General features: G+C 43.8%; 1 protein-coding gene across 3 annotated transcripts; it reads left to right on the plus strand.

Annotated features, from left to right (window-relative positions):
- The first annotated feature begins 9,500 nt into the window (after nucleotides 1-9,500).
- LOC147887439 (transducin family protein / WD-40 repeat family protein) lies at nucleotides 9,501-110,452 on the plus strand. 3 transcript variants are annotated; one of them, XM_087394772.1, is made up of 13 exons: nucleotides 9,501-9,680; nucleotides 9,804-9,897; nucleotides 10,027-10,173; nucleotides 21,576-21,703; nucleotides 22,009-22,163; nucleotides 40,403-40,491; nucleotides 40,585-41,125; nucleotides 58,252-58,422; nucleotides 68,856-69,097; nucleotides 83,386-83,468; nucleotides 100,914-101,082; nucleotides 109,758-109,832; nucleotides 109,943-110,452. In XM_087394772.1, the coding sequence occupies exons 2-13, from the start codon at nucleotides 9,808-9,810 to the stop codon at nucleotides 110,159-110,161; spliced, it is 2,109 nt and encodes a 702-aa protein (XP_087250898.1). In that variant the 5' UTR covers nucleotides 9,501-9,680; nucleotides 9,804-9,807; the 3' UTR covers nucleotides 110,162-110,452. The 3 variants fall into 3 exon arrangements, with proteins under 3 accessions (XP_087250898.1, XP_087250899.1, XP_087250900.1); XM_087394773.1 differs by having other exon boundaries at nucleotides 9,502-9,680; nucleotides 100,914-101,025; nucleotides 109,943-110,451; XM_087394774.1 differs by lacking the exons at nucleotides 9,501-9,680; nucleotides 9,804-9,897; nucleotides 10,027-10,173 and having other exon boundaries at nucleotides 21,645-21,737.
- The last annotated feature ends 33,727 nt before the right edge of the window (nucleotides 110,453-144,179 follow it).

A 144,179-nucleotide genomic window follows, 5' to 3' on the forward strand; every position in this document is an offset into this window, starting at 1 on the left:
CCAACCCAACTCTTTAGCTCTACATTCATCATCTTCCCTCTCAGTGCCTTCAATTCTTTCTGGCATCATCTGCCTCATGCACTATTGCCACTCTTTCCTCAACCACTCGCACTATCTCTAGTTACCAATATTTTGGTCCACTTGGAACAAGGTGCATGTTGCCCAAAGTTGTTTATTTTTCTCAATCATCCTCTTGGCCTTGAATTCTACCAATCCAAGAGGAATAAAGTTTTTCTAAACATTGTAGAGGATGTTGATGGATTGCTTGAATATTTGGGTGGGTGTACTTGTTAGATATCAATGCTCCACTCTCATGTAACTATGCGGGAACCAGCTAACTCTACTTGTAAGCCCCCCATATGAGGAGAAGGCATTTGAGTAGCTTGGTTATCCGGTAGGTCCTAGTTTGGACACCAAATGGGGGCCATGTGTGGCCTGATGGCTGGACGGCTTCAGATAGAGTTGGCACACTGCCAACTAGGCTACATGCAAGTGCGGGAAGGCATCCCTTGACTGACCGCACTAAGGGTAGACGGAGCATATCTCGGGGCAGCCCACTCTCAGGTTACGGGGCCCGTTTGGAGCCTCAGATGATCCCGAATGGTTGTGGGCCGAATGGGGACCATAGGTTAGTTGCTCTGTTTTTGCACTGGTTCTATCGTATGGTTGGTGGCCTATTTCGGGACCGACCCTCAATCGACCGTTTTGGGTGGACTGGGTCGGTCACCCAATTGAGCCTAACCGACTACGACTGGTGGCTATATAAGAGCAAGCCCGTAAAGCCCATTTTATCACTGGCTATAGTAACCCTGATTCCTTAGCATCCAGCCTCCGTCTTCTACTGTTTTCGGCATGCCATCGAAGCTTCTTTCACAGGAGCGCACGGTTGGGAGGCAGCGCCATCTATTGTATCAGTTCTATAGTAATCAAATTTTTTGATTCTCCATACTATCTTGTTTTCTCTCTTGTGTATGAGATCGTGTTATCTGTTGAGCACAGACGTTGTATTATTTTCTTATAGTACTCATAGCAATAGTGTTGGATTCCTTCACTTTTTTATGTTTCTATATCAATTTGAGGCAAGGCGAACAATGGGACTTTGTTTGGTGCCCACTGATTGCCAAGAGAGGACTTGGATGACACTTCATTGGTTGCTTTAATGGTAGGTCCTTTGCCATTCTCTAGGTCCCCATTCATCTTCTATTGGGGCGGGCCCTTCCCATAGTCGTGAGGTGGCTGGGATTATCGAGAGGGTTATTGCTCCTATGGCTTTGGGATTGCAAAGAGGTTTGTTGCTTATAAAGGATATCAATGGCTTCGGCATCCTTGCCCTTGGTGGTGATGTGCACTTGCCTTGAGAGCCATGCATCTTCATTAAAAAGTTCATTGTAAAGGCAAAAGTTGAAAGGAAGCTCAACTCAAAGAAGCTTAGGATAAAAAAGTTCAAAGAGCCATGCATCTTCATTAAAAAGTTCATTGTAAAGGCAAAAGTTGAAAGGAAGCTCAACTCAAAGAAGCTTAAGATAGGAGGACTACTAGACAGCTGGAATGTAGCAAAATATTATGGATAAGAGACCTTTAAAAAGTTTAGCAAAGCTTTACGAGGCATCTTTAGACTTTGAGATTAGACATGAAGGAGGTTATGGAATTTTTTATTTCAACACAAGAGAGGAAATAACAAAGATTCTTAAACATTCCAACAAGTTGAAAGGACTACCAGTGTGGATTCCAAAGGACCTCATAAAGACCTAAGGGACAAAACCTTGGATCTTACAAAATTGAAGACAACCGTAAAGAATGTAAATGGGTTATCTATCAAGGTAGCAAGGCATTCATTCATCAAGGACTTCAAAAGGTAAACCAAAAAACCCTCAATCCCCCTAACTGATGTATTATCTCCATTTGCTTATTTTCTTCTTAGTCTTTTTTGGTTTATTAGCTATACAGGTTAAATGAGTTGTAATTGGAACTTCAAGAGGACCATTTGTTCATGACATTATAGAAAAACTTTTTTTAACCGTAGAAAACAAATTCATCCTCCATGGGTAACTTAAGGGTTGTGTAAAACATAGCCCTCACTAATGGTCATCTGCTTCCCCTTTGTTTGGAAGGTCTTCATGACCTCACCATATGTTAATGGTGTCAATGGGCACTTCGCTCTTAAAGGTTTCATTCCAAGGTAGCTCCAAAAAAATTATAAGGTCAATCTAGTCCAACCAATTGATGGTTGCCATAATGGCCACAACCGAGTAGGCGATGAGTGAATCTCCAAGTCCTTCAAGTTCTTAGCCTTCACCTTCTTTCAAGATGGCACTTTGCCCTTCTCAGTGCCCTTCCACTTTATTGGGTTGGAGGCCTCTGGATAGCTATACGAAGGCTTTGGAAGTTGGTGGATATGGGAGTTGGAGAGGCAAGAGCATACGTTTTTACTAAGAGCTTACATGAGAAAAGTGAGCTTGAAATTTTTAGATGGTTTATGTACTGGGGTGTTTAGGGTTCCCCTGCATGTCTACCCAGTAACTACTAGTTCACCATCACCCTCACACCTGTCCTTTGCATCTCGATTCTCCTTTGCCCTGAATTCATGGCCATTTTAATGTTGCATGCTTGTAGGAATATGTGGGTAGATTCAGTGCTTCTTTGAATCATGATTTTGCCCAATAGCACCATTAATCTTGATTTGACATGTATCAATCCTTTGTAATTGATGCCCATTACGTGACTCTTTGTGGGTACTTTGGTGAATCCTACCCCAAAGAATTTTTTCTATAACCAAACTGATTTGATCTTCATCCTCTTGGTTCCTTTCCTACTAGGTGATGGTCACATTTTCAAAGCACTAGTCTTCCAAGGTAATGGTCTCATTATCAAAGCACTATTGGATTTGTTGTGGCCCAACCCACACACATTGGATGTTTTGCTTCTGTGTCGCTAAAGGGGTGCTACACAACAATACGAGAGTCCCTTCTTTGAATGCTCTTTTTTTAATGTGGTGCCATGCCTTGCTTCTTCACCCCATTGAATTATGCTTTGCCCTTAGCAGCCTCAATTTGTTAGCATTGCCTTCCAGGCAGCGCTATAGTTGCACTTTTGTAAAAAAGTGTCCCACATAGTTTCTTGCCAAGTGGACCCCTTCCATTTTGGTTTAATCTCTCTCTCTCTCTCTCTCTCTCTCTCTCTCTCTCTCTCTCTCTCTCTCTCTCTCTCTCTCACACACACACACACACACACACACACATACTATTCTCCTTTTTCTTTTGCATCCACTTAAATTCTTAATTTTCCCTTTTCCTATTTTTTCTAATTCCTTTTCCTTCTATCGCACAAACACTTCCTAATTTTTCACGATTCCTCCTTTTTTTTTTCAATTTCTTTCTTAAAGCTCTAGATCTCTCTCTCTCTCTCTCTCTCTCTCTCTCTCTCTCTCTCTCTCTCTCTCTCTCACACACACACACACACACACACATATACTATTCTCCTTTTTCTTTTGCATCCACTTAATTTCTTAATTTTTCCTTTTCCTGTTTTTTCTAATTCCTTTTCCTTCTATCTCACAAACACTTCCTAATTTTTCATGATTCCTCCTTTTTTTTTTTCAATTTCTTTCTTAAAGTTCTCTCTCTCTCTCTCTCTCTCTCTCTCTCTCTCTCTCTCTCCCCCTCCCCTCGCATCTTTAACCTATTTTCTTCCCTATTTTTTCCTCTTCCTTCCCCATAATTTTCCCTAGTTTCACTTTATTTCCCCCAATTATTTTTTATTAATTTTTAAAATGGGTGCTTTACCTATATACTCAAACTCTGCCTTAATTCTATAATGTTTTCTTTCTATCCTTTACCCTGACTCTTTTGTCTTTTCACTATGCAAAAGGGGTTGTTGTCTTACCTCTCTCTCTCTCTCTCTCTCTCTCTCTCTCTCTCTCTCTCTCACACACACACACACACACACACACACACACACACACACACTCACACACAGAGTTTGCAAATCATTTGAACTTTCCTATGTATAGGCTTCCATCACAGGTGTTGCAAATTAATCATCCAATCATCTTGACAATTGTTTTCCTTTGATAGAACCAATTTGAAGGCAGTGCTCACGAGTACTTGTACTCACTTGTTTATCTTGGACAAGTCATCTAAGAATTCTTTGAGGGATTCCTCTTGGGCATTTGTATGTTGGATAGCCATCCTTTGCCTTGGCACAAGGAATTTTACTAGTACTACTACTTTGAGATCTTGCGGTACCAATTATGTGATGCTCATTCACTATCTTGTGATGAATCATCTTGAAAACCTTATTTGTTGCTTCAGCTTGACCGTTTGATCATGGGTAGTATCTTGTTAATTTTTTGTGCTGAATCATGAATTCCTTTCTCATAATTTCGATCATCAAATTGATGAAGGTCTGACATAATTTTAATGGGACATCAGACTATATGGATGATATTTTCATACAAGGACCTTGTTGTGCTTTGGCCTATTCTCTCCCACAAGGGTTTTGTTGTTTGATCTATTTAGTAATGTAATAAGCTACCACCACAATGTAATTATTTTTTTCTGAGTGTGTGGGAATGTTAAATGGACCAATGGAATCCAATCCCCACTTCTAGAAGGGTTCCCATGTGTAGGTCTTCCATGATGGCAACTAATCTTGTTTGGTGGGCCCCCCTTGCCCATGTGCAAGCATCACAATTCTTGTAGTGTTTTGTAACATTTGTGTAGATGGTATTCCACCATAGCCCTACATTTAGGATTCTTTTGACCGTGATCTTGGTGGAAAAATCTATCATTCATTACACCTTGATGTACTATGATCATGACAATTTCTATTTCATGTGAAAAGATGCATAGCTAGAGGATCACATCTCCCCCCTTTTTGGTACAAGGGGACCACCTCTTAGCATGTACTTAAAGGATTTGATTGCAATCCTTTGCCATTAGTTTGTGGTTGCATCTTTGAGAAATGCTACCATGGAGAGACATTGCATGATCTCTTTGTTCTTATCTTCGTACATCAATATCATTAATAGCTCGACATTAAGAAGACCATTGTTTGTCCCTTCTATGGGTTTCTAGCATTTGGTGGGAGACAAGCAAATGATCTCCAAGCTAACTATATCAATAGCATGCATCTGATTAATCATTTCTTCATGATCAGTTTCCTAGCCAACTTGTAGAAGCCTCTATATTTGAACCTTGTTGTGCCTTGGCATATGTTGTCCCACAAGGGTTTTGCTTTAACCCATCTGGTAACATGATCAGTTGCCACCATGATGTTATTTTTGTCATCTGTGTGCATGGAAATGTTAAATAGATAGTAATGGAATACAATCACCACTATTAGAAGGGTCCCCATTGGTAGGTTAGCCAGGATGGTAATTAAGCTTGGAATGTGGCCCCCCAACCCATGGGCATGCACCATGATGTTTTGCGATCAGTTGCCACCATGATGTTCTTTTAGCCATCTGTGTGCATGGAAATGTTAAACAAATAGAAAGGAATACAATCACCACTATTAGAACGGTCCCCATGTGTAGGTTGGCCGTGATGGCAACTAAGCTTGGAATTTGGCCCCCCAACCCATTGGCATGCACCACAACGTTTTGCGACATCTATATAGATGGTACTCCACCATAGCCCTACAGTTAGGATTTTTTTAAATTGTAACTTTAGATTAAAAAAAATTTGTCCCCCCTTTTTGTACAAGCGGCCACCTCTTAGTGTGTACTTCCAAGATTTGAGTGCAATCCTTCATCATTTTCTTTGCCTGCATCTCCAAGATATGTTATTGTGGATAGATATTGCATCATCTCATTGTTCTTATCATAACATAAATACCACAAGAAGTCCGGCATTGAGAAAACTAATTCTTATCCCTTTGATGGGTTTCTTGCATTTAATGCAAGGCAAGTTAATCGGTGCTTTAGTGAGACGACGAGCCAAGATTTTGGATAATCTTGAAGTTTAACTTTCGCAAGAATAGCAAGTATGTATACACTCCTATAAAAGGGAGGTCACATTCATGCAATAATATAGTGCAAGCTTTTAAGTCTCAATCTTATAACCTAATTCAACTTGGGTGTATGCCCATTAAATATTTAGTTTAGCTATTCATCATGTGTACACTTAGGATGCATCCACCTTAGAATTAGTTTTAGGAACACCAAAAGTACTCATGTTTTATCATGATATCATAGCTCCCTTTCCTTTTACTCATACATTGAGGTCCTTGTGTGAGTATGAGAGAGATCGAGATCGAGAGATTTCTTGAATGTTCACGTTGAGAGCTCATTTTTGTTCATTCCTTTGAGAAATTTCCAATGAGAGAATGATTACAAAAGAATTTTCACACACACACACACACACATAGAGAGAGAGTCCTATCATATCTAAGCTACAGAGCTTCTACCTCAAGTTTCTTGTGAGCTTTAGGCGATGTGCAATGTCTAGTAGAAAATCCTATCTACTACAACAAAGCAACTAGATAAAGGCAAAGAATGCAAGACACCCAGGCTTGTACATAAACTTAAAACAACTCTATTTGATAGGTAGCACGTTCAACCTATAGGCAAAGGCAAACCACAGCCACTAAAAGAGATACTTTGGGAGGCAAACAATTGACTCAATGTATGCACTCAATGAGTAGATATGAACCACAAGATGACCCAAGGGTCTAGCAAATAGCAAGGCACAGATGCCAGCATAGCTAAGTAATAAGATACCATCGACACATAATAGTAGCACAAGAAAAATGAGCAAAGGTAGGCACAACACAAAAGATAGCTCTATGAATACCTAGCAAGCCGCTGATACACAAATTCACCTAGACTTCAAGCAATGATAGCCGATAGACAATGCTAAATGCAATATATCCATCTAAAACAGATACAACAAACTAGATTACACTAGACACAATATCAAAGCAAATAGAAGACTCAGGACATGGACTCGACCACAAAAATGAAGAAGGCAATGTGTAGCTCAATGACATAGATAGCTCCATAGGCACCGTGGGATAGATGTAGAATCCATAGATCCATGTAGGCTCTTTGGAGAAGGAAGGTGCCACATGGCATCAAAAGGCCATATTGCAAGAGTAGACAACAATCTAGATTGTGGCGCATGGCATCCACATGGCAAGATAGGGTACATTGACATGTAGCAGTGCCACATCATCATTGCAATCAACATAGTACCATGAGACACATTCGCATATCACCAAGAACATGTGGCACATAGTAACCTCTTGCTAAGTGCAGTTTGTATTTTGCATGTGTGAACACATCGTACCATGTCATCATGTTGACCCCTCTTCTTGATCAAAATTTTGACAAGCCATGAGTTCTAATCTAGAAGGAATTTGCATAAGGTCAACAAAGGAAAAATGGTCAATTTCTTAATGTCTACGTGCTCTTCACATTAGAATCATTGTATGCAATTAGGCATTGCCAATCTTGAAAGAATTAAATTGATAAGACTTTGAAACAAAAGGCATTAAGCACCTCGATTGTTGAGAATGTCATTAGGGAAGGGTTCCACACCTAGGCTGGAGAAATGAAGTAGCTCTAAATGTAGAAAAAGCTTTGATTTTGTTAAAGAAGAAATACATAAGGAATTCGGGATAAAAAGATGAATAAGAAGTATCACTTATATCACTCATTAGTTTGCACCTTGGTACTAATCTAATCCATCACATAGACTCCAAAGAATATGCTAAAGGTGCATGGGATGATTTGAACATTGTGTTTGGAGCTAAAGCAATGAATCAAGGAATTCATCTCAAGATTGAATTCTCTGGATTGGAATGAATCTTTGGTATAATTTGTGCTATGAATAATATAAAATGTGTCATGACCCAATTAGAAGGCATAGATGCAAAGGTAGGAGGAAAATGGTGCACCTGCAATTCTCCTAGACAGTATGCCTAAGGAATACAATGCATTAACAACAACTTTGAAGAATCTTCCATATCCTACACGTGAAGGATTTGTGTTATCTCAAAATTGAAGGCAACTACATCAACAAGCAACATCAATTATGAAGACCAAGCACTTTGCAACAAAACAACTAAGATGTGTTACCATTATGAAAGGATGGGTCACTATCAGAGTGATTGTATATTGGAAGAGCAAGACAAAGTGTGACCATTGCAATGAAGGTCAGACACAAGGAAGAAGATTGCAGATTGAGGAACTAGAAATCCAACTATGTGGAGTCATCACAAGCAAAGAGGAGAACAACAATGATAGCATGGATGAATAGCCACAAAGACACACTTCATCACCTTAGCCTGTTGTTGTAAAAGGTCACCATGTGTGAGTACATGTAGTTTTATGTTATCAAACTCCACCAATTGAGAATAGCTATGCAAGCACCCAGGGGGCAATATTGACATTTTCTACTACCACATTGTACCACCATATGTAACAATGTATGCAATAAGGGGAGGTGATGGACTTTTCCTTTGCAACTCCCATCTTACCACCTTGTAGTAGCATGGCACCAAGGGGAGGTGTTGAGAGTTGTCATGCCATGAGCACAAGAACAGAGGTAAGGTACGAGTAAATGTCTGAAGGCAAGAGCATGCTGCCACATGACAAGGAGCCATTGTCCCACATGTGAGCAAATAATGCAAGTATGTATCGACTCCTATAAAAGGAAGGTCCCGTTCATGCAATAATATAGTGCAAGCTCTCTAGCCTCTTTATGAGCACAAGTCTCGATTGAACTTGAGTCTATACCTACGTAGTTTAGCTCTCCATATGTTGCACTTAGGATGCATATGCCATAGACTAGTTTTAGGCACACCTGAAGTACTCAAGTTTTATCATAAGATCCAATCCCTTGAAAATTTTAGTGACCCCTAGGATTAGACTCCCCTAAAAATGAACCTAGGAATATGCTCCGCAAATCGCATTGTAATAATGCCATTTTGGCTATGAATCAACTCCATTGTCCCACTTTCATATGTCAATACTTAGGGTGGGACCCTTCTCTTAACACCTCATAGAGTGAGTGAGACTCAATGATAGCTCAACATCCAATATCTACTATTGTAGGTTGTGATGAGCAATGTTTGCACAAAACTTTTTGTTTGAGCTATATGCTCACATAATCTTAGGTTTTTGAACTAAATTTACGTAAACTTACACAAAATTTTAGGCAATTTAGTTATGGGTTAGCTAGAAAAGTTTGGCTTGATTCACTATTAGTGTTCATAGAAAACCTATATTTGCAAAAAAAAAAAGCATTTTCATTTTCACTTGTAAAAAGCATTTTCTCAATTTTGTAAAATACAAAAAATTTTATGCAATTTAGTTATGGGTCAGTTAAAAAATCCTCTAAAAAATTTGAAAACCCAAGGGTTGTGATTTGTTGAGGAGAATGTTTTTTCTCAAGAGTGTTCAAGATGGGAAACAATGGTGTTTGGAGTGGGAATTATTTTTCTCATCTCATCAATTCAAATGGGAGGCCTTTGGAGGGGCAATTTAGCATAAACCCTTCCTTCCATAAAGGCCAAACTGTTATTTCTCTTCAGCTTGGGTGCTTAAACCCTTCCTTCCATAAAGGCCAAACTGTTGTTTCTCTTCAGCTTGGGTGCTTAAACCCTTGCATTTCCAGTTTCTTTAGTTGCATTGTCATCGCACAGCCTTCCATTGCCAGCTCTCCAACCCACACCAGGTCTCTTGCTCTCTTCAATCCTCATTTACAAGCTGCTTTTCATTGTTTGGAACACACATATAACATGGTGGGCTGCTTAACGTGAACGAGGGAGAGGTGCTCGACTAACATTTGCCGTTGCAGGAACATGGCACCTCCTGCCATCAAAAACTTGTTAACTGCTTTCAGTCCAGGCGACGATTACTTTGCAATTTGTGCTGGAGATGGCAGGGTAAAGGTAAGTGTTCGTGACTTCAAGTCCAGACTTGAGTTCTTTGGCCTCTGCACGGATAGTCCCAATCCTCAAGTCATGTTGTTGTGAGGAGACATGATCGACAGATTTTGATTGCTCTTTTGGCCTATGCAGACGTGGGATACAGTGAATGGGTCGATAAGGGGGGATTTTGCGGATATAACAACGTCCAGCAGCGGGAATGACTCAGCAGCTGGCGAAATGAATGGGCATCTGTCTGTAGACTATAGTTGTATGACATGGAGTCCTGTTCTACGAAGGGTACGTTCCTTCGTGCTCAAATCTAAAAGTTAATATCTGATCACGCATTAACTCAAAAGCAGATGTGCTCCACTATTTTGCAACATTTGAATTGGAATGAGTATTCAATGAGATTGAAGGCATAATAACAACATGTGAATTGGAATAAGTATTCAATGACATTGAAAGCATAATAACTACATGTGAGTTGGAATGAGTATTCAGTTGATTCCTTGGGAAAGTTGTGGCGTACAATTTTCATTTTGTCTCACACAGCCTTGCACGTACTCAATGAGATTGAAGGCATAATGACAACTTAATTCATTCATTTGAAAAGTGTTTGTGTACAATTTTGTCTCTCACAGCTTTGAGCTTGTTCCGGTTATGTATTTATGCACGGCTTACACATTTACATTGAAGATTTATTGTTCACAGTTTGAAGGAAGGGGGGGTGCGTGGGATGGGTGAGTTTGAATGAGATTGAAGGCATAATGACACCTTATTGGGTCTTGGAAAAAGGGTTTGTGTCACACAGATGGCAGCCTCTGCTCGGGTACTGACGAGAACATTCCCTTGTCTAATTTTCTGTCTCTTTGGTTCTTTCACTCTTCTTGCCAGAAAATTTAATTTGCAACGTTGGATTTATTGTAGTCTTATGAAGGTATACATGTATCATATCACACAGCTTTTGCGTCTGTTCCTAGTTACCTGTTTATACACTGATTCTGTAGAACACACGTTTAGACTGACACACGGGGGGGAGAAATATTAACGTCCACGGGAGACCTCGCGGGCCTATGGGACAAAGCGCACAGAAAAGTGAACTCATACAAGCCTCAGTGGGCTGAAGCAAAGGGTACGCTGGGACCCTTGCTGAGTACTAATCTATGCTAACATAATCATAATCATAATCATAAACATAATCATAATGATATCATATCAATCAATCTGTCCAGGCGCTGGGACGAAACCGAAGCCTGGTACAGTGATGGCTCTTTGGTGGGCTGCGAAAATATCTCGTCTCTACGGTTGTTGAGTTGTCTCGAGTTGTGGCGGGGGGCGCGGTCTCCTCGCTCTCTGGACTCTCTGGGCTATGTCTAGAGTGATCCCTCATCTTTGTCGGTCTCCTCTGAGGAAAGCTATGATAGGTTGGACCTCAATAGAGTACTCTGGGGGCTCTCTGTCGCACATGTGGCCTCTGCATCCCTCTCTCGGCGGTACTGTGCCGGCTGCTTATCCAGACTGCTCTCATATCAGCTAGCTCCTCTTCCTCCACTCCACTGTGTCCGGTGGTTGACTCAAATGTATAGAAGTCTGTGACATGCCGCTGTGCCCGGTCACCCTCTATGTCTTGTAGTGGTCTGACTAACCCCTGCTGCTCTCTGATCTGTTGTAGAAATGCCTCCCTGTGTCGCTGCATCGCCATCAGATAGAGCCTGATACAGACCTGGTCATGGAAATGGATCAGTCGTGACAAAGGACTGAAGCCATTCCCCTTTAGGTAGAGACAGTGGTAGCGTCCTCGAATCTCATAGTAGGCTGGGCAAACACAAAGAAAATGCTCCTCTGTCTCAATTGCCCCCACAGCGTACATAGCGTGCAGATCCGCTGCTCTCTAGGTATACCCGTTGCTCTCCTTGCCTCAATCCTCAGCTGATGGGATGAAACCGGCATCTGACCAATGGCAATCCTCAGTGCATGAGATACTCCTCTATCCCCGAGATACTGGGGTCTAATAATGAATCCCTCCTTTGATACTCGCAAGAAGTGGTCGTGATAGAACTGGGTCTTGGTGGGGAGTTCTTGGTCCTCCCTCCAAGTCCGGGATGTGTGAAGCTGGAGGAGGTCTAACCGTATAATACGGTTGATCTCATCTTGCGGGATCAACTCAGGAGGTGCATCCATGCTGTACTGAAAGGGGGGAAGCCTATCCATCTGGATACCGTGCTTGGCAAGCCATGTGGATATGCGTGCATACCATGTGTCTGCCCCGCTCTCTGTGAGTTGTCTGGATGAGACTCTAGGGCCAATCTCAGAAGTCTCCAATGAGGTAAGTCCCACACCCTGTAGATGAAAGTCATTGTCTGAAAGATGGCATCAACCTGGAGAGGTGTCATGGCGAACTCTGCCTGTACTATCTCATGTGGAACTAAGGGCTTACATCGGATCATCCTGGATCCCATCGTCACTTGTAGCCGCTTGAAGCTCCTCTAATCTGTCCTCGGAAGATCGCGCCCCCAGAAAGGTGCTGCATACATGACAGTCGGTCGCACTAGTGTGTCGAAAAGCCAGCCCTTTGTTGGTGGATCCTGGAAATGCGCCTGGAAACACTGCCGCTCTAGTCTAGCCAAAGCACTACGCCCTTGTGTGAGTCGTGCCTGGGCTGCATGTTTCATCGTGAAGATAGGTCCTGTGAAGAAGCTCCCAGATATGTGTATGACTGCACTATCTCCACTGGTTCACCACGATAGGTGAAAGTGAGTCGGTTAGTCACTGCTCGTGAGGTGTTGAAGATCATAACCTTAGTTTTCCCAAGGTTAACATTAGTTTCTCCGCTGAAGAGGATATGAGGACTATATCATCAGCATATAACAGTATCTGTATGAGGAGATCCCCTAGTGATGAGCCCTTACCACCTATGCGATCTATGAAAGATGTGATCTCATCAATGTAGAGTCCAAAAAGAGTCGGTGAGAGAGGGCAGCCCTGCTTCACCCCAATGGTGCTCTCGACCCACTCCGATAGTCCGCCTGGGGCACGAACCCTGCCTCAAACTGAGTCATATAAGCTCATCACACCCCAAATCAGTATCTATGGGATGTGCATCTCCTGTAGTCTCCTGATCATGCGGGATCGTGGAACAATGTCGAAGGCCTTTTGAAAGTCTACGAAGCATGTGTAGACTTTTTGATGTCTGGACCTCGCCTCCTCAATGATAGCCCTCAGAGTAAAAATGTGGTCCAAAGTAGAGTGGTGCCTCTTGAATCTTGCCTACCCTAGTGCTCGTTGTCCTCGTGCCTCTCTGTGACTGTTGATCTCTCTCTCTAGCACCGATCCATATCTCGGAACCAAACTGAAATTTACTACAGCCTTCCATCCTCAAGGAGATGGACAAAGTGAGAATGCCAATCAAACCATAATTACTTTACTTCGAGCTTATGTCCATGACCAACCTAGAAGGTGGCTAGAGTTCTTACCCATGTTTGCTTATAATAACACTGTACATACTTCCACCAAGAAAGCCCCATTTGAAATCATCTATGGGCAATGTTTACCCACTCCAATAACACACTTGGGGGAGCAAATTTTTGATGTTGACCAGTTTGCTAAGGATATGTCACAGGTAAAAGAACATATTAAGAAGGCCCAGGTTCAACAATCCAAGGCAGCCAATAAAAAAAGAAAAGAAGTTTATTACAAGGAGGATGATTGGGTTTTATTGAAGATTGATAAAAGAAGAATCAAGTCAGTGAGAGGAAGTACAAAACATGTCAAGTTAGCACCGAAGTTTTATGGTCCATTTCAGATTTCAGCAGCTTTATATTCAAAAGAAGGATCCAGAGCGTATGAGCTGAAATTACCAGTCCACTGGCGTATGAATAATATCTTTCATGTGAGCAATTTGAAGAGATACCATGGCGATACTTCTGCGTTTTTGGATACTCAGCATCAAGAAGAGCCTGAACTTGAAGATGGGACTGAAGTTCTGACTCCACATTGTGAATCTCACGTAGCATTCTCTCTACCACATTGCATTCATTCGCCATCTCTCTCCCACCTTGCATGTAGGTCGAAATAGAAGCAAGTACTCTCACGAGGGCGCTCTTCCCCATTGGAGGGCCAATTGGCATTCCAATTTTGCATGCATTGCACACATTTGCATTCTTGAAAAGTCTGGTTTTTTTCAATTGTATGATGCGGTTAATCTCATCTCGCAAAATCAGCTATGGGGTGCATCCATATTGTACTAAAAAGGGGGGAGTTTGTCCATCTGAATGCCATGACTGGCGAACCAAGTAGAGACGCGTGCATACCATGCTGTATCAAACCCACTCTCTGCCAGTCGGATAGAGGATTCCAATGCCAATCTCGATAGCCTCTCACGGGGTAGGTCCCAGACTCTATGAAGGAAGGTCACTGTTTGAAAGGTGGCATCGATCTGAAGAGGGGTCATAGCAAACTCTGCGTGTACTATCTGATGGGGGACTGAGGGCTTACTACGAATCATCCTGGATCCCATGATTATCTGTAGCCGCTCAAATCTCTTCCACTTTGCTGCTGAAATATCACACCCCCAGAACGGTGCTACATACATGGTAGTTGGTCTCACTAGGGTGTCGAAAAGCCAGCACTTTGTCGGTGGGTCCTGGAAGTGCGCTTGGAAACACTATTGCTCTAGCCAAGCCAAAGCACCATATCCTCGTGTGAGGTAGGCTTGAGCTGCATGGATCATCCTGAAAACTGGCCCAGTGAAAACTGCACCCAAGTATGTGTAGGACTGCACAATCTCTACTGGTTGACCTCGGTAGGTGAAGCTATGTCGATGGAGCACTGGGTATGAGGTGTTGAAGATCATAACCTTGGTCTTCCCAAGGTTAATTGTCAAATCTCTCTCTATGCAGAACTCAGAGAGAGAGAGAGAGCGTGAAACGGTGTGTAGAGCTCCGATCCACTCAAAATAAGCAGCCGAGATTGAGTGTACAGTTTAGAGCAGAAAAACAAGGAAGAAGAGCCCAAAGGAGAAGGAAGAAGACCTCATTTTAGGTTCTTTTCGGCACAAACGAAGCATGAGTCGGATGAGTACCCCCAATTCTATAACATTTGGCTCTTGCTGTTAAATAAATCTCTATTCTGAAATACAGCAAGTCATTTCCTTTGTTTTATTAGTAAAAGGAAAGAATTGGAAGAGGAAGGGAGATTTAATAATGAACTTGTTTCTTTTCCTCCACTACCAGAAAGAGATAGGGATAGAACACCATCACCTCCTCTTGAAGAGGTTAGATTAGACGAGACCTATACACATCTTGAGCATGATAACCCATGAGTAGAATTACCTTCGTCTTTCCTACAAGAAGCTCTTAATGGAGTGTTATCCTTTGGAATTGAAAGGAGAAATGGGTCCACCCAAGAGCAAGGCGATGAGTTTACGCCTTAAACTCAAAATCCTGCACATATGGATTATAATCCAAGTGCGAGAGGAGTCTCGTGTTGATAAGCTGACTTTTCAGCTTAGCAATGTGATTGAGTAGTCCATAATGACAAGATCAGGGACTAAGAGAGTTCTAAATTTTGGGGATGAGATTTGAATACTCCTTCGAAGAGAGTGAAGTTCCCACCACGAGAGAGAATTGAACTCCCAAAATATGATGGAGCAAGGGAGGCAGATAAAATCCTTAATTGGATTCGCCAATTTGAGCTGTATTTTGCCCATCAAGACAAGACCGATCACGAGAAGCTTGCTATTGCATCTACAAAAGGATGCTTTGGAGTGGTGGTCTTTGTTACAAAGGGTAAGATCTAAGTTTGTGAAGCAACTAAAAGCCACTTTCATGCCTTCGAGGCATGAAGAGGAACTGACCTTCCGTTGGGGAAGGTTTAGGCAATTCAACAACGAGAGTAATGCTGAATTTACAGCCAAGTTTTGGAAACTCTCTTTAGAGTTACTTGAAAAGGGTGAGGATGATAAAAGAAAGAAATATTTAGCAGCCCTAAGCTTGAAAGTGAGGTATGAGGTTGAAATGTTCAACCCAACCATGGTTACCAGGGAACGGCCTTCTGACATCCGGAACGTCGTTCCAGGAAGCAAGCCGGAACCGGAACGGCCCTAGAACGTCTTTTTTGTTGTTGTTGCTCTTTGAAAGTTTCAAATGGGTATTTCAGAGCTTATATAGAAAGTTTAAAGCTGTAAAATGTTAGTTTTTTTCATTTTCTAGCATAGTTTTATGTCATATGATAACGTGTTGTGTATGACGTCATGTTCCGGTTCCGGTTCCCCCTTCCCGGAACGTTACCGTTCCAACACCTGAATTTTTTGAATGCTCCCGTTCTCTGGTAACTATGAGTTACCCAACCACCCTTAGAGATTTCACTAAATTGGCTGAAATAGTTGAAAGAAAGTTGAATCCTTGTAAACCCTTCAATAAGGGAAAGGAGAAAGCTATTGTACAAAAGGTTAATAGCCAATCATGTCCTCGATGGGTGCCATTTCTTTCCATGATTGATGATGGAAAGAAAAGGCTGATTAAAGAAGTTAAATGTTTTGTATGTAAGAAACATAAGCCAGGGCATCCATGGCATAAATGCCATATCCTATTGGCTAAAATTTCCAAGATTAGTTATGTGAAGGGAAAAGATAAAGCTTTCAAGAAGCAGGGTGAGGCTTTTACCTCCTCATCCCAAAAATCTACGGTGACAATCGAAACAAAAGTGAATGCTATCCTTCAGCCAACATTGTCGTATGGATTTGTGAAATGGATAAAGAGTAGGTATAGTCATTGTGGAGTTTATGGTTTTCAACCTTATGAGTGACTATCATGAGATTGAAACTGCACTATGTTGTGTTTTTAGAGGATGAGTTTGGGAATGTTCTTGGCTTCATCTAGGTATATGCTTAGTAGACATGCAAATTTCACCTTGTGAAGTTTTCGTCCATGTTGCGGCTTGCTGGTATTGCAATAATTCTTTCTATCTTAAATGGTGTGTTGCCCTATCAGCTAGATTTAGATGCTCGTTTGGGAGAGACTAAAATGAAATCGTTTAGACTTCACAAGTAGTTGTAACTTGAATGAAGAGATTTTGGACTACTTTTTGATTTTCCTTCTCCTTTAGTGCTAGCCTTTGTCATGGCTGAGTTTGCCCTTCACCTCCGCAGTGCCGATAGAATGGATGCTCAAGTATGTGTGGGTGTGGATTTGTATGTGTATAGCTTATTTTTATACTATGGTCTACACCCATTGTTGGGAGCTGATGACGTCAGTGGAGATGTCATAGTAGCTAGTCCCTTACTATCCGTGATGGAGTTTATGGTTTTCAACCTTGTGAGTGACTATCATGAGATTGAAACTGCACTATGTTGTGTTTTTGGAGGATGAGTTTGCGAATGTTCATGGATTCATCTAGGTATATTCATTGTGTAGAATGGATAGAGAATGAAGGATTTTCTCCTCCATGTAGAGCTTCTTATAGGGTAAATAAGACTGAAATAAAAAAGCTAGAAAAATAGATTGATGATCTATATTTTCTATAGACTAAGCAATTCTCCATTGCAAAAGCATTTATGGCCAATGTTTACCTACTTCAATAACACCTTTGGATGAGAGAATCTTTTTGCTTTTGACCAGTTTGTTGAGGATATGTTACAAGTTATGGAGCAGGTTATTAAAAAGAGATTTCAGCAGCACGGTATTTGGAAGAGGATTTTGACCATAAGAGTTGAGATTACCAGCTAATTGGCACATGAAGAATGTCTTTCATGTGAGCACAAAGAGATATTGAAGAGACACTGTAGTGGTACTTCTGCATTTTTTGGACATTCAACATTTATAACAATGATGAGCTAATTTGATGGTGCAACATATGTTTGTATTTATGATGGACACCGACCAATATTGTTATGGCGGTGGATCATTGAGTAGATAGGTCTTGTCAAGTTGGAACCACCGCTTCAGACGACACCAAATTTGGACATGCAAGACTTATTTTATTAATAAAGATATGCATCCACATGTCTAGGTCCTAGGGACAATAGGAAAGGGAAGGGTGCATTAAGGTGCATTGACTTGTAGATGCATAGGTCGTAGGCTAGGGGGAAGATGGAACTTGAGTGATCTCAAGGGACATTAATGAAGCGGTATTTCCCTTCATTGTGAATCTCATGTAGCATTCTCTAATCACCTTGCATTCATGCGCAATCTCTCTCCCACCTTGCATATAGGTCAAAAACAGAAACAAGTACTCTCACGAGGGTGCTCTTGCTCCATTGGAGGGCCAATCGGCATTCAAATTCTGCATGCATTGGGGAAAGACCCCTTCCAATCATGTGTCAAATAAATTCCTGTGATCCCTCGTTCAAATCCAAAACTCCAATGCACTTCTAAGCGAAAGGTGACGACTAATTTGCAAAGGCACCTCTTCCTTTCCACAAATCCAATTCTTTGCATTGGTCTCTAATCCTGCCACTAGGCTTTGCCTAAAATGATCTCTGCTGTCCTAAAACCTATTCTGTCCAACTATTATATTCGAATTCTTCATTGCTTGCTTTCTTGGCTACTAAGCCAAATGTTGCGAAACAGCTTGCTAACTCATCCACTCATCAACGCTTCACCCACCAAACACCTTAATTCAATACCCAAAGAGGGGTTCGCTAGCTGAAGACCCTTCCAGAACTATATGTTGTTGCTCTGTGCCTAACACAAATTCACATGCATCGTCAAAGCGCAGTTCCCAAGCCATAGATTATCATAACTCTCCACAAGCGCTCTCTCCTTGTCAGGGTTCCAACATGACCTAGACCTTAATCGTTGACTTGGGCAAATAAACCAGCACCACTTATCCAATCGCCAAAACAACATCTGACACTTTGTCTCTTTTACGTGTCGTTGGAGTGCTTCCCTTTAAAAGCATGAAACCCTTTAAACATCTTGTAGAAAACCATTCAAACAATGACATGACTGCCCAAACGATCTCCTGACCATACCCTAGATCCTGCAAGGGTTTGATGAGGCGAGTTCTTGGCAATGTGTCAAAAGCTTTGCTGAAATCCACAAAGCAAAAATAAACCCATTGTCTCCATGCTCTACCTTCGTAATGACATCTCTAAGTGCCAGTGTGTGATCTAGAGTTGCATGATCACCCTGGAAGCCTACCTATTTCTTGGCCGTGGGTCCCTGGAGCTCTGCAAATTGGATAACCTCTATGTTGAGCACTAATGTATAGATCATAGACATGACATGCCCGATCATAATGGTCCTGTACTTTTTCAAGCTCATGGGATCCCCTGCCTTGTGAATGGGAGTGATGGTGTTAATGGTTTAGGTGCGAGGGAAACCGGTGCAAAATGCTTTGCTAAGACCGGGGCCATAGTATTTATTCCATATGTGCAATCACTTCAGACTGAGTTTATTAACATCTTGTGTCACGAGGGCGTGAGTTTTTGAACTTGCATGTGGGCAGGACCCTGGAAAACTAGATGGGCAAGGACATAGGTTGTGGGTGTGCAAAGCTCCCCCTAGGGATTAGTGCGTTGGGGGTGAATTGGTGGATTGCTCCAAAGAGGGGGTAGAGGACTCTTAGAATTCAAGCTGGGCCATTGGTTGGGTCGTAAAAATTGCCCCACTATAGGGGGGCAATGGGGGCAAATGAGAAGGGGATGCTACGTGGCATCCCTCAAGGCTTGGATGCATTTGGCAAGGTTGCTTGTGGAAGGACCTAGGAGAATCACATAAGAAAAAGGAGGTTGACCATAGATTTGGGAGCTAGAGAAGAGGCATGAAGTTCGTACGGATAGTCTCAAGTGTATGGACTGTTTGGCTTGTGCTGGCCTTGAGTTTTGTTGCTGTATGGATGAGCCAAACAGACTGCTGCTGTATGGATGGCATCGTATGGAACAACGTACAGACTTCCGGCTGTGTATAGACCTTTGCTGACATATGGTCGTACGGACTGTGTGTGAAAGGCATAGTACGGGGTGTATGGAAGGTACAATATGGGGTTCCATACTGTGCGTAGGCTGGTGTGTACGGATTTGATATGGGCTGTCTAGTCATCTTGGGCTGCGTGCACAGGCAGGTAGCAATTGGTTGTTCAGACAGCTGTCTGTGTGGCAGTTTGGGAAAGGGTGCTTTCTAGTTATGCCATTGCTTGTGTATGAGCTTGATTGGATGCTCTGAAGCTGTCGGGTGGTCATTAATGCCTTTATCTGTGACTTTGAGCACATGATTGGTCGTGTGTGCATTGTTGGCAAGCAGGGGATTTGTGTGATCCAAAATGGATTGCTCGTAACAGTTCCGGATTTTTATGCAAGTGCTCGGGACAGATTTGGATGCTTATTCTATGCTTGATGAAGGCAGAGCCCAGCAGGGCTAAGGCAATGGGTAATGAAGTCTAATGGAATGTGGAATGCTTTGAATGCAAGGGGATTTGTGACTTGTGTAATCCTTTTTCAGGGAACTCCAAGTAATAAAGAAATACCGAAAGGGTCGCCAAGGGTATGGGGCCAATTTATGTCCTTTTTCTTGAGCATGAGTGCTCTAGCTCCCAATTTTTATTTGAAATATTTGCTGAGTGTTATTAATGGGATAGCATTGGCTGGTGAGTTGTCTATCACTGCCCCCTTGTTGGCCTTGCGGCCGGTTTCATCTTGGAAGCATCCACATTTAAGGCTGATGTCTGAGATGAGAATATAAATAGAGAAGTAGACCGCGCTGTCTTTGTGGGAGAGTGCACATATGACTGTCCATGTGAGAGTCAAAAACGGAGGGGGGAGATAGTTGTCAGTGGGCTAGTCGGTCAACTGTCCATCAGAGTGTCGGAACCTTTGTGTTGCCTAGTTTCTGGCCTCCCCATAATTCTACCCAAGATATATCTCAAGTTACTAAGTTGGCTAGAAGTGGATAGTGCAGGTGATGATGGTACTTTAGGGGCTTGTTTGGGTCTCATATTGGTCCTAACCCATGGCTCTGCATGTCAGCACTTCAGGAGTTCATGCTCATATTGAGACTTCGGGCTGTCTCGTTGCACAAAATGAAGGGCGACAGATGCAAATCTTAGACATGTTTAGGAGACATTAGGGACACCTTGACATATTCCAGGGTAGGTCGAAACTCAGATCTAAGTAGACCATTGCGAAGAGCTCAAAAAATTGACCACTTCTCCTTTGCTCTCTCCATCCTTCCATAGCTTGTTTCCTCATAATAACCATCAATATATTTCCAGTATTGTTTTTCAATTTCGTTTTTTGGAAAAAAGATACATAATTTAGAGGGGTGCTAGACACTTTTAGTTACCCCACACAGGGTGTATGGCTTTGCGTACTTCAGATTTTGGTCTCATAGATTTTTTGGTCTTGATAAATCTTATTTTCTTGCTCTCCCCGCCCTCCCCCCTCCCTCTTCTCATTTCTGATATATAAGGCATTGGGCAATTAACCACCATCATTCTTTTTTGGGGAAGATCGTTCGCCTTGTTTCCATCTCTCTCTCTCTCTCTCTCTCTCTCTCTCTCTTTGACTTAAAGCAATAAACCTCAAACCTGTTTTGTTTGCATTCGTTCCATACATTTATTTGTTTAAGCTTGATGCCAGCCTTGCGAATGTTTGGCTCAATTCTAACCCATCTTTTTGTGAGGTATTACCGATTTTGGATACGCACCATTGCTTTTGCATGGAACATCTATGGATCAGTGAGATTTACTATCCTTGTTTGCAGGGAAAAAAGAAGCCTGGAAAGTATAGCTTGTCATCCTTAGTAGGTCTGGGGACAGGGTCAGGTGACGTGCTTCTTTTGGATACTGCCCTTGGACAACTGAAATGGAGGATCAAGGATTGCCATCCGGGGTAATAGGGGTGTTACTTTTCTACTTTCAATCCTGTATGTTTCTTTGTTCCAGCGCTGTTTTTGTCTTTAGTTTGGAGGTAGTTCAGGGGCAGGCAAACTTTTGACTGCAAATATTTTGCATTAGGTTTTACTTCCTCAATTAAATCTTTTCGAACTTTGAAGTTGGCACATGCGTTTTCAACTACAATATCATGATGTTATTTTCTGTTGGCACCTGGGAACATAAATGATCTTGTTGGATAGTTCTTGATACCCACTGTAATTTTATCCTTAATCAACAGTGTTATTGACGTTCTTCTTGCAGGGGGGTGAGATCCCTGATTTTTTCGAAATCTGGGAGTATCCTCTACAGTGCAGGAGCTGATGGAATGGTCTGTGAGTTGGATGTTAATTCAGGTCAGGTGCTCGAGAAGTTAAGAGCTTCCAAGAGAGCCGTTTCTTGTATTGCAGTGTCAGGAGGTAATTTACTTATTTATGAGTTCTTCCATCAAGGTACATGTATAGCAAGACTGTAAATAGTTATGAGAAGAACTCTTTGAAAGAATGAAGTTTGAAGATCTATTTGTTGGTGAGTTTGTGCCCCCCCCCCCCCCCCCCCCCCCCCCCCCTTGTTTTTTTTGGGGGGGTCTGTTGACTATTATCTAGTTTTTGTGGACTGTTTTATCTGATTGCTTACTTGCTGCCGACAGTTTATAGCGACTTTAATTGAGCTCATGTGGGAGGTAGGCTCTAAGGCAGCAATATCAATATCAAAGAGGCCAGAAGCCTGATTCTATTTGTATTTCTAGCTCAGAGTGGCATTGTACAATAATGTCCAAGTGAATGATGTAGATGGCACATGAAGACAGAAGTACTGCATGAAGGCAACTATGATTGTGCAGTCCTCTTTTGTTCCATGTCTTCGGGACAATCGGATAGTGATCTGACATGGTCGTCCTTGTTAATTTCCCTCTTTAATTGCCCAAGCTCCAATCTGTTGAGGAGTCCATGAGTGCAAAAGCCAAAGGAGAAGAGGAGGCTGCATTTGTGAAGTTTCTGGTTCCCAGGAAGGGTCTCCGCCTATGGGCTTTGGTGAAGTTTCTGGTTCCTGCAAAGGGTCTCTGCCTTTGATAAAAAAATGTAAAATGCTCCTTGCTACCTCAGGCAGATGGACTGATCTTTGCAAAAGTGGCACCTCCGTCTTGTCCTATGCAAGATAGTTTTTTGAAGTTTTCTCCAACAATTCAAGAGTCTACCTCAAGCAATAGGACCCCTGAGTTGTCTCCAAAAGTGGCCCATACATATTTCAAGATACCTATCTTGTGACCGACCAATTTTGAGGTCAATCCCTATTGCCTTCCAAAAATCAGCTTACCTTGGTGAAAACTTGGTGGACTAGATATGGCCAAACTAAAATGCATCCATCTACTCCCATTGAAAGGGAATAGATGGATGCACAAGAGACAGAATTGATGATATTAATGAATCTCAATGTTGCAAAACACACGCCCTAGGAGCTTTGTTATGTCTATGGACTGCCTACTAGAAAGAAAGAAAGAAAGAAAGTTTATTAAAGTCTTCGGAAGACTGATGGGTCTATGAGACTGTGAAAATCCTGATACAACGAGCTGTGGTAGTGGAGCTACTAAACGAGCATCCATACCAATGCAAAATGCAAAAAATGCAAAAATGCAGAATGGCAGTACTAAGTCCTAAGTACAACATAGTCATGTCGATGGTCCACTATATATCAATCTCAGCATCATCATCAATATCATCATCATCCCCAGCAACATCAAGATATCAGGATGGATGAGGCAGTGGAGGTATGAAGTCGGCAATAGAGTGCTGTCGACCACTCTGAGATGCGGTCCTGGCACGTCTCCTGGTCGTAGCTCTGCATCTAACCAGGGCTACTGTGACCCCCGTCGGTCGGGCTCCGACTCTAAACAAGGAGGGGATGTCTCCAAGTGTGATCTGTGTGTCGACCCTTTGTTTGAGCTGTCGGGTCATGGGCTCCGGGTCACGGTCATGTCGAGGCCTCGTCTCGTTGGGGTCCATGTGATCTAGCTGAAAGAACTCCGTGATAGAGCTCTGAGAGGGATCAACCGAGGAAGAAGTCTGCTCCTGTCTCCGTGCTCGGAGTATCCTCTCGCGGTGTCTAAGTGCCTCATGAATGAAACCTGCCAAACACCGCTGGTCTGGGTAGGAGAGGAAACGGGCTAAAATCCCATAACTATCCCTGAAGAGGTAGTGGAAACGTTCTCGGATCTCATAGTACACAGGACACCTGAAGATGAAATGCTCCTCTATCTCAACCTCTTGTATGTCACACAGTGTGCATATGCGCCACTCCCTAGGTAGTCGCTCTGCTCTGCCACTCTCGATGCGAAGTCTGTGTGAAGAGACCCGGAACTGCTGCCCAAGAGAGATCCTTAGTGTCATGTGCACGGATTGGTATCTGACGTGTACTAGGTACACAGAACTAGCTCAGGTTAGCCTGGGGAGGCTTAGAGCTAGGCAGGCTTGATTCTCGGGTTGAGTGGCAAGGGTACGAACTATTTATAGGTCTTCGCTATTTTTGGCGCCGGGGCCCGAGTCTATAAAAGAGGCCCAGGGGGTTCAGTTCTCAGTGTGCAGTTGGGAGCAAGTCTCGTTCCCAGGTGCTAGATCTGATCCTGGATTGTGTCGCGGACGCGCGCCTGCATCTTAGCGTAGCCCAAGGCCTTGTGGCAGATCCAGGGCTACACAGCGCCACCTGGTGGTATGGGACACTAGGCTGGTTTGGATCTGATTGGGAGTTCGTGCCAGTAGCTCAGCTCGTGGCTCGGAGGGGACATCTTCTGATTCGGGATCACATCCCGTAGATGTCACGGTTGGGTGGTGAGCAGCCTGCTCAGTTCTGATGTTGTGTGTGGTTATTTTGCAGATCAGGGGTTTCAGGAGTGCTGGGACGTGTCAGTTGGTATCAGAGCCAACTCCTGAGGTAGGAACTTCTGATGCGAGAATTTTGACGGATTTCTCTTCCAGGTATGCCCTAAAATTCGAAATTTCCTGCTGCGTTTTGCTGACTACCTGGGGTAGAAGGGGTGGAGAAAGATCTGGAAAAGGAAGAAGAAGAGGAGTGAGATAGAATCGAAATTTCTGAAGGCTACGGAGAGAAGTTTAGAGGGAGGAGAAAGAGAGCAGAAAAGAAGGAGCGATGTGCAGGAAAAAGACTGCAAGGGACGAAGGGATGCGGAGCTTAGGAAGGGGCGCAGTAGGCGAGGCAGTAGAGGCGGCACAGCCTGTGTAATAGGCTGTCCACAGCCAGCGCAATAGGCTGTCCACAGCCTGCGCAACAGGCTGCGAACAGCCTGCGCCTAGGGCTGCGTGCAGCCTGCGTGGGTGGAAGGTGCTTTTTCCGAAAAAGCACCCCTCCAAAGCTGGAGGAGCTCAGGTGCTTTTTTCGAAAAAGCACCCCTCCAAAGCTGGAGGGGCTCAGCCTTTTTTGGAAGCCCAGCTTCCAAATCAGGCAGCCCTGCACCCTATATAGGTGGGGGCTGGGTGCTAGGCTACCCACAAGCAGCCCCAAGATTCGAGATCTTACCTCGAGTTTCGTGCCCAGCCAGCCGCGTCCGTACAGCCTGCGCACTGTTTCGATCAGCTCCCCTGCATCTGCCCTTGCTTGCGTCAGCCCTGCACAGCTCCCGCAGCTTCCGTACCAGTCCGTACAGCTCCAGCGATAGCCGTACAGCCTGTACGGACTGTTCCGTCTGCTCCTATACCGGCTGCTACTCCGAACAGAGGCTGCGCCAGCACCTGCAGCCACCGTACGGCCTGCGTCAGCAGCCGTACAGGCCACGTCAGCAGTCCACACAGCTTCTACTGCAGCCTGCGCATCCGGTTAGCGGGTTCGGGGAGGCTCCGTGACTCTGGGTCTTCCGAATTGCCAGATTTCAGCATCTCCTTCCGTCAGCTTCATTCGGGACGGTTTTCTTCTGTTCCATCTTCCTCTGTGCTTCGTTTCAGTCAGTTATTTCTCTCCGTTTGTAATCAAATCAGATTTCAGCCATGTCTGATGCTCCAAATCCCGAGTTCACTATGGGAGAGCAGGACTTAGATTACACTCCAGTGGGAGAGGATGATCAGGGTCTCTATGACGACCTGATAACTAAGAAAGCCTTCAGTGAGTTTACGACTGCTCTTGATGGTAAATTTGAGCAGGTCAATGCTAATCAATCGGGGTTGACACAGCAACTCCAAGGGATACAAGCAACCTTGACTCTTCTGGCTAGCACGGTTCAGGCACTCATGCATGTGGATGCCATGGCTTCCGTGCTAGGCCCGAATATCACTCCGGATCCCTTTCCAGGTGACCAAAAATCAAGAACAAAGGAGGTAGTTGACACTTGGTTGCACAAGTGGCAAGTACACTTCCAATTTCACCCCTATCCAGACGAGAAAAAGATTCAGCTTGCAGCAGGGTTTATGTCAGGTAAAGCCTTGCTTTGGTGGAAAGAACTCCAGCCTAAGCCTGATACTTGGACAGAATTTGAGGGTATCTTCAGGAAGGAGTTCCTGAAGAAGGAAGATGACTACGATATCGTCGGCAAGCTCAAGGCCCTCGATATGTCAAAATTGAATTTAACTTTTGAAGTTTATCTTCAAAGATTTAGGGATCTGCAAACCAGGGCCACTAAAATGGATCCTGTAACCTTGTTAGGTTTTTTCGTGGATGGTTTGCCAGACTCCTATAAGTTACAGATTAAGAATAACAAGTGCACAACATTGCAGGAGGCCATGACATATGCGCGCATATATGATGATACCATGGCCGGTACCAAGGCAACCACAATTACCGAAACGAGTGGAAAGAACAAACGCAAGTTCTTTCAGCATGCAACTGGTATTGGGGAGACGAAGTCTACGGACAACGCCTCCAGGAAAAGCTTAACTCCTGCGAAGAATGGTAAGGCCCGTTTCCTTCGCACTCTCAGGCTCAAGAAAGAAGGCCGATGTTTTTATTGCGAGGAGCGGGGCCACACAAAGAATGAGTGTCCTAAGCGGAAGAACCAAAAGTTGGTGTTAGGACCGAAGCTCTAGGCAGGTCCACGTACCGCAGCCAAGGGAGCCAACCAAGTCACGATGGCAGGTATTTCAGTAAATGTCATTACCTGCCCCCTTTCTTGTAATTGTACCTTTAATACTTCGTTGTTTGGTTCCCATGATCTTTTCCGAGTTTATGGAGAAGTTAGGGACCAACAGGTTCACATTCTCTTTGATCCGGGCAGCTCTCACAATTTTGTTAATTACAAATTTGTGCAGAAGATGGGGCTGTCCACAGTACCTAGCGACCACACCTACAAGGTGCAGCTTCCAGCTGGGAAGCAGTTTTGGGATCGCAAGATTGAAGCGCTTCCCATCCGGATTCAAGCCTACACGGGAGCTCTCACATGTTATGTTATGCATCTAGAGCATGTAGACTTGCTGATCGGGATAGAGTGGTTTAAAACCCACAATATTCAGATCGGATGGACGGAGCATACGCTTTCTTTTGTAGACAAGGACACCCAATTTTGTATTCAGTGTGATAAGATTCCCCCTTCTCAGGGGCCTATTGTATCTGCGATGCAGCTTCGGAATATATTAAACAATTCTCATTATGATGTCTATCAGTGTGTTTTGATTCCACTTTCTTCATTTGTTGTTTCGGTAATTAACAAGAATGAATTAAGTGTGTTTGAACACCGAGAATTGAGAATGTTGTTAGATAATTTTAAAGACGTATTCCCAGCTCAACTGCCGGAAGGTTTACCTCCAGAACGGGCAGTAGATCATCGCATAGACTTAGTCCCAGGGGCTCAACCTATCAGTGTACCACCTTATAGGATGAGCCAGGTAGAGGAGGACGAGTTAGCTTTACAGCTTCAGGATTACCTGAATATGGGCTATATCCGCCCAAGTAAATCACCTTGGGGTGCACCTGTCCTCTTAAGAAAGAAGAAAGATTCTTCCTGGAGAATGTGTATAGATTATAAACGATTAAATAAAGTTACAATTAAGAACCGCTATCCTTTACCTCGTTCTGATGATTTGATAGACCGTTTGGCCGGAGCGAAGTATTTCACTAAGATTGATTTGCGTACGGGTTATCACCAAATCCGTATCTATGCTAAACACATAGATAGGACCGCATTCCGGACTAGGTATGGTCATTACGAGTTCCTCGTATTACCTTTTGGTTTGACCAATGCTCCTGCTACTTTTCAGCAGATGATGAACGATTTGTTCAGGGATTTTCTGGGCAAATTTGTTGTAGTGTTCTTAGATGATATCTTGGTATATAGTAAAACGCTTGAGGATCATATAGGACACCTCCGGGTTGTCTTACTTGTTCTAAGACAGCATAAGCTTTATGCCAAGATGAGTAAATGTGACTTCTTTATGAAGGAGATCATTTACTTAAGACACAAGATTTCTTCTGAAGGTATTAGCATTGATCTGGATCGTATCCAGAAGGTTTTAGAATGGCCTATCCCTCAGACTGTGAAACAACTTCGTTCTTTCCTAGGATTTACGGTATTTCTTCGGAAGTCAGTGCGTGATTATTCACATATCACGGCACCTTTGACCAACATATTGAAAGGTCGTGGACGCAGGTCTACTCAGCCGATCCCTTGGAATGATGCAATGAACAAGGCTTTTGAAACCTTGAAGTTATCTATCAAGGAAGCACCCGTTCTTGCATTACCCGATCCTACCCGGCCTTATGTTTTAGAGGCCGATGCGAGCGATTATGCGATTGGGGCAGCTCTATTCCAAGAGGGCAGACCTGTAGCTTTTGAGAGGAAGGAAAGCTAGATGGGCAGAGCTAATGCAGGATTTTGATTTCGAAATACGTTATCGTAAGGGTTCGTTGAATAGTGTGGCGGATGCCTTAAGTCGAGTTAAGTTTGTAAATGCTTTGTCATTTACGGAAATATCCTCAGACCTATTTCAATCCTTGAGAGGGCTATACGCAACTGATAGTCATTTCAGTTCTTATTGGCAGAGAGTCCAGGATGGGAGCTCCATGGTTGACCAGGACTCAGGGATTGTGCCACCTAGGATACAGGCGGCGGGAGGTCAGTGGATGATTAGGAACGGCTTGCTGTTCCGAAATGAAAAGATTTGTGTGCCTGATGTTCTGGACCTTAAATCCAAGATTCTCTGGGAGTGTCATGATGCTCCTAGTGCGGGACATCCAGGTATACATAGGACTCTGTCTCTTGTGAAGCATACCTTTTATTGGCCTAAGATGCGTGCATTTATAGAGAACTATGTAGTAGGTTGCCGAGTTTGTCAGGTTACTAAGGCAGAACGCCTTAGAAGCGCGGGCTTATTACAGCCATTACAGATGTAAACTTAGTGCACACTTGATAATGGAAGGCTAAGTTAATTTCTTGTATTCATAGAGAGACTTGAGAGCTTGCATAATTTTTTGCATGAAAGTGACCTCCCTTTTATAGGAGTGGAGTACATACTTGCATCGCTTGCTCACATGTGGGATAAAGCTTCCTTGCCATGTGATAGCATGCTCTTGCCTTCATACTCATACCTTGCCTCTATTTCGTGCTCATAGCACCGCAACTCTCAACACCTCCCCTTGGTGCCATGATGTATAGGCTATTGCAAGGTGGTAGGATGTGAGTTACAAAAGGAAAATCCATCACCTCCGTTAGTGCATACATTGCTACTTAAGGTGGTAGAATGTGATATTACAACATGTCAATACCTCCTTGGGTGCTTGAATAGCGGCTCTCAGGTAGTCAAACTTGATAGCTACATGTGGAACCTATTACAAACATGGGCTAAGGTAGTAAAGTTTATTGATTGTTTCTTTCCTTCAGAGAACTGAGTCGCTGGAGTTCTGTTCTTTGCTTGATGAAGACTCCTTGGTACTGGCTTCATGCTTCTTCTTTCTGCTTTGTTGATAACCTTGTTCTAGCTTGTAGTCTCTTCCATCTTCTTATGGGTTGCTTCTTGGCTCTTGGCCTTTGCTCTGACTCTTGGCTCTTTGGTAGCTCCTTTGATGTAGATGTGATGTTACTAAACTGTGGAAAAGTTGGATTTCAGATCTGATATGCTCAATGAGTAAAGCATGATTTGCTGAGATTTTTTTCATAGAGGATCAAAAGTTATGGCCATCTGAAAAATTTGGCAAACTTTGTCGAAGAAGTGGTCAAAATGCTGAGGTGGCACGTAGATGATGTGGCATAGTGTGTTCACATGCTGTTTACAAAAATGTGCCCTGTGTGGCTTAGATTGCATTGATGATGTGGCAGGTTGATTGGACTGTTGCACGTAAGTATTCAACTGACGTAACACCAACCTTATCTTATTCTTCCATGTGGTTTCCGCTTGTGGAAAATGGAGAAAATAACGAAGAGTTTGGAGGAAGGTTGGAGGTGATGATGGCTTCGCTATGGTGATGAAGGAGGCTTCGAAGGAAGAGGTTGCACTACTCGTGGTGGTGTTGTAGCGCTAAGTCTTTGCATGGTTTTAAGTTGCTGCTTTGGTGTCAAGCTGGAGTGTGTGTAGCTAAGCCATTGGCTGTGTTGCTTTCGTTGCTCTTTTATTGTAGTAAGTGCTTATGTTGCTTTTCTGTGTTCTTTTTGCCTAGTGTGACACTTTGTTTTTGCCTGCCATCCGTTGCATGCATTATTTTTTGCTTCTACTCTTGGCTGTTGTAGTTGCTCTTTGTTTAGTCAGAGCTGATGGCGGCTTCGTGGCATTGTAGCTCCTACTTGCCAGTCATCTTTGTTGTGGCTTGAGTTTGTGTGGTGCTTGCTTGCTCATCTTGCATTTGTTGCATCCGTTGTGTTTGGTTGTTGCCTTTTGCTCTGCTTGCGTCTGATTTTCTTGCATAGGCTGCTGTTGCTGTGTCGTGATTGTTGTGAGTAGCTTGTTCGCTTGCTTATTGCACTTTGCATGTATTGTTGATTTTTGTTGTGTGTTGCATCTGCTTCCTTAGGAGCTGCTAGTTTTCCCATGCCCTCACGCGTCGTTTGGATGGCATCTTGGTCACATTTTATCATTGGTAATCCAGGCACGAAGACTATTAAGGATCACTTGTATACCCTTTGGAATTCACAGCTAAGCTCAAACTATGCTACCATTTGGGAAATCCTTGCTAAAGCAGATCGTATTGATGGTCGTACTGTCTTGGGCACCCAATTTGTGAATCCTTTAGTATTAGATAGTGTATGTGAGCACCCACAACAGCCTTCCCAGCTGAGTTTGCTTTCTAGCACAAGTGCAGCCTATATGAGTAAGTCAAAGAGAGATTACACGCCTATATGAGTCAGCCTATATGAGGCAGTCAAAGAGAGATTATGCGCCCCAAAAGGTTTGTCAGACTGGATAGGGAGCACGATCGGATTGAAGGAGGAATGCCCCTCTCACCTACCCTCTTTAGGCTCTACATTGATGAGATCACGACCTTCATTGACTGTTTGGGAGATGAGGGGTCATTGCTAGCTGATTTGATGACATAGATATTGTTAGAAATCGACCAATAGAGGGTACGCACAGTGGATGACTGATAGAATAGCCTAGGAGCTCACAGAGTGTGTGTGGGGTGTGCAATCACAAACTTCTTTACTTAATGTGCATCACATAGATGTGTAGACTCATCAATAGGCAATGATCCAGCCAGATATAGAAACCACCAAAACAATATATTCACGTCCAAAGTATGGACACAATACAAAAGAGATAGATCCAAAGTCCCACCAGAGCGTGGTCCTTTGATCTTACCACGAAGTACTCTACTATCTGCCGGATATCTCTAGACTCGAGCCCGCGTGCTCCATCTCGAGCATATGTAGACTCTTTGTCGTTTAAATAAACTTTGTTTGCCAATCTGACAAAACCCACTTCCCACATGGTGCCATACTATTAAAGCCTACATATTACATGTATTCAAGGGGTAAGACTCAAACCCCTATTTACATATGTGTCTTACATTTCTTTTTCTTTTAAATTTTTTGAATTTTATGATTTTATAAATCAAAACCCCTTCTATATTTATATTTCAATGAAATTTTTGAAATAAAACCCCCTTAAGTTGAAAACAAATTGCATGGTTACATGTTTTAGGTGCACCCCCTGTGACCATCACTATAGTCGTGTATTTCAAACTAGGAAGGCCTTGTGCTTGGACATCGGATGCATGTTGGCTAGGCACATTAGGACAACGGCTTGGCTGGGCACATTAGGACAATGGCTTGACCAGTTCTTTTGGACTAGAGAGTCATCTTTCCATGACACAGGCGACAATCCTCTCCCACCTAAGGGGGGCAAGCATGAGGATGCTAGAGATAGACTCCGCCATCCCTGGGTCTTCGAGGGACGGACTAATAGACCTTCTGTGCATTGGTATGGGCTGTTTTCCAGGATATGGGTGCCCCTAAGGATTTAGTATCCACATTGCGCTCGTGGATCTTTCACTCTAGGCATTATAGAGTGAGGTCAAGGGGGCTTCTCTAGCTAGAGTTGAATGGAGACCCAGATATGGATGGGGCCCTAGACTTGCTCAAGCGGTAGAGGATCATAGTAGTGGTTTTGCTTAGGCAAGGATTAGACCATCCATCCAGCACCAATCACTTCAGAGTAGGATGGGTCGTGGTGGCGCCTTTGGTTGTGGGAGGCGACCTCTTCATGAGGTCCAAATTCCAATGGAATCTAGGCGAGTGCTTTTGGCCGTCCAAAGCAAGGCACTCGGAGATGTGTGTAGAGGTGCCCATAAGGATAACGTTCCCAGTCTTGATGAGAAAGCAAACATCTATTTTAACTAAGAAAGCCTTAATTACTTCTTCATGAGTTCCTAATCATTAACCTCGAACCTAGGCTAGGAGAGCTAGACCTATGCTTTGATATCATGTTAAAAACACAAATTAAGCTCTCCTACTGATGAGAAGGTTGCCTAAACGGACACTGATCCCTATACTAATGACAACACTACTCTAAATTAATTAAAAGTGATTATCACTAATGGAAGACCCCTTGGAGCTGACTGTGGAAGCTGAGAGCCTTATATTGGCATGAATGAATGATTAGTTGTGCTTGATCTTTCGCTTCTATCTTTCAAGGTCAAGGCTTTTCATATTCATTGTCTTGCACTATTCTTTCTTGAATTAGGTAATTTAATATACTTCACATTAGCTTTGCACTTTGGCAACCAATAGACTTAATATGAATGAGAAACTATTGCAGTTGAGTGGATTTCTAGGATGTAATGTAGCAAGTTTCAATAATATTTAATTCTAGTGCAAACCTAATAAATTTTGAGCCTTTAACAAGTTCTTTTATCCTATCTTTTACCAGGTATTTAAATGTCACTCATAATAAGCACCTTTGACATTGAGAGGTAGGAATAGCATAAAGTTGTAAAATAGATGGCTGCCATATATTGTTGATCCCCTAAAACAATAGGTTGTGTTGGTTTCATGGTTTGACATTGCCTACAAACAAAGAATAGTATTTTTAAAGGGGTCACGTGTCATTTTGGAAGACTAGCAAGAGCACCTAGACTACTGATCTATTTTGTCAAATCTTCAGTTGATTTGAAAGAAGTACATAGGTCAAGCAAACGAGACACTCTTGGTACTCCATTCAAAATTATCCAATGCAAGAATTGAAAGACTATCAAGGCACACTACTTGATGTGCAACACTATTGGGGCATGGAGGAGTAAGGTTGACAAAGACCAAGAAAAGGAGCACAGTGTTCTCGAAAAGAGAATCTTGGCATGGTGAATCCATAACCTTATTAATCCAAGGGAATAAAAAGCAATTTATTGCCTAGCCTTCAAAGAGCTAAGAGAAGGCTTGAGGTGACTCTAGTAGCTAGTGGTGTGATGTCACATACTCTAGACTCAACAATCAATGCTATGATATATGACTTAAAGTCACAAAAGCAAGATGGTTGTTACAAGGACAAGCAAGGCATCCATCCATCAAAGAGCTTCACGATACCCAAAAAAGTCAAAACTTACATTTGAATATTTGCAAAATGCAAGAACATTGAAACATACATGATGATTCCCAATAGGTTGGAACTGGAACAGGCAACAGATCGAGGCTTAGAAGCTAGGAACCTACTGGAATTGCGGACCAACATGTCAAACATTAAGAATAAAAAGGTTAAAGCATGGACCAAACAAAGTTTGTGGTGTAGGTCGATACCACCTTAACCACTAGTTGGAAAAAGTTTACCAAAATTTCCTCTCTAGCAAGAACTAGGGGGAAATAGCAAGATTTTAATATAGGATTGTAAGAAAACACCCACTCATGTCTAGGGTTTTAGTAAAGGTTGTAGCAACATTGTACATTTGAGGAAAATATCTCCCATGGGTTCTCTTTCATGTCATTTTCCATTTCTTGCTTGTATTACACCTGGCCTTTTTATGCACCTCATTCTAAAAGTATTTATTTGTTACCCTTTCTTAAATTTGTTCTGAACATCAATGACTAGGTTGATACTTTCAGGTACCGATTATGAAATAAAATTTTTGATCACATTTTTTAATCGACGCACAACAACACAATGCATCCATAGATGCACACACAGACGCGTTTCCTTAACTTTTAGAAAAACTTACGGACATGTCTATTTGCACGTCTATTACCGCATCTACAGACCCGCGTCTATACGAGCATCTATATAACAGACAGACGTGTATATAGATGCGCTATTAGATGCTCTACAGAAATTTAAGAAAACATAAAGACGTGCTTATAGACGCTCTGCAAATTTTTTGTATATAAAAAAATAGAATTTTGTATGGTTAAACAAATTGCTGTGTATGTTGTGTGGTTGCATGAATCCTATTTCCACAATGTGCAATTCAATTCTTATAGTCAACCACATTTTAATTGACATGATTCCATGTCACATGTCTATAGCCGACACTTACAAATCCGAATAAAACATTACAACTACAAAACATTTAGTCCACAAGCTGGAATTCATTGATAGAACATTGCACAAGGAAATTGAATGCCAAAAAAATAAAAGGAGTGTATATTAATTCATAGTCCAAAAAGTGCTTATATATACATATAGCATGAAGCCAAGCCACCTCTGGCTTCAAGTACAAAAAATAAGAGTGTATATACAAGAGAGGCACGAAGCCTGCAAGCCAATGGCTTCAAGTATAAAAAAGAGTAGCTAGCACTAATTCTAGTACTACATCTACAACTAATCTAAGTCATCCGCGGCCTCACTTCCTTCTTCATCGCCTTCTTCCTCCTTATTATCCTCGCCTTCTTCCTAAATATCCCCAAGGGTCTATAAATGAGGGACAACATGTATCAATGTATGAAAAATCAAATCTTTATTTACAATACTGACATTATTTAAGTACTTTTCAATACCTGGGGGGCACTCCTCAGTAATCAACCCCTCATCATACAAGTGCCTCCATGTATGTCCTCTGTAATGTCCACCATGGTAGGCATTAGGAAAAAAGGGAGCTCATTTTGCGGCCTTTTAGAAGAGAGAGAAAATAGGCTCTCAACCAATTAGGAGTGGGCTAACGTAACGTTGAAAATTCAACAAAAGAAGATGAAAATAAGAAAAAGAAATAGTACTATATGTTCGTAGAAGCATGTCATATTAATGAGGTGATCTGATTTGAATCTTTAAAAAATTTATTTTCTGTGCAGAATTTGGTGATTCTGACACCGCAGACGCGTCCGGAACGGCCCAAAACCCTAAGAACGGCACTGGAAACGCTGGAATCGGACATCCGGAGGCCCGGAAACGGCCAAAAAAGGCCGAAAAGTGGGATTTGCAGCAAAATGCGATCTGGCAAAATGCGATCTGGCTCTCAACCAATTAGGAGTGGGCTAACGTAACGTTGAAAATTCAACAAAAGAAGATGAAAATAAGAAAAAGAAATAGTACTATATGTTCGTAGAAGCATGTCATATTAATGAGGTGATCTGATTTGAATCTTTAAAAAATTTATTTTCTGTGCAGAATTTGGTGATTCTGACACCGCAGACATGTCCGGAACGGCCCAAAACCCCTAGAACGGCACTGGAAACGCTGGAATCGGACATCCGGAGGCTAGGAAACGGCCAAAAAAGGCCGAAAAGTGGGATTTGCAGCAAAATGCGATCTGGCACCTTTTGAAATTTTTCAAAAGGTGCCAGATCGCATTTTGCTGCAAATCCCACTTTTCGGCCTTTTTTGGCCGTTTCCGGGCCTCCGGATGTCCGATTCCAGCGTTTCCAGTGCCGTTCTTGGGGTTTTGGGCCGTTTTTCAAAAGGTGCCAGATCGCATTTTGCTGCAAATCCCACTTTTCGGCCTTTTTTGGCCGTTTCCTAGCCTCCGGATGTCCGATTCCAGCGTTTCCAGTGCTGTTCTAGGGGTTTTGGGCGTTTCGGACGCGTCTGCGGTGTCAGAATCACCAAATTCTCCTTGGGTAGTGAGACCAAGATTGAGCTGCTTGAATTGTAATTGTGAGTTGTGCTCGAAGGGCTACCTGCGGATGAAGGACTGATGACTGGAGTAACTATGCTTTGACTAGATTGGGTGGCAAGAATGATTATGCTTTGACTAGACTGACTGACTGACTAGAATGATTGACTAATTGTGCCTAAATGCTGATGCAAGCCTAATCTATATGCTCCTACATGCTCATGCAAGAAGCATATGACTTGCAATAAGATCTTCAAGACTGGATTGGTTTGAGCTGAAGCAAATGGACTGGCTGGCAGCACGGCTATAATCATGCTCCTAAGGTTGTCCACCTAGGCTCTGATACCAATGTAACATGCAGAGGCTTCTGACTGTAGTTTAATAACCTAGACCAACTACAACTAAAGACGCACAGAGAGAGAGATATAAGAGAATGCAAATCTGACACAAGACACACATGTTGGTATGCAATGCAATGTGCAATTACTAATATGAATGCTGCGAATGTGTGGATACAAAAATGAGCCCCTTTAGATGCTAGGCTATGATAGACTTCTGCTTCAAGGCTACTGAGGACTAAATGCTGATGTAGATGCTGTAAACTATGCCGGGGGGGAGATTCGAACTGTGGAAGGCCTTCTGGAGCTGAATTGGCGTCTTCCAAGAACTACTTTTAACTGAGGTGGGACCACGACTATACACTGAGTTGACTTTGGTATGCTAGACTATTGTGTAATGCTGGTACTTGCTATCAGAGAGGGCCTCTGATTGTTTGGAATGGATCTTGGGAATGCATGCCCCACTCGAATAGGATCTTAGGGTAGATTGGCCGACCTTGGTTGGATAGTCAACGCTGTCCGTTGACTCTGGTTGGCTGGTCAACACTGACAATTGACTAGGTCGGTCAAAAGCCAATGTCGACCAAAAAGTGAATGCCTTGACTTTTTAATTGAACAGTCAACTCTGCATGTTTGACCTGCGTTGTCTTTTACTTCCCAAAACCATGCAAATCTACTGCTAACTAATGATGGAAAATGATGATTGTGCAGCCAGGTTTCTGGGCTTGACCTTGGTGCATGTGATACATTTGCAGGTTCTTGCTACTTTTGGACTTTCATTGATGCTATAGCCGCATGGTTTGGGTATACTACTCGGCCAAGACTGATCTTCAACCATACTAGCTTCCATAGTGTTCTAGATCTCAGGCTTTGTCACATGCACCCCTACATTTGGGTGCAAGGTGACAACTGGCTACAACGACACGACGAAAAGAATCACTCGGTCTATAACAAAGAATCACTCGGACTGATTCAGGCATTGAAGCACTCGAAGCCGTTCCTTTATGGATGGAATTTCATAGTCAAAATAGATCATCAAGCCTTAAAATGGCTTTAGACAATGCCCAGCTCCCAGTGAGTGATCAGCAATCCCAATGGAGTCAAATATTTCAACAATTCAGGGCCATGATCGAATATGTCCTTGGAAAGAATAACCCCTTTGCTGATGCTCTAAGTACGAAAGCATCTATTCTAGGAGCTAAAACTTGACCTCAGAAGGAGACCTCTACTTGTCATTGAAGCTCGGGAGATTGGAGTTCCTTTGAGAAGGCGAAGGTGGTCTCTTAGGCTGAATTGCATATCCTCATCAATCATGCAACATCTCTTCTATAATGTAGGGGTCACCTCAAAAAACCAAAACATCATGTTTGGTTTCTATGTTATTCACGTGAAACAATGACACCAAGGGATCACAAAATCCAAATACAAGCCTTTTCTATATTATTCACGTGAAACAATGATACCAAGGGATCACAAAATCCAAATACAAGCCCAACTAGTTGGGACTTTGCTCTAGCTAGAGCGGTGTAGTCTTCGTTGATGAAAGTAGGAGAAAGAATCCCACAGACGGTTACATCCTCATGCAATGCAGCTACACATGAATGCTAGAGTCGTCGGGAACCAATTATAAATGTTTTTGGGGGAAGGAGCAATGCAAACTATATTGATTGGTCCATCAGCTTTTGTACATTGTGCTCAACCTATTGTTTTGTGGAGGGGGGGATATTAACTATTGTGGGCATTGAGGGAGCTACGATGTGAATACCCTTAGTGGAGTAGATCGTCCATTAACCCACTTGTAAGCCCCCATATGAGGAGAGCATTGGGACATGGTACCTGCGTAGGGATTTGAGAGGATGCCATGTGGGCATGAGAGGAAGATGCCACATGAGCAAATGTGGGTGGAAAGGAACATCCACTGAGGCTGCCATATGGATCACAGTGTTCGCTTATGTTCTTGAGATTCTTCTGTTGCATACACCATACACTTTAGATATTTCTCTAACATGGTATCAGAGCCATTATTTTGAGCTAGTGGTATGCGTTGAGATTCTGTGACATCCTGTGCATTTCATGGATTGTCATCTCGTCGACATGTGCATATTGAGTGGCTTTGTTGTCTCTCCATGTGTTATTTAAGCTACAAACATTGAATGGTATTTTGGAACTGGATTAAGAGTCTTGTACAGTGTCCATTGTTTTTCCAAAACCTATGAGCTCACATGTCTAGTTTGTTTATTTCTCCAGATGACTTGTTTATCTTGTTACTGGGCGCAAATGTTTTATCACGGCATGTGCATGACTGGCTCTTGGTCATCCTGTGGACAAACAGCTGGTCCTCTAACAAACTAATGTGAGGGATTCTTGTTTACATACTGTTTTCCAGTGCGCTCCATACTTCGTCTGCTACCTTGGCGATCTGAATGTGGGGATAGTTGAGCCAAGAATTGATGTGTTTGCATCTTCTCCTTACACAGCTTTTTGAGTCTGCATGTTGCTTGGAGTACATAGGCTTTTGGCCCTTTACATGGGGTCAAGGAATTCACATCTTTACTGTGCTAACAAGAGATGGGCAATGACACTTCAGGCAATCATGGCTTTTCAATTCTGCAAACATGGGTGGCTTGATAATGTGGCTTACTCCCTGGCACCATGATGATAAGGCCACCTTGTCATGTTGAAGTGGCACTTTTGCTGACAAGGCGCTACTAAACATGTGGAAGCTTACACTTAGTAATACTATCTAACTGCAGTAATGTTTGAAGGTGCATAATAGGATGCTAGCTACTCACATGTGAAATGCAATACTCATCCCTGGTTTACGTGAAGATTTGCAGCATAGCTGTACAGAACCTCATTAACCTGCATCTTATAAGCTGCTAATAGCCTTGTGGATACAAGATGCCTTGTTGCCCTTTTGTCTTGGGGTGATGCTCTGAACAATGTATATGCAGCCTGCACATGTTGAGATGCAAGCACATGCTATAATAGGCCTGCATTGTAATATATGCTTCACCTTGGGATCATGGTGACGTGAATTGGTCTTGCAGCTATACAAGGGTTGATCTTGGTGTAAGGTCAGTCATACATTTACTTTGGAATTGCTGCCTTTGTAGGTTCAGGAGCTGGCTTGTGTAGCAAGCTGCAGAGCAAACATTGACTTGAGCAGTCAGCTAGCTGTCTCCCCTTGATAAGTCCTCCCAATGCCATCAAGATCTCTCATTGGCAGTTGTTAGCCTGATGCGTTGAAGCAAGGTAATGCCCCCTTTAATATGCATATAATTACCCAATCAGCTGAAGTCTTCTCCATAAATTGGCCAAACACAAAGAAAGTGCACAATCACAATATTCAATTTACATGTGCACTACGCTACATCTAAATGTTGGACATATGTGCATACTGTAACATCTAATGTCAGTGAGTTTCACAGCAATGCCTAGTCCATAGAAGTCGTTGAAGTAGGCTTGGTTCTTGACCTGTTTGGAACCAGCAAAAATTAAGAAATACTGTTGTGAACCACCTGCCACACCTCCTTACCGAGCAGTGAGCTTGAATGCAGTGTACAATTCTGCAATGCTTCCATCAGTGGTGTGATCTGCCGGCAGGTAAAATGGTCTGGTTTTGAAATATTCTGCCATATCTTTTTTTCTATTGTGTGTGTTTATTTTGTCTTTCTTTTGTTGTTTCTTTCTTCACCTGCCTGATAAAGTTTTGTGATCTTGTAGAACCTCCAAGAAATGTGATTGGGCATTTCTGAGACCATAAACTTTTGTTTACTTTTGTCTTTGACTGTTTTCAAAACTTCGTATACTTTTTGGTTTCCTGCGCCCATTATTTTTAAGATGATAAAAGTTAAAAAGTATTCCGTGTTTAGTTACGTTGAACTTATCGGGCCCCATTTCATAGTGATAACTGTTTTCTTCTGCAGATGGCAATTATCTGGTAGCAGGCTCTGCAGAGTTAAGGCTTTTTGATTTGTCTAGCAAGAAACGAATGTGCAAGTTTACTGGTCACCCGGTGAGTTCTATGTTAATTTTTAATGTATTCCTCTGAGAATTCAAGTAACTACTTTTCAGCACTCCTCTGAACTTGATGTCTTTGCTATTGCAGGATGCTGTGAAGGCTCTTGTCTACACTGATGATGATCAGCACTTCATTTCGTCTGCCAGTGGAGAGAGACACGTTGCAGTGTGGCCGAGTGATGGAAGTAAACAAGGTGGTTCAGTTGCTTGTGTTCTTTCCATGGAGCATCCTGCAGTCTCTCTTCATTGCAGTGGAGGATTTTCTGAGTCATTGCGTGTGCTAGCTGTCTCTGAAATGGGTGTGGCATACGTTTGGTATGCCTCGAGTCTTGAAGAACTTTCTAAAACGACACCTGTAAAAATAGCTGTAGCACATTCAAAAGGTGAAGTGTCTCCGGCAGGTAAAAGTGCCAAGAACTCCAGGTCTGCTGTCCTTGCGGCTAAGTTTATTGGGAAAAGCGAGAAAGGACCTGGCTCTGTCCTTCTTGCTTATGGGACAACAGTGAAGCCGGTGTTTGATCGAATATCACTAGAAGGCAAGGGCAACAGTATTCTTTTGCAAACAAATCAAAATGGAGCTTTGCTGCCTGGAGCGCAGGTTGATTCTACAGATGGAAAACTTCAAGAAGGTAAACATCTAATCAAGGTAAAGGAGAGTTGTTACCAGAGTTTTGAGGTATCTATCTTAGATTCTGAAGTTTTTATTGTTCTGAGGTGAGGTCTAAAGCTAGCAAATGTATTGGTCCATAGCTCGTATGATATAAATGTTGGGAACATGGGGTCACATGCAGCAAGGGATGGGAGAGAGAGGGCAGAATTAGGGCTGCCATGTGGGAAGCAATTGTCTGACTGTATGCCTTGCTTTAAGGCCTGGTGGCAGCCCGGCCAGGAGCCCAACAGTGGGTGAAGGGGCTGGGAGGATGCATCTTGTCGGGAGGTGAAGGGACCTCAGTCAGCAGTCTGTCGGATCGGGTCAGATCTGGGGCCAGGTTGTCTCTGGTCTGTGAAGTTTACAGACTGGCCAGGTTGGCCAGTCTTGGGGCATACAGCCCCTATAAAAGTAGGGCCTTTGGGTCTCTCCAGGCAGTTGTTTATGCAGCAGTTCAGGCAAGTCAGTCTGCCAGGCTTTTGACTCCCTCAAAGAGGCAGATGTACACTGTAGTAGAAGAGCCATATTATGGAACAAGGAGGGTGAGCAGGACTCCTCACCTTGTAGCTACAGAAGGCTACAGGAAGGCGCGTCACAGTAAGGAGGAATCTGTCTCAAAAGGTCCAGCAAATGGAGCGGTTTTGCTGCCTTACCACAGCGATGTGTTTTATGCGTTGCTACATATATTGACAGTTTGTGTAGTTGGTTGTCCATATCAATACATATACTTCTTGCTGTATGTTTGAGCGTTCTCTCTCTAGATCTGAAATGTCTTGCATGCAAATAGAGCGAGTGATGTCTATGATGTAGATCTATCTATTTCCGCTGCGTGGGAGTTGGCTACAGCACACAACTCTCTTCTTTGACATGGTATCAGAGCCTGGTTGTCAATCAAGGATAGCTGTGGTCTTTGAGTCAGGCTCGTGAGCCTAAGAGATCTGCAATGGAAAACTTATTCAAGTGAATGCAAGAAAAGGTTGAAAAACTACTATTCACTCATTCCACATTTTGGTGAGGCTGGAAAGTTAGATGGATTCAACTATCCGATTCGAAAAGTAACAATTTGGAGCCATCTATTGGCTAGGGAAGTTTGGGATGTGACAGAATTGAAACCCATTGATGTGGCTACTACAGGGAAGGTCAGAATACCGGCATATCCACAGATGGATTCAACTATCCGATTTGAAAAGTAACAATTTGGAGCCATCTATTGGCTAGGGAAGTTTGGGAAGTGACGGAATTGAAACCCATTGACATGGTTGCTGCTACAGGGGAGGTCAGAATACCGGCAGATCCACCGGCAGATCCACATATCGTGAAGGGTGGAGACCGAAGAATGCAGCTGCACTCTTTATGCTAATCAGCACAATTGCGAATTTGGTGATTTCCCACATCCAATTGGCAGAGACAACATAGATGGCATGGGAGATCTCGAAGGATCTCTATGAAACGAAGGACACCGAGAATCATCATGCCTCCAAAACAGTTGTTCACTATGATGGGGGAAGGATGACTTCATTGTGAAGATTCTCACAGACCAGTTCCTAACAATTGGTCATAAGGTAGACAACAACGAGCTGGCAATGTTCTTGGTCAGTAAGCCTCCGAAGGTTGGTGACGACTCTCTTCGTTGGAGAATGATCAAAGCCCATCATGCGTCAGGAGCAGTTCACATTTGCGGGGTCATCTGTTGAGATAGTTTCATCATACACTTATCTTGGGGTTATCTTCTCCGGACCAAGCTTCACTATGAGACCCGCGATGCAGGCATGCTTGAGTAGAGGGTATGCCTCATTGGCCAGGCTAGAGAGGCAGTGCTTCCGCTCACACTTTTAGGATCCACGCACCAAGGGGTTGCTTTTTGACTCCTTGGCTCGCCCAGCGGGGACGTACGGCAGCCCTTGTTGGGGGCCAGACTTGTCGGATACAGAGTGGGCCCGTGTGGAGCGGCTATAGGTTCTCATGCTCTCACGCATGATTCGTGGTAAGTCATCCGTTCCTCACCAGATCATTCAGGTTGAGTTTGGGTCACCCCCTTTACAGCTAGATGCTGCATTTCAGGTCATCACATATCTATACCGAGTTAGGGAATATGGGGATTATACCTCGGGGCGTAGCAGGCTACCATGGATAGCTCTATCCTCTTCTATGGCGAGAAATTACATCAGACTGATACAGTGTACCTAGACACTAATTTCAATCCCAAAGAGGATTTTAGCTATCAGAGGTGCTGGTATGCACGTACAGAGAGATGGTTTGAGCGACTGGGGCTCCACATGGATAGACTACCTCCCTTCCAGTATAGCATGGATGCTCCGTTCTCTCCCCTCTTATTACACGAGGTCAACTAGGTTATTCGTGAGGATCTACTACAGCTACACACTTTTCGGACCTGGCTGGAACCGAGTGAACTCCCAATGAAGCTTAGCTTCTACAGAGATCACTTCTTACATATCACAGCGGAGGGTTTCATTAACCCACCAAGATACACACAGATTCACCTACCTCACTCGATGAGGATCTCTCTTGGGCAGTTCCAGGTCTCTTCACACAGACTTCGCATTGAGAGCGGCAGAGCAGAGCGACTACCCAGGGAGCGGCGCATATGCACACTATGTGACATACAGGAGGTTGAGATAGAGGAGCATTTCATCTTCAGGTGTCCTGTGATTCGAGGATGTTTCCACTGCCTCTTCAAAGATAGTTATGGGATTTTAGCCCATTTCCTCTCCTTTCCAGACCAGCGGTGTTTGGCAGGTTTCATTCATGAGGCACTTAGACACCGCGAGAGGATACTCCGAGCACGGAGACAGGAGCAGACTTCTTCCTCGGTTGATCCCTCTCAGAGCTCTATCACGGAGTTCTTTCAGCTAGATCACATGGACCCCAACGAGACGAGGCCTCGACATGACCGTGACCCGGAGCCCGTGACCCGACAGCTCAGACAAAGGGTCGACACGCAGATCACACTTAGAGACATCCCCTCGTTGTTTAGAGTCAGAGCCCGACCGACGGGGGTCACAATAGCCTTGGTTAGACGCAGAGCTACGACCAGGAGATGTGCCAGGACCGCATCTTTGAGTGGCCGACAACACTCTATTGCCGACTTCATGCCTCAATTGCCTCATCCATCCCGATATCTTGCTTTTGCTGGGGAAGATGATGATATTGATGATGATGCTGAGATTGATATATAGTGGACCATCGACATGACTATGTTGTACTTAGGACTTAGTACTGCCATTCTGCATTTTTGCATTTTTTGCATTTTGCATTTTGCATTGGTATGGATGCTCGTTTAGTAGCTCCACTACCACAGCTCGTTGTATCAGGATTTTCACAGTCTCATAGACCCATCGATCTTCCGAAGACTTTAATAAACATTTTTTCTTTCTTTCTTTCTTTCTTTTTTTCTTTCTTTCTAGAAGGAGACACAAATGAAGACGAGAAGGCCTATATGGTTGAGGATAAGCTTGGCAAAGGTAAGCTAAAGAAAAGAAGGAAGCCAAGTATACGCTAGATCAGCATAGTTACATGATACTGGAAGGACGAACCTATTGAAGCTTTTCAGGTGGAGAATGGTGATTCAGAGGATCTATGTGGAGCAGCACAAGGATCTCCTTGTGTACGGTTTTATATGGATGGTATCGGTTTGAAGATGGGTTGGAACAGACCCCTAAGGCAAGGTGCTTTGTAGGATCCTATCCTTGTTCTTTGAGGGGAACAATTTGATGGTCATCTGTTAGAAAGATGATGGCCTCAACATTTGTGGACTCTACGAGATGGTGATTTCATGTTTGAATCGATGCTACCTAGAGTGCATGATGACACTGGCATGTTCGTGATTGGGAATTGCGATACCATAAGCAGCTAGTTCTGCATAGGATGAACTTGTATTTTGCTTTACTAGAGATCAAGGACACCTTAAACTTGTCCCTAGGTGCTTCTCCATGGGAGCTAATGGAATATCCGCACTGATGCACAATGGGTCTTTGAGAGGAGGTGTTGTGATAATGGGACCTCACCACCTATAAGCCTCCATATGAGGAGGACATAGGGGCATAGTTACTAGGAAACACTGTTCCAACATCCAGAACTTCTAGAATGCCGTTCGGGGAAGCAAGGTGGAACCGGAACGGGGCTGGAGCGTCAATTTGTTTTTTTGGCTCTTTGAAAGTTTCAAACGGGTATTTTAGAGCGTGTATAGAAAGTTTAAATCTGTAAAATGTCAGTTTCTTTCATTTTCTAGCATAGTTTTATGTCATATGATGACGTGTCGTGTGTGACGTGGCGTTTCGGTTCCGGTTCCCCGGTTCCCCCTTCCCAGAACGCTTCCGTTCTGGCACCCAAATTTTCAGAACGTTCCCGTTCCCTGGTAACTATGCATAGGGGAGGTTGACATGCAACAAGGGAGGGGTCGAGAGAAGGGTAGAGTTTAAGTATTAATGAGAACATAAGCTTGTCTTTTCTTACTAGTTATTTTTCTTTTTGTCTCTAAGATTTATTTCATGTCTCTTCTAAATTCCCTTTTCCCTTTGTCTCTTTTTCTCTCCAATGGGAAAGCTTCAGACACACACGAGCTAGTAGTAGAAATGTTAACATGGGGAGGTGAGAAAACAAAGAAAATGCTTACAAATATGGCTTTAGAGGATTGGTAGATAAGCAAGATTGTAGTGATCCATAAGGGTGGAGATAGCAAGATGGCAAAGAATTATCGGACAATCATGGTAAGCGGCCTAATGGCAAAGTTATACGGCACTATACTTGAGCAGAAAATCAAAGGAACAAGGAGTGGGGGCACCATCCTAGGCAGGGTTTTGCCCCAAGTACTCGACAATCGATCATCTGGTTGCCATAAGGGCTGCAATTGAAGGAGTTGAAGGCAAGAAAGAGGCGACTGTTTCATAGATTTCAAGAAAGCCTTCGACATAGTGCCACGTAAGAGGCTATGGGAAAGACTGGAAAAGCTCAAAGTTCCTTAAGAACTCAGAGTAGCCACATACAGATTATGGGAAGATACTAGTTGAGTTAGCACATGGCTCATGCTCCAAAGGGAAAGTTACAACAAGAAGTGACGGAGGGTTTAAACAAGGCTTCCTCTTTCACTGACACTCTTCGGTCTTTTAATGATGAGTTGGAAGTGTGGATGAGAATGCATAGCAAGGAAGGTGCAGGGTATGCTTTGTTCGTGCTTATCTATGCAAATAATGTAGTATTCTTTGCAAAGAACAAGGAGAGCCTACAAGCACATTTGGATGCGCTGAGAGACTTCTGCAAACATTCGGGGATGCATGTCAATATAGATAAGACAAAGTTAATGGTCATCGCTCGGGACTCGCAACAAACAAGTAGATGTCACATTGGGAGGGGAGCCCCTAGAACAGTCAATTCATATAAATGTTTAGGACTGGATTTCATGGACAATTACAAATGGAATGCATGCGTGGAAAGAAGGATTCTGGGGGGTTTGAAAGCCCTATGTAGCTTTCAAACTAAATGCAAGAAGGCGCATTTGTGGAATTGGGAAATGAGCCAATCATCCTTTATGAGTGCCTTGCTTGGGCACCCAGGCTGTTTAGGATATACTAGGAAAGAATAGAAACTATACATAAACGTTTCCTGATAGGGGAGTTAGGGGTTAAGGCGCAGACACTACCCCCTCCTACTGGCTGAAACATGTATGATACCTCTGGAAGGGAAAGCATTGTGTCAATTCATGGCTTCCCTTAAAAAAGTTGAGAAGATGGACGCTAGTAGGATAATGGAACCTACACAGACAATGGGTTGACATAGAGAGGGGATGAAGTGGATGGAGTCATGGGGTATAATTGTTGCTGATATACCCTAAGATGCACGTGAAATAAGGGAGATTGTGACACAGAAAATGCTACATAAACTCTAGCAAAACCCGGGAACAAAAATGCAATTTTATAAGCACAAAATTACTTCAATGGACAACTTTGGAATGCAGAAATACCTTGGGGAAGACATGTCAACATATAAAAAGCATCTAATTTGCAAAATCAGAACTAGTTTACATGATCTTGAGGTAGAGAGGGGTAGATGGCAAGACCCAGGGTCCCCAGAGAAAGAAAGAGAGAGAGAAAGAAAGTCCATTAACGTCCACTGGAGACCAAAAGGTCTATGGGACAGCAAGAAACCCTCTAGTACGTCTGCTTTAGGGAGGGCACATGGCAGCTCCCATGGAGTGCAAAAAGCAACCCATATTATTTAGAGTACCTACATGATAATTTGGAAGAGTAAACAACCATACATCAGTTTAAGACTGAGAGTCTTTTGGTTTTGATTTAAACTGTCTTATTAGTGCTACGCCTTCACGGTAAACTGCCCATTTTCTGGCAGCCTTGACTTTAGCTAATTCAGTTACCTTAATCTTGAGTTGAGCTTGTGTAAGCTCCTCTGCTATCCATACTCTGGTGCCCTTCAACTTGTAGGATTGTCGAAGAAGCTTGATCCGCATATCTTTTGACTTCAGAGTAAGGATTGCATGACCTCTATAGTGCAAAATAGAAGCTGGCCTAGAGTCATCATCATCATCCTGCTCATCATCATTCACCCATTCAATGTTGGGCAAGCTTGCTTTGATCTTTGTCAATATTTCACACACTGTGTCCTCCTCTTTGTACCAATCTTCTCGGAGTCCCCCTATTCTTATCTTCAGCGCATTATCACATCTAGCTTCGTGTTCTTTAATCTTTGCTTGAATATCAGATTTACTTGCTTTGTTGTCCACTTCCACAATCACTTCCTTCTTAGCAGTTTGTACTTCAATGTGAACAAGATCTTTGACTGTAGAGACTAGCTGCGGGGTAGGTGGGGAATCCTTACAAGATTTTACAGCCTCATCAATTACTGCCTGCTTACCAGGCCCTTCTATAGCAAATTACTACCTAACTGAACAGTAGGAAAACTTATGCATTCTTTTGGCAAACATCCTAATTTAAAGATCTTAAATTTTAAAAAGTAAAGATATGCAATTTACCAAGCAAGTGGATATGTGTTTTGTGAAGAAAAGTGACAACTTGGGGTCGAGTCTATCGAGTTGTGAACTGTGGGTCTCTACTACATCTAGTCCCTTGCTGCCCTTGGCTTGAGTCATCGGAGAAAACTGTTGGAAATGTTGTTGCAAGATGTTACCCTACTACGGTCATATTGCATACATATGAAATAACGCAACTATAGCTTCAATAATTCGCTCGTCATGCTCTCTCTCTTTAGATACAAATCAATCACGCCACTTTAAACGATACTCTCACTGGACAGATGAGACATATTGTGACTCAAAAATATGACATGTATTAAAACTTAGGAAACAACTTCACTCCTACTAGAGATTTTTGCTGTATTACATAGACTCGATATGTCTTCTACAGCTACGAGTAGCTGCTCGGGACGGAACTGTACTATCAAGACACCAAGAGCATATGGATGACTTGCATCTAGATAAGAAGAAGGATGATGATCATTTGTAGAAGTCTCTCGTTGCCGCCTCAATCTCTAGCTACTGCCTTAGTTCTCACTGCCAAGTGCCAACCATGCATAGGTCTGTTGCTTAGTTGGCCAATCAACAAGTTGTATACTTTCTTGATATACTTGTATGTATGTATGTATGTACGGCACTTAAAAAAATAGGCACTCAAAAACCTTTTCTCTTCTATCTCTCTTGAGAAACAACTTCTTGCCTAGATGATCCGGAGCAAGCCATCATTTCCACGTCATATTTTGCTACTTTGGCACCACCACATCTGGACAGCTTCATTTGTCGCATTGGAGGCGGGTGTGGATCAAAGGAGATGATGTGCATGGACACGCATAGGTTTGCAAGCTTGGACTACATGTGGACATTCTACCACCACTCCAGTATAGTCTTGAGGCTCCATCGGTTTCCCTCACCTATCACGATGTGTTCCGGGTCATCAAAGAGAATTTATTATTGCTCTTGAGCTTTTGGTAAAACTCAGTTTCTACAAAGATCATTGCTTGCAAATCTCATAGGAGTTTATTGAACCACTCGGCTACACATGTAATGAGGATCTCAATCGGGCAGTTCCGGGTATCTTCACATAGGCTACGGATTGAGTCAAGACGGGACATGGCATTCCATGTGAGAGACGGAATTGCACTTTATTTGATATGCAAAAGACAAAGACAGCGGAGCGCTTGCATTCATATGTCGTCTGTACTAAGATATGTGGACGGCATCACTATCTATACAACAATGGTTTTGGTCAAATAAAAGAGTTCTTGGCACATCCCCATCAGCCACGTGTGGCCACTTTCCTCTTGGAGGCCCAGAGACTGGAGACCAACTCAAGAAAGCACATAGGAGAACACAAGAGGGACCGTCAGAGCCTGGTCAAAGAACAATCACGGACGTTTTTGTTAATTCGTAGTCTTTCCCATTTGATCGTGGGGGGGCATGTCGGGTTTGTAGGCTTATGGTACTCCCTCATGGGGGGATTGTTGTAAACCTTCATGGGGTGGCTTTCTCTTGACTGAGGTTTGAAGTGGTTCCCTATTGGTGGGAGGTGTTGGACGCCGCTGGAAGGCATGCTCTCATTGGACCATGCTAGCATCGGTTTATTGAATTTTGTAAAGAAAGTGGCACAGAAAGACAATAATCTACTTTTCATACCCCCAACAAGATGGTGTTGTTGAGCACATGAATCGTACTCTGGTTGAGAAAACAAGAGCATGCTTAACATACTAAACTATTGATGGGCTGAAGCTCTTAATATAGTTGTGTATACCGTTGTAGTTGGAGTGCTATGACAGATGTATAGAATAAATTTTGTAGGTGTCTTTGCAAGTGTTAAGCCTAAAATAGATTTCCCAAGGATATTTAGCTATACGGCTTATGCTCCCATCCTAGATGACAATGAAGAGAAAGTTGATAAAGTGATGATTACAAGGCATGTAGGATCCTGAATCCTAAAGCACGCAACTTCGTCACTAGCAAGGACATAATTTTTGGTGAAGGAGGAAGATGATATACCTTACAATGCAATGAGACACATCATTCCATCCTATCACTAAGCAATTGATAGAGACGACAATGAACCACCTGTTGCTGTAGAACCTTCATTAGATATTTTGGTGAGGGTAAACTTGAGTCAACGACCACATCAAGATGGTTTTATGAAACCATGAAAGAAAGTCAAGTTATTGATGAACCCTTAATAAGTGAGGAAGGACTTAGAAGATCTACTAGGGTCAAAAGGGTACCTAGTAGGCTAAATGTGAGTCGTGCATTAATGATCACTATAATTGAGGTTGAAAGATATGGAGATGCCAAGGACTATCCCAAGTGGCAAGAAGCCAATGAAAGTGGAGTGTGACCGTGTCGTGTAAAAGAAATCTTGGGAGCTAGTAGGTTTACCACTTCCATTGGTAACAAGTGGGTCTGTGAAATTAAGATGAAGAATGATGGAAATATAGAAAAGTAGGAAGTGGAATTGGTTGCAAATTGTCATTCCTAGACGGAAGGCATAGACTATAATGAGACCTTTGCACGAGCAACCAAATAGATTGATAGTAGCTTTGAAAGAGGAAGTGTACATAAATGAGTCATGGATTCCCCCCCCCAAACAAGACCAGTCGTGGATTTGAAGTCAAAGGCAAAGAGAATTTTTGCAAATTGTGTAAAGCTTTGTATGGTTTGAAACAAGCACCTCGTGCTTGGTATTCGTAAATCAATAACATTTTCATGAAAAAGAATTCAATAAGAGGTCATAAGATCAGAACCTATATACAAAGCATGATAACAAAGTATAGTTCTCGTTGTGATGACATTGTCATCTTTGGTAATAACAAGGAATTTTTGAAACATGCCAAAGAGGACCTGAACAAAGACTTTGATGTCACCACAATGTAAATAACCTAAGTCAAAGTACAGTTGACCATTTATCTAATCATAATTAAAGAGTTTTCATATGTGTTAATTATGGTCGAAGAGTTCTTTTAATGGTCAAAGAATTGACTACGGTCAAAGATACTTGACTCTGATCAAGTAAACCTGCCTTCGATCAGGGAGACTTGGTTTATTACCAAGAGGGTTAACTGCGGTTAACCAGAGAACCACAGAGCTGACTATAGTTAGAGAGTGTTGACTTTGGTCAACGAGACTTGGCATGCGCCAAGAGGATTAACTACGGTTAACCAAGATGTGCCAACTTCGGTTGGAGAGACTTGATTATAATTAAGGCGCCTCGACCCTTGGTCAAAGTCCCTTAATTATGATCAAGAGCGTTGACTTTGGTCAACCAGAGAATAAATATATATTTAATATTTGTTATGTGTGCACATGTGTTCAATGGGGATGCCCACCGTGACTAGAAATTAGTCCACAGTGTGTTATTTGCATGTAAAGCGCTAACAATTAATGGGTGCCATGGTGGTGCGCTTTAATTAATTGTTGCAGGTACTAGGAAGAGTTATTTTCCTAAGCGCTACGGGAGCCTAACAAGCATCTAGGAGGCGGTTCGCGTGACCAAGTGCTTCGAAGACTCATGAGTTGCCCTTAGTGGCATGTAATTAGGAAAGTAATGTAGAAATTGACAAGTGGCTTGTTGCCAAGAAGGGGAGCTTGAGAGCTCATGTAATTTGAATTCAGGTTTGGATTTTGTATGAACAGCTTCCACGCTGAACTCATGTACAGCATTTCTCTCTGATGAATAAAAACCTTCGGGGGGGGGTCCAGCCCAACGATTGTCGTGGGCCCTAGTGTATCTGTTGAGAGAGGGAGAGAGGGAGAGAAAATGAGAGTGTCTTTGCTGTCATTTATGAAGTGGGATTTCATTGGTATCAGAGCTTGGCTCGCCTTCTTTCTGAAGGGGGTGACGATCTAAAGCTATAAAGGCTACCGTAGAAATTTTATGCTGAAGCACTCGGCCGTTTGACGATGTTGCTAGATATGGCGCTGAGTTTCATCAACCACTGTATCACGGATTACATTGGCAGAGGCGTAGATATTGCAGCAACCGCCATCGACCAAAGTTTCCACGAACGTCTGTAATTCTGGGGCTTGAAAGCCACCATTGTTTGTCACAAGCTCAATAGGGTGGTTGTCTATTTGATGGGTGTCACCGATGCTGCCAGATGTTTCTTTTTCTTGGTGATGTGAGTGCTCTAAAGCATCGCATACTTCACTGGTCCAACGGACTATGTGAGAGTGTGATGGAAGCTGAAGGTCGCGTTACTATAGGCGATGCTCGTCATACTTTGGCTAGAGAAAAAGACGCACGTAGAGGCTCTCTGGACGCTTGGGGATGGCGCAACAATAGACGTGCAAAGGTTCTTGTTTTTCACCGTTGATTCTCTGCACTGCACATAGAATCTCCAGCGACGGACAACGCCGGCCAGCCAGCTAAAGATGCAGAAGATGACGTGGCAAACAGCTAGGTCAGTAGGTGACGTGGCAGAGGACACCAGCTGACGTGGCAGGTATGCACAGAGCTGACGTGGCACCATGTGTGGCTGACGTGACAGTGACACGTGGCATGCTGACATGGCACAAGCATGTGGAAAGAGCAGACACGTGGCAGCCAGCCTGGCAGGCCAGTGGTTAAGCTAACTCTGGTTAGAGATCTGGTCAGAGGACAGCCTAACTAGACTGTCTAATTAACTAGACTATACTGTTTCTGCCAGCAGTTTTCACCTATCTGAGAGAGTATTTACTGTCAGAAAAAGTAGAAATCAGAGAAAAATTAGAGATTGGCACAAGTAAAGGAATGCATGCCTTTGTGCTCAGAAAAAGGGAATCAGATGCATACTCAATGCTTTTTTGCAGCGGCCAGAAAAGGGGCAATATAGTTGTTGATGCCTTGGCAACTTTGTGGGTATATGCCTTGAGTTGACAGCCCGGTACTGGCATAGATTGTGAATGCAAGACACCTTTTGTTGAGGTAAATTTTCTCTTTGAAAAGCAAAGGCAGTGTGCATCAGTTGCATACACAGTGTGTGTGAGAAACTTGCAGATCTCAGACGAGTTGTAAGAAAATGGCCCAATCACCTATCCAGTGGGATTCACAAGAGAGGGATGCACATCCAAGACAGAGAAGTGTGCAGCAAAATCAGCAAGAATTTGAGCAGATGGTACGCACTTGTATGCAAGAGATGGAAAATCTTAGAAGGGATCCAAGAGCTCAGCATTTGTTTCAAGCATATAATATGCCTAATGCAGCTTATGATGTGCCAATGCCAGAGGCACACTCTCGTGTACAGCCCGAGAGAGAGGGATTTCATAGGGGACGGTCTCATAGCAAGAATCAGCTATCTGTTCAGGAGTGAATGGGGATTTGCCTTTATATGACTTTGAAAACTTGAGTACCCCTCCGCTTCTGACGCTAAAACCCTCTCTTTTCAACCTTGGGATACTCTTTCTTTTCTGATTTTGAAAAATCAGTTTTCTTTCTTTCAGCACCTCCTGCATGCAAGGATAGTACTGTGGATGGATCTTGTAACGGCACAAGACTAACTACTGAAGCTGAATGCATAAGGTCTTGAATGTTCTTTGCCCCCATAGCATTCACTACTGCCTGAATTCTTGGACTAAGACCTGCTCTGTACTTTCTCATTTGGGTTCTTTTGGAGATCTTTTTGAAGGGGAAACCTGCAAATAAGCATCCCAAAACTTTTGGTTGTTCACATCCGTTGTATCTCCTGCATCCATATGCAAACTGTCCCAATCTTGAAGAACATGATCTCTAAACTGTTTAGGCATAAACTGCTGGTAGAAGGCTTTCTTGAAGTCCTTCCACCTCTTTAGGGCTGACCCATCTGTGATCTGTGCACTCCACCATGCACTAGCTGTCGCTGTCAAGTGCAAACTGACCATTCTTAACTTGGAGGATTCTGAAAACTTTTATGTACTGAATGCAGCATCAAACTGCCTGATGAACTGCAATGCTTTGTCTGTATGACCATATTGTCCATTATAGGTCATAAGGTAGACGGTGAAGGACTTGGAGATCGGGCTGCATTACATCAGAATGGACATGTAGTAGCATATGAGAGCTGAAGATTGCGTGATGCTGAAAGATACATGGGAATCTATGAAAAAGCATTGTTGGCTGTAGTTCATGCTGTGAACACATGGAAGCATTATCTTTTGGGTGCAGATTTTACTGTTAAAACGGATCATCAAAGTCTGAGATATTTTCTAACTCAGACAAAACTTTTCGAAAAGCATATGAAATGGGCAAATATGCTGTCAATGTATCATTTTCAGATTGTCCATACTTCAGGAATTCGGAACAGAGTGGTAGATGCCTTGTCCCGAAGACCCCAGGTCAATAATGTGACTATTGCTTATCATCAAGACCTAGAAGGCATGAGGGAGCAATATGCTAATGATGCAGATTTTGGCAAGATTTTACAGCAAATGCAAGAGGGGCAGTCTACCAGTCACTATTCCCTGAAAGATGGCTATTTAATGAAAGATGACTACCTATGCATCACCCAGGAGATGAGGAAAAAGATTTTGGAGGAATGCCATGCACCTCCCTATGCTGGACATAGAGGAATTACAGCAACAACTCTAGCACTAGAGAGGTATTTCTTTTGGCCAGGGATGCGAAAAGATATACATCAGTTTGCTACTGAATGCCTTACGTGTTAGAAAGTGAAGTATGATAGACAGAAGGCACCTGGCCTACTTATGCCTCTTCTCGTGCCTCATGCACCGTGGGAAAGTATTACAATGGACTTCATTTTTTATTTGCCAAGATCAAAGTCAGGGAATGATGGGATTTGGACTATCATTAATAGATTCAGCAAGCAAGCTCATTTCATTCCAGTTCGTAAAACCATAAAGGCAGATGATATGGCTAATCTTTTCATGGCGCAGATCTTTAAGTACCATGGTATGCCTAAGTCCATTGTTAGTGTTCGAGATTCCAGAATGACCAGTCTATTCTGGAGAGCTTTATTTGATAATATGGGGTCGAATCTGAATTTTTCTTCTTCTTTCCATCCCAAGACAGATGGTCAAAGTGAAGTAGCTAATTCTACAGCATTGGATATGCTGAAATGCTACGTGGGTGACCAAGGTTCAGACTGAGAAAAGTACCTACCATTGGTAGAGTTTGCTTACAATAATACAGTATACAACTCTACAGGGAAAGCCCCCTTTGAGGTCATCTATGGAAAGGTGATTCTTCCACCTATCCTGAGGACCAAGGACGAAATATTTGCAGCTGATCAGTTTGTGAGAGACCTCCAGACAGCTTATAGCCAAGTTCGGACAGCAATTGAAAGGTCTCAAGAGAAGCATAAAAGAGCTGCAGATAAGCATAGGAGACAGTTAGATCTCAAGGAAGGAGATTGGGTACTTTTGAAGTTTGAGAAAGCTAGGCTCCGCAAGTTTAAAGGCAAACAAAAATTGTATGCAAAGTTATCTCCCAAGTACTATGGTCCTTTCAGGGTTTACAGAAAGAATAAATGAGGTTGCATACAGGTTAGCATTGCCACAACATTGGAGGATTCACAATGCATTCCATGTGAGTCTTCTAAAGAACTTTTAGGGGCCAGAGCTTACAGAAGCAATATTAGAGGATCCACCAGAAGTGGATGAGCTGGAGGAGGTCCTTCAGCTAGAGCAGATTGTGTACCATACTGTACGCAAAGGCTCTCAGGGCAAGGAGTTTTACAGGTATCTTTTAAAATTCAAGAATTATACGGCATTGGATGTGAAGTGGATGGATGAAGACATGTTGTCTGATCATCCACAGCTTTTGGATGTTTACAAGGAAGCTTTTCAGTTGAGGTCAACTGAATAGAAGCTGAGGGGATGTCACCACAATGTAAATATCCTAAGTCAAAGTACAGTTGACCATTTATCTGATTATAATTAAAGAGTTTTCATATGTGTTAATTATGGTCAAAGAGTTCTTTTAATGGTCAAAGAATTGACTACGGTCAAAGATACTTTACTTTGGTCAAGTAAACCTGACTTCGATCTGGGAGACTTGGTTTATTACGAAGAGGGTTAACTATGGTTAACCAGAGAACCACAAAGCTGACTACGGTCAGAGAGTGTTGACTTTGGTCAACGAGACTTGGCATGCGCCAAGAGGATTAACTACGGTTAACCAAGATGTGCCAACTTCGGTTGGAGAGACTTGATTATAATTAAGGCGTCTCGACCCTTGGTCAAAGTCCCTTAATTATGATCAAGAGCGTTGACTTAGGTCAACCAGAGAATAAATATATATTTAATATTTGTTATGTGTGCACATGTGTTCAGTGGGGACGCCCACCGTGACTAGAAATTAGTCCACAGTGTGTTATTTGCATGTAAAGCGCTAACAATTAATGGGTGCCATGGTGGTGCGCTTTAATTAATTGTTGCAGGTACTAGGAAGAGTTATTTTCCTAAGCGCTACGGGAGCCTAACAAGCATTTAGGAGGCGGTTCGCGTGACCAAGTGCTTCGAAGACTCATGAGTTGCCCTTAGTGGCATGTAATTAGGAAAGTAATGTAGAAATTGACAAGTGGCTTGTTGCCAAGAAGGGGAGCCTGAGAGCTCATGTAATTTGAATTCAGGTTTGGATTTTGTATGAACAGCTTCCACGCTGAACTCATGTACTACATTTTCTCTCTGATGAATAAAAACCTTCGGGGGGGGGTCCAGCCGGACGATTGTCCTAGGCCCTAGTGTATCTGTTGAGAGAGGGAGAGAGGGAGAGAAAATGAGAGTGTCTTTGCTGTCATTTACGAAGTGGGATTTCATTGACACGAAAGACTTGGCCATATGCATTGCCTTTTGGGAATTGAGGTTTGGAGAACTAAGAGTAAAACATTCGTAACTCAAACCAAGTATGCAAACAAAATTCTCAATCGATTCAAAATGGAGGATTGCAAGTCTTGTAATCCAACAATTAATCCAGGGGAGAAATTTAAAGAAAAACCAGGATAGTCTTGGCTATAAACAGGCAACTAGTACGTAGCCTGATAAATTTAACTACCTCTGGACAAAAGAATCCCATTGGGAAGGCAGCCAAGAGAATTATGGGTATGTCAAGGGAACTTTGGCTTATGAATTGAACATAAGTGAAGCAATGATCTAAAACTATCAGGGTTGGTTGCTCAGATGACAAAGGAAGCACTTCTAGAGATTACTTCAGTATTGGATCTGACCTAATACTGTGGAGTAGTAAAAAGAAAAATACAATTACTTTATCCTCCATGGAAGCTGAATACAGAGCATCTACGAAACAGCTTGAGAGGCTATCTGGTTGAGAAGGATCTGTGGGAGGACATCACAGGCTAGTGAGCCTCCCCCTTTTTTTTTTCCAATACACAATACTATATATGTATATGAGCGTGTGTGTATCATTTTTTCGTGCACACACATGCACTGTGGCACACACATACGTGCCCACACTATGCACTTGTCAAATTTTATGTATGCATGTGATTAACACATGGCAGCATGATACCTCCTTCAGTGTTCTTTGCCATTTTGCCTTGTGATTTGGATTTTGGTACAATAGTTGTAGTTGTCCTACCGAGGTACACTTTACGTTTGTGTTTGGCTTGTTCCAAAGCTCTAGTTTGCTTGCATCCAAAAGTTATGCATTCCAGTCAGTTTGCCTCCATTTTCTTTGGGCACTGAACTTTTGGGTAGGCTGTCTGATGTTTGGTGCAGCCCTCATATCACATGTTTGAGAGGAAAGGAAGAAAGAAAGTTTTGGGTAGGCTGTTTGCCTCCATATGCTTTGGGCACTGAACTTTTGGGTATGCTATCTGATGTTTGGTACAGTCCTCATATCATATGTTTGAGAGGAGCAAGAACATGGTAATGGAATGCAAAGGTCTAATAAGAAAGCATATGGGATCCTGGGAATGATAGATGTATTTTCCTTGACAAATCAGACTTTGTGCAGCGATATTCTGGTCTGAAATCTCATTCTGGAGGCAAATGTGCAAAATTCCCTTTTTATCTCCTATTGTGTCTAGAGTGGTTTATGGTGATCCATGGGGTCTGAACCTTGAGCAGAGAATTCATTGCATTGGTCCTTGTTTGGGTTTTAGCTACTTGTGAAGAGAATGGGTTCTAAGATGAGAATCGATTGTCTTTTGCAGCAACAATATTGGGCCCAGACAATGCTGTTGATGCCACCAAACCAAGAGCACACGTGGAACTTAATGAAGTTCTCCCTACAAGCAAGTCATCGTCCAAGAAGAAGAGGCGTGCAAACATTGACTTAATGGAAGAATCAGAGAACATTGATCTGGACCGTCCTAACAGTTTTGGTATGTGAATTCTGGCTTTCTTGTCAACCTTATTCTAAGGTCTTGATGCCGTCGTCTAAATTATGTGCTGTGTTTTTTGCATGTTATCATTCACTAGGAATTTCTTTATCTGTAAACCTGCTGGCTCCCTTACATTATTGCTTTAAGGTCTTGACGCTGTAACATAGATAATGTGCTGCCAATTCATTTACTGTGCAATTACTTGCATGGAAGATCCTTTTCTGTATGAAGGTCCTGTGGGTGCAAGAATATATAAACATTCATTCTTCTGTAATTTTGATCATCATAACCACATAGCTTCTTGATGCCCGGGCCGCCACCCAATTGATTCTATATGCTATGTCTAACCTAGGAATTCATAGTTGAGCAGCTGAAAAGAAGACTTGGATATTGACATGAACATATTGATACTCACTTAGTTGGAGCATTGGAATGACCTTGGATTGTAAGTGTCCATTTCAAAATAGAGGCTCGTTGTATACTCTTAGGGCAGCACAGACAAGAACAGCCCCTTTCATCCTTAGTTAAAGTCTACAAGGTATGAAAATGTTTCCCATGGATAGCAGAATATATGGGGCTGTAAGATTTTGACAGGTTTGATATTTGACAGCTCTGGTGTGAGTAGGAAAGTAGAATAGTATTTCTGTATCCTGTTTTCATGTATGTTTTGGAAGAGAAGCCACCAGCTATGCAGTGCAGCCATTGGTAGTTGGCAGTGTCCTTGGTTGGAACACATAAACAGTTTGAATAGGCCATTCAGATGTAGGGGGTGTTGTTTTACCTTGTCATGTGTTGCCACATAGATCATACTGATCTCCCCTGCATGCAACTTCTCTGTCACATAATGATAATGAACCTCTATGTGCTTCGTGCTAGCATGACTTTGCCACTGCTATAACACTCTGACTATCAGTGAGAATTGGAGAAGGACCCTCCAATAAGAGACGAACATCAACAAACAAACGATGCATACAAACACATTCAACTGTCGCTGTGAAAGCTGCCTTGTACTCAGCTTCACATGAGGAAGTAGCCACTGTAGATTGCTTCTTGCTCAGCGAAGAAATGCAAGCTTTGCCCAAAAAGAAACAATTACCACTGGTATCATAGTCTCCAGTCCAATCTGAATCACTGTAAGCATGCATCTGCAAGTCACTCCCCCTGGGAAACATCAAGCCATAAGACTTTGTGCCTTGCAAATAATGGAAGATGCGTTTTATAGCCTGCCAAGGTGTTGTCTTTGGGCTGTGCATATGCTTGCTCACCTCAGATACTGCATACTAAATATTGGGCCTTGTATTGCACAAATAGATGAGGTATCCAATAGCCTGGATGTAAAGTGAGACATGCACTGATTCACCTGCATCATACATAGTAAGCTTCAGCCCCAGCTCCATGGGAGTGGCTATAGCATTACAATCATGCATGTTAAACCTATCCAAGAGCTTTTGCACATACTTGGATTGAGACATAACGATGCCACATTTCTCTTATATGAACTTGATCCCCAAATAAAAATTTAACATGCCCAAATCTGTCATGTCAAATTCAGCTTTCAACTCAGCTTTGAAATCTGCAATTATTTCCTCATTTGACCCTGTGAGCAGCATGTCATCTACTTAAAGAATAATCTTGGCATACCATGCACGTGGGGCTTGTTTCAGCCCAGGCCCCATATAAAGCTTTGTTCAGCTTGCAAACTTGAAGTGCATTGCCAGAAAGTTCAAATCTAGGAGGTGGTTTGACATAAACCTCTTCCTGCAAGTCCCCATCAAGGAAAGTTGTTTTTATGTCCAACTGATGGACATTCCAAAATTTTTTTTTTTCCAGCCATGGCAATGACTGACCTTATGGTGGTCATTCGGGATGTAGGAGCAAAAGTCTCCTCATAATCTATGCCCTTTTTTCTGTGCATAGCCTTTGGCAACCAGCCGTGCCTTGTATCTATCAATGGACCCCCCATATGGCTCCCTTTTCACTTTGAAAACCCATTTGGTGCCAATGGCATGTTTCCCTGGTGGCAAATCCACAACATCCCAAGTTTGATTTTTCTCAATGGACTGCAATTGATTGTGGATGGCATGCATCCAATGCACATTATCCTTGGCTTCTTCAAAAGAGTCAGGTTCTTCTTCATCAAGAAAAGTTCCTACATAAGCTGTCTCAAAAGAAAGAGCCCCTCTGCCAGGCAAAGGTGCCTTAAGCCTACTCTCCTTGAGAGTCTGTAGCAACCAATTCGGAACCGTTTTTGCTGCATGTATCTCTTGAATCTCTTGCTTGACAACTTCATCCACACCCTGTGGAGGTACAAAATCAGCATGTGGCTGAGTCGGGGCATGTGGATCAGGAGGAGGTTGCTGTAAATTTTGATTTTCAGCATGAGCCTCAGCTGGGGAACCAAATGCTATAGGAAGCATCCCCTCAAAAACGTCATCTGAAGAAGCTGGAATAGTAAATTCAGCATGTGTATGTGCTGAATTCTCTGAAAATATAACATCTCTACTCACAAAAATCTTGTGAGAAGCAGGATTGTAGAGACAATAACCTTTGCTTTGTGCAGTATACCCAACAAAAATGCATTTAAGTGCCTTATTTGACAACTTAGGTCGAAATTCCACAGGCACGTGGGCATATGCAACACAACCAAAAACTCTGAATTGATCCATTGAAGGCTTTCACCCATGCCAATTCTCATAGATTCAAAACATAATTGGCACACATGAGCCCTTCGAGCCAAAATCTGAAGTCATGTATGAATGTAACATAATAGAGATAACCACAAAAAGCAGGTGTCCTCATGGGACCGCAGACATCATTGTGTATGAGCTGTAATTTACGAGTAGCTCTTACTGCACCATCCTTAAAAGGAAATCTATGCATCTTGCCAAGGATGCAACCCTCACATGTATGAGGAGGAGGTGACTCCAAAGGAGGCAATGCATCAACCATAGCATGCTTCTGAAGTGTTATCAAGCTGCCGTAGCTCATGTGCCCATATCTAACATGCCATAACTCCGCATTCTACATCGCAGCAGTGAGAGTGCTCACTGAAAGTTTGGATCTTTTCTCATAAATGTCCAACTGAAAAAGACCCCGATACAAAGTGCCAGACAACATCAAAGCATAGTCATTCTCTTTGCCTTGGACTGCACACTTAGCATCATCAAATATGACCTGAAATCCTCCTCTATTGAGAGAGGACACTGAAAGCAAATTCTACTTTATACCTAGCACATAAAGAACATCTGTGATTCTGAAATCTGTTCCATTTGTGGATGTGAGTATGATGTCTCCCACTTCACACTCTAAATAAGAAGAATTATTTGCACACGTCACCTTCTTTTTAGTAGGTGGAGGATGCAGAGATGCAAAAAAGGCTCTTCTTAGAAGTGATAAACTTAGAAGCACCACTATGAAAATACCAAGTATTCAGTGTCTCATTGACACTGAGAGAGCATGCATCCTTTGTTAGTAGAGATGTTATATTCTCTGAAAATTCAGCACATACACATGCTGAATTTCAGATTCCAGCTTCTTTAGATGATGTTTTTGAGCGGATGCTTCCGATAGCATTTGGTTCACCCGCTGAGGTTCATGCTGAAAATCAGAAGCACCACTATGAAAATACCAAGTATTCAGTGTCTCATTGACACTGAGAGAGCATGCATCCTTTGTTAGTAGAGATGTTATATTCTCTGAAAATTCAGCACATACACATGCTGAATTTCAGATTCCAGCTTCTTCAGATGATGTTTTTGAGCGGATGCTTCCGATAGCATTTGGTTCACCCGCTGAGGTTCATGCTGAAAATCAGAATTTACAGCAACCTCCTCCTGATCCACATGCCCTGATTCAGCCACAAGCTGATTTTGTACCTCCACAGGGTGTGGATGAAGTTGTTAGGCAATAGATTCAAGAGATACACGAAGCCAAAACAGTCCCAAATTGGTTGCTACAGACTCTCAGGGAGAGTAGGCTTGAGGCCCCATTGCTTGCTAGGACTCAAAGTGTAGTAAGGCATGCAGGGGGGGCTCTTTCAGTTGAGACAGCTTATATAGGGACTCTTCTTGATGAAGAGGAGCCTGACTCTTTTGAAGAAGCAAAGGATAATGTGCATTGGATGCATGCCATGCACAATGAGTTGCAGTTCATAGAAAAAAATCAGACTTGGGATGTTGTGGATTTGCCACCAGGGAAGCATGCCATTGGTACCAAGTGGGTTTTCAAGGTGAAAAGGAAGCCAGATGGGTCTATTGATAGGTACAAGGCAAGGCTGGTTGCCAAAGGCTATGCATAGAAGAAGGGCATAGATTATGAGGAGACTTTTGCTCTTACATCCCGGATGACCACCATACGGTCAGTTATTGCAATGGCTGCAAATTTTGTTTGGAATGTCCATCAGTTGGACATAAAAACAGCTTTCCTTAATGGGGACTTGCATGAAGAGGTTTATGTCAAACAACCTCTTGGATTTGAACTTTGTGGCAATGCACTTCAGGTTTGCAAGCTTAACAAAGCTTCATATCGGTTGAAACAAGCCCCACTTGCAGGTATGCCAAGATTGATGCCTTCCTGGCAAGTAAGGGGTTACATTAATGATTATAGTCCCATGGAAAGCGCCCTCTACATCAAGAAGGATGGGGGGATATTTTGGTCATCATTCTGTATGTAGATGACATGCTGCTCACAAGGTCTAATGAGGATATAATTGCAGATTTCAAAGCTGAGTTAAAAGCTGAATTTGACATGACAGATTTAGGCATGGTAATTTTTTATTTGGGGATCCAATTTATACAAGACAAGCGTGGCATCGTTTTGTCTCAATCCAAGTATGTGCAGAAGCTCTTGGATAGGTTCAACATGCATGATCGTAAGCCTATAGCCACTCCCATGGAGCCGGGGCTGAAGCTGACTATGTATGATGCAGGTTAATCAGTGGATGTCACACTTTACAGCCAGGCTGTTGGATGCCTCATCTACTTGTGCAATACACGTCCCGATATTCAGTATGCAGTATCTCAGGTGAGTAGATATATGCACAGCCCAAAGACTTGATAGAAATTGACCAACAGAGGGTACGCACAGCAGAAGACTGATAGTAATGCCCAGGAGCTCACACAGTGTGGTGTGGGATGTGGAATCACAAACTTCTTAACTTATGTGCATAAAATAGATGTGCAGACTCATCAATAGACAATGAACCAGCCAGATAGAGAAACCACCAAAATATTATATTTCCGTCCAAAACTATGGACACAATACAAAAGAGATAGATCCAGAGTCCCACCAATGGTGTGGTCCTTTGAACTTACCACAAGGTACTTCTCCTATCTGCTGGCTATCTCTAGACTCGAACCCATGTGCTCCTTGTCGAGCGTCTGTAGACTTTCTGTCCAGACTTGATCTCTACACCTTGGTGCCCTGGATGTCAGCCTAGGTGTGCAGCCCTAACTCAGCTTGTCTGCAGCTCTTCAGCCTCCTATACACCTCCTGGATGTAGGCCCTATAGGTACTGATCTGCTGCTCCAGTCTGCTGAGGCTCTGTTGCTCCAGATGATATGATGATCACAACACCTTGCTGCCCTAGAAGACAGCCAAGGTCCAGTCTCTAGGCAACTCAGTCTGCAGCACACCTTCCACTCTCCTTCACCCCCAGTGTGAGGCCCAGGGGAGTGGCTTCTGGCTGCTCCTGTCTGCTCCTTTTCTTGCTGAATGTTGGATATGAAATGAGGCCCAAGGCCTCCCCTTTTACAGGGCACAAGGCCCTTTCAAATGGACCGACCAGTCAGCAGCCCTGAATGGGCCGACTGGACCGACCTGGTTGGCTGGCCCAACTGACCTGGTTGCTCAGCCCAACCAGCCCCATTAGGGCCCTTTGCTGGCCCCTTTCAGTGTGGGGTCCAGCCCTTTTCTAGGCCCTTCTGCGGGTTGCAATCCTGCCCACAAGGCACGCCTCTGCTCCTGCTATGCTGCGCCATGTGCCGCAGGTCGTGTCCCTACGTGTGGATACCTGCCATGCTGCCGTATAGGGGCTGTACCTGTCCGTAGAGGTCCTGGCCTGTCCCGCCACCTTTTGTGCCTCTGCCAGGCTCTTGTGCTGCCCTGCCACCTGCTGTACACTGGCTTTCAGCAGTCCGTACTGATCCGTACAGTGGGGCCATGTCCAGGTATGTCTTGAGCAGTGCTGCCCACATGACAGCCTTGCTGCTGTCCATGTGGCAGCCGTCTTCTCTCTTGGCTGTGAGGTGCTGCCCATGTGGCAGCCCCCTCCCTCTCTCTTCTCTAGGCATCTTTTGCCTTAGGTCTCCCTCCCCCACGTTCTCCTCATATGGGGGCTTACAGATGGAGAGGTGACCATTCCAACACCCCCTCTCACCGACACATCCAGGCCCAATGCCAACACGTCGATTAAGATGCTCCAGTAACTCCCTGGTCGTAGTCCTTTGGAACTTTTCGATGTCAAAATCTTTTCCTAGCTTTTCATCCAGTGGCTCTTGCTCCACCAGGTCTGGTTCCGCTTCCGCACACCATCCTGGTACACAGGTCCATCTTTGGTAGCACCTCATGACACCACCTCCTTCAATCACGTTCCCGCCTTTGAACTTGAGCAATCCAGCTGTCACGATCTTCCAGTTGTCCCCCTCATAATGAGTGAACAACCTGGAGTCTTCCAAGCACCATGCTCTGAGAGTAAGTAGTTTGCTCTTTTTGCTGAAGCCAAACATCTTTCAAGATTCTCGCTAACTAAATAGCCTTGCGAGTTGCATTTGTTGCTCCTTTGTATTCTGCTTGTATAGATGATACATCATGTACTTTTCTTCTTCAAAGATATCAATCTAGATCCAATGGTGAAGCAATATTTATGAGTTGATTTATTGTCAATTGGATATCCAGCCCTTAACTTGACAATTTTATATAATTTATTCTCTTAGATTCAATTCCATAAGTTACTATTCCCTTGAATAAAAATCCTTTTAGCAGCTTTCGGATGGCCTTCTTTAGTGTTTGCTACATATTGGGATACGTGTGTAATTCATTTCAGTTCTCACGCTTTCTCTCCAATTTAGTGTGTTCTCTCCTCGCTCTCTCTTGCTCTCTCAAACTTCACAGTTGTAGAATGGTCTCTCCTAAGGCCGTGGGTCTATTTACTGATCGAGGATGCTATTAGTAATTATAACCACCAAATCACCCCAAGGGTGAACCAATGAACTAATCCATATTTCAAGCAGCTCATGCACATATACGTTTGTTTAGATATGCGGTTTTTTGGGTGGTACGTTCTATGAGGCAAAACATAGCATACTTTTTTGTGTTTTTGTGTTTCACATAGGATATTGAATACACTTCATGCTCAGCATATTGAATACATTTAATACACTTCATGTTCACTGTGTGCTCCATTGAAATGCCTATTAAATACGAAACTTTTTTTCAAAGTGTAATAGCTTTTTAGAAGCTTTATGCTTTATTTCTATTCTATATTGTGTAGGCTCTCATATCCTTAGTCTAGGTTATATGTTTGGGTATTGATAGACTAAAACTAGCTAAACTTGTCCTTTGCTTCTAAAATTTGATAAAAAGCTAGGTTGGAGACCTCAACCATGGATGCATCTTCATAGAATGCAACTTCTTAACTACCTTAAGCCCCTTTTCCTTACCCGAGCAAAGAATAGCATTGAAGAAAAAGCAGCAGCAGCAGAAATTTACACATATCCGTATAAAGACATGCATGTGAGCGCGTGCACATGTGGGGATCAATTTATCTTATCACCTATATTTTAAGAGGACGTACATTTTATCGGGACAAAGCACATAGCATCTTGAAAAGATTCATATTCATTGCTTGCTCCATTGAAACACTTACTTTATAACCACTTTTGTTGGGGAGTGTGCTTTTCATTAGAAGCTTTGATCTTTCTTTATGGACCTTATTGTATAGGTTCTTGTGTCCTTAGGTAAGGCAATATACTAAGATTTTGATAGTCTATTTACTTGGTCTATGTATAATTTTATGAAAGTCCTCCTATCAAATTTACATCTTTTGCAAAATTTTGGCAAAAGCAATTAGTCCCGGTATGAAGCTCTTTCTCTCGGAGCTTATTCATGACATGTAGACATGCTTTGTGCATGGCAGGAGCATTTTTGATAATATATTCTTCTTTTGGGAGGCTTCACATTGGGCTATGCATAGCGGCCAGAAGCTAGCCATTGTACTCTTGTACTCTTGGACTTTGAAAGCTTATGACAGGGTAGATTGGGTTTTTCTAGAGAGCACTCTTCTTTGTTTTGGATTCTTAGATGCATGGATTAGAGGGGTGTCCTCCTTGTACATCGGCCCATAGCCAGGTGCTTATAAGAGGAATCAGGGGAGAGATTTCAGATTTCTAGATTAGTCTGTCAGGATGCCCTCTCGTTCCTTTTCTTTTTCTGTTTGTGGTGGAAGCTGTGATCATCTTCCTTAGATCTCAAGCTGATATTTTTGGGCTGAGACTCCCCTTGAGACATAAGAAAGGATCCTAGACTGTGAGTTGGTGGATGACTGCTGTTTTTTTGGACACCACTTCTTTGACTCATTTCTTTCAGGGAAGCCTTGGATTTGTTTTGTACTATACCTGGTGTACACTTTAATTGGAACAAATCCAATGGCTTTTGGATTAGTGGCGAGGACACTCTAGATTGGGGGGATGAATTGGGATTTACTTGTATTCAGAGGGTGATATTTAGGATGCCAGGTTGGTATGGGTATGTCTTCTGCACAACTATTTGCTTTTGTGTTGGAGAGCATGAGGAGCAAACTCCTTTTTCGGAGTTCTGCCAAATTAGATCTAGCTTGCAGGGTGGTGGTTGTCAACTAGATGCTATTGGCCACAGCTTGTTATGTTTGCTCTTGTTGGTGCAGCTCTAGGGATTGCATTACTCAACTCAAGAGACCCATAAAGAACTTTTATGGAATGGGACCCATAAAGAACTTTTATGGAATGGCTAGATGGCATCACAAACACGATAGCGAGGGTGGCTTGGCAGACCTTGATCCTTCTCACAAAAGAAGGGGGTCTCAATATCATAGACACAGAATTGCAGTGCAAGGCCCTACTTTGCAAGTTTTTGGTTAGGGGACTTAAGAGCTATGGAAGGACTTTTTTACTCTATGCATATAGTCTTGTATTCCTTCTTCAGTGGCGACTAGGAAAGCAAGACCAGATGGATTTTTACTTTAGCACACCTCAGGTCTCCTTCCTTTCCTCTTATGGCTACTTCTGAAAGCCTAGAACAACTTCAGAAATACTCTTCGGAGAGTTCTCCAAGGGCACCAAGAGAAGAGTCTCCCCTTCTTTTTTAATGCTGTAAGTAATGCGAAGAAGTTTTAGATTAGTCCTAGAGGCTCAGAGTCCCTTATTGGGAGTGCTTTCATGTTTATGCCGACCTGCAGAGAGTATTTTGGAGGAGACTCTGGAAATCCCCAAGAAATAGAAAGATCACTCTTTTCTTTTTTATTATTTATTCATGGAGGGATTGTGGTGAATTTGTGCAAGCCCAAGTTTGGGGCAGATTCTACTTGTTCTCGCTGCAGGTTTGTTGAGGAGTCGATTCATCATTGTTTATGGGATTGCAGACAAGTGAGGGTTGTTTGGAAGGGGATTTCTAGGATCTTCAATACTTTTGCTCCTTCACGCTTTTATACGACTTGGGGTGCGCACTGGCTTGGCTCTCCCTTTCGGTCCCTCAGGTCTTCTTGAGAGGCAAGACTCTTCTTGGACTATCTTTGTTCAACAACAATTAGTTAAGTATTAATCTTTGGATGACGTTCCATTTTTCCCCTTTAGACTGGTGCATGCTCATGTGGATACCTCTTGGAAGATACTGGTGAGTATTGCAGTGTGGCATATCTGGAGAGACAGATGCACAGAGGCTTTGTATGTATTTGAGGTCCATCTTTCTCACACCGTAGCCAGTACTAACATACTTTGATGGCTAGTTGGTCCACCATGCAAGATTCTTCCGGGGCAGCTACTGCCAGGAGGGATATTTTCTCAGAGAACAGAGGATCTCCCTTCTTCTTAGAGTCTATAGCAAGAACTGAGGTGGCACTTTCAGCCTCCATTTTGGTTTCTTTCCAATTTGTATTGAGGTTTTTTGTTGACCTATTTTGGGTGGCTTTTTTGTTCATGCCATGCATGATGTATTTCTGCTCTTCGCTAGCTCTTGCGATTTTTTTTCATACTTAATAGTCTTTCATGATTTCTTTAAAAATAAATTTACATCTTGTGTGTGTGAGAGTGAGATGACATTGCTATTTTTAAAGCTAGTGGTAGGGCTATTTCATTTCTTTTTTAGGTCTTCTTGTTATTATCTTGAACTTTTAAGTTGCGTGTGAGTGTAGGTTTGTGGCTAGAGGATGACTAACTTGAGTTATGTATGATAACAATCTCTAGGTGCTGAAAAAGGCGAACAAGATGGAGAAAGGACAGTGCAGCTTCATGAAAATGAGGAGACTATGGAAGAGAAGCTAAAAGCACTCGGGATTCTAGAAGATGGAGGAGCGGAGGAAGCAAAAGGCAAGGATGATGTGATGGATCCCCCCAAAGCGGACTCTTTACAAGTTTTAATGACACAAGCATTGCAGGCAGACGATAATGCTTTGCTTGAGCAATGCCTTTCCATAACTGATGAAAAGGTAAGTTCTTCCAGTATATTGTCATTTGCCGTGATAAAACACTTCTTTCTTTCAATTGATATCTATGTTTGCAAATGCCATGAATCATGAATGATGCTACATGATTACTTGTTATTTTTATAATAAACTTTCATGCACCTGAGAGATTTTAAGGCTGACTTGCACAAAGACATCCACCATGCATGTAGGCACTTAATTGGTGGATACTCACAAACTTCAATGCATTCTATGTCTAGATACGTATGCATATGTGCCAATCAATGGCAGCATGGGGGAAGCCTTTTTTTTTGCGCTAAAAAAGGAGAAGAGACTTATATTAAGCATGGGGAAAGGCTTTGAATAGGAAGCAACGAGATGGGGAGGAGGAGGGGCTGAGCATAGTGGGCAATGTCTGGTCATAACGTGGCTAGTGTTATAGAGGTCATTTTAACCTAGGGTCGTAGAACCTTGGGTAGTTAAGACATGATGTACCTTTGGTATGGCTAGGCTAGTCTGAGGGTAAGACTCCTTATGCCTATGTAAGAATGAGCCTTAGCTCATTTGGAGCATTTGGGGCCTCCTAAGATTAACGTGACTAGTGTTATAGAGGTGGTTTTAACCTCGGGTTGTATAACCTAACCTTTGGATAGTTAAGACATGGTGTAGCTTTGGTATAGCTAGGCTAGTCTTAGGGTAAGACTCCTTATGCCTATGTAAAAGTGAGCCTTAGCTCACTTGGAGCATTCTTGGGATTGGGGCCTCCTGAGAATACCCAGCTAGGAGGGAGCTCGTCCAGGCCTATGATTCCCTAACGACATCTTTGCGCAGATGGGGCTGTATAGTATGGGACATATGATCCTACCTCGAAGATCATTGTTCCAAGATTTGCTTGATTGACTTCTAGCTCGGGGGTGATCCTTGCGTGGATCTACAGTTGGGTGGTGATGCGTATAGCCTAGGCCATGTGTGCCCCTATGTTTGTGTTCTAACTCCTCTTTGTGTTTGTAGGTACTTGTGGATAGAGGACTTATTAGAAAGGAACCGGACAGGGGGTATTCCGCAGATTGATATCGCATCCCAGGAATGCACACGGAAGTGTTTAACTACAGAAGCCAAAACTTCTTTCCTTATGTGTACTCAACAACCATGTGTGTGTGTGCAAGCTAGTAAGTAGACAATGCTTCACAAGAGATATAGAACCAACCAAAATATATTTCCGTCTGACAGGACACAATACAAAAGAAGTACGGAGCAACACCAAATCGTGGTCCTCCGTCCTTACCCCAAAAGGTGTTCGTCTACTACCTCCGTGGCACTTCTAGATCCTTGAGCCTGTGTGCTCCTTGCCGAGCTTTTGTAGACTTAGTCACCGTGTGCCTGATCCTTGCACCTTGCTGCCCTAAATGCCAGCCTAGGTGTGCAGCCCTACCAAGCTCTTTGTCTGCAACTCTTCAGCCTGCTCTAGACCTCCTGGAGTAGGCCCTAGTGCTGCTGATCTGATGCTCCAATCTGCTACTCGCTTCTCCTTTTATAGGGTTTGGATGCCCCCCAAAAAATCGACCTGGTAGGGGGATTTGGGCCTCCCCCCACCGACCTGGTAGTCTGTAAATCCTCCCTGGTGGGGGCACATTCGCTGAGGTAAGGCTGGCCCTGCCTGGCCATGTGGCAGGGAGCCACTGGCCCAGGCCATGCAGCCCCTACCCTGACCTGTTCAAGGGTCTGATCTCCATCTCCAGACAGCCGTCTCTGCTGTCCTTCTATTCTGCCTCTGTTCCAGGCTCCTCCAGCCCCTGGATCCTCTGCAAACAGTTCCATACGGCCTGCTGTACTGCTTTGTACCACTGTATGAGCCATCTGTACCATTGCTTATTGTCGCAAGCCTGGACATGACATTTCAGAATGCAGGAAGCGCATTGCTTCGAAGAAAAAGAAAGCAGGATTGACATTTAATGCCTCACATGCTATTGAATCCTATGAGCTAGCAGATGCTTCACATACACATGCTCTCCAGGATGATTGGGCATGGGCAGTCCATTGCTCATTTGATCCCTCCAATGCTGATGCACTCTTTACTGCTAATGATGCTCAGTCTTGGTATTTTGATAGTAGTGCTTCCAAGCACGTCACATCTTGCAGACAGTTGTTTCATTCTTTAGCTGATGCACCTCGAGGGGGAACTGTCACATGTGCTAATAATGCTTCCTATGCTGTAAAAGGAATTGGAGATGTGCAGCTCACATCCATTTCAAGCCATTCTGTCACTTTGACAAATGTTCTCTTTGTGCCTGGAATTGAAGTCAACTTGATTTCAATTTTAGCAATTGCCACTTCAGGTTTCAGAGTGAATTTTGATGGCTACAGATGCCTAGTTTATGATCTTCGTGATGACAATGCCATAGTTCTCACTGGCACTTTGCAAAAGGGGCTTTATCACCTTGATCATCACTCAGCTGCACTTTCTATCGAAGCATTTGCTATTTCAGATTCATATCTTGCTGAAACTCATCTTTGGCATGAGAGAATGGGTCATCGAGCTCTTGCAAAGCTAAATTCATAGCAGATGGCAAATGATATACCTCAAACTCACATAGTTTCCAAACATGTGTGTGAGGGTTGTCTTTTGGGTAATCCAAACATGTGTGTGAGGGTTGTCTTTTGGGTAAGATGCATCGGTTTCCTTTTCAAAAGAATTGTCCAAAACTCTCACAAAGGAAATTGCAGCTAGTGCATAGTGATGTCTGTGGCCCAATGAGGACAAATGCCATTGGGGGGTACAAGTATTTCATGACTCTCATTGATGACTTCACAAGATATTGCTGGGTATATCCTTTAAAAGCCAAATCTGAAGTTTTCTTATGCTTTCAGAGGTGGCTGAATATGGTTGAGAATGAATCAGGATGCAAGCTTGTCACCCTCAACACAGATAGGGGGGGAGAGTATATGTCAAAGGAGTTTGATGCATTTTTGTCTTCAGGAGACATTGTTCACTCATGCACTACTCCTTACACTCCTCAGCAGAATCCTGTTTTTGAAAGGAAAAACAGGTCCACAATGGAGATGGCCAGATGCATGCTTAAGGCCAAGTCTTTGCCCAATAAATTTTGGCTTGATGCAGTGATGTGTGCCAACTATGTGCTGAATAGATCACCTACAAGGGCATTGAAGATTGTTACACCTCATGAAGCATGGAAAGGCAGGAAGCCTTCACTTTCACACATGAGAGTTTTTGGGTCTCTTGCATATGTTCATGTACCATCTCAGCTGAGACATAAGCTTGATGACAAGGCAATCAAATGCATATTTATTGGTTATAGCCAGGAGAGTAGAGGGTATCGGTTATACCAACCAAACACTGGGAAGATTATTGTCAGTAGAGATGTAATCTTTGCTGAACATTCAGCTTCTCCTCTTGTGGACTGCAAAGCTAAGCCAGATGTTGACATGTTTGATGCCTTTGACTCTTAGTTACCTCTGCCTTCCTCAGAAGAGGACTTTGACCAGCAACATGAGCCTCCTGCAGGTCCTCCAACAAGCAATGATCAGCCACTACTCCATGTTGATTTGCAGGTTTCTCTTCCAGCACAAAATGATCCCACTATTCATGATGCATTGATTGAAGAAAGAGCTGTTAATAGACAGCAAAGGCAAGTTCCCAGATGGCTTCTTGATACATTGAAGGACAGCAAACAAGATCAGTCTTTTGCTGCCCGGACAAGATCAGGGAATAGACAGATGCATGGTCACTTTCTTGAGTTTGCACTCGTTGCTACAGCTTGCAATGAAGCCTCTGTGCCATAAAGATGCTTTTGACAGAAAAGAGTGGATGGATGCAATAAGAGCTGAGTTACAATCCATTGCCAAAAATGACACATGGGAATTAGAAGATCTCCCTCCCGGCAAGCATGCCATTGGTACCCGGTGGGGCTACAAATTAAAAAGGAAATCTGATGGCAGTATGGATCGATACAAAGCCCGTCTTGTTGCAAAAGGGTATGCCCAACAACAAGGCATCGACTTTGAGGAGACCTTTGCTCCCACATCCAGGATTACTACCATTAGATGTGTCATTGCCATTGCAGCCCATCATCATTGGCAAGTGCACCAGCTCGATATCAAAACTGCTTTTCTTCATGGGGATCTGCAGGAAGAAGTCTATGTCACACAACGTCCTGGCTTTGAGGTTGTTAATTATGAAAACAAGGTATGCCGGCTTAGAAAAGCCCTTTATGGTTTGAAGCAGGCACCTAGGGCATGGTATGGCAAAATTCATGCACACTTACTACCCCTTGGTTTTTAGAATAGCCCCACAGAACCCACTCTTTATGTCCGTGGGAGTGGATCTGATTTTCTAGTGCTGATTTTATGTGGATGATATGCTCATCACGGGCCTAGATACTCAGCATATTGCGGCTTTCAAGGCTGATTTGCAGCAGGTTTTTGAAATGTCAGACATGGGACAGCTCCACTATTATTTGGGCATTCAGTTTGCTCATGTTGAGGGGGGTATCATGATGTCACAGTCCAAGTGTATTGGATAGCTCCTTGATCATTTTCAGTTCAAGGATTGCAAGCCAATCTCTACTCCAGTGGACCTTGGCTTCAAATTCTCAGCTCATGATGGGAGCCCACCATGTGATATCACTCTCTATCAGCAGGCTGTTGGATGCCTTATTTATTTATGTCACACCAGACCTGATTTACAGTATGCAGTATCTCAGCTCAGCAGATTCATGCACATGCCCAGTTCACAACATTGGTAGGCAGTGAAGAGAGTTTTCAGATATCTCAAAGGTACTCAGAATTTATCCCTCTACTATGGTAATCAGGGCTGACTTACCATGCATGCTTACACGGATAGTGATTGGGCAAGATGTTTTGACATCAGAGTGTCACATACCGGCAATTGTTTTTTGCTTGGCAATTCATGTATCTCTTGGCTTAGCAAGAAGCAACCATCTAGTTGTGAGGCTGAGTACAAGGCATCTTTCATTGCTATAGTAGAGTGTGTTTGGCTTCGACAATTACTTGCAGATCTTGGTATTCGCCAGACATTCTCCACTATTGTCTACACCGACAGCCAGAGTGCTTTGGCCATTGCGCGTAACCCAGTGTTTCATGCCCGTACCAAGCATATTGAAGTTCACTATCATTATGTTCGAGAGCGGTTGTCAGCAGGAGACATAGAGTTGTCCCATCTTCCCACAGAGGACAACATAGCAGATTTGTTTACAAAGGCACTTCCTCGTCCCAAGTTTGAAGTCTTCCGCCAGGCTTTACACTTGGTTCCCTTTGTTACGTGATCTGACATACCTTGTACATTCATAGGTGGCTATATTCTTTTGGATGAACATGTGCCACCATGATTAGAAAATACCAGGTATTCTGAGACGTTTCCAGAATACTTCAGCTCATCCCATGGAGGGGGGATTGTAGGCCATCTTCTGGTGGTTCTAGTGATGCCCTATAGGCCATGGTATGTGCCTTGTAGGCATAGGTATAGGCACTTAGATTATTTTGTGCCTTTTAGGCCACTAGCTCCTCCTCCACCCCAGTGTGTCCTGGGGCTGACTCAAATGCATAGAAATCCGTTGTGTCTAGTCAATCTTTGTGTCTTGTGGTCTGGCCACCTCCTGTTGTACCAGGATATCCCTGTTTTGGCGCATCTCAAGTAGATAGAGCCCAATGCAAACTTGGTTATGGAAGTGGATCAATCGTGACAGTGGGCCGGACCCGCTTCCATCTTGATAGAGGCAGTGGTATGGCCCTCGGATCTCGTAGTAGGCTGGGAAGGCACAGATAAGTGCCCCTCTGTCTCCGTCACCCCTAGTGTGCATAGCATGCAGATCTGCTACTCTCTGGGTATACATGCCGCTCTCCTTGTCTCAATCCTCAACTGATGGGATGAAACCCGCATCTGCCCAATGGCAATCCTTAGTGCGTGTGAGACTCCTATGTCCTCAAGATACTAGGGTCGGATAATGAAGCCCTCCTACGAGACTCTCAGGAAGTGGTCATAGTAGAAGTGAGTCTTGGTGTGGAGCTCGTGATCCCCCCCCGGTCCGAGCTGTGTGGAGTTGGAGGAGGTCTAACCATATGATACGATTAATCTCATCACATGGGATCGACCCAGGGGGTGCATCCATACTGTACTGAAAGGGAGGGAGCCTATCCATTTGATCCCTATGTCTGGCGAATCATGTGGATACACAGGCATACCATGTGTCTATCCCGCCCTCAGCTAGTCGTCTAGATGACTCCAGATCTAGTCTCGGTAGGCTCTATGGATGAATGTGACTGTTTGGAAGATGGCGTCAATCTATAGTGGTGTCATGGCGGACTCTGCCTGTACTATCTCATGTGGGACCAAGGGCTTACTCCGAATCATCCTGGATCCCATGCTCACCTGTAGCCACTCAAATCTCCTCCACTCTACTATCGTGTCACATCCCCAGAAGGGTGCTGCATACATGGTAGTTGGCCGCACTAGCGTATCAAAGAGCCAACACTTTGTCGGTGGGTTCTGAAAGTGTGCCTGGAAGAATTGTCTCTCCAACCGGGCTAAAGCACCCTGTCCCCGTGTGAGTCATGCACGGGCTGCATGTGTCATGGTGAAAAGGGGTCCTGTGAAGACTGCTCCCAGATAGGTGCAGGACTGCACTTTCTCAACTGTCTCGTCTCAATAAGTGAAGCTGAGTCGACGGAGCATTGCATGTGAGGTGTTGAAGGCCATAACCTTGGTCTTCCCAAGGTTGACTGTCAGGTCTCTCTCTCTGCAAAACACCTCTAGGGCCTCCAAATGTCTCTGCAGTCCCTCTGCTGAGGATGAGATAAGGACTATGGCATCAGCGTATAGCAAGATTTGTATCATGAGGTCGGCCAGTGGCGATCATTCGCCTAGGCGGACTATGAAGGAAGTGATATCATCAATGTAAAGCCCAAAGAGGGTCGGTGAGAGGAGCAGCCTTGCTTCACTTCGATCGTACTCTCGACCCAATCCGATAGGCCATTTGGGGCGCAAACTCTACCTTTGACTGACTCATACAAGCTCATCACTCCCCATATCAATATCTTTGGAATCTGTAGCTCATGTAGTCTCCTAATCATGCTGGACCGTGGGATAGTATCAAAAGCCTTCCGAAAGTCTACAAAGCATGTATAGACCTTCTGATGTTTGGACCTCGCCTCCTCAATGATAGCTCTCAGAGTGAAAATGTGATTTGGTGTTTAATGCTGTCTTTGGAATCTTGCCTGTCCTAGTGCCCTTTGCCACCGAGCCTCTGTATGACTATTGAGCTTCCTCTCCAAAGCTGATCCATAGATCTTAGCCAGAGTGTGGTCAATCATGAGGGTACGGTAGTTCCCAGTCACCATGGGGTCTCCTGCTTTGTGTATCAGTACAATGGTGGTGGTGCTTCAGGTCGGAGGGAAGTCGTGGCACACAGCTTGATTAAACATCTGTGCTAGGACCAGAGCTAGGACCTGATGTCCTTGTGCAAAGTCCTCAATCCGTAGGCTCTGATGGTCCTGCGCTCTCCGATTGTGTAATCATCAAAGTGCTGCCCGTACATTCTGTGTGGTCAACAAGTGGCATGTGGTTGGTCTAGGCATAGAGGACATATTCGGTGGTGTCTGCATCTAGGCATCATAGCTCTATCAGATGGGCTCTTGCCTCTCTGCACTCATCGTCGAACCAAGGGTTTTGGTGCATCTTCCCCTCTCGGACCTGCATGGGTCGGTTCGTGGGGAAGGATCTAGTAACAACGTCCTGTACCACGGAGACTAGGGTGTCGGAGGCACTGGCGAGGTCTAAATTATCTCCAAGTAGCGCTGGGAGCTCCTTGGCTAGGTGACTCACATGCACTAGATCAAGGGCACGGTCAAAATGGGTCTGGATGCATGTAGGCAAGGGATATGGAAGTGTGAGAGATTGGGGAGAGAGAGAGAGCAAGAGAGTGAGAGCTTGAGAGCTGAAAGCTTGAGAGCTGAGTTTCCATAGAAGAGTGTAAAGAGTACAACTCAAAGAGTGAGAGATAAGGTTTTGTCCTAGTGACAAAACCTTAGTAGTCACTAACCATAGTCAGTGAACTAACTGCGGTTAGGGGAAAAAACCTCTTAAAGAGGGAAAAGTGCCCCTAACTAGCTTATTAAATTACATTGGTCACTGCTGAATTATATCTATAATTCTAACACCCCCTGCAGTGCCAATGTCATGTACAAGGCTGATCAGTGCCAATGTCATGTACAAGGCTGATCAATCACCAAACGGATATAAGTTCAAGGCACTACGAAATGCCTCAAACCTTTCACGTGGTAGTGCTTTGGTGAAAATATCTGCAATGTTGTCATGTGTGGACACAAAGATCATACTGATCTCTCCTGCATGCAACTTCTCTCTGACGTAGTGATAGTGAACCTCAATGTGCTTCGTGCGAGCATGAAACACTGGATTCTTTGCCACTGCAATGGCACTCTGACTATCAGTGAGAATTGGAGAAGGACCCTCCAAAGACAGATGAAGATCAGCAAATAGACGTCGCAGCCAGACACATTCAATTGTTGCTGTGAAAGCTGCCCTGTACTCAGCTTCACATGATGAAGTAGCCACTGTGGATTGTTTCTTGCTCAGCCAGGAAATGCAAGATTTACCCAAAAAGAAACAATTGCCACTAGTGGACTGCCTAGTGTCATAATCACCAGCCCAATCTGAATCACTGTAGGCATGCATGTGCAAGTCACCCCCCCGGGAAATAGCAAGCCAAAAGACTTCGTGCCCTGCAAATAACGGAAGATGCGCTTAACTGCCTGCCAATGCATAGTTTTTGGGCTGTGCATGTACTTGCTCACTTGAGATACTGCAAACTGAATATCAGGTCTAGTGTTGCAGAGATATATGAGACATCCAACAGCCTGACTGAAAAGTGTGGCATCAACTAATTCTCTTGCATCATGCATTGTGAGTTTCAGCCCCGGCTCCATGGGAGTGGCTATGGGCTTACAATCATGCATGTTAAATCTGTCCAAGAGTTTCTGCACATACTTGGACTGAGACATAAGAGTGCCACGTCTCTCATGAGAGAACTGGATCCCCAAATAAAAGTGAAGCCGCCCCAAATGTGACATGTCAAGGTTGGTCTGCAAATCAGCTTTGAAATCTGCAATTTTGTCTTCATTGGACCCTGTGAGCAGTAAGTCATCGACATAAAGAAGTATGACTAAAATTTCCCCCCCATCCATCTTGATGTAGAGGGTGCTCTCAGTAGGACTATTGTGCAGCCCCTTGCTGGTCAAAAAGGCATGAATCTTGGCATACCATGCACGAGGGGCCTGTTTCAGCCCATACAGAGCTTTGTGTAGCTTGCATACCTGAAGTGCATTTGCTGTGATTTCAAAGCGTGGAGGTTGTTTGACATGCACCTCTTCCAGCAAGTCTCCATTTAAGAAGGCTGTTTTTATGTCCAACTGATGAACATTCCACTCAAAATGTGCAGCCATTGCAATAACTGATCGGATGGTGGTCATCCGGGATGTAGGAGCGAATGTCTCCTCATAATCTATGCCCTTTTTTTGAGCATAGCCTTTAGCGACCAGCCTTGCCTTGTATCTGTCAATGGAGCCATCTGGCTTCCGTTTGACCTTGAAAACCCATCGTGTGCCAATGGCATGTTTACCTGGTGGCAAGTCGACAACATCCCAAGTCTGATTTTTTTCAATGGACTGCAACTCATCGTGCATGGCATTCATCCAATGCACATTGTCCTTTGCCTCTTCGAATGTGGCAGGCTCCTCCTCATCAAGAAGAGTACCTGCATATGTTGATTCCACTGAATTAGCACCTTCCATGTGCCTTGCTGCACTACGAGTCCTGCCAGGTAACGGAGCATCAATTTTACTCTCCCTGAGAGTCTGTAACAGCCAGTTTGGGACTGTTTTTGCTGCATGTATGTCTGCAATTTCTTGCTGCACCACCTGTTCCACTGCCTGTGGAGGTGGCAAGACATCCTGTGGTGGAACTAAAGCATCGGGAGGTGGCTGTAAATTCTGATTTGCATCAAAAATATCAGCAGGGGAACCCAAGGCAATGGGTAGCAACCCCTCAAAGACATCCTCTGAAGAAGAAGGCATTTGAAATTCAGCCTGAGTGTGAGCTGAATTTTCTGCAAATATCACATCTCTACTGACAATGATCTTGCGTGTAGCAGGATTGTAGAGACTGTACCCAACAAATATGCACTTAATGGCTTTATCTGACAACTTGTGCCTAAATTCAACTGGCACATGAGCATAAGCAAGGCATCTAAAGACTCGGAAATGATCCACTGAAGGCTTTCTCTCATTCCAGACCTCATAGGGAGTTTTTGTTTTTAAAGCCTTAGTGGGAGCCCGATTCAAAATGTAATTGGCACACATCAGACCCTCAAGCCAAAATTTGTGAGGCATGTGGTTGCTTTTCAGCATACATCTGTCCATCTCCATGAGAGTTCTATTTTTCCTCTCAGCTTTGCCATTTTGCTGAGGGGTCTGCCTCACTGTGAGCTGATGCACAATACCCTTGCCTTTCAGAAAAGCATCAAAATTTGCAGACAAGTATTTCCCACCTCTATCTGTGCGCAATGTCTGTATCTTGAGTCCGGTTTCATTTTCAACCATGGCTGAAATGTGTTTAAACACCCTACACACTTCTGATTTGCGCTTCAGCCCAAAGACCCAAGTGAAATTGGAGTAATCATCAATAAAGGTAACGAAGTAGAGATGACCACCCAACGATGGAGTACTCATGGGACCACAGACATCATTGTGTATAAGCTATAATTTGCGGACAGCTTTAACTGAACCATCCTTTTTGAAGGGGAATCTAGGCATCTTGCCTAAAATGCACCCTTCACAGGCATGTGGAGGAGGTATCTCAAGAGGTGGCAATGCATCAACCATAGAATGCTTCTGAAGTGTCATCAAGCTGTTGTAATGCATGGGCCATATCGGGCATGCCATAATTCTGCATTTTGCATGGCAGTAGTAGGGGTAGAAACTGCAAGAGCATGGGCTGCTCTTTTCTCAAAAAGATCAAGCTCAAAAAGCCCACGCAGCAGAGTACTAGATAATCTTAAGGCAAAATCATCTTCCCTGTCTCGGACAGCACATTTGTCATCCTCAAAGATGACCTGAAATCCAGCTCTGTTAAGAGTGGACACTGAAAGAAGATTTTTGGTGATACCAGGCACATATAAGACATCTGAAAGTCTGAAAGTTGAGCCATCAATGGCAGTAAGCTCAACATCTTCTGTGCCACGTACTGAATATGATGAGTTATTGGCACAAGTGACTTTCTTACCATCGGGAGGTGGATGCAAGGAAGTAAAAAGACACTTCCTAGAAGTGACATGCTTGGATGCACCGCTGTCAAAATACCAAGTGTTCAGTGTTTCATTGACACTGAAAGCAGATGCATCCGTTGAAGAGTCATAACTGCAAGTCAGAAATGCATATGTATCATCATTACAAGTGGCTGTACTATCCCGAGCATTTGGAGCAGCCAGCCTAGAATCTGAAATGCAAGATAAAAAGGCATAATCCTATCCAACAAAGTTGGCTGTAGCATCCCCACTGTCAGATGCATGAGGAGCTGAATCTGAAACAGCCATACCGGAGCTGTTTTTCTTCTCTTTTGCAAGCCTTTTCCTGCATTCTGCAATGTGATGACCTGGCTTTTTGCAGTAGTGACAAAAATCCTTCTTCTTGGGCTTACTTGCATCATTTTTAGCCTTTTGTGAAGGTTGTCCTGACCCACTGGAAGGCTGATTTACTGATGTCTTAGCCTGTCCCTTTGTTTTTGATTTAAACTTTGAGAGCATAGCTTGTTCACCTGCACGTGAAGCCAAGTTTTTCCTTGTCTGCTCTTCCTGAAGAAGAAGTCCTATCAACTCATGAAAAGTGAGAGGATTTGCACCCCCCCTCAATGATAAGTTCAGCGAAGTATGAAAGCTGAGATAAGACTCAGGAAGAGAATTCAGAGTGGTAGTAATCATCTCTGAATCAGGAATAATCTCATCTATGTTCAATAATTGCTCTCTGAGATCCTGTAGCTATGTGAGGTGGACTGACATGGAGTCACCCTCTTCCACATGTGTATTACTTAACTCTCTTTTCAAGAAAGATACTCCTGCATCATTCTGGGCTGCATACATGCTTTCTAAAATATCCCACGCTGCCTTCGAGGTCTTACACGACCGGATATGCAGAATGATAAATCTTTTCACTGAAAGAGAGATGCATGACAAAGCTAAGGCATCCCGTGAATCCCATCTCTTCTGCTCTGGAGTAGTGGCTTATGGGCTATGTCCATCGGTAGTGACCTCTTGTGCATAGGATGATGTGTCTAGAGCGAAGTAGCACACCGCAATGAAGATAGGTCGGGCATCTGGATGCTGAACTCGTATCCACATTTGCCGAGCATGCTCCTCTCTCCGGGACACAGAGATAAGTGATCTCTTGTCTGGTTTGAAAAGGACAGCCATAGCGGGACATATGGATACTTGCAAATTGTACTTGTGTGAAGTTTCACTTGAACAATAGAAGCTCATTAAGGTGGAGAACACTATTTTTGTGTGAACAAAAGATGAAAACTATGGTTGGTATATTGTGGACAGAAAACACAATTCCATTGATGATTGACAAACATCCATTGACAGGAACACCTATCCCTTAAACAAAACATTCGACAATGAAAGTCTGGTTTGTTCCAAATTGTTGCAAATAGCAGTTTACTTGGGGATTGTATAAAATCTGTAAATTCATCAACAAAGATTTGTTGTCTGGCTGTGCATGAATGTCTGACTGGTTGTTTGATCATTCATCACTATTTAGCCATCAAGCTTCTAGGCAAGCACACTTTAAAACCTGTGATGAAAAGCCTTTGATATCTTGTGGATAGAAGGACTCCGCATTTTATCAACATGATTATTTGCTAATGAGATGGAGTTAATTGTGAACGACCTCTAGTCCCTCATATCAATGACAATTGAGCTTTCGATGAATGGGTATATGCTATATCAACCTTGTGCACAACAATTTGCTGGTAACGATGGTCAAGCTTTATGTTAATAAATGCCACCAGTTGACAGGTATTAAGATGTTAGAAATATGTTGGCGTTTGGAACAGCCAAATCAATAGCAGGAGAGTTTGCATGGGGTCTCTTCGTAGGACATTTATTGTCTGCAGTGGCTCTTTATAGTTGCAGTGGTCTCTCCTTCTAGTTCTCTATTTCTTTCTTAAGGAATTGACAACCTTGTAGACCCTGTTTATGTAGAATAATCAAAGTGTCGTTAGCTTCGATCATTCTTGTGATTTATTACTAAAAGATTGGCCACATGACTTTCAATGGAGATCCTTCACCATAGACCCAATGAAATATTTTGGAGCTTTGAAAATATAGGCTCTTGAGAAAGCAAGAAGAGTAGAACAAAAGCCTATGTCGGTGGATGGGAAAAAGTTGAGTGTTTGAGTGATTCATGCTCCGTCATTTATGATACAAGAGGTCATAGGTACTGGAGATGTGATTCTTCTTTAATGAACTTGGTGTCTAGTTATGTAGATTGTTGTCCCTTCTTGACATTCTCACTGTTGGTTCAATTTGCCAAGACTCATTGACAATTTTTTAGTGTTGAAGATTGAATCTAATATTTGTGCGAGGGCACATGTGATGGGAGTCCTTGAACTAATCACAGGGCTGCATTTGGTGAGACAATCTCACTTGGTGGGGAGGCCACAAAGTAATTATGAGAGCTGTTAGTTCTTGTGAAAACCACCACAGTGATATCACACTACATATGTTTCATCCTCCCTATGGTTTAGATATTTAGTATTTGTGCATGTGTATGTATTTGCCTGGGTGCAGTTGCTCACTTAGTGGCTTCACCCATTTAGCTCATTGTATCTGTTTTTTTTTGTCTCAGCTACACTCTGGCATTTTAAAGACTTTAATAAAATTTCTTTCTTTCTTTCCTTGTTTCCTTTTATTGCACCCACACATGTGCCAATGTACCATATCCTCTAGATTACTTGTATGTTTGATCCTATGGTGATGGAAATATAATTTTGGTTAGAAGTGATTCTAAAGAATATTGATTTGAAAGGCTATTACTTATGGATGGCCTTTTCTTAGAGGAAATTTCTATGTAGACCATGTGGTCAATATTTGTAGGAGCTATTGTTCTCAAGAACATGAACTTGTATTTCTACAAGCAATTATTGTTATAATGTTTAATTTTGTTTGGACATGTCAACTTATTATGGACTCACCTTGATGATCCAGGTTATCACAAATACAGTACGAAGGTTAAGTCCTTTAGATGCCGCCAAGTTTCTTCAATTAGCGGTCTTTAAAATAGATGCAAGGTATGCCCATAGGTTGTGATGATGAGTGATTAAACTTGTTCAATTTGGGAGTTTGCTAACAAAAAGATAAGGTATCACACTATTTTTAATCTAAGCGGGAAAACATGGAAGGGTAGGTAGGACAAGAAGGCTATTGTTGTATAGCAAAAAAAAAAAGTAGAGAAGTCTTTTTGTTTTTTCCCGGTCTCTTATTGCTTTTGAGTAATGGTAAGTCTAGAGATTTTTCTTCCTACTATCCATTAAATCTTAAGATATGAAATTTTGACTATATCTATTTGTATTAGCTTGTATGGAGGCATTAGCTTGTCGTAGTGGATTTTTGGGTATTATTTATGTTGTTTTTTATTCCTAAATCATTTTCACCATAGTGTGTGGGGAACCTAGATAGAGCATGAATGGATCATATGATGTGGAAGAATGCTCGTACTAAATAGGAAAATTTTCCATGAGAGAACTATAGTTGTTTTGGGCAATTGGAAAGTTTACCTTGAGAAGGCACTGCTTAGAATGTGGACGTGCTCACTCTCTTCATAATTTCGTTTCTTGTATCTTGGCCCTAAACTCTCCATGTCTGTCCCATCTAGTATAGCAAGTTATCCTTCCCCAAGTCCTCATATGGAGGCTCATAAGTGGGGGGGTTTCACTCATATTCCAACACACTCTGCTCTCATATCGCCTCCTCCCAACTCGGACATATAGAAGTTTATGACATGTTGCTGTGTCCATTCTAGCTTTGTCTCTCGTGTTGGCTGATTTTGTCTCAATAGTGTCTCTCTATGTCGTCGCATCCTGATCAAGTAGAGACCGATGTAGACGTGATTATGAAAGTGCATGAGTCTAGAAGAAGACCGGAACCTGTCTCCCTCGTAGAAAGGGCACTGACATGTAGAAGTTTGACATGCTGCTATGTTTGGTCTAGCTCTGTCTCCCGTGTTGTCTGATTTGTCTCAATAGAGTCTCTCTATGTCGTCGCATCTCGATCAAGTAGAGACCGATGTAGACCTGATCATGAACGTGGATCAGCCTGAGAAAAATTCCGAACTCGTGGCCCTACTACAAAGGGTAGTGATATCGTCCATGAATCTCGTAGGAGACTAGGCATGTACATAGAAAGTGCTCCTCTGTCTCCACCTTCTCTAATGTGGACAAGCTACGGATTTGCTATTCTCTAGGTGTGCCTGTGGCTGTCCTTGGCTCAGTCCTTAGCTAGTGGATGAGATTTGTAGCTATCTATTGGTAATTCCCAATGCACTTGACACTTGTTTTTCCTCCGGTCATTGGGGGTTTGATAATCACTCTCAAGAAGTGATTATCAAGAAGTGATCATGATAGAACTAGAGCTTGGTGGGGACCTCTTGGTGCACGCATTCCCTCCCCCGGCAAAAAAAAAAGTCTGTGACGTACAAAGCTGGAGTAGGTCTAATCGTATGATACGGTTGATCTCATCTTGTGGAATTTGAGAGGGTGGCCCATCGAAGCGGTACTGAAAGGTTGGAGTTGATCCATTTGAATACTTTGACTGGCATACCAAGCCGTGCTAACCCCTTGCTTGGATGACTCTAGCTAGGCAAGATCCAAATCCGATAAAGTTATGTCACTTTATTAAAAATGGCATTGATCTTGAGTGGTGTCTTGGCTTGTTCCGAATTGTTTGGGACCCCTATAATTGCCTATAGACTCTCAAATCTTCTGCACTCAGCTATCACGGAGAGATCACTCCCCTAGAAGGGTGTTGCGTACAAGGCCGTCAACCGTAGTGGGGTATCAAACAATAATCCCTCGTTCGGCGGGTCCTAGAAATGTGCTTCAAAACACTATCACTCTAGTTGAACCAGAGCTCTCTGACCTATCCTAGGTTGTGCCCTGGCTACATGAAGCATCGTGAATACCGATGTGTGAAGATTGCCCCTAGGTAAGTGTAGGAGTGCATGATCCCCCTAGTAAGTGAAACTAAATCGATGCAATACCACCCATGGGGTGTTCAAAATCATAAACTTGGTCTTACGAGGCTGATTGTCAAGTCTCTCTCTCCCTGCAAAACACCTTCAGGGATTCTTATAAGCTTGCAGGATATGAGAACAACATCATGTGCGTATAACAATCTTTGTATCATTAGGTCAGCAATCAATGACCCCTCACCTGCAAGGCAGTCAATGAAGATCGTGATCTCATCATACAGAGCCCAAGAAGTGTCGGTGAAGGGGGGAATCTCTGCTTGACTCCAATCGTGCTCTAAATGCAATCAGACAAGTTGTCTTGGTCATGCACTCTCCCTGTTACTGACACATGATATGAGGACGACATCATGTGCGTATAACTATCTTTGAATCATTAGGTTGGCAATCAGTGACCCCTCACCTGCAAGGCGGTCATTGAAGCTTGTGATCTTTGTTGGAGGAGAGCAAACCTCACGTGGGCGTGGGTGTGGTCGACTCTTTGCATGGACACTAGGTGGCAACACCCGTAATTTATGCTCACTTTGGAGATGGCGCAATTCTCTGAGAGTAGAGCTCATCACTGAGCTCAACCCCTCTCTGGGCATCTCTCGGTTAGCAGCTGACTATGTGGATCTACTCCAACGTTATTATGGCTCGATGTCTTGTATTCGGTGATAAAGCCCAGTAGTTAATACTCGTAGGTGTGTGTGTGGAAGGTATGTAGCTTATCATCCTCCAGCAAGCCCCGTAGGGATGAGGAGGACTCAAGATGGTTGTAATGAGACTTTGGTCTGATAATAAAGTGCTTTTGTTTAGTCTTCACGTTGAGTTCTTCTTCTTGTTAATGGTTTCTTTGCATATGCGCTTGTAGAGCTAGAATAATCTTTCACAATCTTATCATGCAGAGCCCAAGAAGTATCGGTGAGGGGGGGCATCTCTGCGTCACTCCAATCGTTCTCTAAATGCAATCAGATAGGTCGTCTTGGTCATGCACTCTCCTTGTTTCACAATCTTTAGAGGTAGAATAATCTTTCACAATCTTATCATGCAGAGCCCAAGAAGCGTCGGTGAGTGGGGGCATCTCTGCTTCACTCAAATCGTGCTCTAAATGCAATCAGACAAGTCGTCTTGTTCATGTCGGTGAGGGGGAGCATCTCTGCTTGACTCCAATCGTGCTCTAAATGGAATCAGACAGGTTGTCTTGGTCATGCACTCTCCCTGTTACTGACTCATATAGAGTCATCACTCCCTAGATCATAACTTGTGGGATTTGCATCTCTTGAAGTGTCCTAATCGTACGAGATCGTGGAAGTGTGTCAAAAGCCTTCTGAAAGTCTACAAAGCAAGTGTAGACTTTCCGGGATCTAATCTCACCTTCTTGATGAATGCGCATACATGAGGATGTGGTCTAGAGTAGAGTGCTGTCTGTAGAACCTAGTCTGTTCGAAAGCTTGCTGTCCTTGTATCTCTCTGAACAGCCCACGCGCGTTTGCAGGTTGCACGAACCGGCCAGGTCGAAGACCGTCGCCAGTAGCAGCAGCAGCAAGTCGTGGTCATCGTCTAGGTCGGACGGGGTGCCGTCAAAGGCCATTGTCATCTAGGTCGAAGGGGGCCACTGTCAACCTCAGTTCACGTAGGTCAGGTTTGGGGGGGTGCAGCAGCAGACCATGCCAACTCTAGGCTGAGCTGAGCCCCTGGCTCAGTCTGGGGTGTTAGAGACAGCATGCCCTGGCTGCATGAAGCATCGTGAATACCAATCGTGCCCTGGCTGAATATCCTAGGTCGTGCCATGGCTGGATGAAGCATCGTGAATACCGATCGTGTGAAGATTGCCCCTAGGTAAGTGTAGGAGTGCATGATCCCCCTAGTAAGTGAAACTAGATCGATGCAATACCACCCATGGGGTGCTCAAAATCATAAACTTGGTGACACTACGTGGCAACACCCGTAATTTCTGCTCACTTTGGAGATGGCGCAATTCTTTGAGAGTAGAGCTCATCACTGAGCTCAACTCCTCTCGTGGAATCTCTCGGTTGGCAGCTGACTATGCGGATCTACTCCAACGTTATTATGGCTCTATGTCTTGTATTCGGTGATAAAGCCCAGTAGATAATTTGCTTCACTCCAATCGTGCTCTAAATGGAATCAGGCAGGTCGTCTTGGTCATGCACTCTCCTTGTTACTGACTCATATAGAGTCATCACTCCCTAGATCATGACTTGTGGGATCTGCATCTCTTGAAGTGTCCTAATCGTACGAGATCGTGGAAGTGTGTCAAAAGCCTTCTGAAAGTCTACAAAGCAAGTGTAGACTTTCCGAGATCTGATCTGACCTTCTTGATGAATGCGCATACATGACGATGTGGTCTAGAGTAGAGTGCTGTCTGTAGAACCTAGTCTGTCCGAAAGCTTGATGTCCTTGTATCTCTCTGAATAGCCCGCGCTCGTTTGCAGGTTACACCAACAGGCCGGGTTGAAGACCGTCGCCAGTAGCAGCAGCAGCAAGTCGTGGTCATCGTCTAGGTCGGAGGAGGTGCTGTCAAAGGTCGTCGTCATCTAGGTCGAAGGGGGGCACTGTCAACCTGTCACGGGGGCGTGAAATTCTAAGTACTTTAATGTACTACAAGACCGTGGCAACTTTGGTTTTAAAAGTCCAAGCGTGGGCTTAATAATGTGTAATTTAACACGGCATGGTGCCTAGCACATAAGCGTAATTAATCCCTAGGCCCAAAGGCATTCCAAGGAATTAAAAGAGTGGTTGTTGGAAAATGATGATGTGGCATTTTTAATGGGCCCCCTTGATAGAAACTCTACTCTCTAACTCTCCCTACATCACGGGCGATGGCATCTCAAATTTTCCACCCAACCATACTCTCCTGGATCGCACGTTTTTCAATCAATACATCCTTTTTCTTCCTCATGCATATCCACGAGACCCTCATTTCCCTAGATGGTTCCCCTTGCCAAATGTCATCATTTTAGCCTTTCCACTTGGTGCACCATTTACCCCTCTCTTGGGGCACATTTAAAACCACTTGCCCCTTGGCATTATTGCACATTTAGGTGCACCTAGGCCTTAGCACTCAGAACCACCTAGTCAATGCCATTTCACCCTCACCTAGGACCTTGGCAGTTACTTCTCTTGACCATTTCATTTACGCACATTAATTATTACAACAGTTGGTCATCTAAGAGAAAATGCCCACCGATCTTTCCGAGGTCATGCTTTCTCGCTAGAGAATAACATTCCTTCCCTCTTCAAGCATCAGCGTCCTCGATGATGAAATCTGGGAACACTCTCCGTAACTGGTATACGGATTCCCAGGTAGCTTCCGATAGAGGTTGACCATGCCATGCAACCAACACCGTGGGTATCTTCCGATTTCGTATTTGCATTGTTCCTCAATCCAAGATTCTTGTTGGTTTGCGCCTTGCAATATTCTCTCTCTCCTGAAACAAAACCACACCTTCGATTAGTGAGTCACCTGTATGTAAAAATTTCTTTAAGCGCGAAACATGAAAAACCGGGTGCACCTTACACCCCTGTGGCAATTCTAATTTATAGGCTACATTGCCTATTCTCTTTAGAATTAACCACAGCCCAGAGTATCGAGGTGATAACTTAGCACACTCTCCTGAAGTCAGTGACTTCGAGTGCGAAGGAACTCTGAGAAAAACTTTTTCTCCCTCCTTAAATACTCTTATAGACCGGTTTTCATCCGCATACACCTTGGCTCTATCCATAGCCTGACGGATATTAGCTCTCGCAAGTGCTAGCATCTCCCGCATCTGAACCACAAAGTTCGCGGCACTAGGCACTTTCTGAGGTACTCCAACTATAGTTGGATTAACTGGTCTATAACCATAGTTCAGCTCAAACGGACTGAACCTGGTAGATGAATGTTTTCTATCATTGTAGGCAAACTCCAACAATGGCAACCACTTGTCCCATGTATGTTGCCTCAATATGACACATATGCCCTCAGCATATCCTCTAAAGTCTGGTTGACTCTCTCCGTCTGACCATCCGTCTCAGGATGATCCCCACTACTCATTCCCAACTGTCCTTAGTGTCTCAAATACCGCTGTCCAAAAATGACCGGTAAATTTGACATCTCTGTCTGACACTACGGATCTAGGCAATCAATGCAGACGAAGTATATGTCTAATGAACAAATCCGCCACTTGCGGGGCACTAACAGACTCTCTAGTCGGAATGAAGTGAGCCATCTTGGTTAGACGATCAACCACCAGAAGGATAGAATCATACCCTCCTTGTGTCGTAGGCAGCCCTACAATAAAGTCCATGGAAACGCTCTCCCACTTACTTAGTGGTATCTCCAAGGGCTGTAAAAGTCCGGGTGGCTTCACCCGCTCGGCCTTACTTACTTGATACGAGAAACACCGTGTCACATATTCATGGATATGCTTTTTCATCTTTGGCCAAAAGAAATCTCGTTTCACGAGATCATATGTCTTCTCGACCCCTAGATGTCCCGCACACGGGCTATCATGGCACTGTCGAATGACTCTCTGCCTGAGATCATTCTGACTAGGTACTACAACCTTGCCATTTCTAACTAGCATACCATCCCTTATGATATATCTTGCATAAGTTTGGCCTTTTCTGGATGCCAGGTCATCCTTTTCATTTTCCCCGGGTTTTAACACATGAGCTTTAGGCCATAAGCTCTGGACAAACTCGTCCACTTTTTGAGTTTCTCTCATCTCGGTCATTAGAACACTCTCTAATACCGTGAAACTCAGGTTGTGCATAATGCGAGACAACGCATCAGCCACCTTATTATCTTTTCCTCTTCGGTACCGAATCGTTAGATTAAACTCCTGCATGAGCTCTGCCCACCTAGCTTGGCGGCCCCTCAAGTCAGGCTGTTTACATAAATGTTTCAGAGTATCATGATCAACATCGACATAAAACTCTGAACCATACAAATAATGCCTCCATGTTTTCAAAGCATGGATAACAGCATACAACTCCAATTCATGAGTTGGCCAATTCCTTTGAGAGGGAGAAAGCTTCTTGCTTTCAAAGGCTACTGGCCTTCCCTCTTGAAGGAGAACTGCTCCTACCGCAATGCCACTTGCATCGGTTTCTAGGAACAACGGTTTCTGGGGATCAACTATTTTTAACACCGGTCCTGTGACCACAGCTTGTTTTATGGTGTTAAAACTTTCTTGTTGATTCTGTCCCCAAATAAAAGGTACTTTATCTGAGGTCAGATCAGTCAATGGCGATACTATTCCGGAATATCCTTTGATATGCCTTTTGTAAAACTGGACAAATCCCAAGAATGATCACAACGCCGTCAGACTCTGAGGGATTGGCCAAGTCAGTATCACCGCCACTTTCTTCCGATCCATTTCTACCCCTGTGGAGTAATTATGAACCCTAAATATTCAAGCCTAACCATACACAGTACAGTTTTCTTTTTATTTACATAAAGACTGGATTTCCTCAAAGTACCGAACACTACTCTTAAGTGTTCACGATGCTCAGTAATACTTTTACTGAATATCAGGATATCGTCAATAAAATGTACTACGAACTTTCTGATATACGGACGTAGTAAATCGTTCATAAGCATGACGAAGGTTGCTGGAGCATTGGTAAGTCCAAAGGGCATTACCAAAAACTCATAATGACCAAACCTGCTTCTGAAAGCGGTTTTATGTACATCCTCGGCTCTAATCCGGATCTGATGGTAGCCACATTTAAGATCTATCTTGCTGAAAATCACGGCTCCATGTAATGCATCTAGCAAATCATCAATCCGAGCCATCGGATACCTGTGCTTGACAGTGATATTATTCAATGCTCTGTAATCTATACAGAGGCGAAACGTATCATCCTTTTTCTTCTTTAATATCACTTGCGAAGCAAAAGGTGAGAAACTTGGTTGAATCTGCCCCAACTTGAGGTATTCTTCTAGTTGTCTATGCACCTCCGCCTCTTCAGCAAAACTCATTCTATAGGGAGGTCTATTTACAGGTTCTGCCCCCGGGATCAGTTCAATCTTATGTTAAACTTTCCACTTCGGAGGTAACCCATAAGATAGTTCATCCCTAAAACATTCAGAGAACTCCTCTGTTATAAGATTAGCCAGCTTAGCCATCTCACCACTTTGCGTAACATCAGTGCTAGCCGAAGAATCATCAATCGGCTCTACCGATGCTGTGCAAAGGAATAAAAGCTCTACTTGAGCTTTTCGGATTTCCATCACGGAAACCAACGGTCCCTGAGGTATATCTTTTTCACCTCGCAAGACATAAAGCACATCATTCATCTTGAATTGATATACGTGCTTTTTTCAATCAATGGCTGGATTCTTCCTAGAATGCCATGCCATACCCAGGGCTATATCTGCATGAGCAAGCTTGGTCATTTCAAAATCAAGCTTCTCAGCATAGTCCTGAATCCGAAGCTCCAACTGGGTAACCCTTTGGTCCCATACTTCAGTTGAACTTCCATCTGCCATTCTGACTGTATATGCATAGTCAGATGGGCTTGTTTTTAATTTCAGCCTCTTCACGAGCTTGGAGTTAATCACATTGTGAGTTGACGCCGAGTCAAACAACACAATGACATCATGATTGGCCACTTGCCCTTTCATTTTAATTAACTCCGTATCATTAAAGGTTGTATACCCCGTTGCTGCGGGCCTAGATAGGATGTTATCAGGTGCACTCGTCACTAGCTTAGCAACAGACACACATAACAAACAAGGTACTAACCTCTGAGAAGGTCCTGCCAGTTGCATCTGCATATGTTCCATATTGGGACTCTCCTGCATTTCCACGTCGCATTCAGATATTATCATATTAGCCGTGCGACGGTCTTCGTTCAGTGGACAATCTTTCCACTGATGTCGCTGAAGGCAGCCGAAGCACAATCCTTCTTTTCTAGCTTTCTCTTTTTGTTCAGGGGTCAACGAGGACTTTGACCAAGCCCGGGCTACCATTGGAGTTATTTTCCTTTTCACCCCAACGGTGGTACTTGTTTTTATTGGTCCCTCAACCGGCTTCACCTGCTTGGTTTGGCCACTTGGCTGCGAGACACTTGTCTTTGAAGTCCATTTCCTCTGAAATCCCCCTTTTTTCGGAAACTCATACTGAGTCCCTGTCTGCACAAATCCACCAGATCTGCCTCTGGCATCCTCATAGTTCAGGGCTACTGCAATAGATTCATCTAATGTAGTTACATACTTAGCCCGAACTTCCATTTTGATCTTGTCGTTCAGTCCATAGATATAGTCTTTTAACTGAACCAACATAGGGAGAGGGTCTGTTATTTTCATGACACATTCCCTGAATTTGTCGGTGTACTCTGCCACCGACAGACTCCTCTGACGAAGATTTCTATAAGCATCCCAAGCTCGGGACTCTTCATCAAGTGGGAGAAAGTGTTTCTTAAATTCAGCTTTAAACCCTTCCCGATCATCTACATGAGCGCAAACACATATATTACAGAGATAGATCCTTTAAGGGAAATGTCGACTGATTCTTCCGAGGTCATGCTACCTCGGCTAGAGCGTAACACCCCTAGAGGGCCATGTACCTTCAGTGGCCCCCCCTAGAGTTCCAGGTGGCTCTAGTGCCTTCTACATGCTCCTTTGCCATTCCTGGACCTCCGTGGGCCTTCTAAACTTTACATGTGTGGTTTTCTCTCTCATCTTCTCCCTTTGTTGAGATTTTGGACTGGTTTTTCAGCTGAATTCCGTTTTTCTTCATAACTCCTCACCCGTTTGGATTCCTGGACTCCCGTTTGGCCTGATGGCTTCCCCTCTGCCTCCCCTTCGTAGTGATATGCTTTTCCCTCCGTGCGTTTGTTAGAACGGGCAGAGCTGAGCACTTCTTTTGCTGGTCGAATTTGCAAAAGTGGCTTTTTCCGGACCTTTTTGCTTCTACCGCCTCCTGGGCCTCTCCTCTTGCAAAGCTACAGCTTTCTGTGGAATTTTGAGTGGTCCCACGTGCTGGTTGACTGGTTTTTCTTAGTTTGGGAGGACTTTCCGGCGATGAAACTTCTCCAAAACCTTCTCAATGCATTCCTCTCTGAAGCACGCTTCTTTTGAGCCTAAGAACTCCCATTTCTTCGCGACAGAAGTGCTTCTTTTCGCATTTTTCAGTGGAATTCTTGCTGGTCGGCTCTTGTAAATGCTCTTTCTTCATGCCTTTGCACTCCTCTTTGGCTGAGAATGCAATTGGGCATTGGCTCTGGTCTACCTTTGCATCGTGCGTTGTCCATGTATCTTCGGCTCTATTGCTCCTTGTCATCTCTTCCCACTGATCCATGCTGCCCTTATATCAGCTATCTCCTCCTGCACTACTCCACTATGTTTAGGGGCAGACTCGACTGCGTAGAAATTTGTGTTGTGTCGCTAAGCTCGATTCATTTGTGTCTCTTGTGGCATTATCATGTCTTGCTATCTGATTTCATGCAGTAAGACCTCTCTGTGTTGTCACATCTCCATTAGATGGAGGTCAATGCAGACTTGGTCATGAAAGGGAATTAGTTGGGAGAGAGGCCCAAAATCCTGTCCATCTTGAAAGAGACAGTGGTACCGTTCTCGGATCTCATAGTAAACTGGGCAAGTACATAGGAAATGCTCCTTTTTCTCCACCTCTGCCAACATGCATAACCTGCAAATCCGTTACTCTCTAAGCGTGCTTGTCGCTTTCCCCTCCTCGATCTTGAACTGATGAGCAATTTTTAGGTCATCTGAGACTCGTCTCTCCTCTAGATACTGGGGTTTGATAGTCTCTCCATCCTTTGATGGTTGCGGTAGAACTAGATACTGGTGGGGAACTCCTGGTCCCCCCATCCTCCTTGAAAAAGAAAGTGCGTGATGTATAGAGGTGGAGTAGGTCCAACCGTATGATATGGTTGATCACATCGGGCGGGATCAAGGAATTAGGGGCATCCAAGTTGTACTGGAAGGAAGAGAGATGGTCTATGTGAATACCCTGATTGGTGAACGATCTGGATATGCATGCGTACATGGCCGCCATAACCCCTCTCTCGGCTAGTGTTATAGATGACTTTAGTGCCAACCTCGGTAACCTCCACTTAGATAAGTCCCATGTTGGGATATCTCAAGGTGTATGCCCCAGGCACACCTTGGTTTCTATGTGTGTGTGCTAGAGGCACAGTTAGGTGCCCATAAGCAGCAAGGAAAGCTCTGTTTTTTTTGCTGATCGAGAATTGACTGCAGAAGAGGAGTTGGCGCGTAGAAATATGAGCTTTTGCAGCAGGCGGAACTCCTTTTCTTTTGTGTGTGCTGCAGCAGCAGAGCAGTAGCAGAGGATTGGTGCAGATCGGGCTTCAGTGCTTCGGAATAGGAATAGCGGCAGGAAAATTTGCAGAAAGTTACTGGACAGAGGAGGAACTAGTCGTCCAATTCTTTCAGTATTACCGGGGAAGCACCGAAGACAAGACGCAGGTCGTGCCATTCGAGCAGGTGTCAATTGATTGTCTTTCGTTGTTGCTGCTTTCCCCTTTTCGCGATCATCATACTTGCCAACAGGAAGTAGAAGCCACTGCGCTTTTGAAAGCATACGAAGCCTATTGGATGCACAACGCCTTCCCTTCAGGACAGTGCGCGAATTATTGCAGCCATCTCCAACAGAAGAAATAACCATTCATTGAACATCGTAGATATTTCATACTCAAAGGCCTTATCGTGGCAACGAATTCCTTCCTCTTTTTGTTATTCAAAGGTGTCTGGTCTATATCTTGTCTTCTTTCTGTCACGTCCCAAGCCTCACGTATAATTTCATCACCATTTTGTCACATAACAATCACCATGAAAAGTATTATAAGGCCAAAAAGGAAGCAACTTCAAAGTCAGAAACTGCCAATCTACTTTCAGTTGATGTACTCAGCCTGGATAGTCCTCCAAAATGAATGAAATAAACTATTGTGTCTTTTGTAAACACCTCTGGTCACCATATGATGTAGGTCATGTGTATGTGTTTTTAGGTGGTGAAGATCATAACTTTGGTCTTGCCAAGGTTGATCGTCAAGTGTCTCTCCTTGCAAAACACCTTTAGGGCCTTGAGATGTCGTTGTAGGTGTGTTGTAGAAGAGGAGATGAGGACTATGTCATCTACGTATAGCAAGATTTGTATGATCAAGTCTGCGAGCAAGGATCCCTCTCCTCCTAGGTGGTCGATGACAGTCATGATCTAATCAATATAGAGCCTAAAGAGTGTTGGAGAGAGGGGGCATCCTTGCTTCACTCTGATCATGCTCTCATTCCAATTTGACAGACCGCCAGGGGGGCGTACCCTCCCTTTGATTGACTCATATAGGCTCATCACACCCTAGATCATGACTCTTGGTATCTGCATCTCTTGAAGTCTTTGGATCAGGTGGGCTCATGGGATTGTGGCAAAAGCCTTTCGAAAGCTATGAAGCAAGCATAAACTTTTTGGGATCTAGATCTTGCCTCCTCTAAGGTGAAGATATGGTCAAGGGTTGAACACTGACGTCGATGAACACCAGCCTGTATCAGTGCCCGTTGCCCATGTGCCTGCGGATATGAACTGATCTCTCTCTCTCTCTCTCTCTCTCTCTCTCTCTCACAACGATCCATATATCTTGGCCAGTGTGTGGCCTATCATGAGTGTGCGGTAGTTCCCTGTGTCCATAGGGTCCCTTGCTTTTTGTATCGATACAATAATAGTGGTGCTCCAAGCAGGAGGGAAGCATGATATACGGCATGATTAAACATCTGTGCTTAGATCGGCGGAGCCAAGATCTTCTGCCCATGTGCAAAGTATTCCGTCCTCAACCCCCTCATGGTCCAGGGCTTTCTGGTTGTGAAGCACGCGCGAGAGAGAGAGAGAGAGAGAGAGAGAGAGGCGGAGCCAAGATCTTCTGCCCATGTGCAAAGTATTCCGTCCTCAACCCCTCATGGTCCAAGGCTTTCCGGTTGTGAAGCGAGCGAGAGAGAGAGAGAGAGGCCCTGTGGGCCTATGAGACAGTACAAACTCAAAAGAGTAATTCTTACAAGCTACTGTGGGCTGAAGTAGAGGGCTCGCTAGGTTCCTATGCTAGTTTGAGACTGAAATCTAGGTCTCAAACTTAGAGTCAAAACACATAACCAGGTGCCATGGTGGCTCTCCTGTGAGCTGCGAAAATATCTCTTACCTATGTCTGCTGGGTCGCCTCTCGTTGTGGCGGGGGATGCAGTCTCCGTGATCTCTGTATGCGATGGGCCATATCGATAGTAACTCCTCTATTTGGGCCATCCCCTCTGACCATCCCCTCCGAGTAGAGCAATGATGGGCTGAACCTCCATCGTGCATATTGTGGTCCCTCTGTGCATCTTGTGTGGTCCCTGCATCTCTGGCTACGGCTTTCCTCGTTGTCTCATCCTATTAACCCATGCTGCCCTCATATCATCTATCTCCTCCTCCTCTACCCCGCTATGTCCAGAGGTAGACTCGAAAGTGTAGAAATCTGTGATGTGTCATTGAGCTCGATCCATCTATGTCTCTGTTGGTACTATCCCCTCCTGCTGTCAATCCAATTAGATGCAACATGGTCTCTCTGTGTCGTCACATCTCCATCAGATAGAAGCCAACGTAATCTTGGTCATGGAAGTGAATTAGCTAAAAGAGGTGGAGATAAAGAAGCATTTCGTGTGTACTTGTCCGGTTTACTATGAGATCCAAGAACGATACCACTGTCTCCTTCAGGAGTTACGCCTCCTAACGTGCACAATCTGTAGATCCGCAGCTCTCTAGGCATACCTGTGGCTCTTCCTGCCTCGATCTTCAGTTGATGGGATGAGACCCGCATCTATCCAATGGCAATCCTCAGGGCGTGCGAGACTCACCTGTCTTGTAGATATTGGGGTTTGACAATCACTTCGTCCTCCGATCTCTCAAGAAGTGGTCATGGTAGAACTAGATCTTGGTGGGGAACTCCCGGTCTCCCTTGCAAGTCCATGATGTATGGAGCTGGAGTAGGTGCAACCATATAATACGGTTGATCTCCTTTGGTGGGACCAAGGGATCATGGGCATCCAAGTTGTATTGAAAAGGGGGGAGATGGTCCATTTGAATACCCTAGCGCTATTTAACCATCTAGATTTGTGTGCGTACCAAGCCGTGCTAACCCCACTCTCAGCTAGTCATATAGATGACTCTAGTGCCACCCTCAGTAGTCTCCACCTAGGTAAGGCCTAGACCCTGTGAAGATAAGTGATTGTTTGGAAGATGACATCAATTTGGAGTGGTGTCATGTCGAACTTGCGTGTACGATTTGGCGGGAAACTGAGGGCTTACTCTGAATCATAGATCTCATAATCACTTGCAGTGTCGCGAACGGTGCCACTTAGTTGATGATGGGTCAATTTCCTAGAAGGGTACTGCGTACATGGCTTTGGTCTTATAAGTGTGTCGAATAGTCATCCCTTCGTTGGGGGTCTTGAAAGTGTGCTTGAAAGCACTGTTGTTGCTGTAGCTGAACTAGAGCTCCTTGTCCTCGTCTAAGTCATGCTGTGATTGCATGGGTCGTTGTTAAAATTGGCCTTGCAAAGGCTACGCCTAGATAGGTGTATGATTGCACAATCTCCACTTGCTCCCCTTGATAAGTGAAGCTTTGTCGATGAAGTATTGCCCACGAGGTGTTGAAAATCACAACCTTGGTTTTGCCAAGGTTGATTGTCAGGTCTCTTTGGCTGCAAAGCACCTCTAGGGCCTCTAGGTGTCTCTGTAAGCCTGCTGTTGAGGAGGATAGAAGGACTATGTCATATGCATATAACATCATCCGTATCTGCAATTCGGCCAATGGCGATCCCTCGCCTCGTAGGCGGTTAATGAAAGTCGTGATGTCATCAATATAGAGCCCAAATAGCGTCGGTAAGAGGGGGCATCCTTGTTTCACTCCTTTAGACTCATCACCCCCCAAACCAAATCATGTGTCCTTGGATCTGCATCTCTTGAAGTCGCCTAATCATGCGAGGTCGCGGGGCTGTGTCAAAGGCCTTCCGAAAGTCTACAAAGCAAGCCTAGACTCTCTAGGATCTCGATCTTGCCTCTTTGATAAGTGTCCGCAGGTGAAGATATTATCAAGAGTGGAATGCTATCTTTGGACCATAGCCTGTCCCAATGCCCGTTGTGTGTGTGTCTCTGTCTTTGTCTCTATCTCTGTCTCTCTCTCTCTCTAGTATTGACCCATAAATATTGGCCAGTGTATGACCAATTATGAGAGTGCGGGGGTCCCCAATATCCATGGGATCTCGTGGTTTGTGTATTGGCACAATGGTGGTGGTATTCCAAGCAAGGGGGAAGCCATGGCATATAACATGATTGAACATCTACGCTAGGATCGGGCCAAGACCTTGTGTCCTTATGCGAAGTGCTCAGTCCACAGCCTAGTTACCAGCGAATGGGGAATGTTCTAGACATTTGGGTGCTGGAATGGGAACATTCCGGGAAGGGGGAGCGGGGGCCTGCATGACACGTCATCATATGACATAAAACTATGCTAGAAAATGAAAGAAACTGTACATTTTACAGATTTAAACTTTCTATATAAGCTCAAAAATACCCCCAATCCCCTCTTTTTTTTTTGTTTGGGCGTTCTGGTTCCGCCTTGCTTCCTTGAATGGCGTTCGAGAAGTTACGGATGTTGGAACATTGTTTCCTGGTAACTATTGTTCATAGCCCCTCATGGTTCTGGGCTCTTCGGGTATGGAACCAGCGTAACGCAGCTCACACATTCTGTGCGGTAAACAAAATGCACGTGGTGGGTTTGCGAAGGGCGGACATATAAGTGGTTCCTGAGTGGGGATGTCATAGAGGGATGTGGCATAGGTGTGCCACACATCTGGGTCTGTGATGGGAATAGGTGGCTTCCTCTTAGATAAGCTTCCCCATGCAAAGGTGGGTGCACCTCCTCGAAAAGACGAATAACCTCATCCATCCTAAGTGAGAGGAATGCATGGCTCTTACGTCATGTAAGATGTTGTGAGATCCGCTATGCCTCAAGAGTCAGACCTCGTCAAATGTCCGAAAGCTTGCTTATGTATGAGGTGAGATCTCATCTCTCACCACTCGTGATCAAACCATGGGTTCTGTGGATTATGGGCGAGCTCCAAAGAGGGTTGCTAGCCCATGGGGCAGGTGGCTCATGTATACTGCATCAAGAGCATGATCGAAGTGTACCCGTACCTGGTTGGGGCAAGGGGATCAAGCCCTGTGTTTGGTAGTGTAATCGAGACATGTATGAGTGCTCGGTGCCAAGGAGGGGGGGAGGGGACTATGAAGTCACGTACGCTGCCAAAAATGATGGGGATCCCAGCAAGTAGTCCATAGTGCTAGTCCCCCTCTGTGTGGGAAGCAACTAAGCCCTCCTAGAACGGCCATTGCTGAAGACGGCTATGGATGATCAGATCAGGTACTGCTCCCATCCCTAGTAGCTGTCTCCCATATCTTATCAGGTACGGTGTATCCTCTGGGATGTCTCACTATCCCAAGCTCTACTAGGTCCCCATCTCTGGCAGTCTAAGGGGGTCTGACTCAAAACCAAGCAATTCCACATCTGTTCGCTTTGCGTGCATTGAAGCCACCTAGGAGGAGTACCTCTCCCCGCCTAGAGAACTCCATGATTTCATCAAATACATTCTCATATGGGCTATGACCCTTTGTAGTGACCTCATTAGCGTATGATGATGTGTCTGGGGGGAGTAACTGAAACCGCACCCACATATGCTGTGCGTGCTCCTCCTTCCGCATCACAGAGATAAGCGATCTCAAGTGTGATCTAAAAGAATTGCCACTCCTCCAAAACTTTGTACCCCCTTATCTCTCCTCATCTCGTGTCTGTGTGGTGACTCCCAAGTGTACCTTGTGACTATGGGCAGTCCTCTCTCTGGACTCTCATGTTTCTCTGTAGAATATCATCTTTCTGTCAGTGTAAATCTCCCAAAACCCCCCCTGGATGGGACCATAAGGTGCCATTGCAGTTCCATACGGCCATCTTCAGTCCGTGCTGGCCTCCTGCCCATGGACTTGACACCGTCATGTGCTGTCCCCATCTCTCTCTCCTCTTTCTGCCGTCTGTTGGATAATGACTTTCCCATCTCTGTGGACAGCCCACTTTCCTCCTTCTCAGGATGCCATTCCATCTCTTTGATGCTCCTGCTGCAAGAGCATGAGGACATCATCCAGTATGTCCTGGTTCCCTTGAGCATGGCCCTTATGCTCATAAAGGTTTGATCTATCCATGGCAGTTCTGAATTTTATTACAATTGGCCTCGTGGGTGCGTCATCCCTTCCCCACTCTCCTTGCAGCCTCAAAGGTGAGATTGACACCCATCTTGGTCATGAGTGCCTTCATGTCCGCCATCGGGATGTCACCCACTGTTAGGTCTCTGACCAGGACATTCAATGCTTTATGCTTTTTTCTTTTCTCACCCTCCAAGGCATCAGAAATGAATTTGTTTTTTGCTGATGATATTTGCTTATGTGGATTGCAGGACAAAGAGGGGTTCGTTATTGGTGCCATGGATAAAAGCTGTATTACTATATCATGCCTCCTACATAATGTCCAATCCTTACATGCAGCCAGTGCTAAGTTCTCTCTACCAGGTTGGACTTGCAGACTTGGCATTCTTACATTGTTGCATTGATATATTGTCCACAAAGGTGGTATCAAGTTCTTTTTGCCCTATTCCTTGAATTTGTTTAGTCTGTGCAAGGTGCAGGTCTATGTTGAAATCTCTGTATGATTGCAGTCCTGCATGGGTATTTTGTGGAAATATGTTGTACCATAAATCCAGGTATATGGCAAGGTTTCTAGTGGATTGGAAATTTGAATGAGATATATTACTGATTTGCTTTTCTGATGTGGAACCTGTTAGCAGCCTGGCGCATGCTCACTTGTAGAAGCTCACATATGTGTGCGTGCATTACATTCTGCTCGTACACATGTACTTGCTTGATGTCACATGCATACTGGGCAGTTTATATGTGCATACATGTCTCATGGACATGTACATACATGTGTGTACGTCTCTTTGTGTGATCTTTTTTAGGATAAAGTTTTATTGCAGTAAGGAACATCACCTGTACAAATGCTACACTCTTTAGATAGTTTTATTGTAAGCATGCCAACATTGGCGTGCCAAGGAGCCCAGGTAGTATGATTGTCAGGTGCTGAACTAGTGCAAGACATGTAGCTGTCCATAGAGGTGCTGTTTCTTTAGATATTTAAAAGGGTTATTAAAGTCTTCGGAAGACCGATGGGTCTATGAGAGAGAGAGAGAGAAAAAGAAAGAAAGAAAGAAATTTTATTAGAGTCTTCGGAAGACCGATGGGTCTATGAGACTGAAAGAAAACTTGATACAAATCACAATAAGGGTGAAGCTACTGAAACGAACATCATCACCCATGCTGAATCCTAAGTGTGATCATACATAATCAAATCAAATACATCTAGATGTAACAATGAAAAGAAAAGGATTGAAGCGGAGCGGAATCCTCCGTATGTCATGTCGCCCTAGTTGGTGCATAGTTGGTGATGGGACGCTGGTGCCCGTCAAGGGGTGCTGTACGTCTCGGTCTCCTAGACGAGGCTCGACGCAAGACCAGAGCCAACGTGACTCTCGTGGGACGTATCCCGGGTCTAAACAATGACGGGAGGTCCCCCAGAGTGATATGTGTCCCCTCGATGTCTCGTGTGTCGTGCTGCGGTCGTCGGGTCGGGGTCTCTGTCACGTCTGCGGCTAGAGACTGGACGATCAATGTCACTTGATGAGAAGAACTCTGTGGTTCTGCTCTGAGAGGTGTCTGATGATGTGGCCAAGCCCCGCGTCGCCTGAGTAAGTACTCTTTGTGTCGGACCCCCTCGTGAATGAAGGCCGCGAGGCATCTTTGATCTGGGTAGGCGAGGAATCTGAAAAGGAGCTTGGAGCTGTCTCTGAAGAAGCAGTGGTAGCGACCTCGGACGTAGTACACTGGGCACCCGAAAATAAAATGCTCCTCCGACTCGACCTCTTGACAGTCGCACAATATGCATAAGCGATGCTTCCTAGGAATCCCCTTTGCTCTGCCGCTCTCTATGCGGAGGCGGTGTGATGATACCGGAAACTGTCCGATAGAGATCCGTGGTGAGTGAGGCATACGAAGCTCAGTGGTGTGTGAATCCCTTCTTCGAAATACGAAGACAGTAATCTCTGGAGAAACTTAGCTTCACTGGAAGCTCCCTCGGCTCCAACCAGGTCCTAAAGGTGTGTAGCTGCAGGAGATCCTCACGAATGACCTGGTTGGTGTGTGGCCCGATCAGGATGGTGGGTGGGAGTACCGGAGGGGCATCTAAACTGTACTGAAAAGGAGGTATCCTATCGATGTGGAACCCTAGTCTCACAAACCATGTGTGAGTCCGTGCATACCAGCATCGCTCGTCTCCCTCTGCTGCCAACCTCATAGAGGAATCGAGAGCCAACCATGGCAACCTCTGTCTCCCTGATGTGCAGTCCCCATATGATCTAACCTGGTGTAGATGTATAATGGTCTGAAAGGTTGCATCTAGCTAGAGTGGAGAAGCACCAAACTCGGCCTGAATGATGTGATGTGGTACAGACGGTTTCCCTCGGATCATCCGTGAGAGCATGAGGATCTGCAGGTGCTCCACCCGTGTCCACTCTATCTCTGACATGTCAGGCCCCCAACAAGGGCTGCTATACATACCGGCTGGTCGGACCAAGGAGTCGAAGAGAAGAGCCTTGGTCCGAGGGTCCTAGAAGTGGGAGTGGAAGCATTGTCTCTCTAGCCGAGCCAGTGAGGCATATCCCCTGCTCAGTCTGGCTTGCATCGCTGGTCTCATTGTGAAGATTGGGTCGGAGAAGATGACCCCCAAGTAAGTGTATGAGGATACGATGTCAACTGGTGACCCACCGAAAGTAAAAGTAAACTGCTTCCGTTGCATGTTTGCTCGAGAGGTGTTAAAGATCATGACCTTGGTCTTGCCAAGGTTGATCTCCAAATCATGGGATAAACAAAAAGTGTGCAGTGCATCTAGGTGTCGCTGGAGCCCCTTGGGTGTGGACGACAAGAGTGCCATGTCATCCGCATAAAAAAGAATGCTGATGATGATCCTGGCAAGTGAGCAACCGGTCCCTCCGAACGCCCCCATGAAAGTCTCAAGCTCATCGATGTAGAGGCCAAATAGGTGATAAGGGACAACCCTATTTGACTCCTATGGTACTCAAGATCTCATCTGTCTAACCTCACACAATTCAACCCTTGAAAATTTATGTAGAGGTCTCTCAAGTCGCGAGTCAGTTCTGAACTCGGCCTGAGACTCTCTCATATAGTCCCATGACTGCCCAGATGATCTCCTGATCAAATCCCAGTGTCTGTATGCGTGTGATGAGACGAGCTCGAGGTACTGTGTCAAAGGCTTTGCGAAAATCCACAAAGCAGCAATATACCATCTTCTTCCGTGATCTGGCCTCCTCAATGACACTCCTGAGTGTGAGTATGTGATCCATAGTCCCATGGGTTTCAATGTCGCGTCCTTGATTCGCCCTCTGTTGAACAACGTGCAAGTGGTGGGGCGACGTGTGTGTATGAGATCTGGAGTGGGCTGGTGTGGGACATCATAAAGATGGTGTGCATACGTGTGCCAGACTCGTGTCGGTGAGGGGTGATGGAGACCTATGCTCAAGGAATCTCCGCAAAAAATCCTCAGAGTTGCTGCTGTACAAGATGTGCAACAGCTCCTCATTTCGACGAAGAAATGCTTGCTTCTTCTGACGTACGAGACATCGGTACTTGCGTACGGTATCTGGTGTGTTCGGGAGGTGACATTTGGTTTCAAGTTGGAGCTGTGGGCGATAAGCCTTGCACTCCACATCGTACCAATTGTTGTAGGGTATAGAACCAAGAGGTGGTGGTCTAGTGGACTGTGTGGTGTGGGGAAAGATCTAGAGGGCAGCCTCGTGGAGTGTGCGACTAATCAGGGCAGCACGGTCCTCCAGCACGGTCCTCTATGAGTGGTATGTGATGGTTGTAGGTTAGGAGTCTGTTTAGGCGTCCAGAGTAGGCCAGTGAGAGGTTGTGATCAAAGTGTATGTCGTGGTAGGTGTCGTGCTTCCTATGTGGTGTGTGTGGTGTGGCTAAGCGTGGGGTGGCGATAGTGAAGAACAGGTATGTGATCAGCTCTTGAAGGGAGTGGTGCTACGGTGAAGTTGGTGAAACATGAAGTGAAGGTAGGGGATCCCATGATGTAATCTACTCCACTAGTGCCCCCCCCATGTGGGAAGCAAGTAAAGCCACCTGAGGAGGGCCATAGGTCAAGCCCGTTGTAGATGATGAGATCATGCATCCTGCCTAGATCAAGGAGCGCGTGTCCATATGGTGTAACAGGTCCATGTTGGTCCTATGAGGTCCTGGTCATACCTGCTCCGTCTAGGTCCATGTCTGGTAGCATGATAGAGTCGTCTCGGAAGTCTAGGAGTGGTACCTGGCGTGTGCTCGTCCTGGCGTTGAAGTCCCCAACAAGGAGAACTTCCCCGCGGGCTGAAATGTCTGGGATATCCTGATGTAAGGGTGCATATGGCGATGTCTCACCCTCCTCTCGTGCCACTCTGGCAAAGTAGGATGTGTCTGGCGGGAAGTAGCATATTGCTATGAAAAGGTCACGGGTGTCTGTGCGTTGGATACGGATTCACATGAATCAGGAGTGTGCGTCCTTCCTCTCAATGGAGATGGCTTCAGCAAGGGAAGACCTGTACAATACTGTGACACCGCTTGATCCTCAGACTCCTCTTGTATGCCTCGTCTCATCCCTGAAGGCTGACTCCCATGTGTAGCCACTGACTATCGGTAGTGGACGCTCTGGGCTTTGCTATGTCTCCGTGTAAAAGACTATGTCTCATCTTGTATAAGACTCGGAGAAGTTCCCTGGGTCTGACCATAAGGTACCATTACAGTTCCAAATGGTGCAATCTAGGGTCTCGGAAACCTGAGTCTCATAGGCACCGTCCCCCTAGGGGATACGGGTGGGAGCTCGACGGGTGCCGGTCAACAACCTTCCATCTCGGACCACGGCCCATTTCCCCTCCTTGCGGGCAACATCCCGTTGGTGCAGAAGAACTCGTCGCTCCTCAATCTGTAGTGGTGTCAAATCCTCCTCCATGGACAGGGTGGGATGCTCTTGTAGAGTGGCTCGGCGTCGGAGTGTCGCTAGTCGAGCATGTGAATCTCTGAAGCAAATGACTAGGGGCAGCTCTCGGTTGGGATCTCTCCCAACACGCCATGCTTCCTCTATGCCATGGTCGGGGACCCCCATGGTAGTGGTCACAAAGGTGATCACCTCCTCCATGGGCATCGTAGTGGTGCTGGTGCTGTCTTGCGTGATCCCTCGTATCCGGATGTTGAGGGCCTTCGAAGCCTTCTGCTGTTGCTCCTATATGGCGGCTGAAACGGTTGCCTTTGCGGGCTCCCGTTTTGCCACGTCCACCCATCTAGTCGTCTCTGCTATAGCTGACTGTATCGTGGCTATCTGTGCCTCAATCTCTGTGACTGGGGTCCCTCCAGGCGCTGCTCTGAGGGTCCCGATCTCCTCTCGAAGCTGTGTGATGTCGTGCCTGAGTCCCTGGATAAGGGTGCCCTGCTCGTGTATAATGCGGGCTTGCTCTTGGGTGTATCGGGCATGTGCGTGGGTGTAATGTGTCAGCTCCGCCCGACGGGTCCGGATGTTGTGTATCTCAGCCAATAGGAAGTCCCAAGCATCTAGTGGGGGCCTAAGATGTCCTGGTCCATGTGGGAACTGGATCTCGGGAGGGGTTGGAACGAAGGTGGGCTGCTGAGGTTGTACTGAGGGTGGGGACAGCATGATCTGGGCGGGGGAGTGGTATGTGGGAGTAGCAAGGCCGGACGAGGTGATGAAGGGTGGCTAACTGAGAGGTAGAGGTGATACGAGGGAAAAGTATTGTGGAGCCGTGGCCGGTGGGGCCAGTGGTGAGGCTACTGGAGAGGAGACCTGTGATGATGATGCAAGAGAGGGGGAGGAGAGAGGTGGCGTAGATGATGAGGCGGATGATGGTGGTGAAATAGTGGTGGTAACCATAGAGGTCGAGGATGTGGTGAGCGGCATGGGCTTTGGGTGGACCCCTTTCTTCTGGGCCGCGGTGCTGTCTACTGTCAAACCGCTCCGGTTGCTGCGTTTGTTGAAGTCCTCTAGATTGAGTTGCTTTTGTGTTTTCACCTTGTCACCGTTCCCCTTCCCCATCTCCACGCGTATGCAAATTTGGACCGAAGGGTCTCCTGCCTAGTCTCCTGTCCTCATCCTCGTGTTCCCTTCATTATGGGGGAGGCAGCAGCGGGCAAAGAAGGGATTGCAGTAGGTCGGAGCCGTTGGAGATCCCCTGCTCGCAGCTCCGACCTTTTTTTTTGGGGATTGATTTTGTTTCTTGGTTTTTGCGTAGTCATCTTCTTCCTTTCTTGTTATCTTTCTCTTTTTTTTATTTGACGTATTTTAGTAAGCACTGGGTTTGCCCAGTATAGTTGCTTATGCTTGGGCATTGATGACGAGACAAGTGTTGCTTTGCTTGCTAAGTATGCCTACCTTTTATTTTTCAAAAATTTTTGTTACCTCTGTAGAATTTTTGGATTATAGATCAACAAAAATCTAAGTTTGTAAGATTGGATATATTCACTACTTACAATGAAATGTATACAAGAGATCTTAGGTACAAACATGCATATGTTGGAGGTCAATCTCCACCCTTTGATACTCTTCACCATAGCTTAGTTGCTCACTTGTAAGGCCCCCAAATGAGAGGCCATGAGCATGAAAAGGAAAGACAACATCTCCAGCAAAGGACATGCAAGTGGATTCTAGAAGGTCGAGTGTGGGGCATGCTGCTAAGGAGTGCAAAAAGAAGGCAATTGACAAGGATGGCAGAAGCCCAAGGTGGAGACAAAGAGCATTAGTAATGTTATCGATGAGAGGTTCCTCATCATCAAGGCAATATTGTTGCTAGCCAATGTGATAATAGAACCAGAGAACGTTTGCTATGTTGACATTGGAGCCACGCAGGACACGACCAGCAAGTGGAAGTAGTATAGTTCACTCAGATAGATGGTAAGGCACCCTTGGTGACAACTCAAAGTGTGCAGTGGAGGGAATAGGTCGTGTTTCTTTCATTGTGGAAAAAGGTGAGAGTATGGTACTATAGATGCGCTTATTGCTCATACCTCGACCAAAACTCTTGTCTCTGTTCATGCTATTACGAAGAATGAAATGAAGGTAGAGTTTGACCATCAAGGTGTGAGGATCTTTGATAAGAAAGACGATGGTTGCATTGGGAGTATCATACATTTGGCTCTACAAGGTGCTCTACAAGATGATGACCTCGGCTGATATCCGTAAGCAGTGATCTTTGTAGAAGCTAAGCTTCACAAGAAGCTTGCTAGAGACTGACGAGGTTATGAAGGTGTGTAGCTGTATGAGATCCTCCCAAATACTCTGGTTAGCCTCGTGGTAAGTGAGTGAAACAAAGGGGGCCATAAGCTTATATTGAAAAGGGGGCAAGCTGTCCATATGGAGTCCAGGGCTCTCAAACCATCTGCATGTACGGGTGTACCAACACCTCTGATCACCCTCAGCCCCTAATGTCATGGATGATGATAAGGCCAACCATGGTAACCTACTCGGCCTGAGGTTGAGGAACCATAATTCCATGGCTCGATAAAGGTAATGCTGCATTATGATTTAGTGGGGATACCTTAAACTCAGCCTGATCTGGTGTGGGACTGATAGCTTAGTGTAGATCATCCGTGACAATAAGAGAGCTTGGAGCCTCTCCACTTGGGCCTAGTCTAGCTCTGATTGATCAGGCCTCCAGCAAGGACTGCCATACATGCCTGCTGGGCGGACCAAGGGGTCAAATAGAAGATACTTTGTCTGGGAATCTTGGAAATGAGAGTGAAAGCACTGCTGCTCAGGAATAATAATATTACTATTATAATAATTATTATTTGTACGCCGAGCTGACCCTTATCTGACCGTTTTTGGTCCTCCCAAATGGAAGTTCCATATAAACCCCCTCTCCCCTTGCTATTATCTCACACTAAGCATCTACGTCTTGACTCTTGAGTCTCCCATCTTCATCTCCATCAAGTGACAAGGCTCAAGCTATCACCCCCTCCATCTCTCCCCCTCTCCACCAAGCGTCAACCATCTTCACCTCTCCCTCTCCATCTCCCTCTCCCTCTCCCTCTCCCTCTCCATCTCCATTGTGACAAGAACGAACAAAGAGGACTTCGGCAACCTTTCCACCCAGTCACGGATTCCCCTCGAGCTCCCGTCTCTCCCGATTCTTCTTTCTCGTGTGTGTGTGGTCTCTTTCGTTGACCTCCTTCCAAATGGAGCCCCCATGTTCTGGAATCCTCCCCCATGTCCAATGCCTGCCAAGTGGGCCAGCCTTGTGGTGCCATGTGTCCCCCAAGGTACCCTTCCAATAAAGTTCTCCCATGGACTTCTTCCTCAGTGTAGGGATGACCCCAGAGCCAGATGCTTTAGGTCCCAATTATGCAAGCATTGTCCAGACCTCTGGTTTCCATCCTCGCCATAACCAAGAGTAGCTCTTGTGATTATGGTTGACGTAACATTCCCTTCCCCTTAAGAATGGTTTACATCCTTGAAAACAAAATTGGGAAACCTCTGGAGATTACTTACCCTTTCCCATGTTGAACCCTCTTCAAGTCTATCTTTCCAGTTAACCAAACATTCTTGGTATATGGTTTGTCTTTGTAGTGCCATGTGCCCCCAAAGTGACCCTTCAATAAAGTCCTTCCATGCACTTCCTGCGTCTCCTCAATAATGCCTAAGTCTAGGGGCGACCCTAGACCCAAACCCTTTAGGGCCCCACTTATGCAAGCATTGTCCAGCCCTCTGGTTTCCTGCCTCGCCATAACCTATTGTAGCTCCCGTGATTATGGCTGAGGTAACATCCATCAAGCAGGTATGTAACATGTTCGTGTTTGTCTCAACAAGTTTCAAAAGCTTTTAGAAGTACATACTCTAAAACTCAAAGATCTGTCCCTTTTTTTGTATCGGACGTACGCTGAAGTCTCTTTGTTTCTTGTAGTACTGCTGGTATGTGCTAACCATGGTTTGATTGTTTACGCGCCAAATATTTGTATGCATGTAGCAGAGCCCTTTCAGTGCTTTTAATGACATCAATTATACTGCTGATTTTCATCAAAGCTTTTCCTTCTTTGTATTGTGCGCGCTCCCATATTTTTTGCTTCTCTGACTCTTTCAAGAGAGAGAGATTTGGGCTTAGCATTAATGTGATTTCATTTTTCAGGTCATTGATGCACGGTTGTCAGTTTTCAGATCCTTACTATCTCTTTCAGGCCGGCTAGACCTCATAATGGCACAGGTAAAATATCATTTCCCATCAGAGTTATTTAGCCAATTTAAAATGTGGTTTGAGTTATGCAAGCTGACAGCTATTTTTTTGGGTTTGGGGTGGTGGCATGTTTTATGTAGATATCCACAAATGAAAAATCCAGACAAGAGGAAGTTGAAGCAGCAGTGGTTTATGAGGAGAGTGATGATGAGACTGAGGAAGAAGTTGAGGATGTAATGGATGTTGATATGGCAGAAGGTGGCAGTGAGGATAGTGAAGAAGATTTGGGTGTTGCAAATGAGCAATCAGAGCCAAATGCTGATTTGGTTTCGAATGATAGTGATGAACTTGATATGTAACCTTGGAAAAGTTAGATCCCTGATCCACGGGGCTGCCAATAAATTTTGCCCGCTTTGCTGTCCGGATATTTTTGGAGCATTTAATGAAGGCAGCTTCAAAGTTGTACTGGATGAGTTACTCTGTAGTTCTTGTCAGCTAATGGAGTTTATTTGTGCATCTGATCTATGTTTCAATTTAGCTCCACGCATCCTTGTGTGCGGAGACTTTAAAATTGCTTAGGCTGACATATACTTTGGTTGTCCTTTAGCATCACTGCCTCAAAATGTTGACAGGTTGTAAATTCTTATTTAAAAAAAGCTTTTGTGAAAATTCAGGCATGTATTGTAGCTCCTTTCTGCACTCTAATGTTTGTGTCTTCAATTTTGAATTCAAATTAAAAATTTTCCTCTTTATGGTCTTTTTGTGAAAGCAAGCAGAGAAGTTTGAATCTTCTTCTTACATAACTGGCAAATTGAAGATGTCTTCATTGTCCCGTATTTTGTGCTATACTGATAATATTCTTCAGTTTGACCTAGGGAGGTGGTTAGAGGCTGGAAATAAGCCTCTATTGATAATATTCTTCAGTTTGACCTAGGGAAAGTGGCTAGGGTAAGTTTGACCTAGGGAAAGTGGTTAGAGGCTGGAAATAAGCAGACCACGGTTTAATGCACATTTACGTACAACAATACCAAGTTGGACTACTGTGAATATTAATACTATTGCGTAATATTATCAAGGGAAACCCCTTCTTCTGTATTTGTGCCCTGAGTTACAAATGTCCCTTGTCCTGTAGTGAGTAGTTCTATTATAAATGGAAAATAATTACCAAATCTCTATCACTTCGTTTTTGAATTTCTGGAAGTTTTGAGCCAGAAATCATGTGGAAATATGCATTACTGTCGCTGACCTTGCAGTACTATATTTATATTGATTTTATAATCTCACTAATGTCTCAATTAATGCATTGGTTGCCAGAAAAGGCTCATTATCTTTCATAGGACCCAGCCCTAATTACCTTAGGTGCATAGACATAAGTGTGAATATTATGGAGGGAGAAAACTTGTTTAGACTCTTTTTTTTCTAGGGCTGTGTTGGATTGTTCAAGGCTGGAATTTGACGTACCTCTCTTAAACAACTCCCCTGCAACTCCCACCTCTCTCTCTCTCTCCCTCTCTCTCTCTCTCTCTCTCTCTCTCTCGCGACAGAGTCCATGATGACACAGGCTGTGACCTTTGTCTCTCAGACACTGGGAGTACTGGATCATGGCATAGTAGGATCATATAGAGTCGGGAGGGATCGAACTAGAGAGCAGCCCCTCATTATCAGATTCAGAGATGCCCAGGCACGTCTAGCTGCCCTCAGGAGGAGAGGGACACTCAGAGACCACCCACAGATTTCCATGGACGAGGATCTGACTCAGATACAGGTTGAGGAGCGCAAGGCGCTCATGCCTCAGAGAGATGCAGCCCGAGCTCAGGGCAAGTGGGCAGTGATCAGGGATGGCAGACTCATCACAGGCACTTTGAGGCGTGCTCCCACAGTGCTTAGAGATGACAGACCAACAGATATAGCCCCACCTCCACCTCCTGCTACGACCGCTTGATGGGACAGGGCCCATGGGACACACCACCCGTCAGATAGTCTACGCATCGCTGTATGGAACTGCAATGGTTCTTTTACAGCACAGCCAGGCAATCTACGGGGGGCATTCTTTGGGAGAGATATTATCTTTTTCACGGAGACACACGAGAGTCTAGAGAGACCTTTGCAACGAGTGACAGGGTATACATGGAGATCTGCCTTCAGGCAGCACACCCGAACATTTGGAGTGAGAGGATCTGGAGGAGTGGCCATTTTGTACAGAGAGCATCTCGATCGGATCATCACAGTGGAGAGAGCGGATTCACATGCCCGATTCTTGTGGGTACGCATCTGCCGCAGAGCCCCTCAGCGAGATCTTTTTATTGCAGTTTGCTACTTTCCCCCGGCGCAGTCGATCTATTCTTCCACTGGACCAGGCCAGTCCATATTTGAGGATCTCTCAGCGGACATTGCAGATTTTTCACATCGCGGAGAAGTCATCCTTTTAGGAGACTTCAACGCGAGGACCTCAGACAGACAGGCCCTCACTTATGACTTCATGGAGGATCCGGTCATACTCCCAGCATTTCACGATGATAGCCTCTGTCGGACTTCATCAGACTGCACAGTAGAGTCCACAGATCAGGGACGTCAGTTACTGGAGCTCCTCACCTCGCACAGTATGGTCATTTATAACGGCTTGTCCAGGTGGCCACAGTCTTCCATGCCTACATTCTCTTCTGCTTCTGGGCGTGGTACTAGCGTGATCGACTACATCATAGGTCCCCCGACTCTAGTTCCTTCCATTCATAGCCTTACTGTTAGCCCCTTCATGCCCTCTGTCGACCATGCACTCATCCACTTTACTTTGACTAAAGTCTCCCATGACCCACCCACCCCTCGTTATCATGACCGCCAACCCTATTACGAGGTTCATTTCGACCACCAGTTCGATGATGTATATAGCCAGAACCTCAGCCGCCTACTCCGTCCTCATCTATTAGATGCTCTACCATCCACGCAGGACCGGTGGGAACTTGTACATACTTCACTCGTTTCTGCCGCTCACATGTCGTTCCCTGCCACATGTCATTCGTCTAGTTCCCCAGCGGTTGGTCTTGTTCCTTGCAACGGTTGGTATGACGAGGAGTGTAAGGAACTCCGCAGGAAACTTCACCTTGAGACCAAGGAGAAGTCTCCCCTCCTTGCCGAAACCAAGAGAGACTACAAGTGGTTGGTTAGGCGCAAGAAACGCCAATTTCTAGCCCGGAATGAGGAGGAGCTGAGAAGCTTGCTTTTCAACTGTGACTCCAAGGAATTCTGGAGAAAATTCCTCCGCTCGAAGTCTCAGAGCCCCCTCACAGAGCCACGTGTCTGGTCTGCATACACTTCAGCTCTATACGATGTTCCAGATCAGCCAGCCATCGATTTATCCCATTCCCCTAGGCCAGCTTCATCTAGTCTCTTCACACCAGAGAGTGTCCGTGCAGCAGTCCACCGATTGAAGAACGGGAGAGCTAAGGATCATGATGGATTGCAAGCGGAGTATGTAATCCATGGGATTGATGCCTTAGATTTTGTTCTTTCCCGTCTCTTCAATGAGTCTGTTTGTACAGGCCTACCACAGTCCTGGTTAGGCAATACCATAGTACCTATCCACAAGTCGGGGGACCCTATGGAGCCGTCGAATCACAGGACCATCATGATTGGCCACGTTATGGCCAAGATCTATGCATCAGTTTTGGAAAGCTGTATAAATGACCATGCCGAGATGGCAGGACTCAGAGCCAGAGGGCAGCCTGGATTTCGCAGGGATCATTCGACACTTGACCACATCCTCACACTCAGGGCACTGGTAGAGGAGGCGAAGTCACGAAGGCAACGGCTTTATTGTTGCTTCGTGGACTTCAGGAAGGCATTTGACGCAGTTCCGCGATTCAGATTGTTTCAGAGGATTCGCCAGATGGGCTTCAGTGGAGAGGTGAAGCAGGGTTGCCCGCTCTCTCCTACTCTCTTTGGATTATATATTGATGAGCTAGAGATGTTTATACAGATGACAGGCGGTGTGGGCTCTACTCTCTCAGGATCCTCCATTCCTATCCTCCTGTATGCGGACGATGTGGTTCTCATTTCCTCTACTGCTCAGGGCCTCCAGGCACATATTGAGGCACTCCACAGGTTTTGCCAGGACAGGGGGTTGACCGTAAACCTTGGCAAGACCAAGGTTATGGTTTTCAACACCTCTGATCGTATTTACAGCACGGATGAGTTTTGCTTCACATATGACGGACAGCCCATTGAGCTTGTTAGAGAGTACACTTATTTGGGGGCAGTTTTCAGGGGACCGGTTTTCACCATGACATATGCAGCACGAGATAGGATTAGTAAAGGGTATGCTTCGTTGGCTCATCTTGAGCGTCAGTGTTTTCAGTCCCACTTTCAGCATCCTGATACGAAATCCTTGCTTTTTGATACATTGGTGAGACCAGCTGCGATGTATGCAGCTCCTTTCTGGGCAGGAGACCTCGGCGCTGCAGATTGGAGACGAGTAGAGAGGTTACAGATCATCATGTTCTCTCGGCTCATTAGGGCCAAGGCTACAGTTCCGCACGAGATCATGCTAGCAGAGTTTGGAGCTACTCCCCTTGCATTGGATGCAGCGTTTCAGTCGGTCATGCATTTGCATAGGGTTAGGGAGTTTGGAGACTCAGCAGCAGGCAGAGCTCGGTTGCCATGGTTAGCACTTGCATCTTCTATGGAGTTGGCACGATCTGGGGCCCGATACTGCTGGTACTTCAGACTCACTAGGTGGCTCACATCTCTTGGACTAGACATGGATAGACTGCCTCCCTTCCGATACAGCATAGATGTCCCTCATCTCGAGTTGACTCGCCACGAGCTTAGCCAGGTCACGAGAGCAGACTTGCTGCAGCTTCATACGTATCGCACTTGGATTTATCCCACGCAGCTTCCGACGAAGATGGCCACATATCGTGACCACTTCCTTCGGATCTCAGAGGATGGATTTGTCATTCCACCAGGCTATACATGTATCCACATGTCCCACTCATTGAGGATTGCCCTTGGCCAGCTTAGAGTCTCTTCGCATCAGCTCGAGATAGAGGCTGGTAGGATGCGACGCATGGAGGATGGACGGCGACCAGGCCGAGAGACCAGGATCTGCCCTTGTTGCACCATGGGAGAGGTGGAGTCAGAGGAGCACTTCATTTGCAGATGCCCGCTATATTATGAGCTCAGAGGTAGATTCCACTGTCTCTTCACGGATGGCTTTGGACCTCTCTCCCGAGTGATGGACTACGAGGATCAGCATTGCCTAGCTCTTTATGTCAGGGAGGCCACTATGCTTCGACGAGACTACCTCAGAGACCATCAGCACAGACCGGAGCGTGATAGAGCCCAGCCTGATAGAGCTCAGGCACACGCTATACCAGAGGACAGAGACCAGGAGGAGCACGAGGAGGTCAGAGCTCAAACAGGACACATGCCTCCATCCTGTGGATGTACATATGAGATGGTTTGTAGACGCTGCAGGATCTTGTTACATAGGGGACGTACTCGTCGCTTCATCTCCAGACGATCCAGGATGATGGCAGCTTTTCGGAGGAGACTTACTCATGGAGATCTCGCCCCACCAGCTGCTCACCTCACCTTTGCTCAGATTTGTACTCTCATAGCAGGAGGCAGAGTCGATGGACAGGATTTCCAGTATTATTTTGGTTCTCAGACTCCGTGACACCTGGACTTGTATCTTTGCATTGGCATATTGTACTCATCCCCCCATTTTGCACCCAGGGGCGGTTTCCTTGCATCTAGTTTACTTTTTATCTAGGCTCAGATTTGACATTATGTACTTTCACTTGCATTGTATTGCGTAGCACTTAGATGATATTCGACGATGCCTCTTCTTTGTGGCACGTTGATTTTGTGCTATCTTGTATGCAGAGTTCTTGATGTCCCATGGGCCCATTTTGGCCTTTAGTGGACAATAATACACTTTCTTTCTTTCTTTCTTTCTCTCTCTCTCAGCTTGTTTGTATCTGGTTTCTTAGAGTCTCATAGACCCATTGGTCTTTCGAAGACTCCAATAAACTTTCTTTCTTTCTTTCTTTCTCTCTCTCTTTCTCTCTTTTCCCAAGTGCATCATATTTGGTAGTGTTGGATTACACAAGTACAAAGTCTCTTTGTGTTGTAAAGCTCTTGTGGACAAATGTCCTTATGGGGGAGGATTAATTTTAGTTGCATAAACTTTTGTCGATTCAAGTTTTCCATGGTGTGCTCCATATTAGAGATTCGGCAAAACTGTGCATGCAAGAGTCACTCCTTGTTATAAAGCACCTTTGCGTTTAACCCTGGGTCGTCTCTTACTCAGGTAGCGGCGGAGTGCACTCCTTGGTTCTGAAAATTGACACAAAAGTTCACTTTGTGTTATAAAACACATTTGTGATTAAACTTTGTATCCTTTCTTTAAAGGAAAGAACCGTTGGTTGATTGATTGTAAATATTTATGTGGGTTCAATTCCTCTCTTGTGAAGTAAAGATGCTTGTTGGGAGGACAATGAAAGAATTGGAACATTTATGACTACATTGCAAATGTCACGTTGACATTTTTTGTTCTATTTGTGCTTACTATGTTGGGAGAATACTAGTTTAGATGTACCAGGAATGTTATCTAGACAATAATCAACATTTATTGATGCTCAAGCGAGAGTTTTTTGTTGGCCTAAATGATTGTACTTTACATAGATGATGGTGTAATGTCATTTATTCATTTCCTTAAACAACAATTAAGCTTCTTTTGGACCCAATCTAAGGTTATGATCTCTAGATCGGCTCTTGCTCGATGGACAAGTTTGAGACGGCTTATAGTCTTGGATGAGGTTCTTTGCATTTTACATCTAGGATGTTGAAAAGTTGGTTGGGATGGTTGAAAATGTATGGAAAGTTGCTAGCTTTAAAACCTTATTTGAGCCATTGAAAGCTTTGTTAGGTAAGAGTCATGGTCCATTGATAACAAAACTAATCAATTATGAGCTGACTATTTTTAACGTCATAGCTTTCAACATGCTCTTAAAGCATATCTTGTTGATATAAACTCACAATGGAGTTATGAGATGAACACACATCAATATTACTACCATTTACGTGGGCTTTTAAGGAAGAAAGAAACATCGTTAATGCATCCATTTCTTTTGGCCCACAATGGCCAATTAACCTATGCTTATGCATAGGCTAACCTTTCAAAATGTAGGTTAATCTTCAAGCCATTGAAAAATATAGTTATCAACCAAGTTGTGGAACAAGGTAAGGACATCATCTTCCATTTTTCGCAAGACACGTTCTTGTATTCTATATCGACAAATAGAAACGTGACATCTTTCCCAAGCTGTTGAGTTGGCAAGTTTTCCTACTTTCGAACTTGACTTGGTTTTTGCCAAACCTTTTAGCTTAAGAGGGATGGTAATGGAAAATAACATAGAGGTGGCACGTTCACATATACGCTAATAGGGCCACCTCGATACATTGAACACATATATTTATAGGCTCAGAGGCTACAAAATGAAATTGTATAGAATGAAAATGGCTTGGAAAATAATGCCCCCATCCTATTGTGCATGGTGCATAGTTTTTCCCAGCATGTGTCCCTCCTTGGCGAAGCTCATCCTGAGCTTCGAGGCCTAGTGGGATGTTGATGAAGTAGAGGTCCTCCCGGATCCCATAGCAACGTGGTATATGCTAAAATTAGGGGAAAAAACACAGTGCTTCGGGGTCTCATGGGTACCTTTATCGGTCCATGCATCTCCATGTTGATCACAAGCTCATCTTGAACCATCCAGACTCCATATGAACCTTGGAGTTGAACACAGACATCTTGAGAGCTCTTGTGGATGAAACCTAGAAATAAAGAAGCCCTCTTTCCAATCCCCCTCATACTGCATGTGGCATGTTGAGTGGAATTTGAATGAATTATTTGAAACTACTTTTGAACTTTCATGAAGAAGTCCATGAATTCTTGCTCACTTACAAAGTGAGAAAGGAACATATTAATCTTACTTTGTTGAGCAATGAATTTCTGATTTGCTTGCTTCAAGTAGGAAAGAACACCAACTTCCACGTCATGGGCATATACTGACATGCACATCAAAAATATTTTATGCACATCATCACTTACGTTCGAAAGAAAACACTCAAGGAACTTCCTTTACTTCATGTTGAGTGGTAGCCCATTCTTCCATGTGTGAGGTGAAGACATCATGAGGATATAGGAACTTAGAAATATGTCTTCGCACATGTTATCAATACGAACCTTCAAGTGCATCCTCAATATAATGAGGCACTACATGAGATACACAATTTTTTGGTCCTCACGATCATTGAACGACCATGAGGACACATCTTTTTTCCATCCTGACGATCATTGAATGACCATGAGCATGCACCTCTTTCACACTCAATAGCCATCAAACGGTTGTAGGTATGCATCTTTGTCATTATCATCCCCGCAATCACCAATAGATCATGATGATTCGTCTTAATTCAAACCATCTTGAATTGATGGAGGGTGCATAGTATAAAGGACTTTCTCCTTCCTCCAACCATTGCTTGATCAAGGCTCGAACCAAAGGTCCATCTCTTGCTTCTCCTTTTCAAGAGCGATAGACCTTTGCTCCATTTAGAAAGAATTGCGTAAGAGAAATAAGGTTAAACACTAAGAGAGGGACATCAACACCCCCTCCCCGATGAAGGAAAAATCTTTCCCTTAATGGGAATAATTTCTCAACTTCATGCAAGAAGCTCCTCACAAATCCTTAATCCTAGTTTGAAAGATGGAGAATTCCTTTTTATGTTCTTTGCCCTTTGTGTAGAGCAACGAATACAAGGGGTTTGATTTTAGTGCTAATTGCCCATTGGTCGAAAGTCACACTTCATCTATGTGTGAATGACCCATGATTGTAAGACTGTGAGATAAGCATATAGATAAGAAACACCACTCTCTTGAAAATTTTTGATGGCTAGAAACCATCATTTTCAATAGATTCGAATGAAGAATATGCTCTTTTGACAAAAGTCATCCGAATGAAGCACAAAGGCATATGAAGATTTGTGTGGAGATAATACATAGGTGGCAGTTATAGGGGACATATGATGTCAACTATAATTCAAGCAATTGCCAATTAGTCCCATTAGAGGACCTCCTCGCGCTGGTTCTACTACTGCAATCTTAGCAAGCCCCTGCCTAGCCTACATTACCAGAAATATAGCCCCATGAAGATTCGAAGGTCTTCTTTAATACATTGCAAGGCTGAGCCAAAATCTTGAAATTTTAGGATGCTGAGGTAGAGCTACAATGCCAACCCAGCATTCTCAGCCAGCCCTAGCCCTCCATGGGGCTGTGAGACTTGCTTGCAATATGATGAGGGTTTCAAATGTCTTGATCCTGTTAGAGGGCTATAAGGATGCTTACACACCAAACGGTGCCCAAGGTTGGGCGTGCATCATGAATCTCAATCCGAGAAACCTACTGTCCCTGTAACCTATAAGCCGGCGTGATAGGGTCGATCACAAAGGCATGGCCTCCCTCTATGAGTCCAGCCACCATCTCCATGTGAAATCCCTGCTCATCCTAAGAGTGCTAGCAACAATCTTGAAGGACGCCAGCCAGATCCACAGTGCGACATGGTAGCATCGTAGACAGTGCGGAATTGTCTCCAAAACAGCATCCACACAACCAGTGCATTTGCCATCTATTTGCATCTGCTCTAGCCAGGGGCCGATGGGCATGCCCCCATGCACTGGTAGCTAGAAGAAGTACGGAATCTTCCGCGGATGCAAACTCGTCCAAAGGCGAGGCCAAAAGCGGCCCATGACCTCTCTCGAGACATCCTGCTCTAGCCAATGGCGCTCCCTCGTGGGGGACCATGCTGCTGCCTCAAGCTGAAGACAATGCTTGATGCGAGTAGAGTACGAGAAGAAAGAGACCTCCTCCACCTTGTCCAAGTGTCCTATGCGGGAGGCGATCGTTTGGACTAATAGAAAGCCACAATTTAAGGTTTAGGGGGGCACCTCTTTACACATACAATCCCAAGCTTAGACTTTTTGATCCAACGTGGAGTCCATGTCATGCCTTGAGAAAGGCGTCCTTGGGCAAGGCTGGATTCAACCAATCACCATCACGATTCGCGTCCCCCAACTCCACACCCATCCCAGCTCTGATTTTTACAAAAGGGGTTTATACTTGGGCAATTTGTAAAAAGGGTTGCCCATCCACGGGCACCCATTTTTTAATGATCTCACAATGGGCGGCTGGTGTGTAATGGGGGTGCCCATTCCAACCCACCCAGGGTGCCCACACTTTGAGCACTGTTTGGTGGGGTGTAAACAGCCTAAGAATCGAGAAGGCTTGGCAGTAAAACTCTACCAAATTTTCTACCCACCGTTGTCTTGCTTAGTCTGATTGCCATGGTGAAGTCTTGACGGACTTTCATGCTCGAAGAAAGAATTCTCCACTTTAGTGGAAGAGGTTGACAAAAGATCGAATCTAGACATCTTGTGAAGCCAAGAGGTTGAGGGAAAGATGCAAGGATCGAATCTAGACATCTTGTGAAGCCATTATCAACGATCTCATGAACCAATACTTAGAAAGCAGAAAGCAGATCCAGCATTTTTACCATCTTAACGAGGTTTTTTTGGCGTGCCTGTTGAGAACAGATTACAAAGGGGTGCCCCTGAGCTTGTTTTACCGCTCAAAGTCGAAGATGATGAATGCTACTATGATGAGTTATATGGAAGCGGTCGCTATCGTCGAGGATATGGTCCAAGCAATGGCAACCACCTAGTTCAAATGCCTTTCTAAGGGCGATGATCAGGTGTATCAGCCATCAAATGATTCAAGAAGACCAATTGATCTCGATGGGTTCTTATTTATCTAGATATTTAGTAAGGTACAGGAAGGTTTTCTCTATTACAAATAGCGCACTTGCACACCTAATTACCCGTAAGGATTGATCTTCGGCTTAGGGAGCGATCTCAAGAGCAGACAGCTGGGGAACGACCTCGATACGCTGAGGCTGTGAGGGAGGCAAAAGGAAAGGAAAAAAACCACTCAACGACGAGGAAACTGAGGAGGTAAATAGGAGGACCAAGCAACGAGATCATGAGGAGGATCATCTTCTGGGCCTTCAAGTGACACTGTCCCTCAAAAAGGGCTCCTACTGACCTCCTACTCCACCTAGACGATTCCTGGACAAAGTCCCCGCAACAAGATGAGGCCAAGCTTCTGTTGTCATTCACTGTGAAAAGATAGAGAGGACAGAGGAGGAATGAGATGCTAGCTCCTTCTTGAGTTTGCAGGCTCAACAAGCAACAGAGCAGTGCAACGAGAAACAATTGAAAGCACATCAGTGTAGGGAGGTTTTCAGAGCAGCTTCGCAAAGTTGGACGAGGAACTGAAGTACAACACTTGAAGAATCATAGCTTGTGAAGAATTCTTTCAAGATTTTCATAGGAAAGTAGAGAAGGAGCTTGTAGAGTCAGTCACAATTGAGTTCTTGAAAGAGAGAGTCAACGTGAAGAAAGACTCGGAGGAGATCACAATCAACTTGCAAAAGACCCACCAAGGCAATGATATGAATCGAACAAAGAAGGGTTTGTTACTCTTTCTGAGCACCTAAAGTCAAAGGAAGAAGCCTGCAGGTTGTATTCAAAGAGATCTGATCATGTAAATCAAGGTACCTAGCCTCAAGGCAAATATCTATGAACGTTGATGAACCACATGTAGCCTTAGACAATCTCTATGAACGTGGGAGCCTTGATGATGGAAGGGTCGTGTGTAAGCACATATTGGGTTTAGATATGGTCTCATAAAGTACCATGATTGGAATGGAGGCCCTATACTTGTTTGGGAAAAGCATGTTGAATATGAAGAGGTCTGCTCGTGTAAATCATAAGGTAAAATCATACTCTATGTTGCAAGTGGAGGCCCTATACTTGTTTGGGAAAAACATATTGAATATGAAAAGGTTTGCTTGTGTAAATCATAAGGTAAAATCATACTCTATGTTGCATGTAGCTAGGCAGATATCTATGAATACATGATGAACTGAAGTGTTGTTGAGGTTGGTTGGGACTGTTGCTGAAACTGCAACAGTTGTTGCTTCAATTCTTGAATCTGCTTCTCCTGTTTTTAAACCTTATCCTTCAAGATATTTGCTGGATATTCCTCAGAAGCAAAAGCTTCATTAGGTCTCTGAGCCAAAATAATCATCCTCTCCTTTAAATTATCCCACATGCCCTGAGATATAACTACCAACTCATTTTTAAGATTATCCACAACATCCGCTGCTATAAATACCCCATCCAACTCTGTCTCTTCTGAAATGTCTTTTAGCTATTGCTCCAAATTCTGCAATGCCTCCAGTCTTGCTTGCAACCATAAGTTATTGGTTTGCAACTCCGTATTGCGTTTAGACACTTCCTCCAAAATTGTAAAAAATTGATCTTGCATCTCCTTTAGCCATTCAGTAACAATAGGAAGACATGCCTGCTGTTTTTCTATCTGTTGTATGAGCTTCTGTTGGTCATTTTCCTTCTGCTCTTTATACACCTGAAAATTTTTCTGTAACTGTGCCAAGTCTTGTTTAATCTTTTGCATCTCAGTGCTTTCCTAGACCTGTTGCAACAATTTACGATTTTCTTCCTGTAGATCAAAATAATCAGTAGCAGGCTGACGTTGGGCTGCTTGCATCTGATTTCCAAAACTTTGTACAATCTCAACTGCATGGTTGAATTGATCAAATGAAATAGCAGACATCAAATTCTTACTGATGAGCGGTGTATCCATTAGATCCACACCCTCCATGCTCGGGTCCTGAGACATGGCTAGTCTTTTCTTCAAATCCATCATAGCTCCCTTTCTTACCAAAATTTTTGACTTCATAACAGGTTGATCTTTATGTAGTAGCTTCTCCTTGCTCACACTAGGTGTATTCCATAAAGCTGAATATAGCGATTTTGTGAGAGTTTATTTTCATTTGTATTTAAGTTTATTTTCATAATTGCAAATTAGTAAGCCAAATGCAACATTTGTAAGCATGTTATTAAAACATATAATCATATTTTTGATATAATTATATCTAAAGAAAAAAAGATATGTACATATTGTAGATTCAAAGTACAAATAAGTATACAATTGAAAGAAAGGCATTTGTGTGTGTGTGTGTGTGTTTTAATATAAAATAATTTTTAAAAAAGGCCATGCACCCATGTGTGCACAGGTGCGATATGGGCTAGGATGATGAGGTTGTCGGTCAAGGCCCATATTGCACTCATGCACACATGGGTGCACAAATATTCTTTTAACTTTTTTAAATATTTAGTATCTTTTGTGTGTGTGTGTGTGTGTGTGTGAGAGAGAGAGAGAGAGAGAGAGAGTATTAAAATATGAATTAAAAAAAAGTCTCGTGGCCATGCACATGTGGGCACTCTATGGGCCAAGATGGCGAGCATGGGCCTAGGGCATTTTTGTTAAAAATATTTTAATATTTTTTAAAAAAAGTGTGTGTATGTGTGTGTGCATGAGTGTTATAAATAGTATGTGAATATTAAAATATTTTTTAAAAGGCCACCATCTTTGCCCATAGCATGCACGTGCGTGCATGGGCACAGGGCATTTCCTTTTTAAGATTTTGATTTTCACAATGTGTGTGCGTATGTGTATATATATATGTGTAAATGTGTGGGCGTGTTATAAACATTAAAAGAAAATGCCCCTCGCTCATGTGTGAGCGTGCACAATACGGGTTTGCTGTCTTGGCCCATTGCACGCTCACGCGTGCATGGGTGCGAGGCATTTTCTAATAAATATTTTAATCTTTAAAAAAATTGTATGTGTGTGTGTGTGTCTGTAAGCACACGTACCAATTAAGGCACGATCTCCTCAATGTTGTTTAGACATGAAAATACGATCAAAATTAGACATGACTGTGTGTACATATCTGTGAATGTGGGGGTGTGTTATAAATATTTACTTAAAACAAGGTGAGGATGTCCCTAAGACATCATTTCGTACTAGGTACAGGCATTATTAGTTCAAAGTAATGCCATTTGGCAATATGCTAATCTATAGTAAAACGAGGAAAAAGCATCTGAAACATTTGAGGAAAGTGTTCCAATTGCCTAGAGATAATTCTCTTGTCTCTTCGTGGAAACAAGTGGGGTTGCTCGGCGCCTCCTTTGAGGTCCCTATCCTCCATTGCTGGCCTAGTTGATCCAACAGATTGGAGGCCAGCTCACTCATATCCAAGCCTTTAGGCTCACTAGTTTCCTTCTTGATTGACTCTACACTCAAGGACCTGACCGATGGAGCTGCTTCTAAGGGGGCTGAGGCCTTGTCCGAATTCACTTTGTCCATCATGTTGTCACATATATGGATGGCCACCTTGCTGGATAGATCAAAGGAGGTAGGGTTCATCACCATGAGGTGGTCATGCAACTTTGGGTCTGCCAATCCGATAAGGAAGCGAGGCAACAATCGTTTGTCGCTCATCTGCTCATATGGCTCACAACGGTCATTGAGGTGCTTGATCCTAGCAATGTAATCTTGTAGGGATTCCTTGTCGTTCTGTTTACCCCATACAATTGGTTGATTGGGATCCATTTATGGCCGCTGGGGGCGGAACCCCACAATAAAAGCCTTTCTCAACGTCTCCCAGTTTATCTTTTCTTCTGGGGTGAGATTCCTATACCATTGGCCTGCCTTGCCATCTAGGCTGAGGCCAAATGCATTCGCCATCTTTAGATCTCCGGGCACACCAAAGGCTTCACAAATCTATTCAAACCATTCCACATGGGAGACGGGTCTTCTTCTCTTGGGAACTTGGTCATTAGCTTGAAGATGGCTATGCAATGGCTTCTCGAGGGATTTGCCATCCCTGTAGGATACACTCGGGTGGGTGGAGGTGGTGTTGCCCCCCTTCCTAGGGCATTCACCAAAATACGCATCAACATCATTTGAGCAGCTAGCGAGGGTGGTGTTGCTATGGGCTTGATGGGGTGCAGAGCTATGGCCATAGGCCTGGCCCAAGTGGTGGTCCCCACGTAGTTGCTAGTGCTGGCATTGGGATGGAGGTACCAAGGCCTGCATTCATTGGTGCAACTGGTATAGATGGGAAGGGATGTACCCCCGAAGGTGGTGGGTCTTGGGGCATGGTAACATTAGTTCCATGCAGTGGGCGGTAGGGTGGAAACTGTGATGCCCCATAGTTGACGAAGACTAGTGGTGCAAGGGCTTGGTGCAGGGGATGTTAGAGGGTCATAAGGCACTCCACCTTGGAAGTTCCTAGTATCACCTTAGCTTGGGTCTTGCCTACAGAATTCCATCATCCATGTTCTCCCCCTGGGGAGGTCTGGCATAGGTGGAGGGACTCAAATCAGTGAAGGTGGTTTCTGTCCCGGTCTGGGGTTTGGGAGCTACTGGCCTTCTCTTCCTACAAACATGTCGGTAAAGGGGTTCTCCATGTTTGCTAACTCTGTTCGTCCTAAGTGGCCGAATATGTTGGAGAACGTACATCTAAGTCTGGATGCAACCGAAGTGTGAAGATAGTGGGAGAGAGGGAAGGAGTCTCACTTGCGGCTTTCTCACATACACAATGGGGGAATACACACAAAGCTGGAGGCTGAAAACAGTTTTTCCTCTTCTTAGTTTGTTGAAAGCCAAAAGAACTCAAGTACAAAGAAATAGAAGAACCCTATATGTGGGTCTCAAACCAAACTCAACTAACTAAGGTGGCATACTAACTGAGCCACGAACTAGAGTAGATAAAGATAGCTGTCATCTAGCTATTATTCGTGGGCGGTGTACCAACCGCATCTGTAGCTAACAAGTCGGTGACATAAATGCACAACCATCACCTTGGCATATCATGAGTGGAGCTCGATATCTCAACACTCCCCCTCGAGCTCAATCCCAATTCCTGCACACCAAGCAGGTCTCTGAACTTGCGTAGCTTCTCTGCGCCCAATGCTTTTGTGAATATGTCAACTACTTGATCCTCTATGCTGACATAAACTAGATCAATAAGACCTAGTAAAACCTTCTCCCGCACATAGTGATAATGCACCTCAATGTGCTTTGTTCTAGCATGATAGACTGGGTTATTGGCCAAGTGTATGCTGCTCATGTTGTCACAATAAATGACAACTGGCCCATCTGTATACTGATGCATATCATAGAGTAGCTTATGCAACCAAGCTACCTCACATGCAACCATTGCTGCACCCCTGTACTCAGCCTCTATGCTCGACAAGGCAATTGTAGGCTGTTTCTTGCTGCTCCAAGTGACTGCAGCATCCCAAAAGAGAACACATATCCACTGGTAGATCGTCTATCAAAAATACTATTAGCCCAATCAGCATCAGTGTATCCATGCCACTGTATCTGAACCCTAGCCTCATAATATAGTCCATACTGCAATGTGGACTTCACATACCTGAGTATGCATCTAGCCGCATCCAAATGCGGTTTCCTTGGAGCCTGCATAAACTGACTTACCAATCCAACAGCATAGCTTAGATCTGGCCTGGTAATAGTCATATAAATCAAACTTCCTACTATGCGTCTGTACATAGTAGGGTCTTCCAAAAGCTCACCTACATCTGTGCTCAGCTTCACATTCTACTCCAAAGGAACTGAAATAGGCTTACAGCCTGTCATCCCATATTTGGACAGCATGTCCAATCCATACTGCCTCTGCAAGAGCTGTATCCCACTTGGTGATCTAATCACCTCAATGCCCAAGAAATAATGCAGCTCTCCCAAATCCTTCATCTCAAACTTTTGCCTCAATAGCATTTTTACATGAAGGATATCTTCATCACTATCACCTGTGATGATCAAATCATCAACAGAAATGACAAGCAGCATAATCCCTTTCTCTGTTTTTCTCACATAGAGTGAGAAATCTGCCTTGGAAATCTAAAAGCCAATAGTGACAAGATACTGCCCTATCTTGTCAGACCATGCTCTAGGTGCTTGCTTCAAGCCATACAAGGCTTTCTTCAACCTGCAAACAAACTCAGGATGAATAGCATCAACATAACCTGCTGGCTGCTCCATAAAGACCTCTTCTTGCAAATCACCGTGCAAGAAGGCATTCTTTACATCCATTTGATGTAAAGACCATCCCTTTGATGCAGCCATAGCAATGGCTGCTCTTACGGTTGCCATCCTTGCAACCGGACTGAAAGTTTCTTCATAATCAATGCCATATGTCTGTGCATACCCCTTGACAACTAATCTTGCCTTGTATCTATTCACAGAACCATCTGCATTGTGCTTGATCTTATAAACCCACTTACAGCCAATTGCATTCTTGTCTTTAGGCAAAGGCACCAATTCCCATGTAGCATTTGCTTCCAAGGCATCCATTTCTTCATCCATGGCTTTCTCCCATTTTTCATTTCCCATGGCTTGCTCAAAAGAAGTGGGTTCTGGTTCCTGTATCACTTTGACCATATAGGCATAGTGAATGGCTGTAAATCCATCATATTTTAGCCTATCCACAGGATACCTAACCCTGGTAGACCTGCGCAAAATAGGCTCACTTCTAGGTGCTCTCAAAACATCCCTGGTCTTCCTTACTCCAGGTGTAACAACAGAAGGAATACCCAACTCATCATCAATGCTCTGTTCTGAGCCACTGGATTCACCATCCACATAAGAGTGACCTGCATTCACATCAAACATGGCTGATCTACCTTCTCTTTTCCTTTTCGTGATACCTGCATACCACTCTCTGCATTGCTTTGAGGAGATTCTCTTGATCTCAATCTGCCTGTCCATGGCGAAGTATGTGAACCACTGCTAGAGGACACTCCAGGTCCACTAATATTTTGTGATTGTTGCTGTGAATTCTGTGCAACATTACCATTTTGTGCATCTACATCAATCATTACATTTACTGGTTTATACCAGCTGCTCATCTCATCAAAAACATCTCTACTCACTGTGAACTTACGTGTAGAAGGGTTATAGCATCTGTACCCTTTCTGCTGCAGAGAATAACCAATAAAGATGCACTTCTCAGCTTTTGGATCCAACTTGGATCTCAACTCATCTGGCACATGAACATAGGCAATGCAACCAAAAATTTTCAAATGAGAAATGTCTGGTTTCCTACCAGTATACATCTCCTCTGGCGTCATGCCATGTATTGCTGCAGTGGGAGTCCTGTTCATTATATAAACTGCTGTAGCAACTGCTTCAGCCCAATAATAATCTGGTAGATCTTTTTCATTTAGCATGGCCCGAGATACCTCTCCAATATGCCTATTTTTCCTTTCTGCAATTCCATTTTGCTATGGGGTATGACTGCATGAATATTGCTGCTTTATACCATGCTCCTGCAAGAACCTTGCAAACTCATTTGAGAGGTACTCTCCCCCTCCATCTGACCTTAGGCATTTTATTTGCAGGCCTGTTTCTTTTTCAACCATAGCTTTAAAAGCTTTGAAGTGCCCAAACTCTTCACTTTTCTTTTTCATAAAATACACCCAAAGTTTTCTGCTGAAGTCATCAATAAATGTGACAAAATAGTGACAACCTGCAATAGATGCAGCTTTAGTAGTCCACACATCAGAGTGGATTAATTCCAATGGCTTTTTACTCTCTTGAACATGCCTAGGAAAAGGTTTCCTTGCCTGTTTCCCAAATTGACAGTCTTCACAAACCTTGTGCATTTCTGCAACCTTAAATTTAGGCAATCCTGCAATAATATTTTGGGCTTGCATTGATTTAAGTTGCTGTATATTAACATGACCAATGCGTTTGTGCCAGATATCAATATCTGCAACTACACCGGTCCCATGTGCAAACATTGCTGCACTCAATTCAGGCATGTCCGCATCCAACGAAAACATCCTACCCTTCTTCTTTCCTTTTGCTATTAAGCGACCGTTATTTTTCATATTCTCAACAAAGCATCCATGAGGATTAAATTTGACCTGCAAGCCCTGCTCAACCATTTGACCAACAGAAACCAGGTTCTTGGTGATGTTTGGGACATGAAATACATCAGACAGGTATTTCTTTTTCCCATCCTGCATAGACAAAGGAATTTTACCAATCTGCACAATAGGATGTGCAGTATCATCACCAGTCTCCACAAATCTTGGTTTTTCCATTTTCCTTGCATCCTGCAGCCATTCTGCATGACCTGTCATGTGGTTTGATGCACCTGAGTCAACATACCACACATCATTTCATTCTTCTGCACTTGTCGTAGAATTGGTCATATGCTGCACCATAAATAGATGCTCATTTCTGTCCTCACCCTGTCTACTGGAAGATGCATAATTGCCTTGCTGCAATTTTCCATTCATAATGTCATTCTGCTTTTTGTAGCAGTCTTTAGCCATATGTCCCATTTTTCCACAATAGTAGCATTCAACATTGCTGTTTGCATTTTGGCCTCTCTGCCATCCACCACGGCCTCTTTGGCTCCCCCTGCCTCTAGAGTTACCACGTCCTCCTGCATAGGACTGGTTTTCTTGAGTTTGCTGCATATTCTGATTTCTACCATGGCCTGCAGATCGGCCTCCTCTACCTCTGCCTCTACCTCTTCTAGCATTTGAGTAGAAGACAGTTTCTTTTGAGGTTCCGCTTGAAGAAGATGCACCCCCATTTCTCTGCTCTTCAAAAATTAGAAGAGCAACCAACTCTTCAAAATTAGGAAATTTTTCACGGACGGCAATGGATGTCCGTAACTACACATAATCCTTTCCTAGACCATTCAAGGTCACAGAAACTAGATCATCATCTTCCACTGGCGACCCAATGGAAGCAAGTGCACCTGCAATTTTCTTCACCTTCATGTGGTAGTCATTTATGCTCAAATTTTCTCTCTGCACATTGTGCAACTCCTGTTTGAGCTGCATTTTCCTGGCTTGTGTATTTGTGCTGTACATTTTTGCCTAAGTGTCCCATGCCTCCTTTGGCGTACTTGCATCCTGAATATGCACAATCATAGAGTCTAAAATACTGATAGACAGCCAATACATAACTTTTCTCGCTCTCTCATGCCATCCTTTAAATGCCTGCATTTCCTGTTGATTGGGAACATTAGGAAGAACTGGTTCTTCTTCATTTCCTGTGAGTCTAGAATAGGGACTTTACAATGTTGTGACAGACAATAGCTACCAATATTGGGTTCCACCTTGGGACTTGAGCCTCATTTGTCTTCTTGGTGTCTCAAGTGCCTGCCTCTAGGAATGAAAGAGCGAATACATATAGTCCTCCAACGCTTTAGCAAGAAGGATCAAAAGCATGCTCCACTAGATATGTTGTTGCTCAGATAGGAATCTTGTCTAGGATGTTTTGAAGTTTGCTTTGCTCTAGCTTATCTGTTGTCAGAAGGTTGTATCTTTTTCTTTCTCTAAGTTTACATTCCTTGCAAAAAAACATTTACTGTCCTTACAAAAAAAAAAACCATGGACATTGCACCTTACATTCTAGAAATAGCCTTTTCCCATAAGGAAATTCGTCATTCTAAACTTCCATGCCTGGAAGTTGTTCTTGTCAAGCTTTTCAGTGACAATTTGCGAAAGAGAATCAGACGCCATTACAGAACACTGCAAAATATTCTGTATCTACGAAAAACACAGCTTTTGCCTCACATGGGCAGATCTGCAAAACTGACAAATGTGGTATTTGACCACACAGTCACTTCCTAGTGACGATTTTGCATCAATAGGCAACAAGCATGATTCTGAAACTCCCAATATCTTTGCTCACAGGCATACGATGCAATTTCTGTGGTAACTTTTCACCGACAAGCCGAGCAGTGGTCGCACAGCAAAAACAGGGCCTTTTTCTGAGTGCCTGCGAAGAACTTCTGCCTTCAAAACGGGCCCCGAAATGGCCTCGAATCAAAAAAATAAAGTCACTTAGGGCTTCGCCCACACCCGCAGCATATACTGTGCTCTCGCCACACCGCGAAGGGCGTCTCAATCTGAGACAGTGCACTCTTGCACTTTTGGCTGTGCTACCTGCAGAGATTTGCTCCCGAACTCGAAATAGGAAAGCAACACTGGTCCTCTTACCAGGACACCACGAACTTGGTTTTCTTTCTTGAGCTCCTTACCACAAACAAGGCTCTGATACCATGTGAAGATAGTGGGAGAGAGGGAAGGAGTCTCACTTGCGGCTTTCTCACATACACAATGGGGGAATACACACAAAGGTGGAGGCTGAAAACAGTTTTTCCTCTTCTTAGTTGTTGAAAGCCAAAAGAACTCAAGTACAAAGAAATAGAAGAACCCTATATGTGGGTCTCAAACCAAACTCAACTAACTAAGGTGGCATACTAATTGAGCCACGAACTAGAGTAGATAAAGATAGCTGTCATCCAGCTATTAACGGTGTACCAATCGCATCTGTAGCTAACAAGTCGGTGACATAAATGCACAACGGTCACCCTGGCATATCACGAGTGGAGCTCGATATCTCAACACGAAGGTGCAGGAGAGTTGGGAGAGGCTACACTTGTAAATAGAGCTTCCGATGCCCTTGGCCCCGAGGGGTCTTGCATTACTTCTTCTAGACTCTCTATTTGGTCAGAACTAGATAAAGTTTCTAATTGGGGACCTACTAATGAGTGGAGGCTTGGGATCGAGCTTTCGAATTCCCAGCTAGGATGGAGGGTGGACTAAGCATAGCTCAAACTTTCTTCTAGCATGGGATCCTTTGGCAAAGTCCTTAAGGACCTCAAGTGCATGTGGGATGTCTTTGGCTGGGCACACTCAGTCTGAGCTGAGGTTCTAGAATTTTCTTTTAATTCTTTGGCTACCCCAAAGGTATCGTGCCAGTCGGTGGGATAGCTCTATAGTGACAGTCAGAAGGATCCGATATAGCACCAGGTAGTGGAATACGGATTTAGTGGCAGTCAATGGCATAAGTGTGTAGCGATGGTGGTGGAGTAAGAATATAACCATGGGTGGTGGGATAGATATTGTGATGATCGACGGGATAGATATTGCTATCCCCATCGGCATAGGGATACGGTTAGGACAGATGGAGGGATAGGGAATCGATGGGATCTTACCAACATGCCTGTCGGTGGTATAGTTATCACGACAGGCATGGGGATCAAAACGGCGATGATCGGTAGAATAAGCATATAACACTAGATGGTGGAATCAAAACCGCAATAATCGACTGAATAAAAATAGCGATGGGCGATGTGATGGGAGTAACGCGATGAGTAGAGGGATACACATATGACCACGGGTGTGGGGGTGGGTTCACTATGCCGGCAGTGGAATAGCAAGATGGCAATGATTGGCGAGGTAGCCCTAAAGCCATGGGTCAACTGATGTCAGATCGATGAGGTAGTAACTCTGACATGCATTAAATCGGTGCGTCGGGGTAAACCATGGTCAGAAGTTAGGTCAACAGGATAGGACTACGGAACCGAGTCAATGTAGGTTGACCGGTGGGATATGGCTAATGCACCGATCGATAGGGTATTTGGTCGGTAGGACAGGGCTACGGCATCGACTTGGCAAGATAGGCAAACACAATGTCATCGACTGATTTTTGATGATTTTTGAAGATTTTGCAGTTTCTGTTCATGATTTTTTGTGATGGGGGGATGCTAAACTAGCTAATCTACCTACTCAATGAAAAAAACTTGAAAACAAAACACTTTTTGAAAGCCAAAATGCAAAATTTCAGAAAGGGTGAGTTGTAAGACACAAAACTACTTCAAAATTTGGCAAGAATCCTTATTTTTGTTGTTTTTTGATGTGTTTGGACCTCATGCACACCTTAGCAATCAAACCCAATAAGTTCTATCAACTTGAACTACCACAAAGCATCAAGGACAAGCTTCCCATGCTCTCAAATGGCTTTCCTACAAGAAAAAACAAATTTTCATCCTCACTCTCACTTTCTCCCTCTTTCCTCTCCTACAACTCAACTAACAAGCTCCAAGTTAAGCTTGAAGACTTGTACATTGGAAACATATCGAAGAAAGACAAGTGCAAATGTAAAAGCATACCTTTTATCCCCAACAGTAGTGCCAAAACTGTAGTGGGTCTCGGTGGTGACACACATGTCATGGGGATGTTGAAGATTTGTCGATAGAGTCTCCACTCCTAGCTACTCCTTGTGGGAGCAATGCATAGCATGAGTTGTCTGCAAGTGCCATGCAAGTAGCCACCGGATTGTTGCAATGTGGTTTCACGTGAGAGAGAGGGAAAGGGAAGAGGGGAGTGGAGAGGGAGAAGGGAGGGAGAAGGAGAGAGAAAGAGGGGAAGGGAACAAGGGAGTGAAGGGGGATAGAGTGGCAACCACAAGGGACTATGAAGGAAACAAGAGAACACCCAAAACACTCTCTTGGAAGAGAAGAGGGAGCTTGTATTCAACTTGTGCAAACAACAACGAAGACCAAATTCAACCATTTGGCCTTTTATACAAATCACCTTTTGAAGGGAGGGCCAACCCTTTTCCTTTTTAGCAATCTCGCTCTCTTTACAATCAAGGGCTCTTGGGCCCGTAGGGTGCCAAGGCATATTGCCATTCTTATCATCTCTCCCTGCTAGCGGAAATAGCACTTGTGTTAACCATATTAGAGCACTTGGGACAAGCCTAGCATTAGGAGGTGTTCCTAATCGGCTCCCAAATAGCACTTGTGTTAGCCTCATACCTCCTAGGCTTAGGTGATTTGGGGCTGAAACTCCCTGAGCACCCTCATGCCTTAAACCATTTGTGGTTCGAATCCCATGGATACGGCTCAAAACCTAGAGTGGCAAGGGTTAACTTCCGCGAGACACTCAACGGTAACCCTGCCTTGGGACATTTGGGGATCAAACTCCCTGAGTTTGAGCTGTACTCCTTTCATGGCTATTTTTGTTGGCATGGCTATTTCCATGGACGTGGACCTGAAATGTGCACGTTGCTTGCACTTCTTGGTCTTCGTATTAGCTGGAACATACAACTTGTGCCTAGAATCCTTGAATCCTTGGACTTTGGAGCGGACTTTGGGTATTTGGGGATTAAACTCCCTGAGTTTGAGCTATACTCCTTCCATGTGTACATTGCTTGTTGTAATCACTGGCCTTGGGGTATTTGGCAGTCAGACTCCCTAAGCTTGTCCGTTGAAGTAGATCATGTAGTCTAGTCACCTTTACTCCATTGATTACCCTACATTTGATGGTTGTACTCTGTGGATGTTAACACCAAGAATTCTTGTTCTCCCTCTCACTCACTCTGCTGCTACTGCAGGTGACATTGTCTTGCTGGGACTCTACCTCTCTCTCTCACACACACTCACACACAGGTGCAAGATTTCTCATGTCTATTCCATCACGAAGAATCCTTGTTGAGGTAGAGTAATCTCTTGTGTGGACTCTCTCTCTCTTCAATGACACATATCATTTTAGAATACATTGAAGGGGGTACCACAATCTTGTCGAGATCTCCTTGCAATCAAGCTTTCTTGAAGCTTTGGCCCTGTCTAAAAGCAAGTGATTCCTTGTTATTGAGTGCACGAACTTGTAATTACTCCAATTTTATTCAATATAGGAATTGCTAGAAGAGTGTGAGAGAACTTTCATATCCAAAGCTTGCAGAGGTGCCGATGCACCACACTCTTCCCACCATCCCTATGCTGGTGTGCTCTTCGCCAAATATTGTACTATTTGCAAATTTTCAAACAAACCTTCTTTGTTTTGAAAAGTGGATAATTCTATGATAGTAGAAGCATATTTGTAACTTTCTCAAGAAACATCCCAAGAGCCCATGCCAAGCTTGCATAATCAACATTCTTTTTTTGGGCAATATTTTCACCGTGCAAGGTCCAATAGATGGCTAGCATGGTGAAGAGATTTGTGATTTTGTCATCATCATTTTTTTGAAATTTTCTCAATAGTACACATTGAATCAAGGTGTAAGGACACTCACTATTTCTTGTGTTTTCCTTCCAAACACCACGTTCTATAGTCCACCAAGCCATGTAGGCACTTCCCATACTTGGCCATTTCATGTCTGGTTTACGGATGGAAAATCAAATAGGTTGCATTACCTCCACTACATCAATTTTCTAAGATCCAATGTTGGCATATTAAATATTTTTTATCTCATTTAATTCCTAACAAAAGGGGGTTGAGTGTTGCTCAATTATCCAATCTTTTGATTATGCATTGTATAATATCTCAGTACCAATTAGTTCTAACTTGATCAAATACTCGAGCATGATATAGAACATTCTAAAAGATGTCTTGGTAAGATTTATAAAATCTAGCAAGTTGGGTGAAGGTGTTTTTTTCTAAATATGCCCAATAATCTCTCATGATTAACAAATTACAAAGCAACCTTTTGAACCTCCTCCATGGCTATTTGGAAGTATTGTCTCTTTGGGGTTTTTTACCAGCTTTCAAAAACAAGCTCAATGCAATTATGTAGGCAATCCAATTGGTGAAGATGTCTCACAGATGACCTCGAGTAGATTTTGGAAGGTGGTGAGATTAGTTTTTCTAACTCTCACACTAGCTATTTCTAGTAGCAAAATGAAAGGGATATGTAATATCAAGTGCTGTGAAACACCCACCACAACCACACTAAGCAATAGCATTCACTAATGCTAGAGCCTCCCACTCTACTCTCACAAACATGTCTGCCTTGTGCAACATGAGAGCTCTTCCACAAAACAACCAAAAACACACCTATTCTTAAAGCCACACAATCCTTATCAAAGAGGGAAACCCCCACTCTCTTTGAAGAAACCTGAGAACTCATATAGAATTGCAACCTCCATAGAAATTGATGAAAATCCTACTACTCTCAAACACTACACAACACCAATGCAACTATCATGGAGCTCCAAGCTATAAGTCACCATGGATGTAGAGCAGAAGAGGAAGATCTACATGGACAAGAGCTTGATCTCGAGTGTCAAGAAGTCCTCACAACAAACAACATCACTCACTCTCATGGACTAGTGACCAATTCTAAGAAAGCACCACCTCCAGCTAAGGACATCAATTGGAGATAGTACAAGAAGGAAAAATCCAAGAAGCATCTAAGCTAGCAAAGGAAAAGGGAAAAGCCCTTGTAATTGATATACCAGTGAAACAAAACCTAGTTCCATAAGTACTCAAGACAAGCAAAGCCTCAACAAGAAAGCTCATGTCCAAGATAAGCTGACCAGATGACCCAAACTCCAAAATGACATAAGCATGGGAAACATTTTGGAATATGAAGGTAATCCTCACAATGGCTAAGATTTTGCAATTAGCTCCTTACTTCTATGAATTTCTCATTGAGTAACTCCGATGCACTAGTGGTAGATTCCCTAGTTACTATCCCAATATTGGTACCTTGTGGTGGATGAGGCATCCTAATATCACTACAAGATTAAGAAGAAACAAATTCTGTGTCATTGTTGATGGTGGTTTTGGACTCACTGTGAATAAAATCTCCAAAACTAGAGTGAAGCAGCTTAAGCTCAAAAATTTGAAGCCTTCTCCATTCCAAGTGTGTATGCTAGATTAGAGACTAATGGAACCCAAGGGCACGGTCTCTGATGTGATCAATTGATCATGACAATTGGAGGATTTTACTACAGAGTAAGAAGTTGTCATATATGTTTTTCCTAACTGATCATGACAATTAAAGGAGTTTACTCACATATGGTTGAATTAACGCCAAAAGGTTAGAACTCCAATTCCTTGCAATAGATTGAATGTGTGTTTTAGCTTAGCATGTTTAAGAGCACATAGTTGATCTAAAAACATAGGAATATAATTACAGATGTGAAAATAATAAGAAATGAAGTTTAACAAGTTGGAAAACATAGGATACATGATTCATGTATCCTATCTATTGGATGAGTGCTAAAAAGACCTTTGATAGTTTGGCTAAAGTTGATGGATCCTTAAATGGAGCAATTATTTCCACATCAAGCATGTTTAGAGCTATGGGTTGCATGTTCCTCTTGCATCCAAAATTGTGTAGAATGAAATCACACTCTCCAAATGTCCTAAAATTATATGCAACTTTTAAGTAAATGGATATTCATATATTACAAAAGGTAAGCTAAGGAAAGATTGCATTCATCCATGAGAAAATATGTGGGAAAAACATATCTCACAACTTCTTACTATGTAGTAAACTCCTCCAGTTGTCATCATCAATTGGGTTCCACTATATATTCAATATGTATAATTTGCAAGGAGAGTGGGATGTCAAGGAAATTGGACAAAGTATTTTGTATGAGTCATGATAAACATACAACTCTACAAAAAATTCCAAAACTCAAAGATGTAATCAATAATTTTGATGGGACAAATATCGAAGTCACTTTGAAACTTAAGATGCAATAGTGGATAAAGTGTTGCAACTACCCTCTCCATTTATAAAGCAAAATACTTAGTTTCTTATGTCTCAGCTTTTCTCAAAGAAAGTGGAAGTATTATTTCCTCACTAATATGTTTGGAGTTGTGACACATTTTATTCTTGCCAAAGATGAGCTTGACTCAATAGACTTTGTTATCATTTTGCTCTATCAGTAGTCCTTGGTTTTTCATTTCTCAGCAATACCAAGTTCTTTGATAATTCATGTATTCCTAAGAAGAAAATTTTCAAACTTCTTCATGCAATCATGTGCCTCATTTTAATAATGTCTCTACAATTTGTAATGAAGAAATATTTTCTTTAGCATCTGCAAAAATAGTAGTTAGTACTTAATTTATTGATTGCAAGTCAAATATTCCCAAACTTCATTCAACCAACATCTCTTTGTTTCTATCCCAAGATTTTACTTTTTGGCATCATTTCTTATCTATTACTAGCATTGTAAATCACATTCCCAACTACTCCTATTGATACAAGCGGATTGCCATTTTCTTCTTGAGAAATGCTTTATTTTTCATTTCAACAATAACAAATACATTTATTTGTTTATGCACTATTAATTACAGTATTTCATCTTCATTTAATCAACCATTTCCTTTCTTCTTCTTTTCTGAACAAATGTCTTTTGAGGAAGTGCTTTTCCTTGAAAAGTTAATGGGTTGAATTATCTACTGCCAGCATAATATTTCAAGCTTGTTTTAGACATTAATATGTTTCATTCTCTACAATTACAACAAGCATTGCTTAATTTCCTTCCTTCGACTTTTTTCTCCATGCAAATCTAAACACACTGTTCTTGCAACGCTGTGTTTATAGTTTGTTCAATAATTCTTGAAGCCAGTTTGAAGATAGGGAAACTTCAATTGATATTTAAATTTAAAGCTCTCATATTAGATAACAATTACCTACATATGTAAAAATTCATAGATCAGTCTTTTAAATGGAGCTTGAAGGTGGCAATACATATTTTGATTTTCATTCTTCTTTTCTAGAGCATTATCCATGCAATAAGTGAATTTTTACCTTTTTGTCATGCACTTTAAACTTTTATGTGATAAAGAAATCATTTAGGCCATAGTTCATAAAATGAAATTTGATATTGAGAACATGATTGTTGAAGTTATAATGAACAATGAAGAGTGGATGAAAATTAATTCCAATTAAAATTGTGGAGGACTATTTTAAAATGAAGATATAACAAACAACAATGAAAAGTGGATGGAAAGTAACTCCATTGCCAAGTTTTATCCTCAAATAAAAACCAACTTGTAGCCTCAACTTGGAAATGGAGAGGAATTCCATTTTCAAGTGGTAACCTCAAATAAAAACCATGGAGGATTATTTTAAAATATTGTACAAAAGCAATTTCACATTTTCTACTTTGAATTCAATTGTATATAAAAACATAGTTGAGATTTTTAGTTTAAAATATGAAATATATCACAACAATAACAAAAACATAGACTATAAAAAAATACATAAACGACTCTTTTTCAAAAGTAAACACAATACACTTAGTTATAGAATATCCATACGTGATCATCATCCCATGCACTTTTCAGATGGATTTCAATAAGAAAAAGTTTTGGACAACTCATTTGGAATCAACTTTGAAAGAATCATTAATCAATAATGAAAAGAAAAGCTTGATATAGCTATTCCTTCCAAATAATCATTCCCATGTATTGAAATGTCCATACATATAATCATACACAAAATAAGAGATTTAAGAAATAATAAACAAGATTCAAATCCTTCACCAATACAAATCCAAGATTATGATAACAACATTCCAAATAATTCTCAAAAACAATAATAAATCATAAAAGAGATTCAAATCTTTCACCAATACAAATCCAAGATTACAATAACAACATTCTTGATCATTCTCAAACATCTGAAGTTGAAGAGAAACAAACAAATTAAAAACAATCATGAAAAAGGAAAAAGTCCATTATCATAGATGAAAATGTGGATAAGAAAGATTATATTATCGCTATGTTTGGCAATGCATCTAAAAGCATATTGAATGACATAAAAGCAATTAAAGACACGCCATGTTATGAATGCTTTTTATGTGAGCAATTACTTTTCAAAAAAAAGCTTATTTCTTGAAGAAACTAAACCGTCAGTGGATTATTGAAACGAGGAAAGATTTCATCAATGCCTTCCTAACAAAATCATATTGTATATGCATGGACTCAAAAAATAGGCTTGCAAAATACTTTGCACCTACTCAAATATAAATAAATCAACCAATACAAGATGCATTCTGAAATGAAATAAAGGATTAGTGTCTCCAATAATAGAGGATGGATTTGTGTCTCCAAGGATAGACTTTCACACAAATAAGGGAACTTACTTTCGACAACCAATATGGTGTAAAGGGTTGCATTGTTAATGTTTTGGCTAACACGACAAAAGTAGAAAACATCATGCCACATTTTGTGGATGATGAGTCCAACATGATAATTGGTATCAAAATGAACTTGGAGTATAAGTCAAGCTATCTTATTGGAAATGTTAGGCCATTGATTCTCGGATGCAATGCATCCTCTCTTGCCAACCCCTTTCTACAAAAGTAAAAATATAACTATAAACAATGATAGGTACAATCACTTTCACACCCTAAAATAGTGATAGGGCCCAGAGGCAAATAAGAGTGCCTAGAACACATTGCAAGAAGAGAAGGAGGACAAAATTGAGACATGCACATTAATACACAATCCCATTAGTGCAAAGGAAGTCTTTAAATATGAAACAACACCAATTCTCATATGCCGAGTAATTCCGTTGAGCACGGTCTAACTTTTTGCTTTCAAAAGCCACTAGTCAACCCTTTTGAAATAGTACCTCCCCAATAGCTGACTGGTGTGGGGTATGCAATGGCAACCACCCCTCCAATGAGTGCCCATGCATAAGGGCAAGGCTGACACTCTACTGCACACACTGCCATAGGTGGGGAAATCATGATACCTCCCAATGTTGATTTTTGAGGACCATTCCCCAACCCATGTATAAAATGAGACCCCCATTAGCCCTAACGGCCCCACCTAACCCCCAGATCTCTCAAGGTGGTCTCGTGGCTAGCTCTAGCCTAGTACAAGACTTAGCCAACTCTGCTACCACCACTCATATTAGGTCCATAGCCCCTACTGCCTCATATATCCCCACTCAGTCAAGTGTTGATTGAAGAATTTCCCAACGACTGGGAGAAAATGGATCGTGATCATAGACCACATGATTGCTACCCCCACGAGGAGGGAATTAGTACCCTGATCCACTACCTCTCACCAAAGGATCAGGAAGTCCCTGTATTCCAAACTGCCCCAATCGCTCAATCGCTCGGAGAACCCCGCTCTAATGTTACATCAGCTCTGACCTTGCCAATCCATGATAATGAAGCTACACAGCAAGGCTGACCACAAGCCCCAACCTCCACTAGCACCTCACTTAAGGTCCTAACTCAAAAAGAGAAGAAAGCTCACCGTAGTGATAAACCAATGCCATTGCTCAATCGACCAATGCCATCATCTTCCGCCCAAGAAATCTAAGAGCTACAAGTACAAGAGGCTATCCTCTTTGCCCAATGTCACTTCGATCAAAATTGACTTCCATAAAATGGTAAAGAAACAATGATAGCTCTGGTCACCCCAAGAAAGCCTACCCCAAACCCATCCATTACAAGAAGAAAGCTGCACCGCTCGCCCGTGCCCCCGCCTCATCCACTGCCACATACCGTCAATAGCTCAATCAACACCACCTGTTCGGGCGGCCAAGGCAAGAAAGTCGCCTGGGTCCAAAAGTCGACGAGGCAAACCCTAAAGGCTTCGAAGGTAGCCCACTAGTCCCTATCGAACACATTGCACACACAGTCAGCACCAAGTGATTAGAATCTATTTTTTTGTTTATTCATAATCTTGCACGTTGACCTCACTATCACGCCCGCACCGCACAAATGCACTCTAGTCACTCACCCTTTTTCCCCCCCACACACCACTCTCTCTTTTTCCCACTCTTTTTACAAAGTACGTATCCCGCCGGTTGTTGCCATAATGGTACCCCACCGATGCTTGCTATTGCAACATGCCATCGATCGTTGCCATCGCCATCGACAAACCATGCCGATTGTCACCAATGAAGTACCCCACTGACCTCGCGATCCTAGCATCTCGCCGATCGTCGCAATCCCAACATCCCGCCAGTCAATGCCAAAGAAAACACTACCGCTCGTTGCCATTCCAAATCGCACCACCCATCTTCATTTCGTATCATGTTGATCATGGCCTTGAAACATCTTGCCAACCACCGCCATCGATTTTTTGCACCGACCATCACCATACCCATATCCCACTGATCGGGGAATAGGAAATCTATCTAAGCAAGTTTACCCCACTGAGTCATCGCTCACCATAGCAGTTGCCCTAGGACTCTTGCAAAATTTACTCAGAAATCTGATAATATCCTGCCCCCTTCCACCACAACCTAAACATCAAGTTTACGTCCTCCTGCTCTTCCTCATCCACCGATTCCCTTGTCATCAACTTCCATTCCTATTTGCGATGGGTACCAAACACGACTTCTTCAAGTTCGAAGAAGACCTTGGACTCCACCCTCACCCTATTCTAGAGGCCACTAGCCCATTGGACTCCCAAAGCACTCCGTCTGCCACGATCCGCATGCCTGCCAAAATACCCTTGGAAGAATTACAAGGCAAAGAAACATCTACAAGATAGGCCACTCAAGAGGATCTAACCACGGTAGGCACAGTGCCCTTGAGGTCATGAAAGCACACCCCGATGCCAATAACATGTGAGTACAAGTTGTGCGCTCCCAAGCACACTCACCACTTGGAGAATCGTGGCTCCAAGAACTAAATGCTTGCATGATACACTCGTGCTTTGCATACGAGGGCCACGATTACACCCTCCACTACCATACAATAGCACCATATGTAGCTTTACAGGACCCACTAGTGGTGGAGGCACTCAACTTTGTAGGCTTGGGCAAAATAGCCGCCTGTCTCCCATGCCACCTGGACATGACACAGCTGGCATAATTCCTCAAGGCATACAATAGCAACATCAACATTGGCATCTTGTGAGATGTAGCAGGAAATCCCCACTACTACCAAATCAATCAGGACACGGTGCGAGCAGCCTTCAACCTACTAGTGGTCGGGGAGAAATACTCCAAGAAGAAGAAAACACTCGATGCCCTCAAAACGGTCTGTCACTCTACGATCGCCGCAAGTACAAGGGTTGCCTCCAATTCATAGTCATCCACAAGCCTAAAGTGGAGCGACCAGCAAGAGCCTTGCAATGGCTCACTCAAGTTAAGCACACGAATGATCATTAGTCCATTGTGTCTAATATCTTACTGCAGATGGTGGAGTTCCAAGGGACAAACTGGGCTGACTACTTATGTAGCCAAATGCGAGATGATCTCAGCACCCACGAGGACATTATCGACAATCTCATTCTATACATGCCGGTCCTCTATTACTTAAAGGTTCAGCATCTGCCAATCGGCTTTGGCCTAGCATAGAAATCTGCCACTGGCCCAGTATAGACTGAGCAAGAAGAAACGGAGGTGAGAGAAAGGACAACACCTAGTGTCACTCCGGTAATTCATGTGCAATCAGACACAAGTCAGCTGCTCGACCAATATGAGGACCGCCAATTGCATGAATTCATGCGCCAACAACTATGCCTCCAGTGGCGGGCAGATCCTCAAATCAAGGGCAAACGGGTTCATGGGAAACCATTCTCATTGAAGACTTCTAAGGTGATGAGGCAATTGAAATCAACCTCCATACAAGAGTCGAAGCTAGGCCGACCACCCCCGTTGTGCCCTATGTCTCAATCTCCACCACCCCTCAGGAGATAACATCCTTTGCCATCGGCACATCTTCCACTCCATGGGCAGGCCTAGCAGAGGCCTTACAATTTTGTAGCGCACCCTAGTATAAGGCATCAGGTGGCTATAGCCACATGATGGCAGAGTAGTTGTCACATGCAAACGTGATGGAGCTAAACCTCTTTAAAGCCATGGCGCAACTCCCACAGGTCACCTACACGATTTTACAAAGGAGATAGGAAAAAGCCTCACAACTCTCTGCTAGTCTCATCCAAGCTCATCTCTTTGCGCATGAAAGCCAATCGATAATGGTTGTAGCCCAAGCAATAGGCCATGCCGCAATACATAGAGCTGAAGAATACCAGGCCAAAGTTGAAGAGCTCGAGCTCGCTCTTACAAGGCTCAAGGATGACCTCACTACTAGTGAAACCCTAGTCCAAATGCTCATGGACCATGCAAACAAGGCAGAGTCGAACCTACGCACAATGCTAGAGCAATAGGCACTTCGCGATCTTCCCACCCACAGTCGCCCCATCGACGATTGCATCCACAATCTGAACAACCAGATTGTCTTCAACCCCGATGTTGGTCCGACTCAGTTTCCAGACCTCCACCTATATTTCCGCGTCTACAATCTCCACGGGCATCACCTCCGCACATATGAGGATATGCACACCACCCATTTTTGGAAGTACCGCACGTACCTGACTCACCTCATATCATGACAATTGGACCGCTATGCCATCCTATAGTCCATCCTCACCACCAACCTCCTCTAGCATGGTTGACCCCAGGATGAATCAGTAATAGAAAAGGGGGCATGTTAACATCCACAGAGTACAGCTGCCAAATGCAAGGTAATCAGTCAGTAATGGTGACCAGGCTGCATGATCAACTTCAACGAACAAGCTTAGGGAGTTTGACCCCTGAATACCCCAAGGCCAGTGATTATAAGCAATGTGCACATGGAAGGAGTATGGCTCAAACTCAGGGAGTTTGATCCCCAAATACCCAAAGTCCGCTCCAAAGTCCAAGGATTCAATGATTCCAGGCACAGGTTGTATGTTCCAGTTAACACCAAGACCAAGGAGTGCAAGCAACATGCACATTTCAGGTCCACATCCATGAAAATAGTCACGCCAACAAAACTAGCCATGAAAGGAGTATAGCTC

The sequence above is a fragment of the Dipteris shenzhenensis genome, chromosome 23, assembly GCF_047967505.1.
Source record: "Dipteris shenzhenensis isolate YYH24624 ecotype China chromosome 23, Dip_SZ_1.0, whole genome shotgun sequence".
Lineage (NCBI taxonomy): Eukaryota > Viridiplantae > Streptophyta > Polypodiopsida > Gleicheniales > Dipteridaceae > Dipteris > Dipteris shenzhenensis.

Bases quoted from the DNA above. Each gene is read 5' to 3' on its own strand.
- LOC147887439 (XM_087394772.1), top strand. From the start codon at position 9,808: ATGGCACCTCCTGCCATCAAAAACTTGTTAACTGCTTTCAGTCCAGGC. The intron at 10,174-21,575 runs GTACGTTCCTTC...CCTTGTTTGCAG, and splicing joins GGAGTCCTGTTCTACGAAGG to GGAAAAAAGAAGCCTGGAAA. The intron at 21,704-22,008 runs GTAATAGGGGTG...TTCTTCTTGCAG, and splicing joins ATCAAGGATTGCCATCCGGG to GGGGGTGAGATCCCTGATTT.